The sequence below is a fragment of the Archocentrus centrarchus genome, chromosome 14 (assembly GCF_007364275.1).
Source record: "Archocentrus centrarchus isolate MPI-CPG fArcCen1 chromosome 14, fArcCen1, whole genome shotgun sequence".
Lineage (NCBI taxonomy): Eukaryota > Metazoa > Chordata > Actinopteri > Cichliformes > Cichlidae > Archocentrus > Archocentrus centrarchus.
Window position 1 is genome coordinate 15,765,051 of NC_044359.1, and position 144,179 is coordinate 15,909,229.

A 144,179-nucleotide genomic window follows, 5' to 3' on the forward strand; every position below is an offset into this window, starting at 1 on the left:
GGCTGACAAATTGTGTTTGATTATATTATAAATGGGATGTACGTTAACTGTTAAGCCCTATGTTTGATAATTTTAGATCCGACAGCCAATCCACCTTTATGATAGAGTGAGAAAGAGAGAGAGAGAGAGAGGGGGGATGAAATGATGGCACTTTACTTTGGCCATGAGCTTTGGCATACTGCCAGTCCATCTCTGTCCATCTGGATGGATATCAGACAGTCGATCCATGGGAAGTGTTACCTGCTGGGAACGGACCAGGTGCAAACTCCACAGTAAGACAACAAGCAGTGGAGGTTTATTAAAGCACTGCATAGTAGTCAATCCTCTTCCTTTTCCACGTTCCCCCTGCATGCGCCTTATATGTGTGAATTTATAAAAGCCAACTGCTTTGGTTTGATTATTCTGATAATAAATAATTTTTTAGGTTTTATAATAGCTTTGGCAAGATTTTAATGTGTAAATATTTACAAGTAAGGTATACGGTGAGTTGAGATAACATTACAGGTACAGCAATTAACACAGATAAACTCCACATCAAAATGATAGTAAACTTGTTATGACATTACATTTATAGAGAAATAATAATAATGATAATAATCCCATATCTTTAAACATTTAATCTACTTTTCAGCTACATATTGGGGAAATCAATGTGGCAACTTGCTACAAATATGGAGCCAACAGTGATTGCCCTTTGGTTAAATATGTTTGCATATGTGTGGAGATCAAACCATTAGAATACTGAATGTAGTGCCCATCTAAACAGTCATTGTTTGACATCCTCTGCCATTATATGAGTTTTCCATCGTGTCTCAAAAAGTAAGTCAACATAATGGCAGATGATTAACTGAGATCTGTTATCTGTGTGCTCAGGCACCGAATCCTCTCTCTCACACACACACACACGCACACACAGAGTGAGATCACAAGCCTTTTCCCTGCATATTTCCATCATATTGCCAAGATGCCAGCAAACAAACCCTTGTTTACTGACATGAAACAACACAAATACTTCTTTGAAAATGTTGCGGACATCCCTTTTTATTCATCAGCACAGGGCAGCTTGAGTATTGCTATAAAAGAATATTTCAGTGGGATGCTCAGAAATGCAGTCATTGCATTCCTTTTAGTGCAAAGATGCAGAAAGGCAAAAGAGAGAAAACAGAAGCATGAGAGCCCTTTTGAGAATGTTAAACAATTCACCAAACCAGGTATTAAGAATAGCATAGCAGGTCAAAATATTTAATTGCTCTCAGTGCCAGATTCAAAGTAATATCTACATCTACATGCTGAGATTTGAGGGCTACAATACACCTTGGTGGGGGTTTTTTAAATACACAATATTATGATTGGTGAAAAACTGTAAAATTCCCCATCTCTTTATCTTCCAAAGAGGATGAATTGATTCATGATTCAAAGAAATGTCTCAGTCTTTAAAGCAACATACATTTCTCATATTTACTGATTTGTTTATATAGGCACAAAAACAGTTTTAGATGTGTTTGGTTGATTACATGAATACTTTAAGATAAAACATGCTGGAAGGAAAATATGTAGAAATTAAAGAATCAGATACTGTACAAGCACTTATAAAGGAACACACAGCCTTCATGGTAAAGCCTGACTAGTACTGGACATTTTGGAAATGGGTCTATTTTGTAAGGGGTTAAAAATTCTGGATAGATCAAGATTTACTGAGTCTGTTTCACTGCAATAGACTGGTCACCTGTCAAGGGTGTACCCTACTCCTTAGTGAATAGGCCCCAGCCCTCCACACCCCTTAACTGGATAAGCAGCTAAGAAAATTAACCTTCCAGCAGCATAATACACCATGTCACAAAGCTCAGATCATCTTAAACTAATTTCTTGAACATGACAATTTCACTGTACTCAAATTGCCTTCACAATGACATCATAAATCAGCTAAAAAAAACCTGCTGTAATTGTGTCATGCTATCATGTCAATATGGACCAAAATCTCTGACTAATGTTTCCAGCATCTTGTTAAATCTGCGCCATAAAGAATTTAGGCAGCGGGTCTGACACAGCTACTACCAAGCTGTACCTAACAAAGTGGCTGGGGAGTGTATATAGTACATGTATAGTTCATAATATATATACTGAAAGAGGATATATGTGGGGCTTTTCAAAAAACCTTTTAGCAGTGCATTTCACAGAGTAGGTAACATTACACATTAGACTTGAAAATGTGCCATAAACATGTCAGCTGTGGTGGCACTCTGCAGATATTCAGTTCAATTCAGTTTTATTTATGTACAAACAAATCACAACAATAGTCACATCAAGGCACTTTATATTGTAGCAATATTAGAAAGAAACCCCCAAAATCACACAACCCCCAGTGAGCAAGTACTTGGTGACAGTGGGAAGGAAAACTTCCTTTTAACAGGAAGAAACTTCCAGCAGAACTGGGCTCAGGGAGGGGCAGCCATCCATTGTGATTGGTTGTTGGTGAGCTGAAAGAAAAGAGATCAGCAAGAGACAGGACAAAAGGCAAAACTATAGGAGAGGGAACCAGAGTTTAAAAACTGCTAATGATTAAATACAGTAGTAGTATAAACACACAGAAAGTGAAAAGAAATGAGTGACAAAGAAATACTCCCTAGCAGCCTAGGCCTATTGCAACATAACTAAGGGATGGTTCAGGGTCACCTGATCCAACCCTAACTATAAGCTTTATCAAAAAGGAAAGTTTCAAGCCTAATCTTAAAAGTATAGTGTCTGTCTCCTGAATCCAAATAGTACTGAGAGTATGTACCAATTGGGATATATCTGTGCTAGGCCAAAACTGACTAATAAAATCCTCCAACCAGCAGGTGACCAAGTACCAAAATAACATTTCACAGAAGCCTTGAGTCACCCTCCACTCCTTTATATTTTGTTTCCATAGAGCCAGGCTTTTTGTGTTTTTTTTTTTAATTGGCCATGACCAATAGTTCTCCAGGCTTTCTGGAGGTCTTTCAAAGTTTTTCCTTGGATATTGGCTGCTTTTTCACTCATCTTCAGTCCAGTTCTTGAACCTGACCAATTTCAGAGAAATGTTTTTGTTTGTTTGTTGAACCACTTAACACTCATCTATGAATCATTCAAATATAAAGGCAGAGCGGTACAACAGTAAATGTCTGCAGCCATCTGCTACAGTCCATTGCATTTCAGCTAGTAGTGTTGGGGATCTTGTCAACATTGATGTATTTATGAATGCATGCAGTTGTTGAAAGCAGTTTTCACCATGATCTCAAACACACTGCCAGTGCAGTGAAAGCATACCTAGATAGACAAAGCACACAATAGAAAACTATCAGGCCCCCAGAGTCCAGACCTCAACATTACTGAAGCAGTGTGGACCATGTAAAAGAGAATAGAACAAAAATTTTGAGCTGTGTAGAAGAATAAGGTGGTCATACCAAATATTTACTTTAAAGATTCTACAAACTCGTTTTTAGCCTTATATTTCCATGTATGTTTGCACATGTTTCAATAAGTTGTTGCATCTATTTCCCATTTTCCTAATAAAATATATAGGAATGTGGGGTAGCTCAAGACTTTTGCACAGTACTGTATTGAAAGAATAGCTCATTAAACTGAAAAGTGTTTTCCTGTATTTGCACTAAGTTTCCAAGTCCCTGTGCTTCCTTCCTAACTATATCTATAACTGGACTTTGCACCAGAAGTAATTTTAACAAAACCAATAAATGCAATTATAGCAGAACTGAAGCACAATTAAACCAAACACAGTGGTTTTCCAGTTGGCAAAAAAAGGAGACAAAGTCGTTAATGCACCATAAAAATATTTGAGCCTGAGTAAATTCAGTCAAAGTAATAGTAGTGAACATTATTAAAGGTGACTGTTTAGAGTGGAATGCCAGCTGTTTACTACTAAAGAAGACCACATATGTGAGTTTTCAATCTTTACAAAGACTAAAACCATTGTTCATTTGTTTCAATGCAAAACCGCACATAGACGTATTAGTAAACAGGCCAAAGCTCATCGTGCAAAATTAATTAAAAATAAATATGCTTCTGCCAACCCAATGTTTGTCTCTCAACATGTCATATCAGCCTTCTGCTGATAAATTTTGAATGTGTGCAATCGGGCTGCAAATAAACCCTGAGAATTATCCAGTTCACTTTACGTTTAAGTTGAATTTTTCTTTTTTTTTTTTCCACTTTTTTTCAGATTTTTACAGAATTTACACAGCGACCCTATCAGATCAATAATTTGACTTCTTGTTTTATAATACATGGATTCGTGTGACAAATTATTGAAGTCACAATATGAAGAGAGGTGTGCTTTGCATTAAGGAGAAAAGTCAGCAGCTTCCTGGCAGGATTAGTTGCCCCACACCCCCTTCAGACAGTGAAATCGCTACTGGACCCTACACAGGATCACTTCGCCTCTCATCCCACCATATCCATGACGCTTCGGTCCAGTTTACACCGCGGCGCACATGATGCTTACCGGTGCGTGGAGCCACCAGCGTGCATGGCTTGTAAGACTGCAGAGTGCAAGGCTTCAGTGCATAGTGCTTCTCCTCCATGAAACCCGCTATCCAACCTCGAGGCACCTGCGCTGCCAAGGCGCTTCTCAGAATGTAAAGCCAAGATGCTCTTTTTCGTCAGGTGCCCAACTGCACACACACACCACAACACACACACACACACACACACCACACACACAAATATATATATATATATATATATATAGATTATATATAGATAAATATATATATATTTACATATGTTTCTGGATTTTGCAGGGCTGTTCTTCATTGTCATTATCACAACACACACACACCACACCACACCACAATATATATATATATATATATATATATATATATATATATATATATATATATATATATATACATATGTATGTGTGTGTGTGTCTTCGATCTGGGGGGAAGGACAGAGAGCTTCGTGGACATTGTCAGGAGGAGCGGCTGACTGAATTCATTGATTTAAGCACCATGGACAGAGAAACTTTGTTTCTTTCTCTCGAGGTTGAGCACACTGAGAACGTGTTGTGTCTCCCAGTTGTCTCGTAAGACTCGTTTGATAAGCTGCAAAGAAAGCTTTATACTGATTTGTTGTCAGCCTTATTTGCAGAAAGCAATATCAGTGATCTATGTTCATATCGTTTAATACACGTGAAATAAATGCATATATAACACGACAATTAGCCAGTGTGACAGATAGTTGGCTTAATCACATGTCTCACACATGTCTTCCACATTACTGGGCCAACGGTTAGGGTGGTGACCAGTTTAAAAATCTATAAAACTAGATTTAAATGCTTCACAACAATGCTGCTGTTTCAGGCTAAATTTAGAACAGGAACAGTGCAGAGCAGACTTCAGCTGAGAGCCACCGAGTTGCTCTGCTGGAGCAACGCGATTTAATGCCTTCAGTGGCTTCAGGGACAGATGAGCTGGTTAACTGCTGTCAAATAATAATAATAATAATAATAATAAAGCCAATGGAAAGAGACAACCCCACCCACAATTTTCACTAACCCCAGGGATGTCGAACTATCTCATTTTCTAACAGACACACTTTTTCAAACAAGCGCTTAACCTCTCACTGTGTAAAAGTCTAAACACAAGCGCACGCGCGCACGTTCTCGCTCTCTCACGCGCGCATACAAAAAAACAAAAAACGGGGAGACCCCCATATGCCCCCGAGCAACCTGAAGTCTTGATTCTCCTTTAAATTTCCTCCGTGTCTGGATCTGCCGCTACCATCAGCAGCAGCGGTGCTGCCTCTCGGTGTTGTGGTCGGGAGTACGCATGCGCCCGGCATTGGAATTACTGCACTGCAAGATAAGTTAGATCTCTTCTTCCCTAAAAAAGCGAAAAAAACTCATGGTTTAAATATGGTTGTGTTCAGAATACGAAGAATGATGTGTTTTTTCGTCTGGTTGCTCCCCATCATAGTGGCTATGGTGTACGCTCAAAGGTAAGTGATGGAGGATGCTCCACTCATTTTACTAAGTGTGGCTATGTTACAGACGGCGTGGAACATACTTAGACACTTATGTTCCAAGAATATCTCCTGTTTAAAACTGATGGTTTCTCTTTCTGTGTTTTCTTCGTCCATAGTGCCAGTGTCAGTGACCCTAGCAATATGTCTTTGGTCAAAGAAACGGTGGACAGACTGTTAAAAGGTTATGATATACGATTGAGGCCAGATTTCGGAGGTAAATGTACTTATATTTTCTCGTACTATGTTCAAATTAGCGCGTTGTCAGCCTGTAAAATATTACAGTGCTCTAATTACAAGCGCATTCGTTAATGTGTCAACTGTGTTCAGCAAGTAAAAGGGGGAAATAAAGACATGGGCTTTAGTATTACAGTAATGTATCAAAACGACATAACGGTAGAACACAAGTATACGATAAATTGCACCAGCTCCTTTTTTCTTTCTTTTTCTTTCTTTTCTTTCTTTTTTTTTTTTTTTTTTTTTTTTTTGGATAACGACTCACTACAGTTGGGGGGGGGGGGGGGGGGGGGGGGGGGATCCGGACATTTTTCTTAATGCCCATGTCCAACTCAGGTGTTTATTGCCAAAGAAATATGTTAGGGCTATAAGAGTTAATCTCAGCAACTTTTAGAGGTAATACCAGTACTTTCACTGCAAGTCAACGCATCTAATCCCATCCGAAATGAACATTAGAAACTATTATCCCGCTGACAAAAGCTAAATTCACAGGTGTTAATCTGCGTCCCAGTCACGTACTCATTCTCCTGTAAAATATGCCAGTGAATCACTCGACTACATCTGATGTGCAGTTTTTGTTTGTTTTATTTTTTGGCTTGTTTTCATCTGCCCCAGGTCCTCCGGTTGGAGTGGGAATGAATATAGATATAGCCAGCATAGACATGGTATCAGAAGTCAATATGGTAAGTAGGCCATTATCACCTCTACTTCTGGGACAGTATGTCACCAGTCTCCACTAATGACAACTGTTATGCATAAACTTGTGATGGGAAATGCCCTCAAAATCCACTTCTAACATATTTTCTTTAAAACAGGGCTGTGTGAATGTGTCTTTTCTCCGATCGCAGATCAATGCCTTGTGAGTTTGAGACTTCAGAGCCACTGATCACTGTGTCGTGACACGAGTTAAATCTCTCTGGAGCTTTTAAATTGACTGGCATAGATGGACGATTGGTTTTTGGTCTTTTAAGCTGATTGCAGCCTCATTTACTGTGCAAAGAGGTTGCACAGCCAAGCATCACTAACCTAACAAAATCAATTATTTTAGGGAATAAAGTTCAATTTGCATACATGGCATTCACCTTTAATGGACTTCCATCGATGTTAGGGAAAGTTGTGATATTAGTTAAAGTCTCAAAATTGACAAGATTTCACGAAAAGGGTTTTTGATTGTCTGTCAGAGCTGGCATTTTATTAGTAATAGTGACAGTGGAGGAACTTTTGAAGCTGTAGCTATGAGAAGTGATTAAGTTTCATACAAGTGCGCCTCCTAGTGACGATATGATGGAACATCACCTCAGTTTCCAGAGAAACACAGGGCTGTGTTTTATCATACTGGAAGGTCAGCTTGACACTTATAATATAACTGGCGAGGTGAGCAAAAATTGAAATTTATGATATTATGCATTAGCTTTTGATGGGTGCACCGTCATTTCAACTTTCTTCCTTTTTGAAACTTTACTTCGTTCCATGGTTGACTTCCACTGTGGGAGCTGGCACATTTGCATTTACTACTTTTACATGATATGCACAGTTGTGTCCTACCGCAGCAGTTGTTTTGGTGTTACTATTTGTGATATGTGTCATGTTTTCATATAAGTTAATGATTTCACACTGGGGAATTTTTGGCTGCAGCACCCAAATGGCTGTTGCTTATGTTGTTATCTTTGAGCGTCTGTAGATGATGTGCCTCTTTGATATGCAGTGGTGAAAAAAACAAATTGATAATATGTCTATTTGCATGTATTTGCACAGAAGACTACACAATCAGTCACATGCACGCACTCAGTACATGCATACACAATGCAAGTCTTCAGAGCCTAGCATTGTGGCTTTGAATTCTTAATCAAATCCATGTTTTTCCCTGAGTGAAGGAGGTTTGCGCATATGTGCTTGTTAAAGAGAGAGTAGATTCCACCTGTATATGTATATGTGTTATCATATTTTTGCAAATCAAATACAAGCATGGTGTTCTTTCTGTGCCATCCAAATTACTTATAGAATAAGTAAGAATAAGATTATTTTCATATAATTTATACATGCAGACCAGTTAAAGGAAAAAAATACGGCATAAACTGTCTTAGACATCTTAGGTATTGGGCCACCATTGCCTCCCAGTATCAGCTTCAGTGCACCTTAGCATTAATTCCACAAATTTCTGCAACCCTTCTGGAGATTGGTGCACCAAACTTCTTAAAGATAGTTGATGTTCTGATGTTGGTGGTGGCAAACACATTTGACAGAAATATTACATAGGTGTTTACCTGGGTGCCATGAGATGCCATGAGCTGCCATGACATGTGAGTCACATTACTTTCATACTCATCAAACCATGCCATGGCCCTTCATGCCCTATGGATGGGGACAATGACATCCTGGAAGATGCTAAATGATAGGAATGCTTCATCAAAGGATAAATCATTTGGAGCAACTTTGAACTGATCAGCACTTTTCTCCTTATGTATCCAAATGCCATGGTTTGGGTTCCCACAGCATAAGAGAGTCACTGCATCACCTCACTATAGAGGTCAAACTTCTGGTTTTCCATTTAATTTGTGGCCTATTTGTATATTTTCTCAGCAAATGCAGGGCAAAGTGAATTAATGTTAAATGACAATAGTGCTAGACACTAAATATTGATATTTAGGTTATTTAGATAATGTGGAGCAGTACTAGACCCAAAAAGGATCAAGCAACTCTGATAGACCACAAGCTAGATACCATGGTGTGCCAAATATAATGATAAAGAAGTATTTAAAATAGTTTTTTAACAATACTTTCTCCTCTCAGCAATATCTTTCTGAAAAAAAAAAAATTAAATCTGACCTAACCTAGCATCATTGTTCTTGCCCACAAGTACACCCCAGCTGGGATTTATATTCAGGCACCCCCACACATGGACAAAAAAAAAACCCCACTCTCCATCAAAACACAAAAAGCAGCTTCTTTGATCATCCGAAGCTTTGTTAGGTTTGGCCTACTAAACACCCTCTAATGTGAAAGTAGAGTCATTACCACCTGACCCACTGGAGTCTCATGAAAAGAGGAGGCCACATGTGTGTGTAATGGTCTCAGCATCTTTGATCTCTTGTCTTCCTCTAAATGTAGCCACTTTTCAGGATAGCAGCTGGTGTAGAAGCACTTTCCTTTCTTCCATTTCCTCTACCCCATCTGGCTCTCTGTCTGCCACTTACTTCGGTGCAGGGATAGAACCTCCCTGTGTACTTTCTTTATTGAACGGAAAAGGGTTTAGGGTCGAGGATAATGGAGAGATGTCACAGAGGAGTGCATCCTGCAGAGCTGTATTTATCTTTATCGTGGAACCGAACATCCATGTTTTGGTATGTGCGTCAATTAAATCTGTTAGTCTGGCATTACTCTATGTTGGAGGCCTCACATCAGAAGCAGATACATATAGGATTTTGTTAAAAAAAAATTTTGAAAAGACCTTTTAAAATAAAGGCATCTTTTGCACCCAATGTCATGCATTCATGTGTATCAAGCTCACTTTAGATCTCTGATATTTGTCACATAAGCAGGTTTGAGGTTAGATATTTAAATAGACAAGTTGGAGTCAAGCATATTGTAGGACCTTACTGTAAAACTCTGCCCTACCTTCTAACTGTTAAAAACAAACTTCTACAAGACACATTTCTAGAAAAAAGGTAGCATATGATTCATTAAGGGTTTTGATAATAAAACATGCATATCTTCACTGCCACATAGAAAACTACATTGCCTGATTTTTGTTTTTTGTTTTAGGACTGCTGCTTGACAATGAGGAGGATGTACTAGTGAAAGGTCACTTGTTCCTGTGTTTTGGAGCCAGTGTCACAATCTTTGGCTTGGGACTTTGGATATGATTGTCTAAGACCTAGGGGTCACATTTTTCACTTCTCAGTATGTGACATAAAGGGGCAGAGAGAGAGGCAGAGATAGATAGGAGAAAGAGCTCTGACATTAACAAGTTACCATGTGGAAAGCCAGCAGCCGTGCTGGTGTTGGAGGGAAGGTCATGTACCTATGCTGCAGAGGGTTCATTCTGTGTGACTCAGAGGTGGACATACAGAGAGGGACACACACTGAATACCAATGACATGTTAAGCATTCAACCTAAGGCAAGTAGCTGTGCAAGCCTTGATTCATGTAGTGGTCAAAAGAAATTTAAAAAAGGGCATGAAGTGGGCATGTAGAGACATTAGTAATTTCTTTTTCCTTAAGTTCTTTCCGTAATTGTCTTCTGTGCTTCTCTGCTGCCATTTAAGTCTCAATATTTGCTTTTGGTTGAGCTCCTGAGCACTTGAATCATAAGCCAGCAGTTTTCACAGGAGAGAAATACTCCTGTCTGAGGACGAAGAAAAGTTCTTATCTTCCTCCAAAAGGCTGAAATACCATTATTGATGCGCATAAAGGTCGAAAGGAGGTTATTGATTGTTGGAGAGAGACTGCGAAATCCAGATCCCCCAATTTTAGTTCCCTGTTATTTCCACTTCTCAGCATGTGTGGTGTAAATGCATAAAGACTGTACTGAAAACTCTAACGCTTATACTATACATCATAAAGATACATTATAATAGATATTGGCTGAAAGGTAAGAGATTATAGCTTACCACATGACATTAAAAAGGAAGAAAGACTGTGGTAGCACTTATGTGGTATTGCACAATATCTCATCCCAGACATAAAAGATTTAAAATTATATTAAGTTCTTCATCGATGTGGAGAAATCTGTATATCGATGACATATGGAGGAATGTTCAGCCGTGTCAGTATTAATTTAAATACGTTTCCATGGCATGGGTTTAAACACTGAATAACACTTAGTATAAAATGTCAGTGGTGAGGAAAACATCTGCTCAATCAGATCATAATAAGGTTAAACCAATTGATAGATGTCATGTAATCTTAGAAGATAATGAGAACCACTAAATCTATTTTCATTAAAGAATACATCAGCTCTATTGTCTTTTTTGTCACAGCACAACACTTTGGCAGGGTTTCACAGGTTGATTGCTGCAGGCTTTGTCACTACTCAAATGATCTCCATACTCCTGCTCCATGGTGGTTGCATAGTAACTAATTGGAGTGGAGATGCAATGTGTGAAGATTCACAAACTGAAACACCTTTCATTTGTGGAAGGAAATCAAAAGGAATGTGCTAAACTCAATCGAAATGTGTGAGCTTTTGACAACATTTTTTCCCACTGTAAAATGAAATTTGAAACTATTAGAATGATCTCCACTCTACACTCATATATAAATTTGAAACAAGTCATTGGAGAAAATGGCAAGGGACCTTGGTCCTATGATATTATTTTAGGTGATAACGTTTTTATTAGACAAGTACAGCTGGTGATATTTGTTTGATTTGGAAATTTTGCAACCCAATGAAAAACGACCATAAGAATTCTTTTTTAAGTATAAAAGTTGCAACCATACTAACCAAATGCTATAACTGTTCACTACTCAAAACTTCTTCATTAAAAGTTATACAGTACTTGCTAAAAGCCCACTGAAATGCCTCTTGTAGTGAAGTGGCTCCTTCTTATCCTCAGTCTATGAGCAGACATGGACATGTATAAAACTTAAGAGTGTCTCTAGTGAGAATGCACACCATCTCTGTGTTTCTCTTATGAACATACATATATTCACACATCCAGATCCCCTCTGTTCCCTAGTCACGTCTCGTCATAAACTGGTATGTTAAGAGACCCTCACTGAAGTCATTTGAATAATGTAAGAGACGGAGTCCAGACAAATTTAGCCATGGTCACACACAGTGAGTTTAATTAATTAATTAATTAATTTTTTTAAGAAAACAAACTGAGCTGCAGACCACCAAACTAAAATATTAAGATAAAAGAAAAAAAAACACAAATAAAGTGGGCATGGAAAGTGATCATTTGTGTGGGTTAATTAGACACAATATGTGTATAAACTTACGGATTACTGCAGATATGAGGAGCCATCTAAAGACACACATTCAGAATTTTGTCCCGTGGTGCTTTCAGTCTTTGCCCATGTACAGATTCATAGAGATTAGTATTGTGCATTTCAATCTGCCACAGTAACTTTTGACACCAAAACCTAGGCCATTGAAGCAGCCAGAACTTTGCTGACAGGTCTTAGCACTAATGTGCAGTCTTTAATCAGTCTGTTATGAAAGCACTGGAAATAGTTCTTAGAATTGTGAACACCGTTGACATTTGAATAGGAGACCACATTTGGAAATAAAAGGCCTCCTTCATTGTATACTGATACTACCATGTTATTTGGTGGGAAAGGGTAATAATTTATTTGTGAAAGCTTTCAGTTATTAAGGTTTTAAGTTTTAAATGTAGCAAAGCATTAAAAAAAATAAGAGCTGTCTGGAGGTCAGCCCAAATAAATATAATTCTCACATTTAGTATTTTGGTGAAATATGTTTATTTGTACCTTTGTATTTATGGGGAATATTTTTAAACACCCTCTTATTAGGCTGTAGTGCTTTGTGAACTGTACATATCTTACAGGAGCCACTCCTTGGCATATGCTTGTCTCTCCCATTGGTTCCAGGTACAACCTGTCTCCTTGGTATGGTTTGTTTTTCAAATGGAAACCCTTGTGTGGCAAAATATCCTTACTCTCTTATTATTTTGTTTCATGACAGTTTTCATTATGACACCCCCATTTCCACCAGAAAAAAAAATTATATAATCAGCATAAGAGGCAAAACATGCAATCTGCATAGAACTGGCACATAATGCACAGAAAAACCAAAAACAAATGTTACAGTTTTCAGAGGACAGTCACAAGGAATTATAAGGAGGGTGAAAGAGAGGTGGATGAATTGTGTGACTATTGTGTTTTGTTAGGCACTGTCGCCTCACAGGAAGGCTTTTCTGTCTGGAGTTTGCAAGTTCTCCCTGTGCCTGCGTGGGATCTCTGCAGGTACACCAGCTTTCTCCCACAGCCCAAAGACAGGTTAATTGGAGATTCTGATTTGGCTGCAGGTGTGAACGTGAGCATGAGTGGTTGTCTGTCTGTGATGGACTAGCAACCTGTCCTGAGTGTGTCCTACCTCTTGCCCAATGACCGCTGGGACAGGCTCCAGCTCCATCTGCAATCCTGAATTGGACAAGCTGTTAAGAAGATGGATGGATGGATGGATGGATGGATGGATGGATGGATGGATGGCAAGAGTTTTAGTAATCTATTTAGAGTGCACTTACAGGCCACTTCAATATCGTAAAAAGACAAATTATGCAGGTGCTTACTGAATACAGTATCATTTTATTTATGTCAACAGTGACAACACATACTGTAACATGCTGTATGAGTAAGTTTTAGCAGATGTCAAGGATTCAAGGATTCTTTATCGTCATTCGCATCACATTTACGTGCAGTGGAACAAAATTTCTGTCCTCAGATCCCAGTGTTGCCCTCAAAGAAGAATAAATAGAAATGGAAAGTAGCAATATATATTATATATATAATATATATACATAACTGCATGGCTCACTCCAACAGTCCTCTTTGCAGCCTTCACCATCTGCAGAGCTTTCTTCTCTGAGTAGCATCCATGCCACACAGTGATACAGGAGCACAGGACGCGCTCCACCAGACATTTGTAGAATAAGGAGAGGACTGAGCCTCCAAGTCCAGCACACCTCAGCCTCCTGAGGACGTAGAGGCGCTGGTGTGCCTTCCTGACCAAACTGGAAATGTTCTTGCCCCAGGTGAGGTCGTTACTCAGGTGTACACCCCAGTACCAGTAGCTGGGGACCACTTCCACCATAGATCCTCCAATGTGCAGGAGAAAGAGGGGGGTGTCTGTCTCTTCTGAAGTCCACGATCACCTCCTTTCTTTTTGTCACATTGGAGATGATTGTGGACTTCAGAAGGGTCAGACAGCCCCTCCTCCCCCTGCACTGACATAAATGAGGATGACTAAACTGTTTCTTTTTTAAAGTACTGACTATTTAAGAGGCAGAATATGGAGGTCAAAAATGTATTTAGGATGCAATGATCATTGTGATACAAAAACCTAGCAACAACTGTTATAAAGACAGTCCTGTAGACTCCTCAAACTGGATTGCCGTGTGTAATGTGAAACTCTGATGAGATGATTGAGTCTTTAGTCAGTCAATAAGCAGGCTACCAGTTGGAACCAAAGTCAATCAGATGTAGCAAACAAATTTAAAATACTGTGGGTAGGCAGTAAATCAAAAGGCAGGCAGATGGTCACATGAGCAGGTAGAGACAAGGAGAACACAATGAAGGCTACAGCAACATGGAAACAAGACCACTTTGGCAACCTGGCAAATGCTTTCTGCGTGCTATTAATTTCAGCTAACGTACAACAAGAGGTAATTGTGATCAGTGTCAAGCAGGAACAGGAAAACTGTAGAGCAATGGCTGGTGGGCATGAAAAGACTGACACAACTGAAGAGATATTATATTACTGAGAGCACAGGAAATAGTCAGAGGCAGAGGAGGGAGGAGAGAAAGACGGAGCAGCTGTCGCCATGACACGATTACCACAGGTTTTTGTGCAGTCAGAATCTCTTAAGCTGTATGTACAAAGATGTCTGACTCAATAGTAACGAAGGCATAAGACTGCCATTATTTCTCTTCTCTGGGTATCTTTTTACAATCACGCCAGCAGTCTTTACAAATTCTGTCCTCAGCCCTAAGTTGTAATTCAGAATTTTCATTTTGTGGGTTTCATTAGTCTCCATATGTCTAACTTTTTGTCATGCTCCATCATGAGGTCAAAACTTGCTCAGTTTCTGTACTAGGTTTAACACAGCAAGGATGAATATATTTACTGCCACAATACCATTGTCTTAATTCACTTTGCCTCTCTGCATTCTTTCCTGTTAAGAAAACTGAAGGCACAACAAAGAAAGGAACATGTGGAGATAAACAATTTTGCAAATAAAAAATGCAGCCGTGATCTGTGTGTAAGCTGTCCCACTGGGTCTATAGAGCAGTGTTTTACAAAACAAGCTCTATAAAAGCTTTAAAAATATTTAAAGCTGGACATCTTAACCATACTATAAACCCTGTGGGTACACTTGGTTCTATATGAAAGAATTCTTTAAGTGTTTGACCACTGCCTTTTCATCTCTTGTTATAGCTCAGATTAGTTATCTTTTAAATATAATCTGCTAAGTATCTCACACACACACACACACACCACACACACACACACACACACCACACACACACACACACACACACACACACACACCAGAAATGTACTTCTTAAATTGCTATTAATGTTACAGACATTGCATATATTGTACAATTAGTACCATGGCTCTAAATGTCAAGGGAAGGAAGGCGTGTAATCAATTCCCCCAGGTTAAACAAGCTCACTAGTTAGGGATCTGATTCACTGCTTCCTGTGACAGAGAATGATGGGGTGGATGTTCAGACAACAGCCCATTCCCTGCAGCAGCAGTTCTAACATCATGTTGTTTTCCCGTTGATGGGCACAGCATTGCGATTTAACAGCATATTGCCACTGTGCTATTGAGAATTGCCAGGTAATAATTTCTACACCCATGTTATGTTTCTGTTACATTTTCCTGTATGTCTCTCTTTCTCTCCAAAGTCCGTGTCTCTCATTTTAATTTTTTCTCTCTGCCTATTTGATAATGACAAGGCCGAGGCCCTGCTGCAGGGGGGATTAGACAGAGTTACAAATCAAAGTGGGTTAATCGGCTAGTCTACTATTTTTGCAGGCAATGCTCAGCTCAGTGGTCCCACTACTCTGTTTGTTTGTGTTTTGCTACTTGTATTCACCTGCTCAAAGTTTTGGTTTTAGTTTCTGTGTTTTAAAAAAAAAAAAAAAAAGTCACAACACATATTTCTCTTGAACTTTTTATGGACTCACCTCTAGAGACATATTAGGACTAACAGTACAACCAACCATCTGCTTTCAGGAAACTGAACTAACAAGGCCTGTGTGATTGCATACAAAGTCAGTTAGCATGCCTCTGGTGGTGCTCCTGCCCTGGTACACCACCTTCAGGCCTGGACACTGCGAATTCTTCTTCTGAAGATTTTTGGGTTGTAGCCAAAAACCCAACTCTCCTCGCCAGGCATTATCCTCCACACAAAGACTGTGTGAGATTCACACAGAAGCTGATGCTCTTTGTACAAGTTTGGGTTCCATGTTGAAATCACAAACGCGCAAATGTAATTTCAGTCCTGGACTTCTAGGGAGAAAATGCAGCATGAACACTTACATGATTTTTATGCACTGAATTGCAGAACTTTGTAGTCCACCCCATATACAGATAAAAACTCCAACATCTTAGTTGCTGGAAGGTAAGGCAGGGAAATTGATTTGGACACAAATGTAACAAGCAAATGTCTCATCTTTGAGTGCTTGAAACGAATTTCTTTCTTGTCAAATACTAATCAGTTAATTCCCAGTGTTAATCAGTGATAATTGTTTAGTGCCAGCTATTTGCCTTTGATTGAAGTATTTCTAGCCATGTGTTGTCATGGCTGGAGGACAGGTGCCTATTTATGCATTAAAGATGGTACATTTTCTCTCTGACACTCACAGATTGCTGTGCACACATTTATCTTCAAAGCTGAGAACTGTGCAATATGTTGTGTTATTGAAGTTGTGTCACTGAAGAAGCAAAGACAGATGCATATAATACTTGCAGTCAACATTCTGTGTTCACAAAAAACACAGCCACATTTGAGTGCACTCTCCCTTTTGCCTGCCCTTTTTCTAAATAGGAAGGACATGAGTTGAATCACAGTTGACTTTGTGTCTTCAAAACATGAGTGCGAGTGTGTAAGCATTGCTGCTCAGCGCTGTGTACCAGGGATAACACTCATCACTGTGTGGGACCTATTTTTAGATTGTTAATCAAGTAACATGTTCTGACTGACACACTCAGTATGATATCCCATAAAGTGTGAGTGGAGTGAGATTGCTTCATTTCGGCTCATCTCACTGCAGTGACCTAACAGAGGTCAGAATGTGATGATGGCACACATCAAGATGATGCGTGTCTGTATGCGAGCGTAGATTCAAGTCTTTCCTTTAGTGTCTGTTGTCAAACAACAAAATTGAGCCATATGTTCCAGATACTAAGCGTGCCAGACTGATTCACTTATCACTTTGTATTACTTTTTATATAGCATCCAGCATGAAAAACAAGAATGATATTGGCATAGAGAGGAGCCTTAATTCCAAAGGGGACAATACGCCACAGCTTAGCGAAAGCTGTGGCGTATTGTCTTTGGTATATTATGAGTGTGAAGGTAAATGTGTCAGTGGGGTGACATTTTAGAATGACATCAAGGTTGTAGGTTATTAAAGTGAGACACCCCCCCCCCCCCACAGCTAGCCAGCTATAACAGCAACAGCTGGTTATAAGCTAATGCTATATTAGCTATGTTAGGTAACGTTACATTTGAGTGTCCTAAAATAGTTTGGTTACATTCTTACATTTTATGAGTTTACTCTCTAAATGCTCTAGTCTGATGCAGTTAGCGCCACTTCAAAGACAGTTTCAGTAACACCGGCGAACAGCGGCTAACACTGGCAAAAACAGTAGTGCCTACCAATAGAAACGTTTAGGATATCCTCAACAACACACCTCGGTATCCCTGTCATTGATCAGAGGTGAACTTCACTGACTCATCAACCTGTTTTGGACTGCTTTCACAATTTCAGAACCTCCGCTAGAGTGAATAGACAGGGACACTTCTTATCAGAAACAGCAATCTGACAGGCTAGTGACTCGGGTAAAAATGTAAAATATAGCAAAATTAAATTGACACATATGTGTTTCCTATTCTCGGTTTATTGTTAGGTGCTGATATTTTTCACATACGTGTGTTCAAAACCCTAGCTGTAATGAGGTACAGACATTTAATTCTAAAGGGCAACTATTTGTATTTTCTGACCTTATTTCAATTTTACAGGTAAGCTAATTCTATGTTTGAATTATGTTTTTATATGTATTTACTTGTTCTCAGACCATTTACCACAATCAAGGCATAAAGATTATGATTAAAAACTGTCCCAGGCTCAACGAACAACATATTAATTTAACTGACTGCAGAATTGTAATTACATGTCAGATCTTCCAATGGCTTAATGACAGATCTGTAATACTGAGAAGTCTGTTAATTTAAACAGTTGTCAGCTCTCGTAGTGTTGTTGCTTTGGCTGCAGTGGCTCTTTTGCTTTCAGCCTGCATTGTGTGTTTAACCGCTCAGTATTTATTCTAATATTATAGTTTGATCTTTGTAAAATTAGACGCACTGCTTCCAGTAGACCTGTCACCTTCATATGAATGTGCTCATAGCTACACTGAAAAAAACCTGGTTTGATTTATTAAGCTGATAACCAACTTAGTGTAACCGTTCTCAGACTGAATAGATTGCCAGTGAACCCAGATAAGGAAAAGTTGGGCATGTTAAACTTGCTTTGTAGTACAGCCCTCTCAAAGACTCTCAATACAGCTACTTATTTTTTGTCCCTATTGTCAGAAAATAATGGTTTAATCAATGATACCTGTTTAAATATACCAATAATACTCTCTGGGATTAAGAGTCTAAATCAATATTTCAAATTTTCATTAAAATACACTATTTTCACCCACTAACTGAGCCTTTTTTATACAATAGCTGCATTGCACATAAAGACAAAGGAAAGAGATATTTGGAAGCTTTTTGACACTAATCATTTTATAGACCTCATACAAAGCCAGGATTTGCAATGCTGCAATGTACAAGTTACAAAGTTTTTTTTTTCTTTATGTATGTACTAAATCTTTTTCCTTCTCAGACTGAATAGATTTATTCACATAGTTGTGGCCCTTTATCTTGGCTATAAATTTACCCGTGCGTCACATAATTTGGTTCATGTCTGGCACTAACATAGATTTTACAGTGTGTGGAAACTCATACTAGCTGTCAATGGAACACAGGACTACATTCTGCTTTATAGCAGCTTGTCAAAATATGAGAAGTTGATAATGGCCGAGCAGGAGGGACGGGGGTGTGTGGATTGGTTTTCACAGCAGTTGAACATGACACAGAGTTGATAATGGGATAGTGTTGAGAGGGATAATGCAGCAGTGGCTCCTGGCCTAAAGGATATCTTAGGTATAACTCCCTTTGTATCTTATGGAAAACCATTTTATCATTATCATTAATACTTTTTTGCAAGGTACAAGTTCAGTTTAAATTTAAATGTCCATATTTCAGTGTAAAATAAAGAAAAAAGTCAATTACAAGCTTGTTGATTGGAGTCTTAGGTGAGTCCTTTTTTGATCTTCCCTCTCTTATTTGTTTCCAGCAAGAGAGAATAAGTTCTTTGGTTGCCTGCTGTGCCATTAAAGGGAGTTTTACATCAGCACCTGTGCTGAATATGAATCATCAAACAATTTCCATCTTATTCACTCTTTTATAGGCAGCTGTGATAAAGAATGAAATGAGAAAGCAAAAACTAAATAAAACCTAAGACTTTTGAAGTGTTTTACCTTTTGCTACTGCAGATTCTCTCTCTGAGAATTGTATTTATGCATGCTTACTGTCATAAGTAGACTGCTGCACTTGAAATGTCCTCAGTTCATTTCAGTTCAATTTTATTTATAATGTGCCAATTCACAACAACAGGGAATTGATATTGCAAGGCAAAGAACCTACAATATTAGAGGGAAACCCCCAACAGTCATATGAGCAAGCACCTATGAGTAAGTACTTGGCAATAGTGGGAAGGAACAAGAAAACTCTGGAAGAACCACATTTAGGGAGGGGCAAGCACCTCTCATAACCAGCTGGAAAATGAGGGGAAAGAGGAAAAAAAGGAGAGCTTAGGGAGATGAATGTATTGCAATATTAACGTTTTATTGATTGGTAAGCAGTGGTACAACTCAAAAGGCAGAAGAAAGCATTTTACCTTTTGTCACCCACCCTTCTTCTAATGAAAAGTAGATTCGTTTTTTATTTATTTATTTATTTTTTACCGATATATGAAATAATGTTTGTTTTTTGGCTTAAAAAGATTATGAGACATCTGGGAATTTTGTTAGATCCCTGTGTATGTTACAAACAAAACAAAATATATTTTAATAATATACAAATCATTAAATTGTTCATCCAAATATAGATTACATAATTCAGATGTTCACCGTGTAGGCTCATCCAGGATTTATAGTCCAACATTGTTGTTTTGGTGTTGTTGTGTAGCTCTTTGTCCATGCAAACAGGTGAATTGTGGTAGTCTTAATATACACAAAATCTCTGTTTGCCCACAAACTCCTCCTACATGACCAGGACCTGAGGAACAAAAATTGGCACACAGGTACAGCTTAGGTCCCTGAAAATTCTTATCTGGTATTATGATGTCATCATGTCGTCTACTAGTCACCTACCAAAAGGCTAAAATGAGGAGGATATCCTCAGTTTAGTCCACAAATCTGTCATTATGCATGCCATACTGTGACACCCATCATGTTGTCTAGCAACCACTTACCTATGGACTAAAATCACAGAAAAGGTTATTTATATATTATGGTGGTCCACTGAGTCCTCCACATATTTTGAACATTCCCCCCAGGTGATAGTACCAAGCTACAACATAGAAGTTGGACTGCAAAGCTCTGTGTAGCACTTATTGAGTGCATTGCCCTGCCAGGCACTTTACTTCTAGGGTACTTACTTTTAATTTTTGAAAACACTAAATGGAAGTTAGCTACTTACAAGAAGGATCACACTGATATAAATATAAATCAATCTGAAAAAAAAAACAAAACAAGATTAGCCAGAATTGTTGATTTGCATGAGGAAGAGGGTTGCTGTATTTTTTTTTATTTATAAGATTAGACAGATTGAAGATAAGATTAGACAGATTGAACCACACAAAGATAATCAGCCCTTTGGAGTGGCCAGGTCAGAGCTCAGATCTTAACCAAACAGACATGCTCACAGACTGAGCTCAAAGGAGTCATTCACAACTGCTGCTATATTTTTGGAATGCCTAATTGATGCGTCAGTAAATGCACACATTGTGTTTTACCATCTTTTGGATACTTTTTGAAACAGTTGCTTGATATTTTTTTATTGGAAAGAGAAATATGGATACATTTGTACTTTTTTCTTTTTCAATTGATAATGAAATGAAAGTCTGTGATCTTGACCTCAGTTGAAGAGGTTAATGAGTGTGAATAAAAAAAAAAAAAAAAAAAAAAAAACTCCCATAGAAAACTAACAGTGGGATGGTAGGTTCATGACTACACTTGTTTGGGTTAGATGCCTTTTCATGGTAAAGCACTTAGAGCGTTAAGGCTTCTTGATGGTCATGTCAGATTATTATTGGTATGCATGCATGATGGCAAATCCATTTCTCCAAACAGTTTGTCAAGTCCAAACTGACCTATTTGCTCGGGATCCCTCACTGACTTCCATGTCTAGCCTTACAGCTCCATAAAGAGTAACAGTTACAACCTATTACGTTTAACCAGTTTCAATGAAAACAATGCCACTTAAAGTATATAGGCCATCTGTTTCAAATAATTGTTTGCTATCTTTCCACTTTATTTCCTTCACATCAGTAACATTTTTATGATTTTTAGTAGTGCTGGTAAGATGGATAGAATTATGTTCCACAATAATATATTTCTAGTGTTATCCTTGTATGTCATTGCCACACACACTCACACACATACATTTTGGAGCTGACACCCCTAAAGCACCCCTGTGTCTATTCTAGGTCAGTCCCACTGTGAGGAGATATTGCTTCTTCAAGGGTATCCTAGCTCAAAGAGATACTGTATGCATGCCATCAAATCTGAAGTCACAAAACTCTCTGCTTTGTGCCTGCTGTTGTGGACAAAGAAAGAGACATTTACTCAGAGATACATGCATAAACCAGATTAAACTGTATATGTAGGTCAGATATATGCCTATAATCATTTTTATGCTCACTAAGGCTCTATAGTTGCCATTGATCCACAGATGTCTATATACAGTATTTCATTACATCATTGTTGACAGTGTATGGGTATTGTGTATATCTTGTTACTCTGTTTGAATAGCAAGCAGGTTCTTCCTCAGTTCCCCAAACGTCCATAATGCATGAGATGTGGGAGTCCAGTAGATCAGTGCATTGTGTGTGCTATAGTAAAAAAAAGAGCTGTAAAGAGCTTTAGCAGCATCAGAAAAGCAGAAATTTCACAAGTTTAAAAATTTGTATAGATACAATATACAGTACACACCACATGTTTAGCTTCATGAGACATGTAACACACTCGCATACAGTACATGTATACAATGTGTGCATCTATGCCCCCCACAAAACCCGTGCACACAATCTTTTAAAGCAGAAGCAGTAAGTGGAGCAAATAACGTGCACTGAGACAGACTCATTTTTCCCCTTCATCTCTTTGGCTAGCTTCTGAAGTGAATGAGATTGAAAGCTCCATCAACTACCCCTGTCTTTCAGTGAAATTCAAAAGCACCCTAATAATCTGCATCCTACTCTGTCCTCTCTTCTCTTCCACATCACCCCTCACTGACCCCCTCTCTGAATTACCACTCCACTCTGCTACTCTCCAGGGATGCAAAAGGCCCGCAGATGCTCCAATCGACTCTAATAAATTGTATGTAGTCAGTTACGCTGCACAGCTGCCAACTGGCAAAGATTTTAACCTCTGCTTTGGGAGAACTCTGGTTCCTTTAAATTCAATTCACCTTCAGCGATCGCTTTTGAAAGCTATGTCCAGGCCAACATAAATGATGAAAAGCATAGAGGGAGAGAGGGGATGTACACAGAATGAGACAAAACAGGAAGAGACAGGAGATATGTGATGGAAAGACAGATTAAACAAGGTAAACAAACAAGAATCTGGCCATTATTAAAATACATCATCTGGTTTCTGGAATGCCATATAATAAAGAAATGGCTTTCAGGGAAGAAAAATAAGAAAAGAGTTTAAGAGCTTTGGTCAGATAAATATCCTCATGGAAATTCAATCTCAAGACCTGAACAGCAAACATAAATACACACACTTACTTTCTTACTTCCATTTCTTGCTCCAAAGCATTTACTAATCTCATCACATCATTCACATATATTAATCAAGTGAATACAGATCCACTGGTACTAATAATAGTACCAGTGGATCTATTATACCAGTATATCTGACAAGAATCCCTTAAATTTGCTTAAGGCTTTGACTATGATATGTAATGAAAAGAAAAATGTAAACAAAACAAAACAAAAAAACTTTATTTCATCTGTTTTGATATATTTTTAAATTTTATGTATATTCCCTCAGCTTGACCATTTTAAAAAATATACTAGTGTTATTAATTCTGGAGCAAACAGGCCAAATAAAACCCCTGCAGCAGCCCTTGTGTGCTTTCCTGTTGCCGATTTACTCCATGCAGTGCGCAAGCTGTTCTAGATACAGCTCTGAATCCTAAGAACTCCATAGACAGATCACCCCAGACAGAGAAATATATGTCACTCAGCTCTGTGGGGATGGATGTTTATTATTAGGCTTCTTTAGAAACGCTGTGCCCTATGCCAGATTTCTCATACCCTGTCGATGAGGCACGAGGGCCATGTGAGGCAGGAAATTGAAAGCCACTTGTTGTTGGAGGGCTTTTTGGAGTAACTAAATTACTGTATCCAGTATGGGCATATGGGTGAATGGTGGCATTACCACTTCTCCTCCTCGCTAAAGATATTTTGAAAGAGAGGAAGAACAGAAAAAATTAAGGAGACAGAGTGATAGAGACTTTACAGTCAGGCTGTGTTAATATTCAACCCCGGCCATCAAAGTCAGTGTGTTACAGAAATAACTTAAAGTAAGATCAATTAAACATAACAATATTTGACAATGTGAAGTTCATAATTTTTTTCTCATCAAAAATTTGATGGATTTTACCTGAATGCAGACTATATGTTTTCGGGGAATAAACTGGAAAGGAGATATTTAGATCAGAATCCTCAATGGGGCCCGTTAGAACCCATGTAGCAGCTCAGAGGTTGATATACCACCTGTGATGTTCTCCAGATGCCTTCCATCTGCTTAGTGGTCATGATATAAGCCATTAAAATTCCCAGTTGTTGAATTCCCACCTCTTTTTTTCCAACCACATGTGGTAAATGCAACAAGAAGTCCTCTGAGATTTAGAAGGATGGAGAAAATCTTGGTTAGAGGGAAAGCTCCAAGGGGAAATCAGATGGAAGAAGATTCATCAAAGGAGTGGAGAAAATAGGAGATCAAATGGGAAAAAATAGCATGAAATGGGAACAAATAGTTGGAGGAGATGAAGAAATAACAAAAAAGAAGGGGAGACAATGTAGCAGAGGGAGGTCTTTCAGCTGGCGCTAGAAGAGTAGAAATGAAGAGCTGTAAGAATAAAAGCAATTTGCATTACAGTTCCACTGAGCTTTCCAGTGCCTTTCATTTGTCCCCATATCTCTCCACCCCACCCCATAAACACTATTCCTTTCTGCAAACTAATCACACCTTTCCACATCTCTCAATTGGAAAACTTTCTTCAAGGTTAGTGGGAAGAAGGCAATATATACTATTTTAGTAGACTAATCCTTATTCTGGTCCTCTCCCCCTTTTTCTTTTGATGTAGACTTCGCATTCCAACTCTAGTCAAGCCTTGTCCACTTCCATTCAAAACCAAATCACATTTCTATCTACTATTTATTTTTCTACTTTCTGTATTTGCTTCACATTCTTTCTTCTTCTCTTTCACCATATCAATGTTATCTGTGTAGAATTTTGAAAAGAACACAAAAATTGTATATATCACAAAAACTAAATAGATTGTGAGCTGAGCTGTCAACGAAACACCACCCGGGGTTGAGTTGGATCAGGTGGTGGTCAGTCATGGCAAGTCATATAGTGGCAGATGCCTCAGTCTGGGAGATGTTTGACAAGATTCTGAGGGAGGCCGGGGACATTGAAGTCAAGTGCATAATGTTCTGCATCTCCATTACTAAGGCAGATGTATGGAGTTGGGACCAGAAGGTGGTTGGGGCCTCTTGTGGTGGCAAACCACAGTCCAAATGGTGGACACTGGAGGTGAAGGGAGTCATCAAGCTGAAGCAATCCTATCAAGTGTGGTTGGCTTGTGGGACTCCAGATGCACCTAACAGGTACTGGCAGGTCAAGTGGAGTGCAGCTTTGGCTGAAGCAAAAACTCAAGTTGGGCTCAAAGTGATTCTAGGAAACTGTCAGCCTACTGAGGAGCTGGATGCGGTGCTCTGCTCACACAGTATACAGTGGAGATAGGACGCTACTGACTCTAATAGAGGGAATTGTCAGGAAATGGAATATGGGGCTAGTATTGTAGCAAAACATTTGTGTGTGTATAACTGAATCCACGTGTCTGTACTATGATCTGTGTGTCCGTATTCTGATCCGTGTCTGTAATCAGATTTGTAAATGTGCAGCTAAATGTGCAGCACAGATATTAATGGTTGAAAGTCTTAAAGTTTTGCTCGAGTCACTGAAAACACACACAAGTCGTCAGTTACAAGACACCCAGGTTTTCAACTGGCTCTCTTTACACATGTGGCTTTTGCTACACTTGTACCACTGCAGAATCCGTGCAGCAATTTGTCTGTAATTGAGCATTCATTCACCCTCAGCTCAGGCTCACAGGCTCAGGTTTTCTCATTAAACAACCCTGACACCAAGAAGTTATGTTGGATGAGGTTCACCCTTAGTTATTCAAAGCTCTGGATGTTGTAGGCCTGTCTTGGCTGACACACCTCTGCAACATTGCATGAAGCTCTGCAGCGGCACATTCAGATTGGCAGATCAGCGTGGTATTCCCCTTTTTAAGAAAGGGGACCAAAGTGTATGTTCCAACTTTAGTGGGATCCTACTCTTAAGCTTCCCTGGGAAGGTCTGTGCCAGGGTACTGAAGAGGCACATCCCTCCATTAGTCAAATCTTGTATTCAAAAGCAACGATCTGGTTTTCATCCTGGTTATTAAACACTGGACCAGGACCACATTAATGTGGTGCAGACAGCCTGCCAGTCTATTGTGGTGAAGACTCCTCCTCAGTGAAAGGAGGCACTTGAATTGGTTCGGGAATCTAACTAGGATGTCTCCTGGGAGCTGCCTAAGTCAGGTGTTTTGGGCATGTTCTGCCAGGACAAGGCTGGAGGTATTACACCCCACAGCTGGCCTGGGAATGCCCCCTGGAAGAACTGGAAAAGGTGGCTGGGAAAAGGGTTTGAGTGCCTCTGCTTAGACTGCGGCCCCTGTGACCCAGACTTGAATAAGTGGCAGAAAATGAATACTGGATAATTTGTTAAAGTTGAATGCAAATATGGATGTTGTGTTTTTGTCTCCCCTGAATAAAAAGTGAAATACTGCAATATTTAATCATTAGCTAGGATAAATTGGTGATTGCATCAGGAAGAGCATTCAGTATAAAACCTGCAAGCGAAAACGAATGTGGTCACCCTCCTAAAATAATGGCCTAAGTCTTTTTTTTTTAGGTTTTTCAGAAAACACAAAAAACTGAAATATTGAAAATATGATGATTTAGACAAAATAAACATTTTGTTAAAAATGGCTTAGGCCATTATTTTAGGAGGGTGACGATATGCAGAACTTAAATGGATGTTTGAATATGTCTTTGTGTCATCTTGGTAAGATGCTAATAAATATGTAAGTTTTTTAGTTTTTTTACTTACTTTTCCAAAGAAAAAACAGGAAGCATTATTGTCAGAACAAAAAGTACAGTTTATATGAAGGCTCACATCACAAGTCAAAAAGAATAAAACAGAAAGAGCTGAAGAAAAAACGCCTAATGTCATGCAGCGATGAGGATGAGATGTGAAGGGTTAGTGGACAGGGCAGCTTGGAGGATGAGTGGGGTTGACGGGGTCAGACTGGGCAGCTGGAACACCTTTTGTTGTTTTGGTTTTCAGTAGTTTTTTCTTCATAAGTTCAAAAAAATCATCTTCACTGATGTATTTGAAAAAGATACACAGAAGGAAGCTATATTTTTAGTTTTTCTGGTGTACTGGAGAAAAATTCTCAATGGAGATAATTATAGAGATATTCAAGGACAGTTTATGACACAAACAATGTCTTGTCAAATGAAAAAAACATATGATTATTTATTTTGTTACTGGGGGATGATTAATTATTTAAAGTTTTGGCATCTGTGAGTCAGTAAATTCAGATAATACACTTTTCAAAAAATATAAAATTTTGCACAGTTTGACACTTAAAGGGCTTACTGACCAATCACACTGTGATTGCAGCTTTGTCTGGAATCTTAACCTCTGTTTGTGAACACATACTTTTTCTTTACATTTTGTCTCTGACTGTAAAATGTAAAGAAATGCAGACACAGAAGATCTGTTCCCAGAATTAGCATTTTGGGAACAAATCTTCTGCGTGGCACTCCTGGGTGTGTGGGTTGAAGTTTGTTCCAGATTATATGTTCAGTTAAGATACATATACACACATGGGCATAAAGCAGTTAGTATTATGTAGAGCTAGTGATTATCAGTTGATTTACTGAATGATTTTTTTTTTTGTCTGTCTTTCAACAGAATTATGTAAAAACTACCTAATTTTAGTGTGGCTCTGGATCGCTTTCCTAGATGGATGGAGGTACTCTCCAAGTGCACTTGTTATTTATGATTCATAACTCATATGCACCATTTTCAAATAAGATACATGCTTACATTAAACACAAACCTGTTTTATTTCAGCAGGAACCCTGGTCATTATGACTAATTGAGGCTCGTCATCCATAGCTGGGAGTAAAATGAGTCACAATTTCAAGCAGTTCAAAGTACTTCAGTATTCTCTGGCAAATAATTGTTGCCTTTCCCATTTGCATTTCAATAAGATACAGCTGCAAGTTAAGACATTTGATGACAGTACCTCTCAAAGTAGGGTGGTGAATGCTGACAACAAGCTGGGTGAGCAGAATCAGCAAACCATATAGAAAAGATGCTACAGCACCAGATTCACCCCCAGCAGTGGAGTGCACCCATGGAGGGTGTTGATGATGGTATAGCATCAATGTGCTAGTGTGTTGAGCATAATGTACATTTTAACTTTTAACTTAAAGCTAAATTGTTTTTGTTTGGTTTTATAAATTTAACAGCTTTTATAAAACTTTAATAATGCAGGTGAAGACGTATATAAAATAAAGCAAAGACATGGGATGGATGATAATTAACAAACAATCAAACAACTGATAATAAAAGGAATGCCATCTTAATAAAGAGAGTATTCTCTCACATTTTTTAAGAAATGATCTATTTTACCACTTTTTCAGAACAATACTATACATTGTCCTTGTATATATATATATATATATATATATTATCTCTAAATTAAATTTCTGTAGTATTTTGAACAGACTTCTGTGGTAAAGCAGATACTGACAACATGACTTACTGCCAGAGGTGGGAAGTAACGAAGTACAAATACTTCGTTACTGTACTTAAGTAGATTTTTCAGGTATCTGTAATTTTCCTTAAGTATCTATTTTTCTGACTACTTTTTACTTTTACTCCCTACATTCTTACACAAGTATCTGTACTTTCTACTTCTTACATTTTCAAACAGACTCGTTACTTTTTAACATGTCAGAGAGAAGTTTGCATTTCCGGTCAGTGCGCCGTCAAACATCAAACGATCTGAGCCTAAACGGAGGAATGATAACACATAAGAGACAATCGTACTGGTGTATCCGCTTATCTCGTACAAAGGGATTAAATACGCAAACCCATATAATTAATCTATCATTTATAGCGCTATAATCAGGGGTTACAGCGGGCCGGACCGAGTCCGTAAGTTGCGCTGCGGCACATAAACAGCTTAGCTAGCGCTATTGAAGAGGAGCGAGCATGAAGGGAGTAACGTGTGGCAGGTAAATGCAACGTTTCTAAATGCTCAACAAATATCAGCTAACACACAAAGTGTGTGCAGTTTGTCACACAGTGTGTCTGCTAGCTAAAAGAAGAGCTGCTGTATTTCAGGGAGAGCAAAGTGAGAGTTCACTCAGAGATGGAGAAAGAGGACAGGAGAGGAAGAAGAGAGGTTAGAATTAAAGGTAAGGACTGGAAAATAAACTGAAGTATGCTGACTTTGTGTAATTCAAAGATTGTATGAAAATACTGCAGTTTAGTGTGTAATAAATAGGTTAGCTTGCTGTACTGTATTTACAGTAAAGCTCTGTGTTGGACTGGAGCACAGTGTTTGTGTTCATGGTCAGAGTTACAGGTTACATCAGTGCAGCAGAGATGAGTTTGAATCAAAGCTGCTGATGCTGAGATCACTGAATCCAACATTTCTACAGCCTGTATGCTGTCAGTGTAGGGGATGGAGATCAGCTCAGAGAGCTGTGAAATACTGGGTTACATCTTTGTGAGTTCAGTTCATCCACACAGAGCAGTAAACCTCAGAGCAGCAGGTCAGCTGATCACAGCCTGCACACCAACATCATTTACTGCAGCTACAATAGAAAGCTGTGATTCTTCTCCCCATGCAGAACCACTACAGCTGATCTTAGGGTTCCTCCACCTTCTGAATCCCACTGTAACCCCTGAGTATCCTCATGTTGGTGTTTAGGTGGAGGCACAGTCACCCTCTACTATGGAGGACACAGAGAATAGAGCTGTGTTTAAATTCCCTTTCACAGTTTGTGTCCTACATAACAGTTTCAAGCTGAGTGCACTCATTAGGATTAAAATTTAGATTGGAATAACATTTGTATTCTCATGTAATTTTATTTTATGTTATTACAATAATATTTAATGAGGTTCGGTTTGTTTTACACAAAAATAGCAGGTAGAAACATCCTCCAAAGAACTACTTTTACTTTCTTACTTTGAGTACATTTCAGAGCCTGTACTTTTTTACTTTTACTTAAGTAGAGAAGTTGAACCAGTACTTCGACTTTTACTAAAGTATTTTTTAACATAAGTACTTGTACTTCTACTTAAGTACAGAATGTCAGTACTTTTGCCACCTCTGCTTACTGCCTTATAGCATATGCAATATTTTATGTTTAACAAAAACTCAATGAAATGTATTTAACTTTAAAATAAGAAAACATTTATCACACAGTGTGGAGCATCCTGCAGAACTGGATATTAGTAATTAGATATAATAGATTGTGTCATAGAGTTGCGTGTGAGAATTTAATGATCATTTCATATTGTCCCCTCCTTGGCAGCGTGGGAGCACAGCATATTCTGCACTCATAAATTCAACATCATTTCTCCTGCTTCACTCTGTCTCTGTTTTCATTTCTCTCCATCTTTCTCTCTCCAGCATAGTTTATATACTGATGCTCATTATGACTGTTGTTATGACAGCCTCCCTTGCACTTACATGCACATACCCGCTGCAGTTATTCTGGTGATTTACAACCTCCTTCTTCCACAAGAGAGACACACTTTAAGTGTTTTTGAGGGGAGCTTTATGTTCACAGTAAACTAGCCACAGTGGCACCTCCACAGGGCCTGTCCTGCTCAGCAAAGCACAACTTCCTCAAGCAGATCGGGCTGCAATAATAGGCTCTCAGGGATGACAACTGAAACATTCACTCAGTTTAATAACTAAACCGCAGGCCATTTAACGCCCTTCTTTTTTTCCACAATGGCTGTCGATATTATTTAATTTTTTACACACTTTCTTAACAGTATTTCAGATTCAGAAAGTGGATTCTGTCATGGAGGAATTGTGGTTTGATGCAGTTTTTGTCATTTTGCCTCTGTATACATCACATTAGATATTAACAATCCAGATGTGACTGAAGTGTTGCATTAACTGTTTGGGATTTAAAACCATATTTATACATTCTGGACAGATAAAGCAGAGGAAGCATTTGGAGCTGATTTGGTAGCTCTTCATTGGAACTCTCGATATGAACTCCAAAAAGATGTCGATGCATAATCTCTTTGTCATTGTCCAAAAAGTTATGGACCTAACTGTAAGTGCTAGGGCTGCAAGTAATGTAAAACGTGAGGTCACAAAAATTGTTATGTAGTGCAAAGAATTCTATAATGATAGAAAAAATTCCAGAAAAATTGTAAAAAGTTGTAGGTTAAAATCACTGTTCTTTTCTTATATTCTTTCTCAGTCTAATGGTGCAAGAAAAAGCATATACATTTACAGCACATTAACAGGCCTTCCATTCAAATTGCATTGCTACAAGAACATAATTCAGATATAATATGCAGTGTCCAGAGGAAAACATGGCCAGTGTGTGTGTATGACTATGAGAAGTAGAGATATAGAAGGATCCCAAATGTTTCATGCATCACACTGAATGCTTTTGTATGATGCTGTGTCTAATAAGTGCAGTGGAGATAGTATAGGAGGGCAACATTTCAACAAGCATCTCTTCAGCCACACGTGCTGTGGTGCATAGCATGCCAGAAAGAGCTGTTACATAACCTCCAATCCAGGACAGAAATGTTGCAAAGGCAGCACGTGCAGTAAGGGATCTGTTGGTGCAAGACTAAGGCTACGCAGAAATTCGATCACTACAGTTATTTGCTAGAAAAAAATTTAAATAAAAACACACATTTGTTCTGCTTTTACAGTGTCTTACAGTAAATACGGGATCTTAGTGTCTCTTACTTGTAAGTGTCTTCCAACAAGTAATTAAGCCTCCTAATGCACTTTTAAATGGAGATACATAAATACGGCTTCCCAGTGTTGATGTCATGAATGAATGATAAATGAACAAGTAACATGAATTCTTGAGTTATTGCCAAGGAGGTATTTTGTCTGTGTGAATGGTATGAAGATTGTAATCAAATTCCCTGTGGGTGTTTCTGAGAAAAATGCTGTCAGAATGGAAGTTTACACAATCCCAAACCGTGTTTGACCCTAGATTTACCAGTGTCATCCTGTTCCTATTCCAAGTCTAATTATAGTACTGGATGCTAGAATTGCCACTATACTATTTATGTCTTTTGAAAAACTCAGTTCCCAAACTCATGGTTGTCAGCCCCCCCAAGCCAAACAACAACAACATGACAAAATCTATTTAAGTCAAACAAGGATTTTACTCTGAAAAGCTGCTTCCATTTTCCTGACTCCATATAGTCAATATCCAAGCCTCCAGTTCCCAAGGTGCTGTTGGATGTCAGATCTGTAGCCAACAGGCATACTCAAAAATGCATGTTCAGCCTCTTTGCCAGGAAGTGGATGTGCCAGTCATGACAAAAAGTTTCCTGAGACAGCAAGTTTGTTTAACTTAGTTTTTCATGGGTGATTGGTAGGCTTCTTACTGCAGTGAGCTACATGAGCATCTGACTGCTGGCTTGACTGTTTTTAATGTGCCCTAGATTTACCATCATGCGGTTTATCAAACGTCTTGTATTTGTTTATACATTATTAAGCTGCTCCGTGAGTTTCAGATTATGAATGCATTGTAATCAGATTTACTTGTACATTTTTTGTAGGTTACTGGCAGCACAGTTTATACAGTACCACAAACTGTATACAGAACAATACATTATTATTAAAACAGTATTTTTTTTTTTTAAATCTACCTCTCTGATGTTAGCTAGATAAATTTGTGACCATATTCTAATACTAAAATAATGTTTTAAAAGACGTGCACAATCCTCATGATAAATGTTTGGATTTTAAAAATAAATAAACAGACTGTACTTCCAGAAGTCCAGCTCGTATCACTGCTTCTCTTTTTTTCAGTCACGTGGGATTTTGTATGATGTAATGTTAATGTCAATATTTAGGTATTTACAGCAATCCTGCATTATTGCCATGATATTTTAGAGACATAGCAAGGTTATATAGCAAGCCTAAAATAGCTGTGAAAATGATCACAGTCAGTGCTCTTTGTACTTGCTAAGATTCCAGTGGACATACCGGCTCACGTAGCAGGTTTGAGGTATTTATTTGAGCACTTTTTTAAAAACATTTTTAAGGTTTGCTAATGTAGTTGTTCTTGCAGTGGAACATTTCTTGGCACATTACCCCACTAATTGCAAAACTGAAATAAACCATCAGCAGTAATTTGCATTTCACTGCAAGCACCCTCAACCTTGAATGCTTGTAACAGGAACTCTCTTATATATCCAACCCCAAAAGCCACAGAGAAGGGGAAAATGTGAATACTGAATCTCATTCAACTGAATTCAAATCACACAGAGAACAACAACGATCAAGATTTGTAGCATTTAGTAAGTGTTCTGACAAGTTTTAGAATAAGGAGGAGTCCAGGTCCTTCTTGGATAAGCTGACCCCTGAGTTATATTTTAGACAGGTCAGTAAGAGGATGCTCTCTCTGTCTCATTGCCAGTAAATACTGTTGCATCTAAATTTACAGGTCTTAGGAGAACAATTAGCAAAAGCCAAAATTCTTTCCCATTAGTGACTTCTGTGATTTGAATACATTCTGTGAGGCTGTGTGCTTTCTATGCATTCCCTCATGTGACATAAGCGAGGTATCCAGACTTCCACTCCTAGTCTGAGCAAATAGAAGATTGGTGAATAGGTTATGCAAGCACAACACAGCAAGCCCATACCCCAAACAGTTCTTAATCCCAGAAAGACAGCCACTGTCAAAGCAAATAAAGCATGTAGGACATATTTGGTGAAACTTATTTTTGAGGTTGCTTGGAGGTTCTTTTGTTTTCTCAAATATGTGGTCTCTCTTGCTCTCTCTCTCTCTCTCTCTCTCTCTCCCTCTCTCTCTCTCTCTCTCTCTATCTCTCTCTCTCTCTCTCTCTCTCTCTCTCTCTCTCTCTCTCTCTCTCTCACATCTCACAAAAACACACAAGCACTCACATTAAACCAACTGGACATGCCACCGACATATGCTACACTCCAGAACCATACCGACAAAGACACACACACACACACAGAAACACCAAACCCGAGCCATCGTTTTTTGCTCTCTCTCTTCCTCTCTCTGACACTTACACGCTCTTTCACACTATCTGTCTTAACCTCATGTTTCTATGAACAGAGGGAATTCCCAATTGCTTTGTACTGAGCATTTCTTTGGCCTGTAGTGCTACTATTCCATTTGCTTTAAAGTGAACTTCATCCAATATTGAAGCCTGTCTAGTCTGCTCTAATCTGGGAGTTTGCAGAAGTATTACAGACCAGCTGGATAAAATTCTTGTTTTTGTGTGTGTGTGAGAAGTAACCATCTCTTCTTTTTTCTCCATCTCTGTTTTTTATTCATCTTTTTTTGCACCTTTTCTTAACTCATTTCCTACCATTTCATCTTTATCCTCTATTTTCTTGCTCTCTTCTTTTGTCTGTCCTCCTTTTGCCCTCTTTGTGCACTTACAGGACTACACACTGACAATGTACTTCCAGCAGGCCTGGCGAGACAAGCGGCTGTCCTACTCTGACATCCCCCTCAACCTGACATTAGATAACCGGGTCGCTGACCAGCTCTGGGTCCCTGACACCTACTTCCTCAACGACAAGAAATCGTTTGTCCACGGTGTCACAGTGAAAAACAGAATGATCCGACTGCACCCAGATGGTACCGTACTGTATGGTCTAAGGTGAGATTTTAATCTCTTAAGATAACACTTTTGACAACGCAACAGGACTGACCTGGGTGTAAAATTTTTATGTGCATAAACAGTGCATGAGTACGGTAGCAGACCACACAAATTGTATTAGCTTTCACTTCATGTTGTCAAACAATTCACACTTAATCCTTGTCAGCATACTTTCTATTTTTAACATCTCATAAACAATCTAGAAAAAAAACATCTTGCAGGTGAGGTAACAGTGAGTCAACAACTGCTGGACTGGACCGAGTCAGTAATTAGCTCATTAGAGCCAGATGAAGAAAACTACTAATGGGAGGTGCAATATTCCCCCTAAGCAAAAATGATAACATTGAAGAAGTGACCTACTTGTCTCCTCATTTAAAAGACGTCTGCACATCACCAAGCCAAGCGTCACTAAAGGCTTGTGTAACACTAAATTCAACTCTTTTGCGCAGCCTCTGCATAATTTACCTCACCACCAAGTATAAAAACCAAATGTACTTAGAATAGATGTAGGTGTGAAGCCTTAAAGTTCATCTGAAATTAAATTACTTTTCTGTTTCTTTTGAGATTCACCGGGGACATTCGCTGCTTACACTGCTCATTTGAGGGCTGATTAGATAGTCAGCCGCAGCACACTGAACTGCATAAATGTCTCGAGTTAGTTTAGATCTTCTTTTTCAGTGCCACTGCTAAGAAAACAGTTTCTGTGGTTGCCTTGCAAGTTACATCATTTGGAGCACATTTGGTTTCTTTCTTTTTTTTTCTTTTTGTTTTTAACATTACCCTGATGTTCCTTATTAATCCTTATTAAGAGTTAAAGTTTTACTGTATTTTCATGATCAAAGCATTTTTGATGGCTTTCAATATAACACGATTAGATGATAAATATTCCATTCATGAAAGGTATGTAACTTACAGACAATTAAAGCGCATAGGATGGCAAATTGTAAAGGATGATTGAGAATGACAGCTAGCTGCAATCAGCAAGTCACTTCCCTAACTACATGCACTACAGTCCAGCTTTAGATTTTTTCTGTAGAAACATTCTATGAGGAGGACAGTTTTTTTTTTTTTTCCAAGCAGGCATTTGATATGATAATATGACATACCCCAGCAGTTTTCCAGACGCCTGGAGCAAAAATCCCAGTTGTACTATATAAATTGATTGACCATTCCACTGAGTTTCAACCTCTCAAAGTTAACATGATGACCATGCGTTTCTTACACCTCACTGATGTCTCATCATTTCATTTTGTAAATAGGCCTCTGATGCCCAAAGTCTATAAAATGTTATTGAAAATCATAATACTAATGGCTACCATGACGGTGAATTGGATCTGCTGTGGGAGAGTGAAATTTAATAGAGACTGAGAGCACATAAGACAAAGAATGAGAGAGGTGTTAAGAAAAGGATTGAAATGGAATCTTGCTATTATCATTTTCTGTGATCCTCTTCATTGCTGTTGTCCGGCTTCATTTCTCAGCCACCGTCCTGTTACTGTGGTCAGCATGTTATCATTTGCATGCGTTTAGAGTACACGGTTATGTTGAATGGGGGATATGAATGGGGGATAAGGTGGCTCGAGAAGAAAGAGTAAGGAAAATAAGGAACATGAAGGAAAAAGTGATAGAAAAAGTGACAAAAAAAACTTTATATTTGTGAATTTGTCTATTTATACTGATAAATTTATAACATTTTTACAAATAATATGTATGTATTACAGAGGTAAAGGACCTCCACTTTAACATTGTGCCATGTAATGGACAGCTACCAAACTGAAAATGTATCAGCATGCTGCTCTGTTGTTGCTGAGTGCAGATGGATAGATATGACATCTGAAGTATTTTTCTTTTACCTGACCATGGCCAAAAAGGTGAATACCAAAATGCTTTCAGAAAAATGTGAAAATCAAATATTGAAAAATCACATATTGAAGTAAAAACACATCCTGTCCCCTGAATACTGTTTTTCAACATGTTTAATAGTATAGCTAATGGTATTTTTTTATTTGGATGGTTGCTGCTTGATAGTTTTTTTTTAAGTATTTCTCTCTTGCTTCAAAGGCAAAGTGTTCGATGTCTGAATTATGTAAAGTGAACAAAACCAAACAGAAGAAAGCTAGAGGCAGTAGCAGATTGTGAGGGTCAGATTATACTTAAATAGTACAAATCATTCTTGTGTCAGGTCATCCAAGTTAAAATGGGCATCTATCAACACACAAATGAAAAAAAAGTATACAAATGAAAAAAAAAATCCATAATCACATGGAATATGGGTTTGAATATTTTCCATGCACTGCAGAACTTATGACACAGAGTGCAAATATTACTTTGGATGAAGTAGGATTAGACTGAAATTGGGGGAAGAAATCCATCACCTTTGACACTCAATATCATGTAAGTAGGATGACCAGATTTTTGCAAATCCTAAATTGGGTCATGGAATCTTATGCAGGTCAGTGAGCGCTCATAAATCCACACAGCACATGCAATACAGCATATTAATGCCCACTGAAGACCTACTAAAGTTGTGCAGTAACTTACTTTATTATACCAATAAATTAAATCAGACTGCATTAAAAATTTAATGTGTTGAAAGCTGGGCCATTGTATTGCCAAGTTTTAAAACTACACAGAAGAAAATCAAGAATGAGTTGAAATAAAGTTTATGCAAATGGCAATTCCTCTAGTCTGACATATCATAAATATATGAATGAAAACATGCATCAATAATGAATAGTAAATGCAGTATGACACCATATTAACATGATGGACAGGCAACTTATCTTGGATGGCAACTTAACATGGCTGTGCCCAAAGTTTATCATATGCCTCACAATGCCTCTAAGGCACATTGTTTAATAAACTTTGTCTATTTTGTTTATTACAAGTGCATAAAGATAAAACACCAAATTCAGGTTTTATAAGGAATAATTTTTCAGATTTATTTCTAGATGAACATGAGCCAGGAACAGTGACTTCTGAAGTTCAGGCACATGAAGTTACAGTGAAAGATGGCTAGGATAAATCTCCGTACAACCACGTTCACCAGGAAGATGGAGTGTCAAAAAGAAAAATATTTTGAAAATACACATATAAAAACTGCAGCATCCACAAATGCTTCTGAACTAAACCCTCATCTGCTGGGGCTTTCAAGAACAGCAAAAAGCACAAGTTGCAAAAGCAAATAGAAAATGTCTTTGTTACCTATAAGGATTGACAAATAGGTTGTTTATACCTGAAAAACTGCATGCAAAGAGTTACAGAAGTAAGAATGCAGAAACACTCAGCTTTAGAATAACTATTAGCCCGACTATTCACTGATCAAGAATTATCTCAGACTAAAACATTTTGTCTTTGAACATTAAATGTTATTGATTTGCCTAGAGCATCCTCCTTACTATATTTTGATGGAAGGCAGTGGGTGGAAAGCAGCTGGCTATGGGGGATGATGACTCTCTAAATGCTGTCATTATCTTAAATATCAAATAATGCAGCTCTGGTGCACAGCACATTTTGTTTCATTTGAAGAATGAGCTCTGAGCTGTGCGAGTAATGAGAGTGGAGTATTTTGTTTATAATCACAAAAATGGCTAGAACATAATTATGCAGGAATACTCCTTTCCAAGTACAGTGTAATGAACATTTACTGTATTTCTCACTGAAAACCCCAAAATAAAAACAGACCTACTGCTCGCAGTGTCTTTCAGAGTGTCATTGTTATTTTAGATTCATTTGCAATTTAACTGCAATCAATTATACAATTTTAATATTAATGTTGGTTACCATAGTGACAGCACACTTTGATGCCTCAGTGTTTGCTAATATTGTTAAGTTAAAGTCACTAACAGGAAATATAAAAAGAAGAGAAGATAAAGCGAGAGAAGGCTGTCTACAGACAAGTTAGTGCTGTCAGGCAACACTTTGTCTACACCACTCACTCTATATAAGATGTGTAGACACCAGGGCATCACATGCTTAGAAGTCTAAATAATAGAAAATAAAAGTAATGTTTCCACACAGTTGTCAAACTCCTGCTTATCACCTTGAAAACGTGTATTGTCTGCCTTTCCTTGCCCTGAATCACAGTGTCTGCCCTTAAGGATACTTGGCCCCGATTTGACCTCACATTTTTGATCAATTCAGGAATAGAATCTCTGAGCACAGCTTGAAAAATATGGAGGGTCACTGGTGGGCAGTTTTCTTTTTTCAGGGAGCAGTACTGAGAACTGAGGAATGTGTCTTTGCATCATTTAATGGACTGAAAAACTGGGGGAAAATGTGAGGGTAAATGGAGAGCAAGACAGCCGAAAACACGGGCAATTTGATGCCCATTTCCACAGCAACATAACAAAGATTACCACACACACACATTACACATTACCTCACGCAAGCATGCTTAACCTTTATCTTTCCCACAGAGTCTTTTCAAAAAGCCCTGCCAGAAGCTTTTGCTATGAGTTCTACACCAGTGACTCCAACTTGACACAGAGATCAGAAAGTTGCGGAAAAGTAACCGGCAATTTACTCCTTGGTTAAACCACAGAGCCCCATCACCAGCAGTAAATCCATCAGTGTGAAATAAATGCTGACAAAGACAGGGGACAAGAGAGAAAGAAAAGGAGAATCCATCTAAACCTCTTAGGCTCAAGCAACCTTACCGTCACACTCTGTGGGGTGGTAATCCCTGAGGTGTGTAATATGAAACAGCATGTTAATGCTAGAAGTCTTCCCTTTGAACTTCTTTACTGGTATTAAAAGGAAATGTTATGATAGACCTCTCAATGTCTCACCTCACAGCCTCTGTCCTAAAAATTCTCCCTTCGCTCTTAGAATATTCACATGTAACACCAGATAATTATATAAATACTACAAATGAAAATTAAAAATAAAAGAAAGAAGAAAAAAGAACACTGGATGCATGACAAACACAATATTAGGTATAGCTTGCTACTACTGTGTTGGACCCCCTTTGCCCTCAGAACTGCCTTAATTCTTTGTGGCAAAGTGCAGAAAACATTGTTTTTGGTCTATATTGACATGATAACATCACAGAGCTGCTGCACAACTGTAGGTTGTACATCCATGATGTGAATCCCCCATTCCACCACATCCCAAGGGTGCCCTATTGGATTGAAATCAGAATCAGAATATTCTTTATTGTCATTGTGCAGCAAATGTGTAAGCGGTCTCTATCTAATGTCTTAAAAAAAAAAGTTTTGAAAGACAGGGCAGATATTTGAGAATAGGAATAATGTCCGCAAGCAAAGTGCAGTGTTCTAAATGAGCTGTAGCTGATTGATTGATTTTAATAAGACCCAGTAAAGACCTGTAAAGTAACAGTAATAATAATAAGAGTAATAGTAATAAATAATAGTGATAGTAATAAAAAAAGGATGAACTAATCTGCTAAAAATGAACACGTTTTTCTGTGTCCGATATACATTCTTTAATTTTTGCTACATTTTAAACATGGTAATTGGCTGATTTTGTCATTTTCTTTATGTGGCTGTCAAAATTTAGGTCAGAGTCCATAATTACTCCAAGATTTAAGATTTCCAGCCTGGTTTGAGGATTTAAGCGTCATGGTTTTTAGATAGGCCTTTTTTTTCTTTCTTTCTTTAGGGCTGAAACTTCTATTTCAGACTTTCCTGAGTTCAGTTGGGTGACGTTTTGGCATACCCACTCACTTATTTGTTTAATGCAATTTTTGCATAAGTGTAGGGGACTGTAATGCTGTGGTGACGTTGATATGTACAGTTGTGTGTTGTCTACATAACAATGATAGGAAATATTAAAATATTCTCTAATATGAGCAAGAGGGAGCATATTATGCTAAAAAGAAGAGGTCCAAGAATGGGCCCTTAAGGAGGTCCACATGTAAGTTTTGATGATTCAGTCATAATAACCAAGTGATACAAAATAATCCCTATCTCATAAATATGATCTAAACCAGTTTAACACAGTGCCAGAAACTCCTACTCCCTTTTCTAGTCTATCCAGCAGTATCATATGATCAACTGTGTCAAATTCAGCAGTGAAATCCAATAATATCAAAACAGAAGTTTTTGTTGTGTAACAATTTAGTTGGCATATCAGTCTCTGTGCTATGGTATGGACAGAATCCAGACTGGAAGACACTGAAAAGGCTGTTTTGCACAAAAAAAAAAAAAAAAAAAAAAAAAAGAGCACATACATAACAGTATGTGAAGTTCATTATATTTGCTTATGATTGCCAATGATGTGTCTTATTTTCTGGACTTTTTGGTGAAATAAAGGTGCAAAATCATTGTAAAATCATTCTGAGGGGACTGTTGCAGGGGGAATTCCTAGTCCGTTAATAACACAGAATAATATGAGCATTATTGCTATTTTGTAAATAACCTCAGAGAAAAATATGTTTTCCCTGTTTTAGTTCAAGATTAAAAATATGTAGTCTTTTTTTAAAAATGTCATAGTGAGCCTGGAGTATTTATTTTTTTCCTCAGTCATCTTTCTGCTTTGTCTGCACTCTCTTTCTGAGATGTTACCATTGTGGCATTCCTCCATGGTGTCTTTTACTTTAGAAATATATTTTGTCTTTACAGGAGCAATGGCTAAAGGTGTTTATCTGGTTAAACAATGTGCCAGTATTTTTATTAATAAAATGCCTTCTGATTATTCCAGGTTTGATACTACTGTTGTTAGAAGAGATGGTCATTTTAAAGAAGATACAGTAATGCTCAGAGAGAGCAGTACTGGTCACCAATACCAGTGCCTTTGGAAATAACTAGATTTAGAATATGCCCCTCGTTCTGTGTTGGACCTGCTAGAGTCCTAAATTTTTCAGGATGCACAAAAAAGTTTTGGTCTCTATTACTGGAATTATCAATATGTATATTAAGATCGACCACTATATTTAACTACACTGTTAAAGTCAGTACACACAGTTTATTGCAGTTTAGTAAATTCTTCAGAGAAGTTTGCATTGCATTTCGGGGGCCTGTAGATGCTTGGCAGGAGGCCCTCAACAGAAGTACAACACATTCAAAGAGTCAAATGTTCCGCTCTTTGCAATTGAGATTGTCTTTATATACAGTGACTATTCCTCCTCCTTCTTGCCTATTCTAAACTGACTCATGAAATGGAAGTCTGAAGGAGTTGTTTCAATAACTGTAGCACTGTTGTTTCTGTTTAACCAGGCTTCTGTTAAGTACATAAAATCAAAATCATTTTTGGTAAAAAAGTAATTAATTAGGAAGAAATTGCCAGCCAGAGATGGGGCATTTAATAAAGCTAAATGTAATTTAATAAAAGCATTACTTAATACAGTCTGTGGCTGGCATATAACAGGACTTATTACATTAGATGTATTAGCTGTGCGCTTTGAGTACACTTGGTTTGTAATGGTTTTGACCATGCCACCAGCTATTTAGGATCACCAGTATGTTCAGAGGAGTGGCATAGGGTCTGTCTCATCTATGATAAACATATGATTGGTTGATCTGAGTGACCGTTGCTGCATAATATATCTTCAGTTTGGCTCAGCTTGAGTGTGATGCCTTTGACCAGGTTCTTGATCGGTGAGTTGTGAGAGGGACATCCTCTGGAAGCTTTGGGTAATGTGGTGGATGGAGTCAGTTAAGGAGGGACGAGCATAGGCTGTCTGTCTGTATTTGGTGTCCTGCCTGTGTGCTTTATGTTGCTTGTGTATATTGTTCTTGTTGCTTATCCAGTTTCGTCAGGATCAGATGCAAGGATCTTGGCTACACTGATGTTTAGATGAATCATATCATGTCACGGCTCGCTGCTGTGCAGGCAGGAAGGAGGACCCCAAAACGCAGAACTCCGGGAGGGGTGTAATTCACTCACACGCTTTATTTACAAAATAATACAGAAATACAGGAGCTCTCCCTGGCATACACCTAACGGGGGAGAGACGTAAAACTGACTGGACTTGACTTTACATGAACGGACGTACATGCAGGACAGCGGAGAACAACCAATGACATGACAACACGCAAAGAAAACACTGGACTTAAATACACAAAAGGATAACAAGAGGAGTGGGAACACAGGTGAATCACATTACACAGACGAGACAAGAGGAAGCAAAACTGAACACGACAGAGACCAGATGACTTATCAAAATAAAACAGGAAGTAACCTAACACTGAACACACAGACTAGACACCTAGGGATAAACAATAGCACAGGGAGACAGAAACCACAATAACACAGAACTATACAACAGGAACACAAAACACTGGGCCACCAGCCCAGGACCATGACAATATCAGGCATGAAGCAATCGTCACAGTTCCAGAATAAGTTGAAGTTGTCAATAAACTTTATCCCATAGGTGAGACACGCTGAAGTTAACCAAGTGTTTAAACTAAGTAGTCTATTGAAAGGTTCTATTCCTCTCTCGAGAGTAGGAAGTGGACCAGCAAAGTATAACTGATGTGATGGGTATTCAACAGCAGCAGAGAAATATCCTACTTTAATACTTCAGAGCAGGTCTTCCTTTTTAAAACATTCCATAATCCAGCATGAATAACAACTCTTCTATTAGTTGAATAAGTGGAGAGTATCGTCAGAAATATCTCTGTTAGCTCCTCGACAGAAATGTTGTCCATTCTTACATTTTGATATTTTGGTTATAAGAATAAGAATAACTTTATTGATCCCAAAGGGAAATTCATATGTCTGACATAGCTCATTTGTTTTTTTATATGAGAACTGAAAAGCCTAATGGCTGTGGGTAAATGATTTTCTGTATCTCTCCATTTTCTCTTTGGGGGAGTCTTCCAGTACTGATGTTTTTTTGTTCCATAAAGATGTTATAAAATGGGTGGTCAGAGTTGTTCAGGATGGCTTTCTGTCAGGTGGGAGGAGAGAAAAACATGATTGAATTCTCCTGAAATTATGAAGAGTGTCTCTGGATGTTTAGTCTGTATCCTAGCAACAGTTTCATGGAGAACTTCAGCTGTTGCCTTGGGTCGTTATGATATAACTGAATTCTCTTAGTACATAATATGGTCACATACCAACTGCCAATAATTCAGTATCAGGACAACACATCTCCTTAACAGTGACATGCACAGGACCACACCATTTCCGGTCCACAAACAAAGCCAGACCTCGGCCTTTTTTCTTGCCACTAGCCTTAGCATCTCTGTCTGACCGTATGAGGGTGAAAGCAGTTAGATCTAAATTAGAGTCTACATTAGCTCACTTTTGTTGGGCATAGAGTTGATATTTCCCATGATGACTGTTGGCAGAAAAGTCTTATATCTCCACTTCCAAGCCAGCATGACAACCACAAAAACATCTCTTTATCTCAGCTGGACCAGGGTGGTATCATCCAGATTTGCTCTATTTCAATGAAAAAAAAGCTCTTCTCTTGAGTAAACTCTTCTCCCTGCAGAATTAGCCAAAAGTACAAAATCTGACAAAAACAAACAAATAACAAAAGAACTGATAAAAAATAAAGTTTGCATCAAGAGCTACCAGATTTTGCTGCTACCAGTTGAAGCGCATGTTCTAGAATTTTTACGATATAGATCCCAATTAAAACTGTATAAAATTTTCTAAACATCTTTTATCTTGCCTTTGGTTTTGCAGCACTTCAGGTAGCTTTGCTGTTGCATATTATTAGCTTTACTGGGCTCAGTATATCTGATGTTATTCTATTTTTCATTCTGTCAGTGGTTCATACCTGAGGGTGGGTGGTCTCCTGTTTGATTTCATTCTGTTAGCATTAGCATGAGCCTGCAATTGTCTTGTACAACAGATAGAAAAGAATCAATAAGCTGTTCACTCTCACATATGTCTTTCAGTGTCTCAGTCTTATTTTCAAGCTGAACAATCCTCTCAGTCAGTTTTCTGTACTCTATCTGAGACATGGCTTGAATCCCTCTGCTGGGTGAAATCTCAATCTCCGTTAGTTCCGTTCACTCACCAACACACTCAGTTCTGAATAAGGTGAACACAAAGTGAACAGAACGGATGACAAAGTCAGGATGCTTTCAAATATGAATCATTAAGTTCACAAAAAGCAAAAATCAGATTTCTGGCTGGTTCTGGCTGGTTCCGCTGCTCTGCTCTACTCTGTCAATCTGTAACATTTGTATAATAAATCCCAACAGTTCCAGAATGTTCTTGGCAATTTCATGTTCAGTAAAGTGTATTAAAATGATTATGGCTGTTTGTCTCAGGTAAAACAGCACACGATACTGTGTGATAACAGATGTTTTTCTCCAAAAATGATAAGGTGTAAAAGAATTGGCTGATTAGATATTAGTGTTAATGAGCAGCTGAACAGATGTACCTGGCCCATAGCCCATGAGTGTAAACCCCTGCGTTTCTGAGCATTTTTGTCCATGTTGCTCAATTTCAAAGCTCCATTATGCTTGATTATTCAGTCATCTATAGACATGTTTAGATAATATATAAAAAATGTAAATATAGTATAAAATTAGTAAGTCTACTGCATGCCAAAGTAGAATGTGTCAAACAAGTTTGTTTGTTTTTTTTAATAGAAGGCAATTCATAAAAACTTCTATCTTTATATTTTTATGTCTAAGATTAAAGGCACATTTGTTTGGGATTGCCACTTTCAGGTTGTGAGACACACATCCATTTGTTTTTTGGACATGTTTTGCCCCTTGTGGAACACTGAACTTAGGGCCATGTCTGTAAGAGTAAAGTAGACAAATTCAATATACACTGCTCTAAAAAAATTAAAGGAACACTTTGAAAACACATCAGATATCAATGGGAAAAAAATCATGCTGGATATCTATATTGATATGGACTGGAAAATGCGTTAGGAATGAAAGGATGCCACATCAGTTCATGAAAATGAAAATAATCAAACTACAGAAGACTGAATTCAAAGACATCCCAATAATCAAAATGAAAAAATGATGCAGCAGCTAGTCCATTTTGTCGAAATTTCACTGCAGCAACTCAGGTACTCAGTAGTTTATATGGCTTATATACATGCCTGAGAACATCTGGGCATGCTCCTAATGAGAAGATGGATAATATCCTGGGGGATCTCCTCCCAGATCTGGACCAGGGCATCACTGAGCTCCTGGCAACTTTGCGGCATCAGATGGACCAAAACATAATGTCCCAGAGGTGTTCTATTGGATTTAGGTCGGGCAAACATGGGGGGCTAGTTAATGGTATCAATTCCTTCATCCTCCCAGGAACTGTGTGCATACTCTCGCCACAAGAGGATAGGCACTGGCGTGCATCAGGAAGAACCCAGGACCCACTGCACCAGCATAGGGTATGACAATTTGTCCAAGGATTTTATTCCAGTACCTAATGGCACTCAGGGTGTCGTTGCCTAGCCTATAGAGGTCTTTGCATCCATGAATATGCCTCCCCAGACCATCACTGACACCCCCGCCAAACCAGTCCTGCTGAGCAATGTTACAGGCAGTGTAATGTTCTCCACAGCTTCTCCAGATCCTTTCACATCTGTCACATATGCTCAAGGTGAACCTGCTCTCATCTGTGAAAAGCACAGGATACCTGTGGTGGACTTGCCAATTCTGCTATTCTATGGCAAATGGCAGATATTGCTGAAGGGTTAAGGACCTTCTACGACCTTGATGTGCCATCCTGGTGGAGTTGGACTACCTGTGCAACCTCTGTATGGTCCAGGTATTGGCTCATGCTACCAGTAGTGACACTGACCCTAGCCAAATGCAAAACTAGTGAAATAACAGTCAGAAAAGATCAAGAGGGAAAAAAATGTCAGTAGCTTCCACCTGTAAAACTATTCCTGTTTTGTCACATTGTTGCCCCTCCAGTTCACCTGTTGTTAATTTCATTAACATCAAAACAGCTGAAACTTAACAACCCCCTCTGCTACTTAACTGACCATATCAATATCCCAGAAGTTTAATTGACTTTTCTTTATTTTCATTTGAGCAGTGAACAATATTTTGGTGAATTTCATTTAAAGAGAAATCAGATTTCTTTATTTTCTACTTTTAAAAATGTGCTTGATTTTGGTCTGGCCTTAAAATGAACCCGAGACTGTTTTGAAGTGAATATTTTACCTGTGCTGAGCTTAATCCTTAGACACAGACTATGGCACAGACAAATGCTGAAGAGCTTTGGCAAAGTCATGTAGCACTGTTACATCATTGTTTCCAAATCTTTGCCCACAAATACTATCACATGATGCTGATTATGTTCTGAACAAGAATTTCCATAATCTCTCTTTGCTTGTATATTAGATATTTTTAATTTATGACTATAAATGTATTGGCATGGTGACTGTTTAAATAATGTAATAGTGAAAGGGAGATAAAAGAAAGAAAGTAAAAGAGGGCCACAGATGCACACAAGCATGGTTATCGCTGCTGTGTAACACAGAGGATTGGACCCAAGATGAGCCTCTCCTCTGGCACAAATTTATCTATGTTGTCAGGTGTGCCTAGACGATTACCCACCATGCTGTGCTGCTCTGTGGCAACTCCTTCAGTGGGACTGAAGTTCTCACACAAGACCAGAGTCAAGGAAAGAATGGCAGCCTATTACTCACAGGCTCAGCCTTATGTTTCCTTCACAAAGTCTGATGGACAACATAACCTTATCTGTTTACTCATGGTTGGTTTCTGTTATTATCCCTTATTATCCTTCACCGCCTATTTGTTTTGATATTGGCTGAAAGGTTGAATGCCTTTATGCTGATAGATGTATATGAAATATGATAGGATAGGAGCTGTAGAGCAGTAAGCTCTGCCTTTTTAGCCAGGGTTGTTTACACCTACACCACACTGTCAAAAGTATTCATTCACCCATTCAAATCATTGAATTCATGTGTTTCAATCACTTCGGTGGCCACAGGTCTATAACAAGCACCGAGGCATTCATACTGCTCAGAGAATTCCAGCATGGTACCGTGATAGGATGCCACCTGTGCAACAAGTCCAGACATGGACTAAGTATTCCACAGTCAACTGTTAGTGATAGTGATTGGGAATGACCGCAACTCAGCCACAAAGTGGTAGGCCACGTAAAATCACAGGGGAGGGTCAGCGGATGCTGAGGTGCATAGTGCACAGAGATCGCCAACTTTCTGCAGTCAATAGCTATAGACCTCCAAACTTCATGTGGCCTTCAGATTAGCTCAAGAACAATGTGTAGAAAGCTTCATGAAATGGGTTTCCATGGCTGAGCAGCTACATCCAGGCCTTACATCACCAAGCACAGTACAAAGCGTCAGATGCAGTGGTGTAAAGCACACCACCACTGGACTCAAGAGCGGTGGAGAAATGTTCTGTGGTGTGATAAATCGTGCTTCACCATCTGGCAATCCGATGGACAAGTCTGGGTTTCACAGTTGCCAGGAGAACAGTTCTTGCCTGACTGCATTGTGCCAAGTGTAAAGTTTGGTGGAGGGGGGATTATGATGTGGGGCTGATCTTCAGGAGTTGGGCTCGGCCCCTTAGTTCTAGTGAAAGGAACTCTTAATGCTTCAGGAAGGGGATGGCCCCTTCCTGTTCCAACATGACTGCACACCAGTGCACAAAGCAAGAACTATAAAGACATGGTAGGGAGTTTAGTGTGGAAAAACTTGATTGGCCTGCACAGAGTCGTGACCTCAACCTGACATAACACCTTTGGGATGAATTAGAGTGGAGACTGTGAACCATGCCTTCTCATCCAACATCAGTGCCTGACTTCACAAAGGCACTTCTGAAAGAATGGTCAAAAATTCCCACTCCTAAACCTTGTGGAAAGGCTTCCCAGACAAAGGGTGGGCCGACATTATATTAAACCCCATGGATTAAGAATGGGATGTCACTCAAGTTCATATGTGTGTGAAAGCAGACAAGCAAATACTTTTGGCAATATAGTGTACCACACAGCACATCTCTGTTTCATTTCTTATAACTAATGAAAACAAGCGATATTAATAGAAGCTATTTTTGGTTGCTCCCTTATTCATAAAGGGTCACCACAGTGGGTAGTTCCACATGCTTGATTTAGCTGATTTTTTTTTTCTTTTACACCTCCTGGTCTCAAACCAATGTCCTTTAATGTGCTAGGCAAATATGTAAACCACTACTCTGTGGAGCCACTAAATCAAACTGAAGTAATAAATATTATTGATAATAATGAAAACAGAAAGTCAGAAGTCAGAATAGTATTTTGAGTAGAATTATAAAGATTGTGCTCCTAAGTTTGGTTTACATCAAAGAAATCAGAGTTATATGATTGATGCAGGTCTTGATTGATATTGATATTGATTTTGTTGAGGTCATTTCATCAAATACCTTCTTACAGGAAACATATGAATACCATGTAATAAAACATTTAAAAACAAAATAAACCAGCACAAAATTTCCATCCAGGATGCCTCTCATCACTGACTTGAAAGCCAGACATATTTTCACATTTGAATGAAATTGTGCTAAAGGGAAAGGATAGTTAAGCCTCGGGTGGCAGTAATGTTGCCTTTCTGTTTTCCCACCAAGCTGTTTTATCTGTCTTTACAATTTCCCACGAAGACAATAATCTAACACTTTACTGATATTCACATGCTCCATATAGTCAGGTAGTGTTCATTTGTGGCACATCAGGTGCTTCACTTGAAAGCTGGGTCTCATTTCCACTTGGCACAGGAAATTATGTGAAATTGTCATTTATAGTATTTTTTAATGAAATGTATTAACTAAATAACTCAGATCTTTGATATTTTTTATATAGCTGTGTGTTAGGAGTTTTGTTCCATCAGTACAACTTTATAATAATAAAAATGTTCTATTTCTTTGTTTAATGTTCAGAGTAAAATTACTCCTGTGTATAATACATGATGCATTCTCTGAAAGCTTCATTGCTGTCTTCATATACAAAAGGAAAATACTGTACTTTCATTAGTTTAAAGAATATCAATACCATACAATAACTCAGATCTGTGTAGTTGTGGAGTTTAGTTAAGATCTCATATACAGTATGTCCCTTTTAAGTGACATTGCAGGGGTTAGAATTTCAAACGTGAAAAGTGTTTTGATTCTAATAGGAGGCAAGCATTCAACAACTTTGCACAGTTTATGCCATTCTTGTCTGTCTGTGGTGGATCCGTCTTGTCAGAAAAGTATTGTCTGACAAGACGGATACACCACTGTGCAAGAATTTACACTAAAAGAATGCCACTTAAATTAAACTCTAACACTAATGTGATGTCATATGATTGTTAAGTCTTATGTAGTTTATCTGACCATTTTTAACTGCTATTTACTAACAAAACAAATGAAATAATATTAATTTTTCAGTGTGAAATTTTTCATTCATTTTTTACATTGTGCTGATTCTAGTAGCAGTTACAGCAAAATCATAATTTTACACATGCACTGATATTGACAAAGTCACAGATGTCATCAGTTTGTAATGGGGTTCATTTTATCTTGTATATTTTTATGGCAATGTGACATTCAGTTGTCATAGTCCAAACACTACGACTTGTATATCTCCCTCTTCTATCGCTGTTACTGCTGTCCCACAGAGTTTGAACCCTACAGTGACTCACATCCCAAGTGAAGCCTAACAGAGGACCCACAGGATTATTCAAACAATGCTGGAACTGGGACATAAGGATTAACTACTGGCCTGTAATCCCCAGTGGAGTTCCCACCACTACCACTGTTCCAGTCCTAAAAAAGCATTTACTCTGGGATATTTATTTAATTTTTATTTAATTTTATTTTTAAAGTTTTTAAGTGTTGTTAATTACTCAGTGCCACATAACTATCAAATATTAATTTTTTTTAAAGTAAATAAAAGTAAATGAAATAAGGCAATTAAAAAAAAAAGTTAATATTTTTCTCCCATAAAAATGCAAATTTGGTCAATTATGTAAATTAAGTGTTTGCAAAAAAACTATATTTCTACAGTTTATGAATCCTTAAATCATACTCATTGTGACACTGTGACGATACCTCATTACATTTTTCTTTCACAACTGCAGTCAACCACCCTTACATAACTGACAGCATCCATATTATATATCTTTGTCTAACCCATGCTGTGATTACGCTGTTGAAAAATATAGTTTGCTGTCTCTCTTTTTTTCCACAATGCTGTGCATGACATTTATGATTGGGTGATGTCTTTTCAGGATAACTACCACTGCTGCTTGTATGATGGATCTGAGAAGGTATCCACTGGATGAGCAAAACTGCACACTTGAGATAGAGAGCTGTAAGTAATTCATTCCTGAATTCATTAATTATTAGTTTTATTGGTTACTATGTTTTCTTATCAGAGCTGAATTAATATCTCAACTTAGTTTAACAGTTTAAAATTCAAAATATATATTTAGCTATTTAAATGTATCCCTTTTAACCTGTTTCCTTATAGACTGACAAGATCTAAGCTTTGTTTGCCCTGGCCGTCATGATTATCCACTGTAATGCCGTATTTATTAGTGCACACGCACACGCACACCCACACACACGCACATAAAAATACACACAATATAACCACTAATAAATATGGCATTACAGTTTAGGATGTGGAGTGATGGTAGAGATCCGTGGTGCCACAGCAGTGACATGTGCAAATGACAGCAGCTTAAGTGTGTGAAACAGCAGCATGAATGTATGCAGAGTTGTGCAAGAGCAGTCCAGCTACAAAGCCCCACCAGAGTTCAACAGTCTTACAGCTTCAGGGAAGAGGCTGTTCCTCAATCTGGTGGTCATGCTCTTAATGCTCTTCAGCCTCCTGCCTCAGGGGAGTGGAACAAAAAGTGTGTGCGTGCTGGCTGTGTGGGGTCCTTCATGATGCAGGTGGCCCTTTTCCTGCATCTGGAGTTGTAAATGTCTGTGGTGGCGGAGAAGCTGACTCCAACAGTCCTCTCTGCAGCCTTCACCACCCTCTGCAGAGCTTTCTTCTCTGCCGCAGAGCAAATTCCGTGTAACACAGTGATACAGGAACCCAGGATGCTCTCTACCACATCTGTAGAATAAGGAGAGGACTGAGCTTCCAAGTCCAGTGCACCTCAGCCTCCTGAGGAAGAAGAGTCACTGGTGTGCCTTCCTGACCAGGTTGTTAGGTGAGGTTGTTACTTAGGTGAACGCCCAAGTACCTGTACCTGGGGACCACTTCCACCGCAGAACCTCCAATGTGCAGGGGAAGGAGGGTGTGTCTGGCTCCACAATCATCTCCTTTCTTTTTGCCACATTGATGCAGAGATTGTTCTCTATGCACTAACCCTCCAGGTGTTCCACCTCCTGCCTGTAGCCAGATTCATCATTGTTATTGATGCATCCGACCACTGCTGTGTCATCTGCAAACTTCACGATATGATAGCCTGGGTGAGCAGTCATATGTGAGCAGGGTAAACAGAAGAGGGCTCAGTAAAACCTGATAATAATTAATTATAATAGTCCAATGGCAGATGTCTGCAGAGCATTGAGGACAATTTTTGCATTTTTTCTGCGTGGGGCTGCAGGAAATAAGAGGTCATCCAGGTCTTCATGTCTTTAAGACATTCCTGCAGTTTAACTAATTTGTCTGTGTCATCTGGCTTCATGGATATCCTATAAGCTGGATATAATCTGCATAACAATGAAAATTTATGCTTTGCCTACTAATAATACTGCCTAAGGGAAGCATGTATAATGTAAATAGAATTGATCCTAGCATGAAACCCTGTGGAACTCCATAATTAACCTTAGTGTGTGAAGAAGACTTCCATTTGACATAAACAAAAATAAACCTGGAGTTGTGCTTGTTTTTCTCAATCAGTGATGAATAGTAAAATGTTCTATTTTTACATAGGGCTTTCTTATAGAACAACAAACTCTTTTTACAGGCTAAATGAGGAGCTTCTAAATTAGCAAGACACCATTTTCTCTCCAGCTTACGGGTTACCAGCATTAAGCTGTGCATTTGTGAGTTATACCGGGGAGTCAAGCACTTCTGATTTGAGGCTCTTATTTTAATAGGTGGCACATACATGTCTGCACCTTATCTCAGGCATGCCTTTCAGTGTACGCTGTCCCAGATTGTACCTTAAAACACTGCTTCTATGTACTGGGCAGTCTCTGGGGCACTGCTGCACAGCTTTTCTATGGTAGAATCCTACCATTAGGGTTCTAGTGTTTAGGGTCTGCTCTTGAGCTGTCCTTCTGGACTGCCATCTGTAGCCACTGGCATGGTTTCTTAATGGCAACCACTTCATCTGCTGATAATACATACATCTCATGGAGGGGCTTGTATTCCACAGTTTTTACTCTTCATTACTGTATGTCTTTACTTTGTATGTCTGTACTCTCATAATAGTTCATCCTGTCCCCCTCTTTCTGATTTATTCAGAGATGCACTAAAAACATCAGGAAGATTTACTGGCTCTGACACCTAGATCTTGGCATTGATGCTCACTAATCCTCAGTTGCATACCTACTCTTATGGCCAGTGTATTATTTGGGCCAGTATCTGATGACTCGACAATGACTCGTTGATGTTTGGATTTTATTCCTACAATGGAGTTGACTTATCAACACTTCTCTCACCGTCTACTGTATATTTGGTTGTCACTAACTTCCTTGCATCTTCATCATGGTTTCCATTGGCCTGTGGGATACCCAGGAACTTGCAACTGTCATATACTATGTCTGTTATCCTCCTTTTAGCTAACTCTACCCTTTCATTCCTGTTCAGCTTCTCTGTCTTTGCCCCCCTTCAGCCACACAAATGTACCCTTGCTACAAATGTTAGGTGGATCAGTGAGTTTGTGTCACCTTCTCTCAGGTCTATGCAGAACAGCTGCAGGGACTCCTTCTTGGTATATGCTACACTTGACAGGTACATCAACATTGGCCATAGCTGTCTTGTGTAATGCAGAGCACTGCAGTATTCATGTGTACAAGGTTTCTTGTAATAAGTCCAGATGGTGCCCAGTTTTGTCTAGTCTCAGAGTCTTGTATACCACTTTATTCACCAGTAGCTGTGCTTTGACTTTTTGTGGTTCCAATTCCCTTTTAAGAGTTGCATACTCAGCTTGGCTGCTATATGTTGTGGAGAGGAAGTTTATCAACTGGTAGGTTTAAGGAGTTCTACCTTTGTGGGTATCCCTACAAAATTGCTCTGCCCTGTATTAGCCAGTCTGGGTCAGTGCCCATTGTTAGCCACTCATGATATCTTCTTCAGTAGGAGATGTCCATATGAGCTCACCTCAAAACACATCTAGTCATCAGTACGTAAAGCACACATCCTTCCCTTTTAATTTTGTTGCAGATTTATTTTCCCCACCAAGCTTAAAATACACTAGCTGGGTAGTAGTAACTGGCTGTGTGCATGCATTCATGTGGGTGTGCATGTGTGTATATCAGAGGCACTAGAAAATGCAATTAACCAGCAGACAAAACTTCTGAAAACACACACACATATTCCCTCTTTTCATTTTCATTTGGGCTCCTGGAACCAAAGGACTCCCAGTAGTAGTATAAAGGGGATCTCTACTAGCCTGGGTGGTCTGAACAGTTTTAGATATAGTATTACCTTCAATGAGTCTACTCTTTGAAGTGGACTCTTGATTTCCATGCATCTGTCACCTCTATAAATTCATTAGTGTATCTCCTTTCTCAAAGTGTCACCACTGGATCATTCCATTATCCATTCTGTTTTCAAGTTGGACCTTTTTTAATTATTAAAGACAAAAGTAAAACTCCTGATTATCAACTTGTATTAATGCAATAGCAAAAGTGTACCAAAACAAATAATAAGTTTTTGCACAGTGGCTGCTTAATGAGCATAAAGAGAGATAAAACTGGTGTAGTGTTTCCATCAGCATACAAACTGAAATATTATTATACTGCTGTTGATTATATGTATATGTACACTGATTTGAGTGGGGATGGGGGATCATGAAGAGAGTGCCATGCCAATGACTCACACAATAGATAAAACAGACAACGCAAAACAAAGGTAAGATAAGATAAGATAAAACTTTAATGATCCCACGACGGGGAAATTTGCACATTACAGCAGCTCAGTACAGAGAAAAAATGAAAAGGATGAGTAAGAACAAATAACTAAACTAAAACTAAAATAGAATAGAATAAAATAAAATAAAATAAAATAGCAAAAAAACTATACACATATACATAAGAACTATATACATAAAATATATATCAATGTCAATACACACATTTACATATACACATATACACACGTCTCATTCACATTTAAAAAGACCACAGCAAAACGAACTGCTCTAAGATGTGCCTCAGATCAGGTGTAAACGAGGGGTCTGTGGAGCTACAATAATGAGGAATTCAGACTAAAGCATTGCAGTTGTACTCCCCCCCAGGGGGAGAACGTGCAAACTCCACAGAAAGAGAGAGAGAGAGAGAGGCCTGGGCAAAAGTGGAATTGAATCCAGGGCTTCCAGATGGTACTCTTAAATGTGAGGTAGCAGTGCTAACCACCGCGCCACCGTGCTGCCCATAAACATAATAAATAAAAACAATGGAAAATAAAAATGAACTTGATTTTAATATTAGTCTTAACTTCAGCTACTCAGCCTCAAATGTATCAGCTGGATTTATCACCTTACAAAAAGTAGCTGTGTGACCCTGCCCTGGTTATGCATGTGATATATGCAGAATCTCTCATGGAACGACTGTGTGGCAGGTAGAATGTGGACCCAGATGTAGGACTCAGGAGGCAAAAATAAACTCAAAAACTCAGCTTTATTGCTGGTAGTCTCTGGAGCTGGACTTCTTTTTGTTTCTTGAAGACGTTTCACCTCTCATCCGAAAGGCTTCTTCAGTTCTCAACCAAATGGTGGAGAGACCCAGGTATTTAAACCCCTGTGGGCGTAGTCCCCTGGAGGTGGTTTAAGCTCCAGAGACTACTATGACCTGGATGACTGAGAATCTACACAGACTTTATTGCTGGTACTTGCAGGAAAAAGCAAACAAACTCAGAGCAGGGCAGGAGCAACATAAACTATGAAACTCAGAGTGGAGAGACCAATAGCTAAGAGGGAGAATGTAAAAAAGATTCTTTACGAGAAAAGAGGGGAGAGGAAACAGGTGGAAGCACAGCTGGAACTAATCACTGAAGATGAGACAAGGGAAGTAAAACTAAGGGGTCTTTCACAATTATCAACATTTTCCAAAGTGTACAAAGAGTACTCTTTTTCAGACCCCCCTTCCCCCTCTCCAAAAGTGTACAAAGAAAATGTTGATCTTTTTTTAATGACATTTCATTTCACCTGGTTCTTTGGTATTTTAATGTAATAGGAAGTATTCAAAACACATCCTGGTGTTGAAAAATGCTGGAAATCTTGGTATCAAATGTTCTCTTTCCTATCTATTAAAACATTATATTGTTGCACTAATAAAGAGATATGCCTAAATGTTAGAATTTATAGGGTGCAATAAACTATTTGAATTAGAATGTGAATGTATGCAAAATATACATACCGCCATACTGTACACAGTGGCAGTGCAGCAATTTGTCATCTGAATAGCTGGTCTTGTGCCAAAAAGTGATCATCTGCCAAAAAGTGATTTCCAGTATTTGGCACAAAAAAAATTATTGCTGGTATATACATTGTTATAAATGACTTTTTGACCTATAATCTGTCAAGCATATCTCAAACATTATCTTTCACGAATGATATCATTTCATTTTGAGTCCTAAAGAACATTCCTGTCACGTGGTAGAAGCTGGAATCAGTTTTTGGCAGCACTTGTCGCCAGTGCCAACTTAGGGACTTTGTCGCTAGATTTAACAATTGCTGAATTTAGGAAAACCTGCTGTAACCTTGTTTTGTGTACATACAGTGCCCCCCCCCCCCCAAAAAAAAAACAACAAAACAAAACAAAACAAAACAGCTAGCAACAAATTTAGCAACTTTTACCGGTGACGTGGGCAACTTTTGGAGAGTCTGAGAGGTAGGCCAGAAACCTGAAAACTCCGCTGTTGCCATGTTTTGGGTACATACAGTGCTCATACTGTGTCCCTTCATATGCTATGGCATGGCCCGGACCTCACTTCAGCACTGAGGGGGACACCCCCCTCTCCCAAACCTCAATTCGTCCTTTAGAGACTTCTAGCTGCTTTTGAGACAACTGACTATGAGTTTTCTTACACAAAAGTTGGCAACAGTGCTGGCCGCTAGTCACTAGATTATGCACAAATATACAGATGAAAATATGTCAGGAACATGTAGAATTAATGTATATACCTTCTGAATAAACTCCATCATCATTTTCTGTGGTTTACTGTGTACGGTTTCCATTTTTGATTCGGCTTCTTGGAACAATACTTTCACTTCCTTGTTGAATTTATCTCCGGCAGCTTTGGCTGCTTTCCATCCCTGCTGCGCTGCATTCGCAGCTTGTTCCTATTGTCAGTAGAGTCTTTTTGTGAATTGATGATGGCCTATTTATGAGAATTTAAGGAAGCCTGCAAACCACGCAATAGTGCAGTGGTGTACAAGTGAACAAGAGCGGATGCTTCGGGCATTGGTGGTCAGGCGGCAGTGCTCGAATTTCATAGTTCTGACCGACATTTTCTAACTCTTTGTATGCTTTGGAAAATGTTGATAATTGTGAATGATCCCTAAATACAAAATATGAGAAACAAGAGACTGTCAAAATAAGACAGGAAATAGCTAACACTGAGACCAGGACTAAGACATACAAACCTGACACAGAGACAGAAAGGTAAACAAACATGGAGACAAGACTGACTCAACACAGGAGACACAAAGGACAAAACACAGAGATGAGACTGGGACAGAATGGAAATACCAAAGGGGATTAACAAAAACCCATCAATTAAAGCAAGCACGGAACTAAAGGCACAGAAAAACAAGAAACTCGTAAGCATAAGGAATGTAAACATAACACCATAAACAGAAGGTAAACATCAACAATATAGAACCACAATACAAAGATACAGAACTAGACATCCAAACATCATCCAACATCCCAAAAACTCAAAACCCTGGGGCCCAGACCCAGGAACCACTACAGAATCTAGCACTCTAGGTAGCATAGGAGGGCACATAGGCCCAGTTTCCAGTACAGAGATTATGTCTAATCCTAGACTAAATACTTTTTCCTATTTTGGTCTTCATTGACTTTTTCCTTTTAGTCTAGGACAATGCTTAATCCACGACTGGGAAACTGGCTGATAAGGTTTAATACTGGTGAAAAAAAAAAAAAAAATACCATTCCCAGCATTATTTATAATGGTTAAACCACTGATATTCAGTGTCACTGTTAAAGTAATGTACAGTGACCCATGCTGCACTGTTGCCCTACCTTCAAAGGAAACAGATTTGATAAAAAGCTACAACACTGACTTTATAACAACAGCAGCTGTGAACCTTTTCAATAAATCATAGCAAGGTTAGGATCATTCAGCTGTTAAACACTGGACACTAGCCAAGAAGCATTTTTTTTACCCTATACAGCAGTGTTGACTTTATAATATGTATGACTCTAACCCGTTCTTCAGAATACAGCAGAATTTGGAATTTTAGTGAAGCTGTTTAAAAAACCATAGAATGAAATGAACCACCAAAGACAGTTATGTACATATTACTACATATTAGATCATTTCTCATATATTGAGGGGAATGTAAAAGGCAGATTACATTTGATGTTTTAGTCAATGTGCACTCACAATGAAACTATATTTCATTACAGCATCTCTGCCAAGTAATAGTTATATTTTCTGCACCAGCGATCCCCATCATATGGTCAGCCACTTCCACTCAATCTCTGTGTTGCCATCTCTGTTTACCAGAGCCCATTTTAGAAACTGCAGACATCCACTGGGGTGTGAATGGTTTTTACACTTGGGCTTGCATGGCTTATTTATTTATCTTATCTTTAGATGTTCCGCCCCGTCCAGGCATCCAGTGAGCTGCAACTTGCTGTATACTGAAAAAACGTTAAAGAAATTTTTTAATTACCAGGAATAACATTAAAGTTGCTTTGAACTTTGTAAAATCAAAAGTTAACTGGAGACATATTTAAAGTGGAGTATCTTTCTCAGCTCACTGGGTTGGGTGTGAACCAAGCATTTGTCAGGGGGGATTGATTTCAAGTGCCAATTTGTGTGCATGAATGATGATGGTGTCCCTGCATGTGTACAAGGAAGCATGTGTTTACCCATGCATAACAAAATGTCTGTTAGTACATATTAAGAAAACCTGCATTTCATCTGGTAACCTGTGGAAAAAAATCAGGTTTCTTAGACCATTCATTGCAAAGACTACACATCTTGTTGTGTTATAGGTTTCATAAAGGATGTATTAGCATGCATCTTTTTACACACACACTTTCCAAGACTCTGCTTTCTGAACTAATCTAAATGGCTTGCTTGGTGACTTTCAATCATGTTATTTTCAATAATCAGTCAACAATTTAGGAAATCACAGGATCTCTTAAGGTATTCTTTTATAATGTTTGCAAACATGGAATGTGTATAAAGCCAAGTTTCATTCACTAGATAGATATTGGTCTTAGATGCGAATAATAAAATGATTTCATTTTGATTGTTGTTAATGCTTCTTCATGACCTTGCATGCCAGTCCTACTTATAATGAGTATATGGTGTTCCATACGACCATTAAGAAGCTAAAATAAATAAATATATATACTTTTTTTTTTTTTATCCCTGATTATGTTCTGCCCAGAGCAATATCAAAGCCAGCATTTTATCTCCCTCCAAAATCCTTCTTTGCCCATTAAAACAAATCAACTGAGACATTATTTCATAAGCTTGATAAAAATGCCTGGAGTCAGATTTGGTCAGGGAGATATGCCAGAGTCCCAGTTAAATAGCTTTAGTATTGTATTGCTATCTCCTCTGATGTTATCGTGAACAGTTTCATTTATTTTTGGTCTGGCAGTGCTCAGAGACATTGGGATCCATAAGAGAAGCTTTTGTGCAAGTGTAAAATAGATACTGTTACCCCATGTTTTATTATTTAGTACTTTTTATTGTTTTTATCTAAATTATGTAATTTACATTTTGTACCAGTGAATAGTGAAGAAGATAAGGTTCTCATTTCACCATTTCATAATTAATAGACATATGCTCAACTATATTTTCTGTCTCTTACTATGAGCCTTACAGTTAATTTCATACAGGATGGGAATCAAGACAATCTGAATGCACTAAATCACTGTGACACAATAACTTCTGTATGAAAGTGAGAAAATTTCAAAGTCAGTCCGAGGGTTAAAGCAACAACAGATTGAATATGTAGCTAAAACCAAGACATGAGAGAACTGGCTCAAACTGTTATGGTACTCATCTGTAGACTACAGAGGTGTGTGTTGACAATTTCTTGTGACAGAAGTAAGGCGTTCTTCTAAACCAGTGGTTCGCAGACATTTTCTAGCACACCCTCATTCAGTCATCTGCTTCATTCATGCAGTAGCTCTGTGCTCCACCAGGTGTGTCCACACCACAAATTAATAATCACTGGTGTAAGCTCATATTGGCAGTTCACCATATGTATATGGATCACAAAGCTGCTTCCACACCGGAAGCAGTGCACCTGTCTCAAATCACTTGTCAGGCATTCCAAGCACTGGCTGCCTAGGTAACATATTTACTTTTGTTGTTTTCTAACAGTAGCTGGTGGGTTTGCTAACCCACCTACTACTGTACTACTGCTGTAAAACAACAAATGTAAGCATTCAGCCACTTCCCAGTTGGCATTACAGTTGGATAGATAGCTTGGAAGGCTCATTTGAATTCTGAAATATCAAAGATCATGGTGCCATGCTGAGTGGAAGCCTGTTGCAGCAATCAGATGGGCAATCAGATAGACAAGCTCAGGGTGCTGATTAAGACGAAGAGGGAATACTGTGATTTTTGCATTATGTGCTTCACAGAAATGTGACAAGAAGAAAGGTGGAGGAATTGAACTGTTTGTGAACAAAAAGTGGTGCAGTATGGAGGAGTACAATTATCTGAGTATCCACTTAAACAACAGCCTGACCTAGAAGGCCTACAAACGTTGTATAAGAAGGTGATGAGCTGGCTCTGTTTCCTAATGAAGGTGAGATCCTTCAACATGTACAGCAAAATACTGGAGATTTTCTACCAGTCTACGAGTCTTTTGTGGCAAACACAGAGTACTGAACTATGGCCATTGGAGCTCCATCAGAGCTGGCGACACCAACATACTGAATAAATAAATGGCTCTGTGATTGGAGAAACTGGACACATTTCAAGTTGTGGTGGAGACTAACCGTTATCCATCTTGGATAACCCTGACCATGCTCTGCATAACTTCACGAGACTAGGCTTGTAAGCCTGTCGAGGTCTTTAGCTGGTTTGGAAATTTTGACCCTGCCCAGATGAAGGCAATATTTTTGCCTTGCCAGGATCTGGTGTTTAGCCTTTTGGATCCCTGTGCAGATGACATCAGCTCAATTTCCTTCGAAACCTGATTGTGGCACCATGTATATATCTCCCTCTACCAGGGCTTTGGGGCAGCAGCTGAAAATATGCTCCAGGGAACATCTTGCCTGTGTGACAGCCACTTGATTGGCCTTGTTTTCTTGTTACAGTACCTCTGTCTCTTGTTTAGGTAACTAGTGACTGGAGCTGACCCACTGCACTGCATATGACTTTGGATACTGTAGCTCCTCTGAAAAGGAAAGCCTCAAATCAGAAGGACCTTACTCTGTGGTATAATTCATAAACACGCAGCTTAAAGCAGATAACCCGTAGGCTGGAAAGGAAATGGTGTCCCACTAATTTAGAAGATGCTCATTTAGCCTGGAAAAACAGTTTGCTGCGCTATAAAAAAAAAAAAGCCCTCCATATAGTTAGAATATATTACTATTCATCATTAATTGAAAAAAAATAAGAACCCCAGGTTTCTTTTCAGCACTGTAGCCAGGCTGACAGAGTCAGAACTCTGTTGAACTGAGTATTCATTAGAGAAAAAATTATTCATAACCATCCCAAAGACATATCTTCATGTTTGGCTGCTAATCTCTGGCTCTCTTCCACAGTGTGTCTTTGTCTGTCTCTCTCCCCTCAGCTCCAACGGGTCGTGGCAGATGGCTGTCCCTTCCTGAGCCTGGTTCTGCTGGAGGTTTCTTCCTGTTAAAAGGGAGTTTTTCCTTCCCACTGTCGCCAAGTGCTTGCTCATGGGGGGTCGTTTTGACTGTTGGGATTTCTCTGTAATTATTGTAGGCTCTTAACTTTACAATATAAAGCCCCTTGAGGCAACTGTTTATTGTGATTTGGTGCCATATATAAATTGAATTGATCTCACCACCTTATGTGTAATAGATCCATAAGCATTAGCAAGGTCAAGCCACAAGAGTAACAGATGTCCTTGGTTCTCCTTTGCTTCCCAAATTACCCTTCTGAACTGCAACATCTATGTAGGAAGTCCACAGAAGCTACTCTGTGAGTCAGTTGGCAAGGAACTTGAAAAAGACCTCGCCTTCCACACTCAATGGGAAGATGGCACGGAACTGTATCATGTCCTTCATGTTCTCTTCCTTTACCTTCCACATACTGCCACTGTTTGGCTACCCCCCCTCCGCCAGAGGACACTGATGATTCTCAACAGCCAATGCAGGAGTCTTGAGCAATGTTTGTATACTTTGTATAGCATTCCACTTAGCCCTGCAGCAGTGCTGGCCCCATCTACTCCAACTACTTCCCTGACTTCTGCCAGGGTTTGCTCATTTATGTTAAATTGGGTGGAAGGTTCCAAGCTCTCTACATGGGGGGAAGCTATTCCTTTCTCCAGCTGGCACTGTAGATGTTGTTTAAGTGTTGGCTGATCTCCTCTTCTGAAGACATAAGGAACCTGCTTAGTTTCTGCCCGTGCCGCTGAATCTAAGCAAATTCATTATAAAGGCTGATTGCCATCTCTCTACCTCTTCTCTTGTGATACTCTGCTCTCCGGAGGATACTGAGCTTCTTTCCCAGGATGTCACTGAGCTCTATGAGGGCTGGTCTTTCCTCCTCTTTTGTGCTGCTGCTTCAAAGACCTCAACTCTTTCTTGAGCTGGGTGATCTTGATTTGTTGCTTGTTTGGTCTGGCTGATGTGCTGGCTCTTGTGTTGGATTTCTGTTTGATGCCAAATCCCTCTGCGCCTATGCTGGTGATCAAAGTGCATATTAACTGGAGTTGCTGATTCACTGCTCCTCTTGATAATGCTTCAAGAGCGGAGTCAACATCCTCATCAAACTGGTGCCACTGCGATCCCTTGTGTGCAGCATGCCATAGTACCTGGCGATGTTCCATTGGACTGCTAGGTGTGGCAAACTGGACTTAGGGGCTCTGGACACTGTGGGGTGTTTCCAGATCCTGTTATTCCTCTGTCTCACCATGGACAGTGCTCAGCAGTGGCACTGCATGCTGCTCAATATGCCTACTTCTCGTGTAGCCCATCTTGGTCTGGTGGATCCTCAGATCTCTCAGGTTTTTACAGATATTGCCACAAACAAAGGTTGCAGTCATCATTCATAATCCTTTGGTCATAATCTCTGCCAGGAAGTCAGGCTGTACGGGGTGCTAATCCTTCCCTCTCGGACACCCCTGGAAGTATCTTTCCATGAGGTTTTCAGTAGCTTTTTTGTGGGTGCCCCTTTGCAGGGGCTGCAGTTTGGGTTGCTGGCCCGAATTTCCCCAGTTTCTCTGAGCTGTACTCTGTCTCTCCAGATGTCACCACACTGTCCGTGGATGCCGTCTTTTCTGGAAGTCACCGGCCAAGCCAGACTAAACCAACTTGTTATTCTATATTACTATCAGTATTAATATTTTTATTTTCATGACAATGAAATGCTACTGTTATTGCTATTACTATTATTATTGGTACTGGTATTAGTAATAGTGTTGCTCTCTGAATGCCATTGTTGCTATTATTATGTTGTTATTACGTCATTGAAATTTCCCAAGTGTGGGATTAATAAAGTATTTTAGTAAATAAAGTATTTTTAAAATATCTTATTTTATCTTATCTTAAATCATTTATGAATTGATCTTAAATCATAATCCTTTACATTTATTTAAGCTCAAAAGTAAAAAACAAACAAAAAAAAAAAACAACAACAACAACACCGGCTATAATCAAGCCTGCAATGCAATATTTTTGCTTATCTAATAGAAACATTTTGGTTAGGTCAATAACCTTAAATGATATTATGGTTACTGGAATGTTATTAAAGATTATATCTAACTCAGAAGTAATAGTTAATTTCCATATTTCCTGTATGTATAAGTATAATGTTTGCAGGCACTAAGCCTTTGCAGATGATCCGTTTGGATTGAATTCATGGACTCATGGATCAGTGTTAATTTTGACAGAAAATTTTGATTTAGTTTTAGTCATAGTCTTTTGATGAAAATGTAATTTAGTTTTAGTCATAATTTAGTCATCTGAATAGTTTTAGTTTTAGTCTAGTTTTAGATGACGAATTATCGTAAGAATATAGTCGACTAAATCTACAGTCAATGTAGTCGACTAAAATATAAAGAGTGTAAAATGTAAATGCTTTTTCTTCAGTTCTCTTGAATGAGTCATGATACACACTTACACAAAATTAAACATTTATTAAAAATTATAGAATATTATTAATATTAACATTAGCGTTTCACCTGCTTCCCATTCACCAGATCATTAACTCCACCTTACTAATACAGCATTTTACAGCAGGACACGCTCTGAAAGGTACAGGGCAGTGTTCAGGACTAAGATTAGGAAAGGCTAATCCACCGCGGTGTGGTGATTTTCTCTAAACACAAACACTAAACTGGGAAAAACACTTTACCCTGCATGGCATTAAAATGCTTACCTTTGCATGGAGATCTGGGTGACTGGTTTGCAGATGTCGTTTAAGATTTGTGTGTTTTTACCCGAGATAGTTGCTCCACATGGTTTACACATCGTTTTGTTTGTCACAACGTCAAAGGACAAATGTGTCCATACATCGGCTCTTCTTTCTCCCTGCTGACATTGTTTACATAACTTAGTTCTATCGGACATAAAGACAAATCACAGGCTAGTTTGTCCTTCCCAGGTTTAGCGCAAATTTGTGCAACTGTGCGTTTGATTGGATGTTTACCTAACTTGTCCCGCCCTGTCACAAAATTAAATAAGTTTTGATTGGATGTCGTCCCCATGAAGCATTTTCATCTTGTTTTCATTCATTGACGAAAGTGTCAATTAATTTCGTCATTGTTTTTAATCATTTTAGGTAGTTTTTATTTAGTTATCGTCTTGTTATCGTCATGAAAAAAGGGTCGTTGAAGAAAACTATGACGAAAATATTTCGTCAACGAAATTAACACTGTCATGGATTCATGGATTTAAAATTTGAATGCAAGCAGTGGTTAGTCATTTGCATTTATGACACTTAACAAATGTATCCAAAATTAAATTATTTCTGTCTGCCCCTGACCTGGCCTGACTACATTTCGTTCAGTCTCAATTAGTATAATTTTCTTATACTCTTCACTCAATAGGGAACCATTTCTGGCACCTGTATAGAGGAGGATTAATGTCATTTTACCACTCCTCCTTCACCAGCTTGTTTCCTTGGTAATATATTTTAAGATTTTATTGATTACCACTTAAAACACTTAATGATGATGATGATGATGATGAGGAACTATATTATAAACTATACTGTAAATGTATTTTTTGTCAGTTCAGTCTTTTTTTTAATGGTGCAGTGAGTACCCAGCCCCATTTTCATCAGGACAATCCATAGACTGTAAATAAAAGATGAGTATAGCAGGTTTCAAAATTCCAAGAGGGCAATGATCAAAACCATCACCGATTCAAGGCTGAACAATGGGATCTCAGTACCTAATGGGTGCAATCTTATATTCAGCCTATGTTAGGAACAGAATATGTATGAATGTACAGAAATTTAAAATATCCATTAAAGAATCTGCTTTTTACATGCACAGAATGTAAATAGAGTACAGATGTGCAGGGCATGGTAAGAGTGAAGAAAAGGTAAGCCACAGTGAAAGCTAGATGGTAACATAACTATTGTCATAACAGATGAATACCAGAGAAAAGAGGACTAAAAAAATGTGAAAACAAGAGACCTGTTGACCTATAGAGCTCTGCTGTCAAATGTTTATGTATGTCATATATTGGAACAGAAAGTAATTTGGCTGTAGGTCAAACATCATTGAGCTGATACTTATCTTTATTGTTTACAAATTTAGAAAATTAATAAAAAAAAATTGAAACTGTCTGGAACATTCTGTAGACCTAATGAACAATGACTGTATAGTAGCAAATTCAGTAAAAAGTTGACAGACAGACGGACAGATGCTGTGTAACAAAGAGAAAATGGGTATGTGAAGGCTAGAACAAGAGCAGAGAAGGAAAATGAGGAAATACTGTAAAAGGAGGGGCTGAACATTCTATGTATAATTCACTGACAAATGAAGCAGTGTGGGAGTTCCCCTAAATTTATAACCATCACTGCTCCCAACAAAAACCACAATAGCCTACACAATGTAGGATAATATATAATATACTGTAAATAGTCCGGCCTGTTAAGGTTCAACACACAGGCACATCATGTACATTGTATATAGTGTTATTATTATTAGTAGTATTAAGGTTAATATTGTTTGTTGATTTTATATATATTCTTTTCTTAATAGTGTGAATTATTATATCTTTATTTATATTTATAATAACTGCGGCTGCTGTTACACCCAAATTTCCCCTCTGTGGGACAATAAAGGCTGTTTCTTCTTCTTCTTCTTCTTCTTCTAAATTGCTCTGTCAAACATGTCTTTATATGTCATCCAACAAAGCCTTGTCGTCACAGTCACACACACCCCCACCCGACCAGGAGTCTTAGGATTCACCAAAATTTTAGTCATATACACAAAGAGCACTCAGACAGTGCAAACGTTTGCCAAGGCAGCTCACTCTCTGGGCAGTATTTACTTTTAAGGGAATAATATTGTATTTCGTATATATTTATTTTGTTTGTTCTTTTTAAACACATTTAAAGAATTTTGTGTTGCAGTAAAAATCAGATAAGGGTAGTATGACAGATGCTTACAGTACTTTGATTACACAAACATTATGTAGGGGTAGGTAATGGATAATAGGTATTGATTTATAAATAACTGGACATGAATAAGTTGAGCTTATTATATATTACAATATATTTCTAACTTACTTGCTAATTTCTTTAAAGGTGTAATGCATATTTGTTTTTTCTGTAAGCACGAAGTACCGCAGCAATTTCCTAATGCTGTGAACCTGTTCACCCATATGGCAATAAAAACCTTCTGATTCTGATTCTGATTCTGATTCTGATTCTGATTTTGGTGTCAACTTAAAAGAAAGGCAGATGTGAAATGTAAAAGTAAGATATTTTGATATTTGGATGCAAAATATAATGTGATATTTAGAATTCCCATATACCAGTATCATTAATAATAGCAGTAGAATTTTAAGAAAAGTTTTAAAGAGAGAAGACATTTTATAAAAGTTTGACCAAATAAAAGTTTCACCTCATTTGACCTCATCAGAGGTCCAAAATAGTGAGAATTCCCTATATCATTTCCTGTATGCCTATATCTTGTCAATCCAAAATATAGTATGTTTTAATACCTATGTACTTTCTATGTGTTGGCAATACACTTGTAAGAATATAGCTTCTAAGTTTTAAGGCTTTTTGTCAGTTTTTAAGCAATAAATCATTTAATTGACCTTTAAGATTTTGGTGGATGTAAGACAATTTTTAATGGATTGTTAACATGACCCCATTCTATAACCCTACAAAATTTCAGAATTCATTCAAAACTTTTCAAGCTATGTGTGCTATCCTTCAGTCCAGCTTTGTCTAGCCATTTTTCAGCCACTTCTATCTGCCAGAGGTACATGTCGTGCAGGGGCCTCTCCTTCCATGATGGTTCCTGTTCTTTTTCCTCTTCTTTCTCAGGTTTCTGCTGCCTGAGGTATTTACTAAGCACATGACATTTGTGGACATCTTCCTGATTTAATAATGGATATTTGCTGTTTCATCCTGGATAGTGGTTCTGACACTCATTAGTCCTCAGCCTTCTTCCTTCCTCTTAGTGTACAGGCTCAGGGTGCTGGATTTGGAGTGAAACCCTCTATACGTGGTAAACAGCTTTCTTGTGTTGATGTCAGTGGCTTCCATCTCCTTATTATCAGCTTATTAACCCAGCAGGGTATTTGACAACTGGCAAGGCATAGATGTTTATTACCCAGATCTTGTCTTCCCATTCAGCTGACTCTTCAGGACTTGCCTTACTCTCTGGAGGTACTTTGCATTTGCAGCTTTCCTAGTGGCCTCTTCATGGTTCCCATTTGCCTGTGGGATTCCAACGTACTTGTAGCTATGCTCAGTGTTTGCAGTGTTGCCTTCTATTAGTGCAATCCCCTCAGTTCTGTCTACCTTTCCTCTCTTTGTTACTATCCGATTACACTTCTCCAGTCCAAATGACATTCCAACACCATTGCTCATTTACTCCTGGCATACAGCCTGATATCATCCATGTACAGGAGGTGGTTGATGTTTGCTCTATTCCACAGTCAGTATCTGGAGCCAGTCTTATTGATGATGCAGAAAAGCAGTGGGGACAGAGCATTTCCTTGGTAAATCCCGCACTTGATGGTGACTTGTGTAACTGGCTTGAAGTTGGCCTCTAGTGTTGTTCTCCACATCCCCCATTGAGTTGCTGATGAAGGCTCCTAGGGTCCTGTTGATCTTGTTCAGTTCTGGGCATTCCAGGATCCATGTTTGCAGCATCGAGTCATAGGCTTTCTTATAATCGATCCAGGTGGTGCAGTCTAGTCTTACAGTCTCAAGTGACTGCTCCATCTACCAGTAGTTGGTGTTTTAGCTGGTATCTCTGCCAATTCCTTTCTGGTCCCCGCTCATGTACTGAACCATGTGCCTGTTCATTTTAGCTGCTATGATGCCTGACAGGAGTTTCCATGTTAAAACTTGAGCACTATGTTAATCATTTATTATTTCTTACTGCCCATCTTTCTGTTCATGTTTCCACAGATTTGGGCAAAATAAGAGCAAGAGAGGAAGTAGCTATAGTTCTTGTCAAGATAAATGGATTTATTTTGTGCACACTGAAAAATTTCATTGATGAAAATAGATGCCAAGTTTTGTTATTTAATCATGTTTACTCTTGGTATTAAACATTTAGTTGCTCAAGATAAAAAGTATAATAAAGCTGGCTCATATGTAAAGAGCCACATAAGGGTTTCCCTTACGTACTTTAGTGGGGGTTATACAGTATCATTTACATCATTCTATAATTTATTGCTTTCATGTTTTTTTTTCATAATGCAGTTATTGTATACAGTTAAGTACACAGAAGCAAGAGATCTAAAGGGTACCTTCATGTTGAGATGAATTTGAACATGTTTTTAACCTGCTGTGATTGTGCTACTGAGCTGTACTTGTGTAACTAACAGAGTGAATATTTATCAAGTTTAGAAAAAATCAATACCCAGGGTTAGTGCTTTCAAGGTTGCAGCATAGTGAACTGTTAGATGTGTTGCTCAAGCAGTGTTAAGAGCACACAAGTAGATTTTTCTGATTACAAAATAATAACCCACAACTTTATTCAAAAAAGTGTCAAAGCACAAAGAAAACTATGCAAGTGTACACTATGCAAGTAGTGTGAGGAGAAGGGACTTCCACCACTTCCACCACCACTTCCACCACAAAAAGTTAATGGCTATAGCAAACATGCACTCGTATCTAATAGCATATACAAAAAGATTTAAATGGATAAAAGAGTTTTATATTTCTTGTGGATTTCCATTATTTTTAATAAGTAAACCAAAGACTAACGATTGCATCTGCTGTCAACAAAATGTAAACTGTTAACAAGTGCAAACCTAATTATTACTGATTATCATGACTGCACAAGGACCATATGGGACTTGATTATCAACACAAACAGTGTACAGACCTTACTATCCTCAGTGATTCCTGTTCTCTGTACCGTCTCGCAGATGGTTACACTACAGATGACATTGAATTCTACTGGCGAGGAGGAGCTAATGCTGTGACAGGAGTAGACAAGATTGAACTTCCCCAGTTCTCCATTGTGGATCATAAGCTCATCTCCAAGAATGTTGTCTTCTCCACAGGTAATGTTAGTAAATGGCTTCAATCATAAAAAGTCAGGAAAGTTAAAAATTAGCAGTATCACAATTCATTAATATTATCTCTCTTTCTTGCTCTTGCTCTTTCTCTGTATGTCTGTATATATATATATATATATATATATATATATATATATATATATATATATATATATATATATATATATATATATATATATATATACTGTTGAGCACAATGAAGTACAAGGTGCAGCAAAGCCAAAATGTAATGTCCCCATTACATTGACGCAGGGTCTCAGGAGGATATATATATATATATATATATATATATATATATATATATATATATATATATATATATATATATATGTGTGTGTGTGTGTGCAAACCACATACTCAAGTCTGCTGCTGAACCCACAAATGCATTTTCGTACTAGAAAACCCCCACAACATACATATATGTGCTACAGTCATTATATTATGATGCTATGATACATTATATTGTGACACACCATTCTAATGTGACGTATCATTCTATACTCTATTCTCTATTCTATACATTCCAATCAATGCTCAATTCAGTTGTCTATCCATAAATATATACGATTGTAGGATTTGTATAAAATATTTGTATATGCCATGTAAATGCTGGCACTCACAGTGCCCTGTGCAATTTTTATGCTATGATCATTATAGCATGATTATTATTGTTATAGCACTACACCTCAAGTAGTTTGGCTGCTTCATCAGTTCTGACTTATTTTACTGTCTAAGCTGAAAGATATGAGATATGACTTTTATTAATTTCCAGAAATCCCAAGCATTATGAAAATGTAAACAGACATACAGATCTTTGAATGAAGCACTGCTCCAGGAGACAGATGATACCATGACTTATTTAACAGCAAAGAAAAAAGAGCACTGATACAATGAAATATTCATATCTTCAAGTTTGTCACATTCATGTCTTTGTCATGCAAGCAAGCATTTGTAAGCAGGACAGCAGTTCTTCTGTATTAGGTTTTAGGGATAGCTACTGTATTGAATGTGAGCATAACATGAATGCAGTAAGAATGCAGCAAGTGCACGAATGAAAGTTTGTGTTGTTTGCAGGGGTCACACGCTACACATAAACCTATTAATAACTAATGCTTACTGCAGAATACTGTGTGTGTGTGTGTGTGTGTGTGTGTGTGTGTGTGTGTGTGTGTGTGTGTGTGTGTGTGTGTGTGTGTGTGTGTGTGTGTGTGTCTACATGTTTGTGTACTATTAGCATTCAAGTAACTTTACCCAAGTGTCTACCTGAAGCGTGCTGTATTTTAATATGTACTATGGAAATGGGGAATTCTTTGGTAATGTACAGTTTATAGAGGATCCAACTAAGGGGTCACTCAGAAATGCAAACATCAGCATTTTTCCGATGCAAGTGTTGTGTTTCAGTCTAGGGATAATGAAGGCCATTGTTTCACTCGTGAATATTAAACATCCACTGGATATACATCAATTGGCGCATAACATCCTGTTATTTTCTGCTATTTCCTCATTTTATAAAGAAAGAACCCAGTGACTGTCAGGGTGCTTCGTGTTAACATTATGGACACAACAGATTTAAGTGGTGACTTTCTCAACCCTAGTGATGCCACTCCCCATAAAGTTGTAATGTGCTTATGCAGTTCAAACTAAAATATAGACAGTTTCCTAAGTAGAGAAATATGTGTGCTGATTTTTACAGAAAATACCCAAACCCCCTCTGGGCTATTTTCAAACCAAGTAAAGCTAAGTTTAAAAAAAAAAAAAAAAAGAACACCCTCAGAAAAACCATCAAACCCCCAGCAATACTGTGTTTAAACACGGGCACTGGAGAATAGTTCATTCTGAAGAAGGCTCTGTTCAGCAGAGGAAGAACTTCCTCAGTGCACAAAGATGATTTACTCTACTTCAGACATTAAGTCGTTGTGTAGGACTTAACGTACCAAATTTGTTGGCAATCACACATGTTGCTATTTCAGATATCAGGCAGTCACCTGCATTTGTTCTCATTTAAGATCATTCATCCATATTTTCGCTGATATTCACTTTACCGGAGTTAGAATTTACCCTCTGGATGCCACAAATGAAACCAGTCTTAGTCAATAGTTGCAGAGATTTTCCATCTGAATTGATAAAAACACAACTGCCATCCACAGAACCACATGGAAGCATGTTTCATCCTTCAGCTTTTTAAGCTTTGTTTGTGGTGTCTGCCATAATCTCTCAACATCAAAAATAGTGGGATAGGTCATCAATCAGACATTGATTGACATTGAATATATTTGAAAGATACCTTTTTCTTTTTATTCTGAAACTATGTGAGTACATAAAAAATCACTTGGGTCAAATTGATCCTGTATGCTGATGATTGTGTTCATATTTATTTATTTATTTTGCCACACCTGATATCTGTGGCAAGCTTCACACAATTTTTTAAAAAATTATTTAATTCCTTTTCTCCGCCATCCACAGGTTCTTACCCTCGTCTGTCCTTGAGTTTTAAGCTGAAGAGAAACATTGGTTACTTCATCCTGCAAACATACATGCCTTCTATCCTCATCACCATCCTCTCCTGGGTCTCCTTTTGGATCAACTATGATGCCTCTGCTGCCAGAGTGGCTCTAGGTGAGGTCCATAATTTAATAAATGCACTGACTGGGAAATACGTTGTGGAAAGCTTGCTCAACTTGTGTGCTGACTATATTAAATACAAAAGTAAAGAGAAAGCAGTTACAGTCTCTAGCTCATCTTTTCTAATTTCATCTCTTCAAATGGTTAATTATTCCATTCTGTGATCTTTTTTAACTCTACACAGTCCATAAAGAAATGGAATATCACCACACTGTTACTGTATCCTTTGCAAGTAGTGTGGGTGTTAAAAGGGTCAAATATCAATCCAAGTACTGGGTCCATATAAGTATAATGATGGTTGAATAGGCTGATTAATTTCTACTTTGAATCCAGACCCTCTGTGCTTTTTTCGGAGCCATAATTTCCCCCGTCATCCTTGATTATGTAAATCCCATGTTGCCTGGGAGATTTGTAATGAGCTACTCTGTGTTTATCAGTGGCTCACTGTCTTCTTTTTACCCAACTCCATTCACCCAGCTTCATCTATCCTTCTACCCAACCCCTCCCTTTTGTCGACAAGGCAATTTTACTGATTGACGACTGAGCTACATTTAGTGGTCCAGGGGGATGGCATGCATGGGATTTAATGAAAAAAGGTAATGCTTCATAATGGAGACATGTCAGAGTTGGGAAATGTTTGGTCACCACCCTCCCCACACTAGATTCAGGAACCACTTTATTCTGACCTGCTTTTGGGCATTAAAATGGACCTGAAATAGCTGAATCATATGACCACTATGTGCAGAAATCCTTTGTTGTTATTGTTAAGCTCTTACTGCAACAGCCTCAGAAAATTGTCTGAATCCTATTTTGACCAATGGTCACCTGAGAGCTTTATGACAACTCCATATTAACTTAGTACAACTCTGTAAAATGTGAATAAAACTGTAAAGTTTGAATGCAATGACTTGCATCATTAAAATGTTATAAGAAATAAAATTAAATACATAATTAAATACAATTAAATACAAAAAATTATAATAAGATTCATTTTGAATAAGATGCAATAATATATATTTAAAAAAGGTTGAACAGGAGCAAATATATAATTCCCTTGTATTCCCTGTTTTTTTCTTGTTGTTTTTTAACAGCAGTCTAAATTTAATATTTTTAATTGCTGTTATTTTGACACTAAAATGTTTTCCCAGTGTATTTACAATTTCAGACGTCATTATTTTGGTGTCCCCTTTGTATGAAAATGTATGATTTTTTTTTTGTTTGTGTGTTTTATACTCTTCTTTTTTTTTGTTTGTTTGCTTGCTTGTTTTGGTTTATGTTTTTAATATGTCCAAGCAATTTATAGACAACAATGTAGAACCCAGATTCTTACATACTTTTGTAATACTTGCAGAATATTAATTTGTCATCTTACCTTCTCTGAAGAATAAATTGTTGTGCATATTTTGCACCAGTGCTGCCCAATATTATCACACATGTAGCTGAATAATCTCTCTCTTCTTTATTCTAGACGATGCTGCATCCATGATTTCCATATTTAAAAAATAAAATAAAATTGATACTTTCAACTACAGCACAGTTTTCCACTTTGCCTCAGTCAGTTTTAAAGAAGTTTGGACCCAGAGAGGTCTTACTGGATCATATTTATAGTTCTACTTTGCTTGAGAATGAGAACTTACATTTATGGACTGTTCCTGAGCCAACACAATGATTTCCATGACTGAATTGTCTCTTTTAAAGTGCTGCTTAACAGCCCTCAGATCCTTTCACTCATTGCCCCATTTGTTTTCTTAATGATATTATGTACTGGGAATGATGAAATCCCTAATATTTTTGAAATTTTACATTGAAAATGTAAAATCCATAATTTGTTATATTATTTGCCCTTTCACAGAGTGATGACCACCCCCACCCCCTCTAAGAGACCCCCCCTCCAATATAACTTAATTAGTACTGCTGTGTTTTCAAGGAACATACAGACACATGTAGGGGATACACAAGCACTGTTATTTATTCATCTTAGGAAGTTCTTATGTAAACATTAGAACCCAGCTTCTTATAATTTCTTTTACATTGATAAAATTGTGCTATTGGAAGCCAGTGTGCATACACCTATGCACACCTAAGAGCTAACACTATGCTAAAAATTACAAAAATGAGGAAGCAAACTGTTACAGTCACACATAATAAGGACAATCTCAACCTATTGATATGCATGGTCTGACAGTAACTTTTGCCACAGATGGATCAGCTTTTGAAAACTGTCTACAACTCTTCTCAGTAGGAGTTCTCCACTAATGAACAAGATCAAGGTTGACATTTGAATTTCAAAATATTTCATCACTTCAGGTGAATGTCCTTATCCCAAAGAATGTTTTTAAAGTCATGGGGGCAAGCCCATTGCTTTTACTGATTAAGGGAGCCTAATCAGTGGAATCAATGGCCAGTATGTGCAGGCAGTTGAGTCAGTGATGGACAGGAAGCTGCTGCTGTGGACAACCCATCACATCCGCATCATTCCACACTACAGAGGCAGCAGAGTTCATTCTCCCTCAGGCTTATTCAACTCTGCTACCACAAAAAATGCATCAGGAAATCATTCCTAGTGTTTGCTATAAAACTCTACAACAGTCCACCTGTCAGGACAGAAGACTCTACACACATTTCTGTATTACTGCTGTTTCGTTAGATTTACAGTGTGCATATTATTTATGAATGCCATTTATGGTGATATTTGCTAGAATTCTCTTTTGCACATTCTGTCATTTTTTTTTTTTTTTTACATCATACATAGTTTTGCAAAACCTCATATTAAAAGGCCTTCAGTATGAGCCTAGGACACTTTTACTTTTAACAATGTTGTTTTTATTGTTGATTATACAGTTGTTATACTGCTACTCCAACACAGTAATTTCCCTTCCGGGATCAATTAAGTATCTATCTATGTAGATCACAAAGATGCCTTGCTATGCAGAGGATTTTAACTTGTTCACCTCATAGCAGAATAACCAAAAGGTTCAGGTAATTTAACAGAAATGAGAAAAACAAAAATAAGGAGTAACTTTTTAGTCACCCTATTCCAAATGGAGGCATATTTTTAAATGTGCATATTTTAAATGGATCAAATTATTCTTAGTTTATTTTTTATTATTCATTTATTTATTTTGTGGTTCATTACATTTATTGTATATAGTAAACTTTGCTTCATCTCCCAGGTATTACCACTGTGCTCACCATGACTACTATTAACACTCACCTAAGAGAGACGCTCCCCAAAATCCCGTATGTCAAGGCCATCGATATGTACCTGATGGGTTGCTTCGTCTTTGTCTTCCTGGCTTTGCTGGAGTATGCCCTGGTAAATTACATTTTCTTTGGCCGGGGCCCTCAGCGTCAGAAAAAGGCTGCTGAGAAGACAGCTATAGCCAACAATGAAAAGATAAGGATGGATCCAAACAAGGTAACTACCTAATAGCTTAACTTGTCCCTAGTTTGCTGATCTACCCTAATTTAGAAAGCACTTGTTAGGGCCCTAATATACCCGCCACATTGGTTGCATCATGTGGTGCCCGCTGCAGTATTCTCCTGAACAATAGGTGTTGCCACTGAGACAATAACTCCTCATCAGTGCTGTTATAGGAGGAGAATTGTTTTGTTTGTTTGTTTTTTTTTAATAAAGTTTTTGCCCGAAATTCTCATCTTTTCAAACTTGCAACTTCTTCCTTTGTATAATATGTGAAATTCTGAGCTTCTGTACTGATACGTCATTAAAATGGCTGAAAACTGACATGATCATGTGTCTTCAACACAGCTTCAGTGGAAGCAGCACAAGGCACCATGTTACAATAATCAAAAGGTGCTTGACTGCAGCTTGTAACACCTGATGTGATATCAACTGGACAGTGGTACAGTGGGACCCTTATTCAGAATCAAGCTAGTTTTTGAAAAAAAAATTTTAATATATGAAATAGAGAAGTAGAAATATAGTGTATATTCAAATACACAGGTGCCCCATTTCACATTATGGATGTTTTATTTCTGCATGCATGAAATCATGTTTATTTTACGTTGCAGTGAAAAACGATTATTCATGATGTCTAAAGAGTTAAGAATAATTACTAACACTGTGCTAAGGCAGTTTAATAGGCTTGTCCTAGCACCTGTTTGGAAGCCAAATGTGACATGAAAGAGAGACACATGGCACCTTGCCTTGATAAAATGCAAATGACCACTATGGCTGTAAGTGGACTGCTCGAGACAGAATGCCAAAGAAAACCAAACGGCAAAATAAATACATTTATATTCTGTGACCTCTTTCTAATCCTCTAAAAAGTATGCCTTTTTTTTTAGCAATATAAGAATTTAGTTCTGTTAAACCCATAGGTTATGTCTATATGGAATTTCAAATGTAAACACTAGAAGTTAATTTTTTCTTAAACTGTAAATGGTTGTACACTAACACTACACACCTTTTTGAATGCAGTCCTTCCACTGAACCACAATTTTGTTTTGTTTGATTCTGTTTGCAGTGGCTGGTGGGGAATGTCGTTGGCAGAGATGATACTCTGTATGCAAGAATGAAACAACGTGATCTTGATGGCCATGACTCAATGTGGGAACCAATCTTTGTGGATGATGCAGCAATTGGTCTTGGCGATCAAAAAAATAAGGTACCTGAAAATCTGATGCAGCTGATTTCAGATTAGTTTAGTGTTTAGTATACAAACAGTATACCCACAGAAAATCATGCTTATCACTTGATAAGATAAGAACTAGATAAAAAAGCTCAAATACACACACACAAAAAAAAGAAAAACACACTGCTGAATGACATTTGTAGGCTAGACATATTTATACACTAAGGGATCATTCACAATTATGAACATTTTCCAAAGTGTACAAACCGCATGCCGGGGGGGGGGGGGGGGGGGGGGGGGGGGGGGTGACACCCTATGTATGCTTTTCAAGTAGCTAGAAAATGTCGGTCAGAACTGCTGACTGACCGCCAATGCCAGTGTTCACTTGTACACCACTGCACTATTGCATGGTCTGCAGCAACTGGCCTCCAGTGTAGCAGATCAATTCAAAGTCCTCATTGAATTCTCTAAAATAGGCCATCATCAATTCACAAAAAGACTACTGATGATATTAGGCAGGAAGAAGCTGTGAGTGTGGCACAGCAAATGTGGAAAGCAGCCAAAGCCGCCAGAGATAAATTCAACAAGGCAGTGGAAATATTGTTCCAAAAAGCCGAATCAAAAATGGAAACCGTACACAGTAAACCACAGAAAACAATGATGGATTTTATTCAGAAGGTATAGACATTAATTCTACATGTTACTGCCGTGTTTTCATTTATGCTGGCCCATTTATTTGTGCGTAATCTGGTGACTGGCGGCCAGGACTGTTGCCAACTTTTGTGTAAGAAACCTCACTGTCGGCTGTCTCAAAAGCCACTAGAAGTCGCTAAAGGATGAATCAAGGTCTGGCTGGGTGCCAAAGTAAGGTCCGGGCGATGCCATAGCGTATGTAGCGACACAGTACAAGCGCTGAATGTACACAAAACAAGGTGACAGCAGGTTTTCCTAAATTCAGCAATTGTTAAATCTAGCGACAAAGTCCCTAAGTTGGCACTGGCGGCAAGTGCTGCCAAAAAACTGATTGCAGCTTCTACCACGTGACAGGAATGTTCTTTAGGACTCAAAATGAATTGATATCATTCTTGAGAGATATGCTTGACAGATTATAGGTCAACAAGTCATTTACACCAATATAAATACCAGCAGTATTTTTTTTTTTTTTGGCAAATACTGGAAATCACTTTTTGTCAGATGATCACTTTTTTGGAACAAGTCCGGCTATTCAGATGACAAATTGCTCCACTGCCATTGTGTACAGTGTGACGGCATGTATATTTTGCATGCATGCAGTGCAGTACACATTCAAATTAAAATTCAAATCAGTTTACTGCACCCTATAAATTCTAACATATAGGTATACAGTGGCTTGCAAAAGTATTCATACCCTTTGAACTTTTCCATATTTTGTCACATTACAACCACAACCATAAATATATTTCACTGGAATTTAATGTGAAAGACCAACACAAAGTGGTATACAGTTGTGAAGTGGAAAGAAAATTATACATGATTCAAAACATTTTTTACAAATATAAAACTGAAAAGTGCGGTGTGCAAAATTATTCAGCCCCCTTTTCTCTGAGTGCAACAAATTGCATTCAGAAGTTGCCTGATGACTGTAAATGACTAAAAAGAGTCCACCTGTGTGTAATCTAATCTCAGTATAAATACAGCTGCTCCGTGTCAGACTCAGAATTTGGTTAAGAGAATATTGGGGAGTAAACAGCATCATGAAGTCTATTTGTGTTTGTGGTGTAATGTGACAAAATATGGAAAAGTTCAAGGGTTATGAATACTTTTGCAAGCCACTGTATGTTTAGTTGTGCAACAACACAACATTTTAATAGATAGGACGGAGTATATTTGATACCATTTAATACCATATTTGATTTCCGAATTTTTCAACACCAGGATGTTTTAATAGTATTACATTAAAATACCAAAGAACCAGGTGAAATTCAATGTCATGAAAAAAGATCAATATTTTCTTTGTACAGTTTTGGGGAGGGCAGTCTGAAAAAGAGACCACTTTGGAAAATGTTGATAATTGTGAATGACCCCTAAATAAATTTGACTCTAATACACTACTCTTTTATTTGGGCAGATGGACCCACATGAAAACATCCTTTTGGGTACCCTGGATATTAAGAACGACATGGGCGTTTCAGAACTGGCTCTGGGTCTCAATGACCCACGGAATACCATGCTTACATATGACAGCTCAGCTCTACAGTATCGCAAAGCAGGACTGGCCAGGCACAACTTTGGCCGAAATGCACTGGAGCGTCACATGACTCAAAAGAAAAGCCGACTACGGAGGCGTGCTTCACAGCTAAAAATCACCATCCCTGACTTGACTGATGTAAACTCTATTGACAAATGGTCACGGATGATCTTTCCAACTGTTTTTTCCTTTTTCAATATTGTTTATTGGCTTTATTATGTCAATTAAGATTTAAAAAAAATGTAAAAAAGGACAATAGTGAGGGCAAGACCAAACAGCAAATATGTTGCTAATTTTGTCTTTGTATCTCATTTGTTTCATATTTATGTGATCTTAAAATGCCAGACTGAATCAGTGTATTCAGGGCTGGTTCAGTCATAACTTCAAATACAGTATTTGCTGGCTAACACATGAAAACCTTACACAAGAGATTACAAACATAAGGTGCCTGTTCCTGAGTATTTGTTTAACATTTTATGTATTATGTGATGTGTGCATCTTTCCGTTATTTCAGATGTTTGCATTTCTTATGTTTTTATTCTGTTAGATTTACAATAATCAGTAATTGCCAAACTGTTATATAAATAAGATATGAATGGATAAGCTGACACTTTATAATGACCATTTACTTTCACCAACACTACTTAAAAGTGCTTGAAGCCAGTTCAGGTTAATAGGGCTTTCTATATTAATTATATCAGAATGTCATGTTTATGTGACATAAGGGCCTGAAATTCAGATTATTTATTTTTTAAGGATTTTCTTATTTGAAAAGAATTTTAATAAGTTGATATTACCAAAACATTCCTGGTTTTCATTCAGATTGCACTTAGTAAGTTTGCTGAATGTTAAAAGAATCAAATACAGTTAATTTTGTGATTATTTTGCTCTATCCACTGTGTCGGACGGCTGAGGGAGTAAAGAATAATATTTATATTATTCACCTGATTTTTAACAGATTTGTGACAAATTAGGAAAAGCCAATATAACGTTTCTTAAAAGGTGCTAGGCCACTTCATGGCATAAAAATAGCTTCAGTACATTTTCAGTGATGGAACATTATTCCAAAAGATATCTCTCATTTGCATTCTCATGATGGTGATGGAAATCTCTGTTTAGTTGATTGGTGGGTTTTCGACCACCTTCACACAAGAGGGCAATGATGTGATAATTCCTCTATCAACAAAACAGAGCCACCAGTTCTCCTCACTTTAATGGTCAATGATTTAGTCCCTTTTCCTTTAATTAGTGTCTTATATGTATATCATTGTAATTTTTAATACATGGGTTCACTTCAAAGTTGATATGTTTTTTGTTTTGAACAAGAAAAATACAATCGATGAAACTAAATGGATATCTATGTTCCCTGAAAAGACTAGAATTCATAAATATATAAATATGACATCATTTTATTAGCCATTGACACCATTATTTAAACATTTATTTTGTGTAGAGATGACTTTTCTGTTTCCTGTTTTTTTTACTCAGAAGGGTTTAAATAATTTATCTGCCTCCCAAACCAGAGTTGTAAACTATGTATGGGTGTAAAATGATCAAGTATTGTTTTTACATTGAAAAATGGGTTGACAATCATAAAATACACAGCCGTCAATACAAGATGAACTTATAACAATGACAAAATACTAACAGTGGTGTCAGCAAAGTGGATTTTATGTGGTACAACTGATTTTGCACACAAGCTGTTATAAGCCATAGAGGCTCTATAGTTCTTCTAATACCTGGTGCTCTTGGGAGTGGTTTTAGGAGAAACTTTACTGATCCTGTTACACCATATGTTTCAATTTGCCACAAGTTTAAATTTTAAAACCAACCCAGGGCTGCAATGCACCTGTTTTATAGCCCATTTCCCATTGCTCTGACATGCATTCAATGAATTGTGGTATTAAAAATGTTGCAATGAGTAACAAAGGCTCATATTGTCACCCTCCTAAAATAATAGCCTAAGTCATTTTTAATGAAAATTGTATTTTTGCCTCAGTCATCATTTTTTTCAATATTTTTACTTTGTGTTTTCTGAAAAACATGAAAAAAAATACTTAGGCCATTATTGTAGGAGGGTGACGATATGTGAAATTGTACCTACACAAACATTTCTATAGAGAACGGAGAAGAAAACTGACTCCATATTTACCTAAAACAAAATCTTAGATGTGTTGAATTCTTCTAGAGTGTTATTCATTTTGAGTCTTAAGGAATGAATGAATACTCTAAGCATTAATATGTTAATATTTAATCAAAGTGTAGCCACATACATTTATGACTCACTGCATGCTCTGTACAGAAGTAAATCCTTGATATTCTTTTTTCTAATTACTCAAATGTTCATTAAATTCACATTTTTCTTTTGTTTAATTCACTTCACAAATACATATCTGTATGTTTACAGATTTATAAAAAATATGTCTGATAGTGCAAATATTAATTGTGGTGATTACAAGTAATTTTCTAAAAATAATTTACTTAACAGTTACAAGTGGTTAAAGGTCTGACATAATGATGTATTTTCACACTCACTGTCCAACAGCTCACAAACAACTTAGGCACACTTCTAATTAACAGTAAAGTACAGTTTTGTTTAAACCTTGAACTTTTACCTCTCTGGTATTTACATGTTAATTATCAAATTAGTCGATCTCAATTGCTTTAAGATGGAAAACTGTGCGTTGTAAGTGAAATACTGTATTTTTGTTCAATAGTTATGGTGATTATGTCAACAAAATTTGTCATATCATTGTTGTTTTAATATATCTTTTACAGATACCTACTAGAAAATTATTGTTGCTGTAAATGAGGATGAGATAAACAAAAAATTGGGAACATGTTACAAAAGCATTATATATAAAGAGAGAGAGAAAGAAATCAGAAATTAAAACACTGATACATATTAATGAATATTTATGAACTTTCTACAGAAGAAAAAAGAGTTTTTCAATAGAATTTATACTATAACATGCAAAGAGAGAATGCAAAGGCTGACACAGTGTAAATAATCCAGGGCTTTCAAATTGTTTTGGAGTAGCAGGGGGGCATGCCAAAGTAGCAGGCGCCTTATGACCGAGACCAAAGCCAAGATGGCAGCAGAAGATATGAACTGTCACATGGCAGTCACATAGCAGTTGTGAACCAATCAAATGGCTCAGATTGAAAGAACGTAAATATTGCCACATGTGTCCACATGGCGCTGGAAATGGAGACGGAAGACAGCGCAAAGGAATTTTTTTAGGAAAATTAAAAAGTAGACGGCGCAGAGTGGTGGAGTAGGTGGAAATGCGCCTGCCGCCGGCATAATTTGAAACCCCTGATAATCTATTCGACAGTCACTTGATCAGTTTGATTTTACTCTGTTTATCAAAGAATATGTATTTGTTTTGCCTAAATGTAAACATGTTTTTATGAATGTAGATGCTGTTTCATTGCAGGGTATATTTGCTGTAATGTTTCAGCAAATGTATGAGATTTTTATACCAGTAATTAGCTAAATACAACTTAATACACACCGCCATTTTAAAGCCACAAACTAACACAAAAAGTAAAGTGATAAAGAGGTTAATAATGCCTTGTATCAGACCAAAATTCAACCATCTCAGGTCAGCACAGTTCACACTAATAACAGAAACTACAATATAATTGTACTTTGAAAAATAATTGTGAATTGCCACCTTATCTCAGTGGAGGGGTTTGTGTGTCACATGAACCCCATAGGCTATGTTGTCTGGAGGCTTTTGCGCCCTGGTAGGGTCTCCCAAGGCAAATTGTTCTGAGTGAGGGGCCAGATGAAAAGTGATTCAGACAACCCTTTTGAGAGGAAGATCAAGGGAACAGTTTACCAGGTTACCAGGGCCCCACCCTGGAGCCAGGCATGGGGATGGTGCTCGAGAGAGCGTGCTTGGTGGCCAGGCCTTGTCCCGTGCAGCCCAGCCAGGCACAGCCCAAAGAGGAGATATGGCCCACCTTTCTGTAGGCCCACCACCCCCAGCAGGTGCTGTGGGAGTCAGCTGCAGTGTGTGCCAGGCAGTGGCCAAGGATGGACGATCCCTGGCTATGGAGGCTGCCGATTGGGACATGGAATGTCACTGATCTGGTATAGAAGGAGCCTGAGCTCATGCATGAAGTTGAGAGATACCAGCTAGATATAGTCAGGCAGTCTCCTGGAGAGGGGCTGGACCCTGTTCCAGTCTGAAGTTGCCCTTGGTGAGAGGCAGCGGGCTGGGGTAGGTATCCTTCTATCCTCTTGGCTTGCTGCCTGTACGTTGGAGTTTGTCCTGACTGTCGTTTGTGCTTATGCACCAAAGAACAGTTTGTACCCAGCCTTCTTGGAGTCACTAGGTGGGGTGCTCCATCCAGTGGCTCTATTGTCCTAATGGGAGACTTCAGCACTCGCGTGGGCAAAAACAGTGGGACCTGGAGGGGCATGTCTGGGAGGAATGGCCTGCCTGATCTGATCAGGCTTGGGTCTGTGGGAGCCTGTGGGACTTTGGGGGCAGATGATGGATATCAGCAGGAAAAGTGGGATGCAGCTTGAACGATGGCTGAAAAAAACTCAAAGAAAAAACTTGGGTGTTGGAGGAGTTTGGTGAGGTCATGAAAAAGGACTTTTGGACTGCCTCAAAGTGATTCTGTCAGGCAACTCAGGAGGGGAAAGCAGTTCTCTGCTTACATGGTGTGTAGTCCGGATGGGGCACTGTTGACTCCAGCTGAGGATATAGTTGGGTGGTGGAAGGAATACTTCAAGGACCTTCTTAATTCCACTGTCATGTCTTCTGTAGAGGAACTTGGTTTTGTGGGCTTGGAGAAGTCATTCAATCGCACCCCTCGGGCGATCCTTTTGGGGCTCCTGCAGGAGTATGGGGTGTCTGTCCTGTCGTTATGGGCCATTCAGTCCCTGTACAGCTGCACCGAGAGCTTGGTCTGCATTGCCAGCAATAAGTCAGACTCATTTCCAGTGAGTGTTGGACTCCACTGGGGCTACCCTTGTCACTGATTCTGTTCATAATTTTTATGGACATAATTTCTAGGCATAGCTAGGTGGCGGAAGGCTTTTGCCTTGGTGACCTCATAATCTCATCTCTGCTTTCTGCGGATGATGTGGTCCTTGAAGTGGTCGTGAAGTTGGCTTCATCAGGTGGTGGCCTCCAGCTTGCACTGGAGCAGTTCATAGCTGAGTGTAAAGCGGCAGGTATGGGAATTAGCACCTCTAAGTCTGAGGCCGTGGTCCTCAGTCAGAAAAGGGAGTGCCCACTCCAGGTCAGGGACAAGTTGCTGCCCCAAGTGTGGAGTTCAAGGGTCTCGGGGTTTTGTTCATGAGTAAGGGAAGAGGGGAGCAGGAGATTGACAGTTGGATTGGGGATGTGGTTGCAGTAATGTGGATACTGTATTGTCTGTTGCAGTGAAGAGAGAGCTGAGCGTAAAAGCAAAGTTTTCAATTTACTGGTCCATCTATGCCCCTACCCTCACCTATGGTCACAAGCTTTAGGGAGTGGCCAAAAGAACAAGATTCCAGATACAAGCAGCAGAAATGAGCTTTTCTGAAAGGTGGCTGACCTCTCCCTTAGAGATAGGGTGAAGAGTGCAGTCCTTCAAGGGGCTCAAAGGAGAACTGCTGCTTATCCACATTGAACGGAGCCATTTGAGGTGGTTCTAGGGCCGGGGTCGGCAACCTGTAATCCGGAAAGAGCCATTTGAACCTGGTTTCCACGGAAAACAAAACAGTGAGAGCCGCAAATACTAGCGGAAGCCGGTAGTGTAGCGGCTACCGAGTGACGCATATATTGAGAAACAAAAATAAATAAATAGATAAATAAAATGATTTTATTTTAATATTTCAAGATCACAATAATGTTCCAATTTAAAACTACAACAAAAACCGAACTGACAAAAATAAAATGCACTTCAATTGGATACTTATAATTTACTTCCGCGAGCAGCACAGAGCCGCAGATTAAGCCTGGATGAGCCACATGCGGCTCTGGAGCTGTGGGTTGCCGACTCCTGTTCTAGGGTGTCTCCGGGGTGAGGTTTCTGGGAGGATGCCTTGCGGCAGACCCAGGACATGGTGGAGACATTATATCTCTTAGCTAGCCAAGAAGCAGTTTGGTGGGTTTATTTAATCTGTAAATTATTTGCTTTCTTTGTTTAATTTAAGTCTCACAATACAGTTTACTACACAGGTGCTATACTAACAGTATGGCACAATATTTGAGCATAACAAGAATCTAGACACATCAAATATTAAATAAATAAATAAACAAACAATAATTATTAATAATACAACTACTACTACTACTAATAAAATTACTCTATCCATCTCAGCTGCAGACATGTATAAAGATAAATCAGATTAAGACAATAATCTTAAGAATAGTGCTGTATGTGGCATGACATGGTGTATCTGAGTATGAGAGTGGGTAGTGGGTACATGTTGGCCATATAGTAATGTATTTCCAAAGCACATTTTGGAGATCTGTTTGAACTTCACAGCACTTTTTTGTTTCATATATTTTTATACTTCTATATTCCAATGTAAAAAATGGCAAACCCCTCTTTTTTGTCAGAACCTTGTAAATCATGTTTTAGCATTTTTCATATTAATGCAACACGGATTGATTGCATTGTCCCCCAGGATTACTCAAAATGTAATTATTTGTATGCTAATGAAATCCTGTCAAGATACGTTGTTTAATTTAAAACAAATACATGGTTGTAAATGACTTGAAGCTGGCTTTTTTTCTTTATTCTTGTAACACTGAGGTTTTAGGAAATGCCAGGTTTTCATCAGAGAAGATTCCCCTCTGGAGAATATGGAAGGACTGACATCTTAAAAGCCTAAATGGCACATCTTTGTGACAGAATATGTTTGCACACACTCACAGAAGAAGCCTTAGTCTCCAGCTGCCCTGGACATCTTTCCAAGCAGCATCAATCCTACTTATCCTTCACACCCTCCACCTTGGAAAATCCTTGTATGTGCCACTCACAAGAACATAGCTGCACACTTCTTAAAGAGAACCCCTCTAAAATTCATGTTTGTCTTTACTTTGAAAAACCCACTGGTAATTATTTCCCTGTTAATAATATTGTATACAGTTATGAATATGTGTGTTTTACAGTTATTTTAGTGTATATATATATATATATATATCTACATCTCACACAGACTTCAGACAAAGCCTCCACAGGACAGAACCTGCACAGGTAATCCAGAAAAATCGGGAACAGATGAACACACCACTGTGAGAGGAGCTACTGACAACAACAACACAACAATGGACACGAGGAAAAAACAGACAATATATGCAAAAGAGGGTAACGAGGATAAGTGGAAACAGCTGGGAGGGAAACACAGCAAACAACACACAATGCAATGCACAAGAGACAAAGATTAGCTAAATAAAACAGTAAATAACAGAACATGAGGCATGGAAACACAGACTTGACTAGATGTGGGGAACATAAAAAAAGCAAGCTAAATACCATAAGCACCAAAGGTAACTAGTCAAAACTGAACCCCTAAGGAAAAATACAAAACTTTAAACTGCAAAAGCTACAGAAACTCAAAACGCTGGGCTAAAGGCCCAGGACCATGACAAATACTTTCTTATTGCACTTAAGTTGAATTTTAAGGTACCTGTACTTTGAGTATTTATTGTTCTGACAACTTTTCACTTTTACTCTCTACATTTTAACACAAATACAGGGTTCTAGCCAATGGTTGATCGCCGGCGCTGCGCCATGCTGATGTCATCTAGGCTGAGAATTTCACCGGTTCGCAATTGGAGCTGTTCTACCACTGCAATTAGCAAGCGGGCGCGCACCCTGCACACTCCACGTACGCCACCCCATCACAGATACCAGACTGATTTTTTTTTCCTCTGGCTAGATTGCGGCACTATAGTATTGTTTCACTGCAATTTGCAATCTACCACCGGGCACACTAGTTTCCTTCACAATGTGCATGAGCAATCCCATGACCCTCCTGTTCATGCTTGATTTTGTGGGGCGACCAGTGTGAAACCAATGGGAAAGTAGATGAAAAGGGGAGCGCAAAGGACAATTTTGGGATTCCTATTAAACATAAAATCCCAGGAGCTTGTCTTGTTTCTTGTCTTCATAAACTCACAAGGATAACACACTGACATGTTGCTTAAGGACTGTTTATTAACAATAGCTGCAGGTAATTTTCAGACAATAGCTGCAGGTTATTTTCAGAGTATCCACAGACTAGACCGATCCACACTCCCTAGTGTCATCAAGTCACATGGTCCAATCAGATTCAGGTGCCTTCAATGACTTGTAGGACCAACCATTATCACAGAATATTACATACATAATATTATCCAACTGTTCACTGTCACGGAATTATCAAGCTGCCACGGTATTTAACGTTTAGCATTAGCAAGCTAATGCTAATTAGCCCCACCCCCCAACACACCAGGCTGAAAGGTGCAGGCATAATGACACAGTATCATCAACAGATCTGTTTGCCCTATATGCAAACTGATATGGTTCGGCTCTAGAGTGACGCTGGAGAAGTGTCTACCAAGCATTCAGATATTTTCATGACTACAGGTCTATTTTTTTTTCAGACAGCTTGGGTTAGATTTCTTAGGCATAGGGACAATAATAGCTGTTGTAAAACATGCTGGAACTTTCTATTGCACAAGGAAACCGTTAAAAATAGTTAAAATCGGGGCCAGTTCATATGCACAGTATCTGAGGCAAGCAAATGATCTGATGAGGACCAGCTGCTTTTCTGCTGTTTTGCCTGCACAATAAGTTCCTTACCTCATGCTTGCTGATTAAAAATGGGGGAGCAGTAGGCTCAGAGTCATTAACAGTAAAAGATTATAAGTTGTTTTTATTTTCAAATCTGCAGTAAAAGTTGTTCAGCTCATTGGGCAGATTAGGATCAGTGTCCTGCTTTGCTTTGCCTTATAATTAGTCATTGAAGCCTTGCCTTAGCTTCTATGCTGTTCCCAGAGTTTAGCTTGTTTTCTAGCTTCTATTATAATTTTCTCTTTATAATACAGGTTAGTTTGAGCTGTGATGGCCAAGAGGTTAAGGTGTTGGGCTTGAAATCCAATGGGGTCTCTCCGCACAGCTCAGAGCACCAGTAGGTTCTGTAAAGCCGCGTTTCCATACGGGACGACTCGGTGCTGGTCGCCACGACTCGCCGCGGTTTGACGGTGTTTCCATTAGCAACTGGTACATGTTTGCAGGTACTTTTTCGTACCCACTCACCCTAGGTTCTGAGCGATACGAGGCGATACAAAAATGTGACGCGTACGAACAGCATGCCACTGATTGGCCAGGGAGTGTCGTCACTAGCTGAGTCATGAGAGCGACTCGATCACTAGAATCGACCGCGCCATTTTTAAAACTTCAAGAATCTTTACCATGGTCCAACGCGGAGGTGCAGACTTTTTTGTGCTTGGTGGGCGATGAGAAAATCCAGAGTGAACTGGACGGAGCCACAAGAAATGAGCGAGTATACAATGAGGTATCCTCGCTAATGGCTGCTCACGGTTACGAGCGCACAATGCAGCAGTGCAGGCAAAATTGAAGAAGCCCAAAAGTGATTACCGAGCCATCAAGGACCACAATGGCCACAGTGGTGCAAACAGAAAAGATGGAAGTGGTTCCACCAGATGGATGCTATCTATGGGCACCGACCGGCCAGCAACGGCAGAGAGAGTGGGCTCAACTCGGCTAGTTCACTGCTTGAAGCCACGGACAATGGTGAGTGTCTTGTGATTTCACACAGTTTGCCAGTCTCATTAAGGATGGAATGAATGTGAATAGACAGTGATATTTGTCTACTACCGTCATAAGCTCATGAATTTGGACACTATGTTTGGACTTAATGTTGACAGCGCCGTCCGCTACTCCACAATAGCTAGCTGGTTAGCCATAGCACGGAGCCATGCTAGTTGCTATTGATATTTGCGCCTGAGTGTGAAACAAACCTAGAATGGCGAAAACAGGAAACACATTATACAGTTATGTAACTTGTACATGAACTGTTGTTTTTATTGTTTGTGCTGCCCGCTCTCAAGTTCTTTTTTTCCATTCAAGATTCCTTGTCACTGGCGAGGTTTTTTCATCCGCCTCTCTCGAATCTCCGTTTCCCCCATCTCTCCCGTCTCTGACCAAGTACAGCCAGCAGCTTCTACACCGGCAAGGCGCAGCTCGCCACTGCGTCGCTCCTACACAGGTAAGGACCAAATACATGTTACGCACCCGCACAGTACGTATTACTTTGCGGGTGCGTACAAATATGTTACGCACCCGCAAAGTAATACGTACTGTGTCTGCGCTATGCGTGCGCGACGTGCATATCTTTCGAGATGTTTAGACTGGTTTTAGTAATCACCTCCCATTACTCTCTTTTGTCAAGGCAAGAGGAAAAAGGTGGGCCACACAGAAATTGGACCTCACATCGTTTTATCGCCGGCATGCAGGCACAGGACGAACGAAACCATGTGCAGCGCGAAGAACACATCCAGCTGCTCCTCAGTGAGGCTCGGGAGCATGAGGCTTTGCTGAGGAGAGAGGAGATGGTGCAGACTGCCGCCTTCAACCATGCATTCCTGGGTGTGATGGGCGACTTGGTGAAGGCGATGAGAGAGCGACGTGTGTTATCCCACTGTACAAAACTATTATGTAAATATGTATATAACCGTCTCTTTAGAGCTCCATTGTCGGCGACGCACTCTTTTTTATTCAAATATTTTGTACTCTGTAGATAGTATATTTTGTATAGTCTTTAATAAAAATCTTTACACCTTTGACATGTTTCCATGATTTTTCTATGTGATACAAGTAGAGTCAACAGCTGAAACTAAACATTAATTTCTTACTCTTTGTAGAGATAATCAGACTCTGTAATATGAGAACACACTGGTTATTTTTCCCACAGTGTCCAGTCATCGCTGAAGAGAGTATTTCGGGGTATAATCTCATCCCGAAGACACTGGTAGTTGTGGTGTAGCATCTCTCCAGTGAGAAATTGCGCTATGGTTTTCTCCCTTTTTCCCCAGCACAGTGTTGGTGTTTTATACTTTACCCAAAGAAATGAAATGACAAAAGGACAAATGTTTAAAGGTAAACCCCAGGACACTAATAAACAGTAGATCAACCAAATAATAAACAAATAATACAGTAGACATAGAACAGATAGAAAGTGATTGATTAACTTCTCAGTCTCAGGGCGTCTTATCTTGGAGGTTGTGTTCCTATTTTAAACATGCTGAGTTTATTCCTTTACTTGCCAAATATTATCTTGATGCCAGTTCAAAGTTCTAAGGACCGGGAGAGACAGAGCATTTCAGGCAGTGGTGCTAAAGCTCTGCAACAGTTTGGCACTCCAGCTCAGCTACTCTGCAGAGTCCTTTACAAAACATTTAAAAACTGTTCTTTGACCAGGCTTTCCTTTGACATTAATCTTTTTAGTCCTTTTTTTATACTATGGTACTGTTTATGTTTTTGCAACATGGTGTTTTATCTGTTTTTTGATATTGTGTTTTAATTAATTTACAGTTCGTAGGACCCGTAACCCAGTGCGTGCAACGTTTTGACCTGTGCACATTAACAGAGGCAGAGACAGATAACCATGTGTTACAAAATCAGACCTTTATTGAAATATGTCATTGTGATACAACAAAAACCACACGAGGGCCCGCAATGGAAAGGACATAACATTTAACTGTTGTTTAGGATGCACTGCATCAGCGCTTTTCGTACAATGCCACCACTGGCTGTGGTGCAGAAGCTATGGGCACATCCCATGAAGTCTCATAAGTCTCTCCGTAAGTTTCACACAAATTATGCAGAGCGCGTGTTGCCCTCTTAAAAAGACAAGCAACTTTTTTTTATTCCCGATTCTCTGAATGATTCCACAAAGCAGGCACAAACATGAGCACAGATGCACGAGAGAAAACTAACCAAAAACATTCACCAGAGGTTGCGCCGGTCACCAACCTCGCGATAGTTGATGACATCACATCCTGAACTCTGACCCCATAGTAGCAACATTAATCACAGTAATATTTGGCATCAAAATCAAAATAGAAACATAAAACATTTACTTATTGTTTAAATCTGTTACTGCCAACAAAATAATTGAAAATACAAATAAGATTAAAAGGGATATTTCAAGGTCGCAACACGCGGCATGTCAACACCATAGATTTCACAAGCTGAATATCACAATCATTCCTTTTTGCTGGAATTAGATTTCCACGGGTGGCCAACCTCCACAGCTGTGGACAGTTTCAGCACCCAGTAGATCTACTGTTTAGTCAGTGTGGACGTTGTGGGGCGATGATGGGTATGTGGGAGCCATCAATAGCACCCACACAGTGTGGGAGCCCCCATCTATACTTAGTGTAATCAGCCATTCTCTGAACCGCTCTTCGTCAGGATAGCGAATTGTTTGGGTACCAGCAATGTCTCTGCTGCTGCACAAAAACCTGCACACATCTGCACACGGTTGTATTGCTGACTTCAAAAAGATGTCCAATGCTTCTGCAGTCGGAAGCCAGTAGCAAGCTTCCATAGTGCAATTGCCCACTCTCTTCCTTACGGGCACACACTCACGAAAAGTAGTGTCTCGTCGCTCCATGGCAGGACGCAATTTGTTGCAGAGGGAGTGTAACACTTCTCGGGACATCCTGAAGTTCTGCACCCACTGTGCGTTTGTGAACGCAGGAACAATAACGTCCCACCACTGGGAGGCTCGCATGAATGTCCAGACTGACGGCTGGCGGCGGCTGTTTCGCAACAAGAGAGCCATCTGAAACGCACACACAGAATGCAGATATTAATGATGACAATCATGCTTTACACCATTGTCTTGGGGGGCTACTGCATGATGACGAGAGTAAACTGATGTTAGCAACCGTTTAGCTTACCATCTTGCGTCTTCTTCTTCGTATGATTTCGTCTTCGGTATGATACTGCTGTATGGCCTCCAGGACTCTCCTGTACTTCTCACGGGTGTTGTGTCTCGCCGCCTGCAACCTTCTCTGGCTCGCTTCACTTGCTCTAAGCCTGACAAAAATCCATAGACCGAGCAGAAGGTACACCATTGCCTCTATCTCGCCCATTGTTGTTTTGTGTTCTAGTCACATACACATTAGACTACTACCCACGCGGCTATATTGACTCCACCCACACTGTGGTGTCCTCAATTGCAATGGAAACACAACACGACCGTGGCGAATAGTTGTGAGTCCAGGCGACCCGCACCGAGTCGTCCCGTATGGAAATGCGGCTTAAGTGTCTTTCCCTAATTTTCTTTGGATCAACAAAGCAGCTAGCTAGCTTGTCATACTGTGGTGAATTAAAGAAATGCACTATGTTTGAACTGGTGAACAGAGGCTCTGGTGTTCATGGTCAGTGTTGGGATGCATTCAAGTGTAGTAGAGATAGATTTATTCACTGAATTCAATATTTATATCTGGGGTATGCAGTCTAGTATAAAGACAGTATAAACAGTATGTTGTCAGCGTAGGGAATGGAAATCGGCCAAGACAGCTTGTGAAACAATCTGCTTACACCTTGTTGAATTCAGTTCATCCAACGAGAGCAGCAAACCTCAGAGAAGCAGAGGCAGAGTCATCCTCTATAATGTAGGCAAAAGAAGATAGAGCTTTTTTAATTCTGTTTCACTGATTGTGTTTCACATAACAGATTCAAGCTGAGAACATTCATTAGAATTAGAATTTAGATTGCAATACTGTTTGTATGCTCATGTACTAATATTATTTTATTATTATATTAACATAGCACAAGGTTCAGTTAGCTTTGCTAAGGAAATGTCCTCCAAAGAGCTACCTTTACTTTTTAGTTTGAGTACATTTCATAGCCTGTACTGTTTCACTTTTATTTGAGTAAAGAAGTTGATTCAGTACATTCAACTTTACCAGAGTATTTTTTAGCACAACACTTAATAATAATAGCAATAATAATAATAATAATAATCAAGGTTATCTCTTAAATACTGGTAAGGCAGAGTGATCGCATTGTGTGACAGCTATTCCCAGGTATGTAAAATTAACAAAATGTGGACAAAACTGTTCCATTTATCAGTGCTTGAATTATACATTCTGCATCATGCAATGCAGCTGATGTTTTTTCAGTACAAAATAGTTAAAACTAATCATTTTATGCCACCGTGGCATCTAGGTCTTTTTGTAATTTATCTGGAGAGCATACATACCAAAACATCACAAGTTTATGAATCATTCACATATTTATGATCTTTGGAATACTGTACATCAATCAGTAAAATTAGTAAAAGTAAGAAGTAGACTCTACTCATTTTTCGTGGAAGAAATTGGTTAAATGAAAAATTGAAAGATCCCATTTTCAATGGGGCAGAGTTTTCTGTAGACACTGTTTCCGAGCTCATCAAATGTTTGCTTGTGCAGTTATGTTGAAAAATAATACATATATATGTTCTGTTGTTTTGATTTTTAACACAACTGTAGTGCAGTGTAAGCCAGATAAATCAAAAGAACCTGCATCCCGTAGCGACAATTTTTTTTTCAAATATGCAAAGCCTTTTCCATACAAGCACAGTGTTATGGTGAAATTTGAAACACAGGCACTGTGGTGTAGAAATAGAGCACTTGTGGCTCTGAATAGGAGGACATGAGTCATGACATGGAGCAGTAGGCAGGCTTGGCATCACAACAAAGATATTACAGCCAGTGTGAAATGTTTCTTTTCATCTTTCACCCACAGTACCCTTTTTGGTCATCACCCACAGTCTTCAGTTTAAGATTAAACCAACAAAGAGAAGCAGCAATTGTTCAGCCAATATATCACACCAGTATTATTTTAAAGAGTGACTCAGTGCTGAAGGATAATTATAATAATAAAGTATGACTTTGTGACAAAGCAACTGGAGAAAAAAGACACCGGAAGTATGTGTGTATTTGTGTGTAAGTGTGTGTACCAGTGTATTCTAATATATAAAAAAAAAAGAAAGAAAACGAAACACTTGTGTGACTCTTGTTTGATAATGCAAGATGCAACTTTAGCAGTCCTCTAAACTGTGGCAATGGGTTTTGTAGCCTGGCCAGGTCAAGGCATGCAATGGCAGATGGTGTCCTGAGGGATCGCCTCCTCCTCCTCCTTGACCAGGGCATCACTGAGCTCCTGGACAGTCAGATGGAGGAAAACATAATGTTCCAGAGGTGTTCTATTGGCTTTAGGTCAGGTGAGCATAGGGACCAGTCAATGGTATCAATTCCTTCATCATCCAGGAACTGCCTGCATACTCTCACCACACGAGGCCGGACATTATCATGTATCAGGAGGAACCCAGGACCCACTGCACCAGCGTAGGGTCTGACAATGGGTCCAGGGATTTTATCCTGATAAACTAATGGGCAGTCAGGATGCTGTTGCCCAGCCTGTAGAGGTCTGTGCGTCCCTCCATGGATATGCCTCCCCAGACCATTACTGACCCAACATCAAATCAGTCATGCTGAATGATATTATATTCAGCATAAGGTCATCCACGGCTTCTCTAGACCCTTTCATATCTGTCACGTGTTCAGACTGAACCTGCTCTCATCTGTGAAAAGCACAGGGTGCCAGTGTTGGACCTGCCAATTCTGCTATTCTATGGCAAATACCAATCGAGCTCCAGGGTGCTGGGCACTGAGCACAGGATCCACTAGAGGACCCTTCAAGTCACCCTCATGAAGTCTGTTTCTGATTGTTTGGTCACACCAGTGGCCTGCTGGAGGTCATTTTGTAGGGCCCTGGCAGTGCTCATCCTGATCCTCCTTGCACAAAGGAGAAGATACCAGTCCTGCTGATGAGTTAAGGATCTTCTACGGCTCTGTCCAGCTCTTCTAGAGTAACTGCCTGTGTCCTGGAATCTCCTCCATGCTCTTGATACTGTCCTGGAGACACAGCAAACCTGCCAATTGCATGTATTGATGTGTGTGACGCAAGTGTCTCTGTTACGTCCCCATCACACACCACAGACACATTGAGGGTTTTACTCCTCTCTTCATTTTCCTGTGGTTTGCACACTTTTCCACTTTCCTTGCGTGGGCAAGCGTTTTTCCCAGCTCTACTCTACAACCTCTCTCTTCCCCTCCCGCCAGCTACTGTGTAAAGAGGACACGCGCACAATCATTCTCCTGGCAGCTGCGCGCCCCATCCTTCTCTGACGCCGCTCCCTGAACCCGCTGCCCCAGCCCTCCCCTGCAGCCATCCCCTCAACCACACCCCGCCGCCATAGTGTGCCATCCTCAAGGAGTTGGACTACCTGTGCAACCTCTGTGGGGTCCAGGTATCGGCTCATGTTACCAGTAGTGACACTGGACCTAGCCAAATGCAAGACTCATGAAAAAAATGTCAGAAAAGATAAGGAGGGAAAAAATGTCAGTGGCGTCCACCTATAAAACCATTCCTGTTTCGCAGGTTGTCTCACACACACACACACGTGTGTATACATAAAAAAAAAATAATATGGCTCCAGTAGATTCCAGGAACGACATTTGAGATCTCTGTCCAGAAGAGAGCAGTCCTGGGAACAGCTAAGATACTGTGCAGGACCCTCAAGCTCCTAGGCCTCTGGTAAAGGACCCAAGCTTGGAGGACAAACATCGTCCACAGAGCGAGTAGGTAAATAATTATTTGATCCCCAAACAAAACGTGACTTACTACCTTGGTGCTTTCAACACCATCCAGCCTGCACTGTTGAGAGGGAAGATGGAGGGAGCCGGAGTGGACAGGCAGCTGACGGCATGGATCATCAACTACCTCACCAACAGACCACAGTATGTGAGGTGCCATGACTGTGTGTCTGATGTAGTAGTCTGCAGCACGGGGGCGCCACAGGGCACTGTCCTCTCACCCTTCCTGTTCAGTCTGTACACCTCAGATTTCAGGTACAATTCAGACCATTGCCACCTACAGAAGTTCTCAGATGATACGGCCATCATCGGATGCGTATCAGATGGGAACGACCAGGAATACAGGGGGGTCATCAGTGACTTTGTCGGCTGGTGTGAGAACAACGCACTCCAAATCAACGCCAGCAAGACGAAGGAGATGATCATAGACTTCAGGAGGAAGCACCCCCTACAGCACCGGTGAACATCCAGGGAAAGCATATTGAGACAGTGGTCTCCTACAAATACCTGGGTGTTCATCTCAATAACAAGCTGGACTGGAGTACAAACACAGACGTCCTGTATAAGAAGGGCCAGAGTCGACTCCACCTGCTGAGGAGACTGAGGTCCTTTGGTGTCTGCAGGACTCTGTTAAAGACTTTTTATGACTCAGTGGTAGCATCTGCCCTTTTCTACGCAGTGGCCTGCTGGGGGGGTGGATGCACCGAAAGGGACAGGAGCAGGATCGACAAACTGGTGCGGAGGTCTAGCTCTGTGTTGGGATGTCCTCTGGAGTCTGTGATGGTTGTGGGTGAGAGGAGGATGTTAGCAAAGCTGACATCCATCATGAACAACCCCCATCACCCTCTGCATGAGACCGTGGGTGAACTGAGCAGCTCCTTCAGTCAGAGACTGAAACATCCTCGCTGCAGGAAGGAGCGCTTTCGCAGGTCATTCATCCCAACAGTAGTTAGACTGTATAACACATCATAATGTCTTGAGTCACTTGGACACTTTACCTACACTGCCATCACTTTATCCATACAGTCAGATACATTTTATTTATTACACTCACCCATATAATGCATACCGTGTATGCTGTGTACCTTAGGTTCAAGTTGTGTGTGTATATGTGTGTATATGTAAATGTGGGTATTGACACTGATATATATATATTTATGTATATAGTGCTTATGTATATGTGTATAGTTTTTTTGCTATTTTATTTTATTCTATTGAATTTTAGTTTTAGTTTTTAGTTTAGTTATTTGTTCTTACTCATCCTTTTCATTTTTTCTCTGTATTGAGCTGCTGTAATGCACAAATTTCCCCGTCGTGGGATCATTAAAGTTTTATCTTATCTTATCTTATCTTACCTGCTGGTAGAAACTAGGTGTCTTGGCTGCCATTTGCCAACTTAAAACTTCAGATACCTCCACTGATTTTCTATACGTTTGAGGTCTGGAGACTGGTTAGGCCACACCATGACCTTCACGTGCTTCGTCTTTAGCCACGCCATAATGTTTCCACCTCCATGCTTGAGTGTGGGGATGGCGTTCTTTGAGTCATACTCAGCATTTCTCTTCCTCCAAACACCCAAATATCAAACTTATGCACCTGCCTAATTTTGTTTAAATAATTATTGCACACTTTCTGTAAATCCTATAAACTTCATTTCACTTCTCAAATATCACTGTGTTCGTCTGCTATATCTTATATTTAACTGAAATTGCTGATCTGAACAACCAATGATTTATAAAGGAAAGTCCTGAAAATTATCAGGGGTGCCCAAACTTTTGCATACCACTGTACGTCAGTCACCCTTACCTCAGTGTAGCTACTGTCACCTAGCAACCGTGACAGTGTGAAGCATAGCTGTGGAAAAGAAGGTGTTAAAATGGAGCCTGAACTTTTGCTCTCTTTTTTGTGGTTTATTTAGTACCAGCTTTAATTCAAAATAAGCTGTTAAAACAAATATAACACATTTCAGCATCAAGGAATAAAGATGATTAGTTTTCAGACATATTGATAGCTTTTGAGCAAACTATCCAGTTATGAAACTTTAATCTCAGCCAGACTGATTTGTTCAGAAACAAATGAAACAGTGAAATACACCAAACAGCCATTAGAGATCATCTGAGTGAATGATATCTGTGTTTTACTTCCACTCAGTGGGGAAAGCTGGCTCTTAGAGCAGCGGGAACAGACACCTCCGAAAATGTTGGAGCTCTTTTGCAATTATGTGATATCTTGATAAATCGAGCTGATATTTAAGGTTTACATATTTACATTCTCACCTGAAAACATCTTAAAAGTTTATTTTGTGTCACTGAAACAGTCATATTGCAAACTTTTTGATATTAGAAATGCAATATTTGTAGCTCCTTTCCTGAAGATATCTTTGCATGCAAGCCTGTGGTCATCCCTGTTGCTTGAACACCTTTTCCTAATAAACTTTTCTCTTCCATTCAGCTTTCCATTAATATTCTTAATGTATTAAATCTGTTTGTTTAGATCGTGTCTGATATTAAATGTGAGGTATTTGACCAATTACTTTTACCTTCCTTTTCATTACTCAGAGTACAATAATGTTAAAACTTAGGGTTGACTTTGCTTGTCAAGCTCATTTTCCACCATAGTGATTGAGATGACCTTTTCCTGTCAGTGAGACAGAATAAGGTTGACAGATTAAAGCTTTACTTTTGTTATTCTACTTTGTTAATTTATTTTCTCATATTATGAAACTTCAAGAAACATCTTTAATTTTTCTGTCTCTGCCTCTCTCCCTCTGCGTGTGTGTGTCCCCAGTTAATTAGGAGGAATATATGTTAATGGGACGCTGCTAGCAGGACAATTAAGATTCTGATTAGAGTGAAGATGCTGTCAGCCAGTCCAGTGTGTGTGTGTCCTTGTGATAATGTGTGCTCATGTGTGTGTGTCTTGCTGCTGGATCGCTTGTAGAGGAAGTCACCCCAGCTCTAACGTGTTCAAGATGTGCAGATTACAGTGTATTGCATCTTTTTTGTTCTATGGTTAGAACATGAAAGTGATTCTTAGCTGTTATGGTGAATTATCACTTCATGAAAATATCTCATTTGATTATTTTTCTCAGACATAACATCTAGAGTTGGATTTTTGACTAGGAAGATGCAAACCCTTACTTTAAGTTGCAGCAGACCACAGGGTGAATGTAAGTCAGGAACACAATGGTCTATTATTTGTATTGAGGTGGATGTGTGTATGTGTTTATTTTTGTAAGTTTAAAACTTTGCTACATTTCAATGTGTCACTTTGAAAACTACAATAAACAGTCTTGCCCCCCTTCTTTCTTGTTCAAAAAAAAAAAAAAAAACTGGTGAAGTGGCTATAAAACATATTGACAAGATAGATAGAGCATGATAGAGCATGTTTTTCATATTGAAGAAAAACACTAAAGGCAGACAGACCCACAAATAAGCAGCAATTAAAGGTGGTTGCAGTAAAGGCCTAGCAGAACATCTCAAGGAAGGAAATGCAACACTTGGTGTTACCTGTGGGTTCTAAACTTCAGGCAGACATTGACTACAAAAAATGTTCATTAAAAATCATACTTATATTTAAAATAACGTTTATCCAAGTACTTTTGAGCCTCCGAAAATGGGGGACTTGGTCATGGTTCTGGGCCTGTGCCCCAGTGTTTTCAATTTTTTGGACTTTCATTTTTTGTTTTTTAATGTCTCCCAGTGTTTCTTAAGTTATTATGAAGTTTTGTAGCTTTGAATTTGAATGTTTTTCTTATAGTTTCTGGTTGGTTCCCTTGTTTATATCCTCAGCACTTAGTTTCATGTTCTTAGCGTTTTTGGTTGTAGTTTATTTATATTTAATTCCTGGTTTCCTTGTGTTCTCTATTTCAAGTCCACATTTTTGTTTTTGTTTTTTTTTGTCATGTTAGTCATTTCCTGTTTTATTTTGCCAGCCCTTGTCCTAGGCACATTGTGTTTAGTTTTGCTTCCCCTCTGTTCACCTGTGCTCTGTTTTCCTCAGCTGTTTCCTTTCTCCCTAATCACCTCCTGTGTGTATTTAAGCCCTCAGTTGTCTTTTATTCCTTGTCGTGTCCTCCCTCATGGTAGTTTGTTTTTGTTCTAGATTCCTGAGTCTGCCAGTTAGTTAGCGCTTTTAGACGTTTTTCTTGCATCTGTATGTTTTGTGGGAAATCAGTAATAAAGCTGTATTTTTTTTTTTTTGAGTTCCCAATTTGCTTTCAGAGTCCAGAGTCCTGCAATTGGGTCTACTCTCTATCAACACACTGCCCATTATGACAGACTCTGTATTTTTGAAAAAAAGACCAATTCCTGAATAGTTGATGCAAATCTTTTGTAAAAACCCCTTGAATTAAAGCTAAATGTCTACACTTCAATCACATTGTTTAATTTGAAGTGCAGTGTAGTACAGAGGCAAAATTATGAAAAACATTTCCCAAAGATAATAGCCTTAAATGTAAAAACTATAAAGCATGATCTAAAAAAACTTTTAAAAAATATTAGCAATGCCTTTAGTGATTGCAGTGACACAAAAAGGTCTGATCTTAGTCATATATTGATACAGTACATGCATTAGAATACACTGGTGTGTACGAATGTGAGACAAAATGGGTTGGTTTGAAAGACATACACATGAGAGGATGAGGTGGTGTCATTAGTCATGGGATCACACCTTTTTCTGCATATGTACAAACAGTGTACTGACAGTTTGCTGGATGTGTAGATCTCTATAACCACTAATGTCCATTTGTGGGAAATGCAGAATTGCAATAAGGGAAAATAAACCACCTTAAATCTGTCTAGGCTGGGAGTAGACAACACATTTGCTTAATGCATTGCTCTGGTCTTAGAATGATCACACTCTATTGTAAGAACTGTTTCAAAATTCTGGGCTAAAAGCCAAACAAACATTGGTAGAAGCATTAATGGTTTTCCCATATATTAAAAAATTGTTCTAGGAATATATCATTCCATTTCATCCCACAGTGACTTTTAAAATGTACTTGCAGTGAATTAATCACAGAATACATTTATTGCAACTTTGTGTGGTTATGTTTTTCATTTTATTAGATGAATAAATTAATCTCATCAATTAGTCTATTCAGAAACATGTTTCTCTCTCTCTCTCACACTCACTCACACACACACACACACACACACACACACACACACACACACACACACACACACACACACACACACAAAGCCATTTTGGTAAACTGTAGTTGCTTAAACAAACCCTAATATACCTCTCAGTAAGTGACTAAAAAGAAAAAAAAAAAATACATAACACTTTTGCTCAGACGTCAACCAGATTAACCAGGTCTGCATCAGGTGTTGAGAAACCAGGGCATACTGACGATAAGTGGGCTAATGGAACTAGAAGGATATGGCATAAATGGACACGAGATGAGAATCGGGAACTGTTGGAATGCTACTACACATGTAATCCCAGTGAAAGGGGTTACATGAAAAGGATGTGGGACCTATGGATTCTTCGACACCCAACATCCAGACTGACATTGAAACAACTCATAGCTCAGTGTTCCAACATTTGAAAGAAGCAACTGCTATCGCAACTAGAGATTGACGAGGTACAACGCAAATGCTACAGCAAGGGGGAGCCAGGCTGACAGGTTGGGGGGAGATATCATTATCTCCACAATCCTAGATTGGGTACCAAGCCCCAGTAATAACTAGTATGCTAAATGCCAGAGCAGCTGACCTGAAGGATAAGGTCGGTCATGGCTAAAATGGAAACCTGGAACCCTCAAAGCTGATTTCCAAGTTTGTGTGAAGTACTCTCTGAAAGTCTACTAGAAGATGCGAATGCAGCACTATAGACACTTCAACCATCACTGGAACCAGCCAGTTGATCTATACCATGGCAGTAGTGATCCTTGAGATGCTTGCAAAACACCAGCTATTGGTAGACAGAACAGTAACCCAAGACTGTAAGACCTGACTGACCAACTTGTGCACTGCCTGGATTGATTACAAGAAAGCCTATGACTCGATGCCACACACATGGATCTTAGAATGCCTAGAACTGTACAAGATCAACAGGACCCTAAAAGCTTTCATCAAAAACTCAATGGGAATGGGGAGAACAACACTAGAGGCCAACTTCAAGCCAGTTACACAAGTCACCATCAACTGTGGAATTTACCAAGGAAATGCTTTGTCCCCACTGCTGTTCTGCACAGGCCTGAATCCGCTCAGCCAGATCATCAATAAGACTGGCTACGGATACTGACTACCGAATGGTGCAACCATCAACCACTTCCTGTGCATGGATGACATCAAGCTGTATGCCAGGAATGAATGAGATATCGATTCACTGATACACATCACTAGGATCGACAGCAATGACATTGGAATGTAATTTGGACAAGTCAGGTAGTCAGAACTGAGGAGGCAACATTGCAGACATTGAGGACAGCTACAAGCACTTTGGAATCCCACAGGCAAATGGGAACCATGAAGAGGCCACTAGGAAAGCTGCAACCTCCAAGTACCTGCACAGAGTAAGGCAAGTCCTAAGGAGTCAGCTGAATGGGAAGAACAAGATCTGGGCTGTCAACACCTGTTCCCTGCCAGTTGTCAGATACCCTGCTGGGATAATAAGCTGGCCAAATGACGAAACAGAAGCCGCTGATGTCAAGACAAGAAAGCTCTTTACCATGGATGGAGGGTTTCACCCCAAATACAGCACCCTGAGACTGTACACTAAGCAGAAAGAAGGTGGCCGAGGACTAGTGAGTGCCAGAACCACTATCCTAGATGAAACAATAAAGATCCATGAGTACATCAGGAAGATGGCCACAAAGGATCATGTACTTAGTGAGTACCTCAGGCAGCAGAAACCTGAGAAAGAACAGGAACTGTCATGGAAGGACAGGCCTCTGCATGGCATGTACAACCGGTAGATCGAAGAACTGGCTGACATACAAAAATCCTACCAATGGCTGGACAAAGCTGGACTGACAGACAGCACGGAGGCACTAATCATGGCAGCACAGGAACAAACTCTGAACACAAGCTCAATAAAGGCTGGGGTCTACCACACCAGGCAAGACCCCAGGTGCAGGCTGTGCAAAGATGCCCTGGAGACAATCCAAAACATAACAGCAGAGTGCAAGATGCTAGCAGGCAGGGTATACATGGAATGCCATAACCAACTCGTTGGCATAGTATACAGGAACATTTGTGCCGGTTATGACCTCGAAGTTTCGAGGTCAAAATGGATACGTCCCCAAGGGTGGTGGAGAATAACAGAGCTAAGATCCTGTGGGACTTCCAGATACAAACTTGTGATGGCTAACCAACCGGACATAGTAGTGGTGGACAAACAAAGGAAGAAGGCCGTAGTGATAGACGCTGTAATACCAAGTAATGGCAACATCAAGTAGAAGCAACACAAGAAGCTGGATAAATACCAAGGGCTCAGTAGATTCCAGGAATGACAGAGATCTCTGTACAGAAGCAGTCCTGGGAACAGCTAAGACACTGCGCAGGACCTTCAAGCTCCCAGGCCTCTGGTTGAGGACCCAAGCTTGGAAGGCAAAGACTAATTAATATATATATATATATATATATATATATATATATATATATATATAGATATATATATATATATATATATATATATATCAGGGGTGGGACTCGATTAAAAAAATTAATCGAATTAATTACAAGCTTTGTAATTAATTAATCGAAATTAATCGCATTTCAATATTTAACATGATAAATATTAATTTAAGTTTAGTTGATGAATGAATCAATATACATAAGCTTAAACTTCATAATTTTGTTTATTTTCCCACCAGTCTACTACACAGACCAACGAAGGGTGGAAGTGCTCCTGTGATAAGCAAACTCCTGAAATTAAAGTTAAGCATCATACCTGGATAGTTTTATTCAACATTAATGTCTCACTTAATATAGTTGGAAATTAATCATTAGCTCAGCTGTATTCCTTGATGTTGAAATGTGTTATGCTTGTTTTAACAGCTTATTTTGAATTAAAGACTTAAAATTAAACCACAAAAAGGAGAAAAAGTTCGTTCTCCGTTTAACCAGCTGCTTTTACACAGCTGTGCTTCGCACTCACGGTTGCTAGGCGACATGAGCTACGCAGAGGTGACGGCAGCTGATATGAAGGCTAGCTGCTCACTTCCGGCCTTTGTGGTGTTCGTGGGCTGCGAAAGACGTGGGCCGGGTCCTTCGCAGGATGCAGCCCCTAATTTGGACATTGTGCGTCGATATAATCTGTATGCCGGGAACTCGTGCACTGAGAAACGTTCCACGGTGCAAAGTGCGTTAAAATGCGTTAAAAATTTTAACGCGTTAATTTCCCTGTAATTAATTAATCGAAATTAACGCGTTAAAGTCCCACCCCTAATATATATATATATATATATATATATAATTATAAAACTAAGAGCATGAAAATAATTAAAGATATGCAACAGTAGCTTCCAGATGGCAGGTTAGCTGGTAACAGATAAGGTACAAAGACCCTGTGACCATGCCAGAAGTGTGATGGTAACCACCTAAGTTAACCGTTTGCACTCGCTGCAGCCGCTTTTTTTCCTCGTAACGGCTGCAGCTAGCTGGCATGTTTCTGCTAATGTTTTGTGTACAAAAACATTTTTGTACACACAATATTTTAACATATTTTCATATCAGCACTTAGCAATAAATCAGAAACTTAAAAATATGATAATTAAATATTTTGCAATATTTTACTTTTTACCGCTGAGTCACCTCAAACCCTCTGGTGTTGAGTGACCATAGGCTGTCAGATCACTGTTTACCTCCTGGGTGTGGGGTATCCACAACTATTTACTCTGGAGGAGGCTGTAAAACTTTGAAAGAAGTCCAATATGAGTCAATGAAGCTCATTTCTGTCCAATGAAAGTGATACTGAGGGGAGGAGTTGTGCATTTCCAGAACGTTTCCGTGGGTGTTTTTGTTGCTGATAGCCGGCATTACGGAAACTTTCTTTGAAGTAGGTCTAACATTGGTAATGACTCGGACACTTAATAAATAAACTCTCATACAATGGGAGGTTGTAATCAAACTGTTTACTGAAAGGGGAGAGTAATTTTTTTTAATTTATTTATTTTTAGGACATTTGAGCCTAATATTAGCTGGTATAATGTTAGCTTATAACCAGCTGCTGTAGTTTAACGGGTTCGCATCAACTATCTGAAGACGGGAGGATATGTCTGATTTGATGAAAATCAGTGATTGAGACAATACCGGGAATAAATAAGCATGATGCATTTCATGAGCCTTGGGATGAGAAGGAAGAGGATGATGTGGAGATGAGGGAGGAGAGAGAACAGTGGTGGAGGGGGCAGATTAAGAAGAGGAGGACGAGAAAGAGATGATGATAAAGATATAATAAGAAAGATCATGAGAAATAGATATGTACAAATCTTAAATGGTCATATCTTAAATGGTCACATATAGTTTTAAAGAGCTACTTGTGATCTTTGATTGAAAGCTATAATTGACACTTTAGAGCAGTTTTCTAGCTATATTTAGGCGTTTAGAATGTTTATCAGATTTCCCCTTTCTTTCAGAATTCTCAGGAATCTATAACATTCTAACAGAATTCTATTGGGATATAGGTTTTCCACCAAATATGAATATAAGAGATTTTAATAACTTAATAGTCATTATGATGGAATTTTAAAATTGTATACTTAGAAATAAAGACTCAAGTCACTACAAATTGCTTCCAACTTGGTTTTTAAAAACCAATATTATAGTGATGCGTTAAAGTACAAGACATCAGTAGTGAATGATGTATATGGATGGCTGATTGAAATATGTGTTGAATAAGGTTGCAAGAAAAGAATAACCTAACAGCAAGATCACGAGGAAGAGGAAGCTCCCCAGAGGGAGAGAAAATTGACTGAAAGAGAAGGCTTAATACTCTTGGCTACTTCCACCTCTCAGCCATTTCTCTGAAAACACATCTCTTATAACTCTAGCTGCCACCAGAGGTAAAGGGGGTAGAAGGAAGTAAGGAGGGTAAGCCAGCCCAATATGTAGGACATTTGGGCTAGTGTCACAGCACAAATACTGTTAATATTTTGTGCTGTTTCATAATTTCCTTTTTTTTTTCTTCTTTTTTTTTTAACAGCAGTTCAGCAAATTACAGTAATCAGTGCTCACATTCTCAGATTGTGTACCATCTATATAACCACGTAAGACAGTGATGACTCTCAGGAAATGTTTCTTAAGGTGGCCAAAAACAGCAGATGGAAAATTACATTATATCTTCCAGACACTCCTCCCTCCACTCCTCTGGTGCTGTTTTCTAAAATAGAAATCAGTGATGTCATAACTTGTGTACAGTATAAAAGCATAATGAACACAGAATATGAGTTCATTTCATTTAACATGACCTCTACTTTCTGGGAGTAGCATGTGGAGAGGAAGAGAGGCGCTGTGAAACCCACAACATGAGCTGCTTATGCCAGGTGGAACCCACAGGGTGCCCTAGCTGTGCACAAATGTTGTATAATTATGTGTTAATTTGCCTGTGTGGATAGAAAAGACAAGTGGAGGAAGAAGCTAAACCTTAAAGACTGGACTGTCTGTCAGTGCCAAGAAAACGGTACATTAGATACATTAGCCTGAAATTACATGGCTGGAGATATCTGAAATAGCTCCACTTCCACTTAAAAGCACAAAAGTCCTTTCTTTTACACAGCATTGCTAGCATTAAAAAAAAGCCAGCTTTTGCAACATTTTTTAAATTACAAAAGTTGATGAGAGTGTGACTATAAGTTTCTCAATGCCACCTGTGAACAAAAATGCTTTCATTTCTTATGGTTAGTGAGTTTAATGAGCAAATCTTTTTTGAAGAGGGTAATCTGCAAATAAAGACATAATGCATGAATCCTTGCTTGTCCCTAATCTTCCAAAGCACTTGATCTCAGCTATTAAAAAGACTGGCAATTGTATTTATAAAATCATTTCACTCTGCCAGGAATACATTTCAGTACATTACACCCTGTGTCTTTAATTAATTTAATTTTGAAAAGATTGAGAGGGAAAAAGATCTGTAGAACAAAACTGGTTGTGTGGGAGGACAGACCTGCAATCTCTTTGCATTAGAAGGGATTAAGAATGTGAAGGCATAATACAAAAAGCATATTGTATGCATAAGCAAATTTTCAACATAATTTTTAGTTTTACATATTGCATTTTTCTTATTGGCTGCTTCTATGAATACTTTCAAAAGCCAAATAATCTATTTCAATAAACAAAGTACTGAATAAGCTCAGAATTTGTATTAGTGGGATGGTCAGAAATTTGACGTTCCTTACAGTCCTTCCTTCCATCTTTTTCCCAGTGTGTTTCTGTAAACACACACACACACACACACACACACACACACACACACACACACACACACACACACACACACACACACACACACACACACACAGCTTGCCCATTTTACTGTTAACGATAAATGAATTCTAAATTGCAGATTTATTGCATGACACTGAATATAGAGTGTCTACCATACTGTCCTGCAAGACAAATGACAGGATAACATTAGCATGGACTGCGTATGATCTGAGCTATGTTTGCATCAAAGTGACCTTAATATATACAGTGGTATGCAAAAGTTTGGGCACCCCTGATAATTTTCATGAGACATGAGTCTAAGATCAGCAATTTTAGTTAAATATATCATATAGCAGACGAACACAATGATATTTGAGAAGTGAAATGAAGTTTATAGGATTTACAGAAAGTGTGCAATAATTATTTAAACAAAATTAGGCAGGTGCATAAGTTTGGGCACCCTAGTCATTTTATTGATTTGAATACCTTTTAGCACTAATCATTGGAACACAAAATTTTTTTGTAAGCTCATTGACCCTTGACCTACATACACAGGTGACTCCAATTATGAGAAAGGGTTAAGGTGGCCAACTGCAAGTTTCTCCTCTTTGTATCTTCTCTGAAGAGTGGCAAACTGGGAACCTCAAAACAACTCTCAAATGACCTGAAAACAAAGATTGTTCAACATTATAGTTTAGGAGAAGGATCTAAAAAGCTATCTCAGAGATTTCAGCTGTCAGTTCCCACTGTGAGGAACATAGTGAGGAAATGGAAGACCACAGGCACAGTTCTAGTTAAGGCCCAAAGTGGCAGGCCAAGAAAAATCTCAGCCAGGCAGAGGTGAAGGATGGTGAGAGCAGTCATAGTCAACCCACAGAGCAGCTCCAAAGACTTACAACATCATCTTGCTGTCATGGTCTGTGTCACCTGGGATCAGGAAGTTGAAGTGGATCTCCACCCTTCTAGGCGGAGCCTGGATTCTTCCACCAGCTGAGCACCTGTGTCATATCAAGCCTCGTCAGCTGTGGTATTTCAGGACCAGCACCACCATCCAGTCCACTGCAATCTGTATTTGTGTGCTAACATCTTGCTTTTTGTCCTCTTAGACTGAATCCTTCCATCCATTGCAAAGAAGTGGACTGCCTGCTCACCCTCCTCCAGCACATCTTTCAAGCTCAAAGAATTGGTAATTAATCTGGACACCCCCCCCCCCCCCCCCCCCCCGAACCACTCTTTCAGAACCAAGTAAGGTTTCTATCATTATTCCTCGAGGATGGATTGCCCTTTGTGTACACATTCCTGAGACTAAGACTTTCCCCTTCTCCCTTCTCAGAATAATCCACCCGGACCAGTAGTTTTGGCTAACTTGTACCTTTGGATCGGAACTCCTGAGCTCCTTTGTTTGATAAATAAATGTTTGTGAGCACTGTTACTACTGTCGTGGTTTCTTGATCGGGATCTGCATTTGAGTTCACCATCTCAGTTTCAACCGATTCATGACAGTATAATCTAGCCACAAGATTATGGACTCAGCAGACCCAATCAAGATAGCCCTTGCAAAATAGGGAGCCCTACTTGGGGAACATTCAGAAGTCCTGCAGTATCTCTGGGTGCAACAAGAACTTACCTCACAACTCTTTGATCATATGAACTGTTTGCTTGAAAAGATTCAGGCTTCATTGTCCTCTCTTGCTTCAGCAGATTCTGCACTCCAGCCCCCTCTGCTGGGGATTCGGGGGGAGCGGAGGCATTGGCTTTGCCAGCTGACCAGTAGGAGACAGCTGTTGCTGTCTTCCGGGATGCTAATCCGCCCTCTCCAGATCCTTTTGCCAGGGGAGACTGGATGCTGCGGAGGGTTTCTGGCCATTGCACGTTCACCTCGCTCTTTCCCTGATGACGCGTCCAAGCTTTCCTACATGATTGGATATTTGCAAGGTAGGGCCCTTGCCTGGGCAGAAGCATTTCTAATTGCCAATCCATTAGACACCTGTCCATATAGCGTTTTTATAGATGAACTTAAGAAAGCCTTTGATCACCCCATGAGTGAAGGGACCGTAGCTAGGAGACTGCTATCTTTACGACAGGGGAATAAGAGTGTGGCGGAACATGTAATTCAGTTCCGTATGTTAGCAGCTGGGTCCGGTATATTGCTGCTTGTTCCATTTGCACCCGTAACAAGAGCCAGTCTCAACCTCCTTCAGGTTATTTGCAACCACTCTCTATACCTCATAGGCTGTGGTCACACATTGCACTTGATTTTATAACGGGTCTCCCTCTCTCAAATAGGAAGTCTGTTATGCTCACCATTGTGGACAGATTCTCCAAATCTGCTCATTTTCTGGCCTTGGAGAAGTTGCTCACTGCAACTGAGACAGCAACCCTCATGATGGAGCATGTTTTTTAGGTTACATGGGCTCCCAGTGGAAATAGTCTTGGATCAGGGACCCCAGTTCGTGTCATAAGTCTGGAAGACCTTCTGTACGGCCTTGGGTGCAAAGGTTTGTTTGAGTTCTGGGTTTCATCCCCAGACCAACGGCCAAGCCAAAAGGCTAAACCAAGAACCAGAAGCTGCTCTTCGTTGTGTGACCTCACAAAATCCTTCCAGCTGGAGTTCACAGCTTCCGTGGGTGGAGTATGCTCATAATGCCCTGACTTCTTCTGATACAGGTCTCTCACCGTTTGAAGTTACCTTGGGTTATCAGCCTCCAATGTTCCCGGCCTCGGAGAAGGATCTGGCGGTGCCTTCTATTCATCACCACCTTCAAAGGCGTCAGCGGATCTGAGAGCAAACCAGGGTGGCCCTGTTGTGAACAACAGAGCGTAATCATCATCTGGCGGATCGCAGAAGGATTCCATCCCCAGTTTACACCCCAGGTCAGAAGGTTTGACTGTCTTTTAGAGATATTCCTTTGAGATTGTTGCTAGGAAACTGGCCCCCCATTACATTGGACCCTATGAGGTTGACTCTATTCCTGGTCCTTCCATTGTCCGCCTTAAGTTGCCTGCCTCTTTGAGGGTCCATCCCGTTTTTCACGTGTCCCAGATTAAGCCCTGTCTTTCAAGCCAGCTTCATTTTGAAATAAGGTGCTGTGGACTGATGAAACTAAAATTGAGTTATTTGGACATAACAAGGGGTGGTATGCATGGCAAAAAAGAACACAGCATTCCAAGACAAACACTTGCTACCCACAGTAAAATTTGGTGGCAATTCCATCATGCTGTGGGGCTGTGTGGCCAATGCAGATACTGGGAATCTTGTCAAAGTTGAGGGTCGCATGGATTCTAAGTCAATATCAGCAGATTCTTGAAAACAATGTTCAAGAATCAGTGACAAAGCTGAAGTTGCACCGGGGTTGGATACTTCAACAAGATAACGACCCTAACCCTTAAATTTTATTTTAACTTAGTTGCTTATTTCAATTGTTTGTAAAGCAGTCGCAAGTAAGAATTTCATTGCTCAGCATAACCACAGTGTTTTGCGGTGTACATGACAATAAACTTCTTGAATCTTGAATCTTGAATCTAAACACTGCTCAAAATCTACTACGGAATTCACGCAGAGGAATAAGTACAACATTCTGGAATGTCCGTCTCAGTTCCCAGACCTGAATAATCTGTGGTGTGATTTAGCCCCTTAACTGGCCAGGGCCCGCTGACAGGCCATTTGTAGTCCCTTTTATATGGCAGGCTAGACCCTCCCATTTTTATTGACACCTCATTCGGCCAATCATGTAACTGAACCAAATCACCTGACAAAGCTACGTGACGCCCTCTGAGTATCACTGGCTCTAGCAAACCCAATTCTTAACATGATTGGCCGAATGAAGTGTCAATCAAAATGGGAGGGTCTAGCCTGCCATATAAAATGCACTTCATTCGGCCGGCAGACCAGACGCGGCCGGTTAATAGGCTATGAAATGGGTTTTTCAGAGCCAATAATAACCAGAGGGCGTTATGTAGTTTTTGTCAGGTGAGTTTTTTTTTGCTGCCAGTTAAGGGGTTAAAGCGGGCTGTCCATACTTGGAAACCATCAAACCTGACTGAACTGGAGATGTTTTGTAAAGAAGAATGGTCCAAAATACCTTCAACCAGAATCCAGACTCTCATTGAAAGCTATAGGAAGCGTTAAGAGGCTATTTCTGCAAAAGGACGATCTACTAAATATTGCACACCAGGGTTATTATAGTTAACGAAAACTAACGAAATAACTAAAACTGAAATTGAAAAAACATTGTCGTTAACTGAAATAAATAAAACTAAGTAACTAAAACTGTATTGTGAGTTTAAAAAACTAACTAAAACTAACTAAAATTATAGATAAAATGACCTTCCTTTTCTTGTTTGTCATTTTATTTAAAAGCCTTGTGAATTGATCATTTTCCACTCTCCGAGTTTAAGCTGGGAGCGCCGACGGGCAGCTGTGTGCGTGCGCGTGCTCACTGCGCTGGTCCAAAAAGTAAAGGCAGCGGTCTGCCGAGAAAGCGGCAGTCCCATATGGAGTTTCTTTGAGTCTGATAATACAGATAGAAGAGTGTCTTGTTGTGAATGATGAAAAATGTATGGAACACGTCTCAGTGAGGAAAAAACACCAACATCAAAGTCCACTAGAGAATCGCACACAAGGCAGCTACGGAAACCGCTCTGAACCGATGTAATCTGGCGTTCACCTCCGGAGAAATGTGACTACTCCTCGCTGCCACGCAGCTGCAACGTTGTGATGAACCTGTTCCGTCCTTGTGCGTTTCCGGCCACTTTATCATTGAGAGAATAACAATCAGGAGCAATCAATATAAGGACTCACAAATGTCAGCAAATTCCAGGAGGGAGCTGCTAAAACTGTCGGAATGGACGCGAGGGAACGAAGAAAGTGAAAAAACAGGGACAAATATGTTTGCAGCCGAAAAAATCTGAGCACAAAGAGCGAGGACTAAAAGAAGTCCCGGCCGGCATCGCATATAAAACACCAGCACACGACCGTAAGGTAATGAACACACACAATCCAGTACACAATCAGAAATGAGACATGAGGTCGGCCACATATCGAGCATCTAACCAAGCTAGCTCCAAAACAGAAGCTGTTGTTAATCTACAGCACTGATGCTGAACTTTATTGGGAGTTTATTGTAGAATTTATTGAGTTTGGGAGTTCATGTTTTTCTTTGTTTCTCCCTGTTGAGGTTCATGTGTGTCCTTAATATTACACACATTTAGCATGTAGTGCTGCTGTCTTCTGAACAGTTGGTTGTTGACTATATTTCTTTAAAGGGTATCTTTTGTTGAGTTTTTATTACACTAGAGTCACTCTTGTACCTTGAATCTTGCACCTGACAAAGTATTAAAAACTAAAACTAATACTGAAACTAACGAAACTAAACTAAAACTAAGCAATAAATCAAAAATAAACTAATAAAAATGAGCAAAACCACTCTGAAAACTAATTAAAACTAACAGAATTAAAGAAAAAAAAGTAACTAACTAAAACTAAACAATGTAAAATCCAAAACTATTATAACCCTGTTGCACACTTTCTGTAAATCCTATAAATGTCATTTCACTTCTCAAACATCACTGTGTTCGTCTGCTATATGATATATTTAACTGAAATTGCTGATCCGAACAACCAATTATTTATAAAGAAAAAAATCATGAAAATTGTCAGGGGTGCCCAAACTTTTGTATACCATTGTATGTAATGAGAGCACAGGGAGAACTATGGTGTACAATACTGCAACTAAAAAAATTTCAGAAAATGTGACGGACAAATCTAACTGAAAAAGAAATGAAAATTAGAGTAGGACAAAAAAATGAAAAAATAAATGAAAAGTGAGAATTGTCTGTTTTAGTTTCAGTATAGTGTGTATTGCTGTAATGGTCTGCTCTTTTCATTTACACATGCTCATATTCCTTGATGTAACCCACCAAGGACCACCAAGGTGTGTGGGATTTTCTACTAATCTTCTAATTGCCGACAGAGCCGTTAATGTTCTGTCATTTTAGAACAAAAAGAGAAAATTTATTATTACATACAGTTGTGTTCAAAATAATAGCAGTGCCTTCACAAACATGAATAAAGCTCAGAATCCTTAGAATAGTTTTTGTTTACAGGCATTGGGGGACACTGCACATTATATTCTAAATCAAAACATGTAGAAATATTCACTTTATGAATCTGAAAAATATTTAGGAATTAGCATTCCTGTGAATCACTAAACTAATATTTAGCACCATAACCACTGTTTCTGAGAACTCCACATCTGTGTTGCATGGAGTCAACCAACTTCTGGCACCTGTGAACAGTTATTCCAGCCCAGGATGATTTGACAACTTTCCACAATTCCTGTGCACTTCTTGGTTTTGCGTCAGAAACAGCATTTTTGATGTCACCCCACAAGTTTTCTATTGGATTAAGGTCCGGGGATTAGGCTGACCACTACATAACTTTAATTTTGTTGGTCTGGAACCAAGATGCTGCTCACTTACTGGTGTGGTTGGGGTCTTTGTCTTGTTGAAACACCCATTTCAAGGGCATTTCCTCTTCAGCATAAGGCAACATGACCTCTTCAAGTATTTTGATATATGCAAACTGATCCATGATCCCTGGTATGCAATAAATAGGCCCGACACCATAGTAAGAGAAACATTCACCATATCATGATGCTTGCACCACCATGCTCCATTGTGTACTGTGGCTTGAATTCAGTGTTTAGGGGTCGTCTGACAAACTGTCTGGGGCCCTTGGACACAAAAAGAACAATCTTACTTTCATCAGTCCACAAAATGTTTCTACATTTCTCTACAGGCCAGTCGATGTGTTCTTTGGCAAATTGCCACCTCTTCAGCACATGCCTTTTTTTTTTTTAACAGGGGGCTTCTTGCCGGCAGATTAGCCTCACACAGGCGTCTTCTAATTGTCACAGTACTCACAGGTAACATCAGACTATCTCTGATCACCCTGGAGCTGATCATTGGCTGAGTCTTTCCCATCCATCCATCCATCCATTTTCTTCCGCTTATCCGGGGCCGGGTCGCGGGGGCAGAAGCCTAAGCAGAAAAGCCCAAGCTTCCCTCTCCCCAGCCACCTCCTCCAGCTCATCCGGAGGGACCCCAAGGCGTTCCCAGGCCAGCCGAGATACATAATCTCTCCAGCGTGTCCTGGGTCTACCACGGGGCCTCTTCCCGGTGGGACATGCATCGGAACACCTCACCCAGGAGGCGGCCAGGAGGCATCCTAATCAGATGCCCGAGCCACCTCAACTGGCTCCTTTCGATGTGGAGGAGCAGCGGCTCTACTCTGAGCCCCTCCCGGATGGCCGCACTCCTCACCTTATCTCTAAGGGAGAGGGCAGCCACCCTTCGAAGGAAACTCATTTCTGCCGCTTGTATTCGCGATCTTATTCTTTCGGTCACTACCCAAAGCTCGTGACCATAGGTGAGGGTAGGAACGTAGATCGACCGGTAAATCGAGAGCCTCGCTTTTACGCTAAGCTCCCTCTTCACCACGACGGACCGGTGCAGCGTCCGCATCACTGCAGAAGCAGCCCCGATCCGCCTGTCGATCTCCCGTTCCCTTCGCCCATCACTCGTGAACAAGACCCCGAGATACTTAAACTCCTCCACTTGAGGCAAGAACTCGTTCCTGAGCCGGAGATGGCACTCCACCCTTTTCCGGCTGAGGACCATGGCCTCAGACTTAGAGGTGCTGATTCTCATGCCAGCCGCTTCACACTCGGCTGCGAACCGTTCCACTGCGAGCTGGAGGCCCCCCCCTGATGAAGCCAACAGAACCGCATCATCTGCAAAAAGCAGAGATGAGACTCTGAGGCCACCAAGGAAGAAGCCTTCCGCCACCTGGCTACGCCTAGAAATTCTGTCCATAAAAATTATGAACAGAATCGGTGACGAAGGGCAGCCCTGACGGAGTCCAACACCCACAGGAAACAAATCCGACTTATTACCGGTTATACGGACCAAGCTCTCACTGTGGTTGTACAAGGACTGAATGGCCCGCAACAATGGGCCAGACACCCCATACTCCCGCAGAACCTCCCAAAGAACACCCCGAGGAACACGGTCGAATGCCTTCTCCAAGTCCACAAAGCACATGTAGACTGGTTGGGCAAACTCCCACGCACACTCGAATATCCTTGAGAGGATAAAGAGCTGGTCCAGCGTTCCACGACTGAGTCTTTCCCATCCTGGGTATTCTTCGATCCATTTGAATGGTAGTCTTCCGTTTTCGTCCACGTCTCTCTGGCTTTGCTTTCCATTTTAGAGCACTGGAGATCATTTTAGCCAAGCAGCCTATTGTTTCCTGCACTTCTTTATATGTTATCCCCTCTCCAATCAAGATTTTAATCAAAGAACGCTGTTCTTTTGAACAATGTCTGGAATGGCCCATTTTTCTCAGGTTTTCAGTGAGAAATGCATGTACCTGTTGGCTTCATCCTTAAATAAAGGGCCACCTGATTGGCATCTGTTTTTTCCCAGAATGAATGACCTCACTGATTGGACTCTATACTGCTTTTTTTTTGAACATGCCCCTTTCAATTAATATTTTAATTACAGACTCAGGAGCATGCATCTCATGAATGTTGGGTCTGTTTGTTTTCTATGACTCTACTACACCTACTGGTAAATTATTTGCCATGTAGTAATATGATTTCTACCAAAAATATTGATTAATCTAGTTAGTCATGTTGGACTGCTACTATTTTGAACACAACTGTATATACACAATAACTCCATTCTTATTCCCACTGTACTATTTCCTTATTGACCTATTTTTTTTATTTTTTATCGTCAACTAATTTATTAGCTGGCAATAAGTAAATAAATAAGATGAATACAATTCTTACCTGTCTCACAATGTTATATATATTGTTTTTATTTGTTGTTTTTAATTTTGCTTTTTGATTTTTGACCTATTTTACTGTGCTCTGTAAAGCACTTTTAAACTACTATCTTAAAAAGTGGCATATTTGTGGTGAAAATATTCATTACTCATTTTTCACTCATTGGAGGAGGGTGTCAATTCCTTGCAGCAATGGTCAATTTCTCATGCCTATTTCCAAACTTTCACCAGGCCTGATTGTCAGTTGCAGCCCATTACACTCTGCTTGGTCTTTAACCCAAGCTATCTAACCACTCTATGAAACTTTACCATGGGCTGCTGTGGCACTTTGAACAGGGACATCTTCTGCTGGGCCTTTTTTCTTTTTTTCTTAAATCATGAGTTTGTTGCTGTGAAGGCTATATATTCCAGGACATTAGAGGTTTCCACAGCAAACAGTGCTGATGTAAGGGAAACAATGGTAGGGTGTGTGCTTTCTCTTGACCAGTACTAGTTACAAGGGATGACTATCTGCAAAGTGTTGAGTTTCTCTGGAGAACTGGTGTGTGGTGTTCATGCATATAGAGTCAACTCAAGGGTTGTACACTAGTAAAAAGCTTAAAGTACATAGAACAATAAAACACATAAAATTAAAACATACACATAGAAGACAGTGTTTAAAACAATAAGACCTATAACAATAAGCCTTGCTACACAGATATGGTGAGATGAGACCATGGAGACATTTAAAAACAAAAGAATTTTAAAATTAATGTCAAAACAAACCAGGATCCAATGAAATTATGCTAAAATTGGTGTAATGTGTTCATGTTTTTTGGAAATGACTAGAAGTCGAGCAGCAGCATTTTGTATCATCTGTAGTGTCTGTTCAGCCCAACATAAAGTGCATTGCAGTAGTCTAAACGAGTTGTGATTAAAAGAATGGATTAAAATCATGACGTGATGCCGAGAAAAAAAATGGCTTCACCTTGGCCAGTTGTCTTAATTGATTAAAGCTGGACTTGACTACTGATTTAATCTGTCCATCAAGTTTAAGATCACTGTTCAGTTTTACACCCAGGTTTGTTGCTGTCTGTGTTAGATGTTCATTTAAAGGACCCAGATCAACATTAATTTTGGAGGCCCAAACAACATGACCTCACTCTCTTTATTGTTCAAGTGCAAAAGGTTTACGGATATCCGCGCCTTGATATCACCAATGCACTGTAAGAGTTGGTTTGTGGAATATTCATTTTCCTGCTTCAGTGGCACATAAATTTTACAATCGCTGTAAAAGTGAAATGCAATGTCACGTCATCTGATAACTGATCCAATGGGAAGTAGTTACAGGGAGAAGAGAAGAGGGGCAAGCAAAAACACTGTTGGCACTCCACATGTAAAGGGCACTACACAAGATTCAGCAGCTCCAACATGGACATAAAAACTTCTCTCTGATAAGTAGGATCTGAATCAGTCTAAAATAACACCCTTAATGAACACCCACTTTTCCAGGTGAGACAGGAGGATCTGATGTCAACTGAATCAAAGGCCACCGTAAGGTCCAACAGCACCAAGGCAACACAGTGACCAGAGTCGGTGGCTAAGAGAATATCATTATAAACCCTCAACAATACAGACTCAGTACTGTGATGGGTCTAAAAGAGTGTAGTGCTTGTTTAAGAACGAACTCAGCTGGCAGTAGACAATTTTCTCAAAGATTTTGGAAAGAAAAGGGAGCTGATAAAGTGGCAACATAAAGGCATTTTGTAGCTCTGCATGTTCGCTCAGTTTTAATCAATAACACTACACTGCTAAAGTAACAATACAGCAAATGTGTTTCAAGGTCATGGTTTGGTAGACAGAAAAAAGAGAGATATAAACAGGACAACAGTTTATTACCTGAAATAATTCCAAACTATCTCATTGATAAGATATCTTACCGCAACAGTTAAGGCACTTAAATTCTAGCATTCCATACCACACTGCACAAGAAAAGGAAAAGAGTCCATAAACACAAGTGCAAGATAAGTTCCACAGTGCAATTTCAGGTATAATAATCTCTTTTTTTGTCACTGAGGAGTAATTATTTTATTTATAGGAATAATTAATTGACAAAGTAAGCAGTGGCTTGGTATTGATATTGTAGGCTGACCCTACCAGCATGCTAAAAATGATAAATTATGCTACCACAGAATGCTCTGGATAAAATTTTACACTACACTGCACCATATACTCAGTATTTTTACTATTGTTCCATATACATTTTGTAGGTGCTACTTAGCTCTGACAGATCTCTTTGTGAGATCCATAGTTAGAATTAGAAGTGTTTTGTTTGGTAAAACAATCTCATTTGAGGTTAACTTTGAGTGTCATTATCAGTATTCAGCTAAGTTAAAAACTTTAACTGAAAACAAATTTTAAATGTTTTCATTCTTAAATTGGAGAGTTCAGTTCAGATCTCTACGGAACCCCGCAAGGGATATGAGAAAAAAAAATGGGAGAAAAAAAAAAGATGTACTTTTGCGAGATATCGCAAAACTTTTTAATTTTAGGCTGTGTGCTTCTGCATTAATCTTGAAATGGCAGTGTCCGTCAGGATGTTGAAAGGATCGGCGAGAGATTGCCGAAAAAGTCGTCTTTAATTTATAATTCAGCGGTTACTGTTGGCCATAACCAGGCCAAAACTGTACAGGCATGAAGGAATGAACCTGACTGACTGTCTTGGCATCACTCGACCCCCCCCCATCCCCGTGTCCTCCATCACTGTGGTTGATTATGAGCTGAGTGGCTGAGAGGAGAAGAGGGACGGGGCAGTGCTGTGTGCGTTTGTGGTGATCGAGTGAAACAGTGATGGCGTGAGAGCAAGATAGTCAGTCAGGTTCATTCCTTCATGCCTGCACAATTTTGGCGTGGTTATGGCCAACAGTAACCGCTGAATTATAAATTAAAGGTGACTTTTGCTGCTGGCAATCTCTCACCGATCCTTTCAACATCCTGATGGATGCTGCTGTATCAAGATTAATGTGGAAGCACATGGCCTAAAATAAAAGTTTTGCAAATGTTCTATATCTCGCAAACGTACATCTTTTTTTTTTTTTTCTACCATGTTTTTTGTGTTTTTTGGGGGGTTTTTTCCCCCATGTTCCTTGTGGGTTTCTGTACATCTCAGATGCCTTGGTTAAAAAAAAAAAAAGCAAGAAAAGTAATTATCAAAATAAAACGGTGAGTAAAAAAAAGAGTTACAAAGAAAACCGACATGTAAAAAAAACAGGGGAGCCAGACAGGAAAGCACAGAAAAGCTGAAAAAAAAAAAAGCAAAACACTAAAAATACAAAGGAGAATCAAGAAAAACAAGTGATATGACACTCCATCGCCACTTATTTAATCAGATCCAAAGTTTATTTGTATTATCAATGTAAAACCTTTAAGATGTAATATGGAAAATCAAGTGGAAAATAGCCAAAGTTATACTTATAAAATACTGCTTATAAAATAACAGAAAACAGATCTCTTCACAATCACAAAATCTATTTGAAACCTCTGTTTGCATAGACAAATAACTGCTTCATGAACACCAACTATTTTGCCCCACTCTTGCCTCTTTGGTCGCCCTCATTTTGATGTACATTTTGAGGAATGTCTGAATTGTTTTCAGTCTTATGTTTTGCTTGGGTTCTAATTTAAAGGCCTGAGATTAGAGTCAAGGCCACTGCGATCATTTAAAGCTACTGTCCACTGTAGCCCAACAGACAGCATTATCTACCGTATTTTCCGGAGTATAAGTCGCACTTTTTTTCATAGTTTGGCTGGGGGTGCGACCTATACTCCGGAGCAACGTATATGTGACATTTATAACACATGAACCAAAATACTCCAGCCACTTGACATCTCCGTGAACTGCAGCTTTAAGGCAGTCTTGCGTAACCTGTGGGCGCAGTGGATGGAGAGCACAGCTTAACGGCAACTGGGAGAATGCGCCACCCATCTTTCCTGGAAGTCATTGGATGGATCAAGAAAACATGGGCTTCAGTGACAAACCATCCTGTTGGGATTCAGAAAGGCTGGAATAACTGGAACTGCAGCTGACGACGAGTCTGACTAACGCGACACAGAAGAGGAAGCGGCGCTTCGTCTACGGAGTGTACGGAATTGTTTAGAAGTGACACCGAGGATGAAGAATTCAATGGATTGATGGTTTGGTTAACTTGTTAGTATGTTCTTTATGCTATGGTTATCTGAATAACTTAATGTTACGTTAACATACCGAACACGTGTTCGTTGTGCGTCATGTAGCTGAATGTGCTACGTTAGCGTAGCGTAGGCGTAACCGTGTTCGTCCTGTTCTTTAATCCATTATTATTTTAAATTGCCGTTCAAGATGGAATTTCTGCTCTGGGTCTCGGATTCTATCAACCCCCCCCCCCCCCCCAAAAAAAAAATGCGACTTATAGTCCAGTGCGACCTATATATGTTTTTTTCTTCTTTATTATGCATTTTTTGGCTGGTGCGACCTATACTCCGGAGCGACGTATAGTCCGAAAAATACGGTAATTCTCTTTCAAAAAGGATGATCCAGCGTATTCTGTACTAATGAAGGATGCACCTTTCCTTTTTCTTTATAAGGCAGTGCAATATAGTCAGGCCACTTCACTCGCCTACCTAAGCAAAACTGATTATTCAGCCATTCCCTGATCACCATACCATCTCATTTTTGTTAGCATGCTGGCATATTTAAACACATGTAAATAGGCTACAAATGACGCCTGTGACTAATGTGAAGACTTTGCTGGCATCTAGCCCTAAGCAAATTGAAAATGTGACGTGGTCAGCACTGGAGTCTGAGGAATTGTATAAGTTTTAGCTTCAAAAACATTGGCAGTGGTACCCTACTACCACAGAGCATTCTCAGCATTAAATGCACAGAATTGTATTTTGTTATTCTTGTTTTCCCAACAGTACAACTTGTAAGAATCCCATTTAGTGCTTAAATGGCCCAGTTAAGTGTATTTTGATTTTCAAACTTCATGCAAAATGTCATTTGGTAAACTATGCTACTCTTTTGAGTGAATTGAGTGAAAAAAGTTGACTTGAAAATGACAAATGGCATATAGAAGCTGAATTTGTGCTTTAGTCTGTTTTGTGATTCAACAATAGAGTCAAATGTCTTAAAACTTGTATTGTTCAGTTTTATCAGTATTTGCAGAAGTCATTCACGGTGATTAAAGAATGTGGCTATACAAAGAAATTCACAGTGCGCTGCGCTTGTGTACCCCTGAGTTACTGATGAAAATGTAGGGATGCAATTTTTTTACTTGATGAAAACTATTTATGCATCACCAACATTAATGTGCTCTCTGCTCACTGGCTTGCAAAGAGATTATCCAAAAGTTTCATTTCTGGCCTGTTAAGTTTTAAGACAATTGAGTGAAATTAATATTAATTTCTAACAGCTGATATAATCTACCCCCATTAATTCTGAAAAGGTCCATGTTTGTTGCTAAGTAGAAGTTCAAAGGTCCAGAATTCCAAGTGTTTAATCGAAGTTGGGGTTATTCACAGATCATTGGGCAGTGTGGCAAAAAAACAATAGGCCTTTTTTCCTCAGAGAGAATGTTTATATAAATTGGCGAGACTTTATGGCTTATTGAACACAGGAATGGTACAAAAAGGGCAGGAAACAAAGGCTGGAAGTGGAACTGAGGTTTATGACAAACCAATTTCAAAATAAAACGGTGAGTAACCATGACCTTTACTGATGATCCCAAAAAACACTGTAAAACTACCGTATGGAGCCAATTCTTACACCACAGAGTTTTGATACTGTTACCTTTTTTCCTGTACCATGATATTTCAGTCTCCACTGCCACTCAGTGAATGTGTCTTTTCTTTGGGATTCTAAGTTGTAACTGCTGTATAGGTTCTTCATGCATGTGGTGATGTGAACACTAATGTGCTTCACATCCACCTGCAGCAGCTAGCTTTATTTTTGTATGTTGTTTGATTGAACCATGTGGCTGTTCATGATGAGTCATTCACTCGGTCAGTTAGCCAGCCCCTCTTGGCTCCTCCTGGAGGCCATTTGGTTAGGAGATGCATGGCCATTTAACTGGCCAGTGCTGAAATGGCACCACAGCACAGACGGTGCCTGCTGAGTACCTGCTCTTAGCTCATTATTGGCAGCAGTCTCATGTTGGCATTGCTTCTTTGCTGATTCTCAGAATGCCTGCAAGCTTTGGTTATTGGTTATTGCCCATCTTTATGGAGATGGGAGCCTCAGCTGGAGAATGCAAAATGCAATCAATATATGTTCTTCTTGATGTGATTTTCTTCTCATTTGAATGAGCAGAGTAAAAATGTTTGTATTGTGTTACTAGAATATGAAAGTTTGGAACACTCTTGTATGAAGGTCAAAGAATAAACTCATGATTATCTCCAAATTTTATTTCTCCTTATCAGAGTTCCACATCTAAAATATTTTTTTTTATAACTACATCCAAGTTAAATTAAATTAAGTAATTAAAAAAAAAAAAACATGGTAAGATCAAGAAGCTTAATAATAGAAACCAAGAAACTAATACCATGCAACCAGCTGTGTTTGTTTACAAGCTAACAAGGCGTGCATTGTGGAATGTTGCTGTTTCCAGTTTTTTGTCGCCTTAATGGAGCTTTGAAATGTTGCATCAACAGTATAATCCCCAACTCAATTTTGAAAAGTACATGTAGGGTGGTGACACTGGCCTGCTGTGCTGACAAATGGCAACACATACATATATGCCATCTCAGATTTTCCCCATATGAATTTTTCACCATGAAGCGATGCAGTGAAGAGAAATGAACTCTTTTCATACTATGACATTTTTAGACACCAGCTGTAATGAGGCCCATTTGGAAATTGTGTGAACATACAGAAAAGGGTGCAAAAGTAAAACCTCTATTCTTTTTACTTTACAAGAGACTGAAAATAAACAGAGACAAAATACAGGTGGGCACAATAAGGGCTAGAAGTCACAACACAATTCTACAAAGCAGGCAAAATAAGAGGCTGCCTGAAAAACAGTAAAGTCTAGAGCTTCTTGACAAACACTTTGGTGTCCTGTCTGTGCTAGTCTCTAATGTTGGTTCTCCCTTTTTTCCACATAGATCTCCTTCACTCACTTTCTACAAAACTTTCTCTATACTTCACAAATGTTTTCTTGTTAATCACTTTTTGCTCTACACTTTTTACTTTACACTTTTTTTTAACACCTGTGTTGAGTCTGCTCATTTCTGGCTAAAAATGACACTAAGATGATGTGACAAGCTAGTCCATTTTGCTGAAATGTCATTCCAGCAACTCAAAATGGTACTCAATAATTTGTATTCAATTCAGTTTTCAGGATGGTGTCCTGGTGGATCTCCTGGACAGTCTAAGGTGCAACCTGGTGGTGTCAGATGGACCAAAACATAATCGCCCAGAGGTGTTTTATTGGATTTAGGTCAGGCAAGCGTCAATAGTGTCAACTCCTTCATCTTTTGGGACCTTCCTGCATACATACATTGCCATGCACCAAGAGGAACCCAGGACCCTTTGGATTCTTTGAGCTGTGTGTGTGTGTGTGTGTGTGTGTGTGTGTGTGTGTGTGTGTGTGTGTGTGTGTGTGTGTGTGTGTGTGTGTTGTGTGTTGTGTGTATCATATCTTTCATTAAAAATGACATCTGTCATTCCTGGATGTCACTACTTGCAGTCTAATTTCTTGGCACTATTCCAGGATGCTGGAGAATCTGGATTTTCTATTTATTTATTTTTAAATTGGAGTGAGTTTCTGATCTGAGACTGACATGTCATGTTCTTCTTGTCCTCTGAAGAGAAATGGGGGTGTGGTAGCAGGCAGATAGTATGCAGATTGCATGCAGTTTGCACAAACCTGTTGGGTTAGATTGATTCTGGTTACATACACAGTAGTAAGAACAAAATAGGGCGGTGTGCACCTTTCATGAATCCAGTGGTAATTTTGCATGTGTACTTGTTTTCTCTATGCATAGTAAATAAGGCCCACTGCTCAAAAGAAAAAACATGCCTTGTACCAAATTTAGCTACTAGCACATTTCTCTCTGAATTCACTGGGTAGGTGCACGCTGTAAATAAGCTATAAAATACAAACAACTCAATTCAACAATCAGACTAGCCCATCAATATGTAAGCATAATGCACAGATCAGGAAAATGAAAAGGTAAAAAAAATACTGATGTTTTCAAGTTGCCAGGGGGCTCATTGCATACTTAAATGAAATGGAGGGTGTAAAGACAGGATCTTTCAGGAGTACTCTGTTCGGAGGAAACAAAAGTCCAAAATTAGGCTCTCAAAACTGAATATTTTGTATTTTTAAAGGACATCATAGCTATGGTTTACTATCTGGAACATTTTCTTTGTGCTTAAGAAAAATGAAATGATCCCCTCTTTTAGGATATGAGACACAGAAATGATCCAGGATGTGATTAAAGCTTGAGGGAACTGCTTAAAAACCAACCATCATTTAGATTAGTGTATTGTTTGTTTGTTTGTTTGTTTGCAGGAGATTTTTTTTTAACAATCACAACTCAAAGCTGAAATCTCTATCCCAGGAATACCATTGTTTTTTGACAATAACAGCTTAATATTTTCTATAGACGCTTACACAGCATGTGCTGTGACAAATGTAGATGGAAAGGTAATACACGAAATTGAAGAACTGCAGCGAAGTCTTTCATGTGTCCCAAAACATGAGGAATAATGGGGGGGCCAATCTCTCTCCTTGACTCATTCTCCAATTTTAGCATCTTGCTTGAATTGTAACACTGTGTTGGTGATATTGTGTTTGTTCCTTGGGGTGTCATGGGAGTCTGAAAGAGAAGTTGGAAGAAAAGCTTTCAACAAGAAGTCTTATATGGAGTAAACCCTCGTGTGGATTGTCAGAAAATTGAATTAGAGCCCACATTTATGTGTTAGCATTACTAAAATATTTCTAAAAAATTGTGCATTTCTAGCAGCATTTAAAAATGCTAAAGGGACATTGCGGCAGTTCTCAGATAGCTGAGGTGGAGAACTACTGAGGGGATCTTTGGATTTTAATGGGATCTGTCGCATACTTCCCAGATTGTTTATGTAAGCAATAGCAGCCATATTCACCTCAGTGCTTCGCCCAAGTGTCAGATGTTTCTAATACATTGTCATTTCTATACAAGAGAACAGAAGACTAGAAGTTGATTTAGTACTGAAAGAGACTTTGTATTTTTTTAATTTTAAAAATATAACTATCATTAATAAGAGGTTATTAATTACAATTAATAATAGACAATGAAATAGGTAGGGTTAATTGGAAAAGTGTTTCAATTAACCCTTAACATTCTCAACATTATGCCTTTTATCTTGATTTAAATCCTTTTATTCACGCAAAGTTTGTTTAAATCGGTTTTGTAGTTACAGTACATCATGCTACTGATCTCATGCTCTCTCAAAAACTGGCTTTGAAAAACAGGCACACAATGTCATGATGTCATAAGACTTTTGGTTCCTTTGTACACAACAAACCCATTTTACTTTTGAGTCTTTTAGAACAGTTCAATGTTATTTTTCTGCTTCAGGAAGGAAAGTAGAAATAACATCTAAAAAGTAACATTGAAATGAATTATTTGTAATGTGAAGAAACCACTTAACTCAATTTGTGTGACTCTTCCTCAACAGCAATAATGAAAAGAAAATGACTTTTGAGTAGACCAGGCCTTTCCTAAAGTCCTTTTGCTACAAGGCTTCATTAAAAAAAAAATTATATGTGGGATGGGGGTGGGGGTAAATTTGTAAATTTCTTTAACATTTGATAGATTCCAGAAACCAGACTTAGTCATGTCAGTCAAATAAGACAGGATTTGTTGTCCTGACAATAAAACACAGAGCTACCTTTATTATCTGTATAGTCGCAGCATCATTTGGTCTGTTTGAAACCAATTAAATCCATTGCTATTGTGTTCCTTGCATCTCAAAAGAAAGTGAGTTTAAAAAATTCTAGTCCTAATAAGACGTTCCTTGCAGTGATGTCTCTTCATCGGCATGTGTTCTTTGCTTTCTTACAGTTAAGAAATCCCATTTGAGACAGAAATTTACCTCACCAGCAGTGATTTTCAAGAGATAATGAAATGTTATTGTAATGCTGTTAAACCCATGTTTTTTTTACGACATTTAAAGACTGAATGTCTCAGGGTGACTTTGCAGCCGTCTTGTTTTTTGAAATTGGTTTTAAACATCTTGCTGAAGACAGGGTGACAATATATATAATTACTTATTGTAGCAACATTTAAAAAAAAAGCATCCATCCATCCATCCATTTTCTCAAGTGCTTATCCAGCAAAAAATGTTTTTACTTAAAATGTTTGTGTTGTTCAATAACAAAAATGGACTTGTTTTTATGTATACTTATTTCAAAGGACAGCACAAAACCATGGACCGGCAACTCTTGAATTCATTCTCAAGGGACAAATTAACCAATAAGTAAGAAGCTTGTCTGGAAGCTAATTATAACATGTAACCCACTCTTTCATGCTGAGTGGTGAAGGAGTATCCAATAGACAATGCAACCTTAAGAAAATAAGTGGGTACAAAACTCGTCCTAGACATGGTTTAATTAAGGTGCATGTGACGGGAAATTCATCAATCTCTTAAAGAAACCCAAACATGTAACTATGATTAATTAGTGAGCTTGTACCTTTTGGAGTAATTGGATTTTTAGCCTTTTCCAATGGGGAAAGGTTTGCTAGTGTAACAGAGTTAAAAATGAACTTCATTAATTATTATTTCTAATTCATGTTATGTTGAGTATTTGTGAATTTTATCTCACTGGGCTGTTTTTAATTTGTCATTGTTTTATTGATTTAGCTTGTGGGTAATGCCTTCCTGCACTCTGCCTCGTTTGTGTCTCCTGGGCTTCCTTAGCCCTCCCTAGCGTGTGTAGCTTCCCCCCTCCCCCTTCCCCTCACAGTGTTGTTCTGCGCTGCTGAGGGTAAGTCGCGGGAAAATTTGCTGCTGTGATTTATCATTGGTTTCTTCATGAAAGTAGCTATGTATGCAGAAACCTCTGGCACATGTTGTTTACCATTGTTTATTTGTATGTTGTGAGGCATTTCTGGGCTGTTTAGACCACTGTTATAACTTTTATAGATGTTTTTCTTGTCGATCTTTTTTGCGCGAACATGACCACTAGTTCGCCGTCCAGTGTATATTCATGCAGCACAAGTTGCTTAGATACCGCTTTTGTTTACATGTTTAGGAGCAGAGTGCATGGAAAAAGGCAGACAGAAGTGGATTAATGTGGTTTTAATCTCTTCTGCAGGTATGTGCTTTTATTTTAAGTTATATGTTTTATTTCCGTTCATTTCTTTAACTCTGCCCCCCTGCATTATATGTTAATGTGGCCACTAGGTGGCGTTTTTCTCCTCTTGTTACTTTGTGAGGAAATTTGTTAAAGCTTGAATTTAAAAAGAAAGAAAATATGTTACACACAGTGTTGTTCTGCGCTGCTGAGGGAGCAGAGTGCATGGAAAAAGGCAGACAGAAGTGGATTAATGTGGTTTTAATCTCTTCTGCAGAAAATAAATATCTCAAGTCACATGAGTGAGCTGTCTTCTTCTGCAACCTATACGATCACGGAACAGACCCGTTACACTGGTGCCGTGACCCTTTGGATCTACAGATCAGCTCGACGCTTTTCACCGTGGATGCTGTGCAGCTGGCCAGATCGACGTTTCAAGATCCTTTTGTGGTCAGGTTAATAATAGACTCTGAGTTACAACGCTATTCTTTTGCAATCATTGAGTGAAAAAACAAAAAAAAAAAAAAAAAAAGGGGTTCATAGTGTGTGATTTTTTTTTTTAACTTTTGCTCCTGTTTGGATGCTTGTTCTGCTTTGTTTTTTTGTTTTGTTTTTTTTTTTCTTTCCATTTGTGAATACACCTGTGGTACAGTTGGTAGTTAATGGTAGCCAGTGTGTTAGCAATGGATAGGTTTGCTACTCCTAAGTTACCTAAAGGTAGGGGTGTATGGTTCAGCGATCCTGCTGACAGTGGGGCTGTGGGACATTCAAAGCTCTCATATGATGGTTGCACAGAATCAGGGCTAGGTCAGAGCCAGGCTTGTACCTCTATTGATGGGTTGATGGGGGAGAATCCTCCTACTTCCACACCCCGCAGCGATGTTGATGCCCTCCATCACCTCACAGACATGGTTGGACAGTTAGGGGCACAAATTGGTGAGTCAATTTTATCCAAACTAATGTCAGCTGGTGTTGTAAACACAAAGAGTGAACCTGAGCCTACCCTTGCCACTCAGAACTCATACTGCGACAGTAACAGACATGACCTACCTCATGTGACAGTCCATGTTAAACCTGATAGGATACTCCAGCCATACAGAGGCGACAACACTGACAACTGCTCAATCCGAGACTGGATTGACTTGACTAAAATGCACCTCAGAAAACAAGACATACCTACCTGTAGTCAAGCAGAAGAGATCATGTGCCACTTAATGGGCAAAGCCAAGGATGTGGTACAGATTGCTTTGCGTAGTGATCCCTCATTGGATGTCAAGGAGAATCCTGAACTGATATATGACGTTCTCCTCCATTACTTCAGTGAAGCCACCTCATGTCTCCCTCTCGCCGACTTCTATGCCACTCTGCCCAGACACAGGGAGAATCCCGTTGACTATTGGATAAGACTAAACAAGGCAGCAGACCTAGCTCTTGACGGCCAGCGTAAACGTGGGAAGCAGACGGAGAGCATGAATGATGAAGTGGCTCTCATGTTTGTCAAACACTGCCCTGACCCTGAGTTATCCTGCATTTTGAAGTGCAAACCAATTCATGAGTGGACTTCACGTGATGTTCAGCTAAGGATTGATGACTACCAGAGAGAGTTGAGGGCAGCTGGCAGAACCACTAATGCCCCACAGCTAAGAAGTCAGGTCGCTGCCATTACTCCCGAGCAGCCCGGCCCAGCGTCACCTAGCCTGGCAGCTTATGAGCATTGTAACACCCCCAGCTCTCTATCGTCAGCCTCCCTTCGCCAATCTCAACATCGGGCAGACCGTCCTTCATACTCATCTCCAGCTTTGGCCTCATTCCAAGGTGGCTCCCAGGATGGTCAGAGCCAAGACACTGTTCCAGTTGTTACACAACATCTTCAACAGTCAGAAGAGAGACTTCTCGCCCGAATGGTTGACATGTTTCAACAGGTGATGGAGAGAATGCAGCAGCGTGATACTCCTACTCGGGGTGGGAGGTCCCAGCGTGCACATCGTGAGCAACGCACCAGAGAGACAGGTTGCAGAGTCTGTAACGACTCAAGTCACACCACGACGTCACACTGCATGTCTAAGAGACTGTGTTTTGCCTGTTTTGCTCCTGGCCACACTAAACTGAACTGTCCTGCAAATAAGCCTTCCCAACACCAGTCGGAGGGAAACTAGCAGACCTGTATTTGGAGGGAGGCAGTGCAGGTCACATCACAAGCTCCCACATTGATGACATGTCAGATGCTGAGACTTTATACGCATCAGAGAAAGATTCTTGTAGTGGCTCTGGAGTTGTTGTTTACCAGAATGTTCACCGAGTAGGCAGCAGTGACAGTCTTTTCTACACTTCTGTGAACATGGGTGGGACATTTAAGATGGGTGGAATGTTGGACAGTGGTTCGATGGCCTGCAGCATCAGTGAGGCAGCTGAAATGAAGCTTAGAGAGGCTGGTGTAATAACTGAACAAAAGCTAATTGATGTTGATGTGGTCTTAGTTGGATGTGGTGGACTCCGTGTTAAGCCTAAATGTGCTTTTGATGTGGAAATGGAAGTATATGGTTGTAAAATGGTGGTCCCCACACTCGTTGTTCCGGGCCAGCATGATGATTTGATACTAGGCACTAATGTCATAAAACACATCCTACATCAGTCCAAGCTTTGTGAGTCTTACTGGAAAACAGTGTCTGCCCCCTGCTCATCTGGGGATCCAGAAACTGAACACTTCCTATCCATGCTGTCTGGTCTCAATCCCTGGAAAGGTGGAGATGTTCCTCATAAGGTCGGCACTGTGAGATGTAACTCAGCTACTTGCCTTGAGCCTGGGCGAGAATATCTTGTGTGGGGGAAACTGCCCAAAAACACTCCCGTGTCTCCAGGCGGCACCATCATGACGGAGCTCACATCATCCCGCTCAGCGCCCAGAGGTATTTTGGTTGCAAAGATTGTGACTACATTGTGGGGAGACAGGTGGGTCCCATTAAAGCTCATTAATATGTCTGACAGACCTGTGTTGTTGAGACGCAACGCAAAACTGGCTGATGTCTACACTGTTGTGGCCCTGGAGGACATGGGTGGTGCTGAGTGCTCAGAGGTTCCACTTGCTTGTTGCCCTCAATCTGCCAGGTCACCCGCTGCAGATGCCAGTTTGGCCAAAGACAGGCTCAAATCAGTTGGGCTCGGTGATGTCGATGTCGAGTCTTGTGAAGTTTCTGAGGACTGCAGGACTAGAATGGCTAACCTTGTTTTGCAGTATGAGAGTTTATTTTCCCGCCACCATCTTGACTGTGGGGAAGCGAAGGGTTTTGTGCACCGCATAAACCTCTCTGACAGCAGACCTTTCCGGCTTCCATACAGGCGAGTGCCCCCTGGCCAGTACCAGAAGCTGCGCCAAGTACTGAGTGAAATGGAAGAAAAGGAAATCATCAGAAAATCCACAAGCGAATACGCATCACCCTTGGTGCTGGTGTGGAAAAAAAATGGAGATCTCCGCATCTGTACAGACTTTCGCTGGTTGAACAGGAGAACCTTGAGGGATGCCCATCCTCTTCCTCATCAGGCAGATTGTCTGGCAGCACTGGGAGGAAACAGTCTGTTCAGTACAATGGATTTGACCTCTGGGTTCTACAACATGCCATTACACGAGGATGACAGGAAGTATTCAGCCTTCACCACTCCTATGGGCTTATATGAATACAACCGCCTGCCGCAAGGTCTCTGCAACAGTCCTGGGAGTTTCATGCGCATGATGACCAGCATATTTGGAGACCAGAACTATCTAAGCCTACTTTGCTATTTGGATGATCTGTTGGTGTTTGCACCTAATGAGGAGACCGCCTTGCAACGTCTGGAAATGGTGTTTTCTAGGCTACATAGCCACAATTTGAAACTGGCCCCCAAAAAGTGTTTCTTCCTCAGGAGGTCTGTTAAGTTTCTTGGCCATATCATTGATGAACACGGTGTTTCAACAGACCCCAGCAAGGTTGAGACCATCTCAAAAATGACAGCTGCCCAACTCATGGAACCAGATGGTGTGACTCCATCTCAGAAGCGGATAAGATCCTTTTTGGGGATGATCAACTACTACCAACATTTTGTACCCAGGTACTCTGCCATTGCCAAGCCGCTGTTTGATCTGCTAAAGGGTGGCAGAAGGAAAGGCAAACACCAACACAATAAACTGTCAGCCAGGAAATTACATGCCTCCGACTGGAAACTGGAACAAGAACATGCATTTGAACACCTCAAGTCCTCACTGACACAAAGCGTTGTCTTGGCTCACCCAGATTTCACTCGTCCTTTCGTGCTGTCCACTGATGCATCCTTGGATGGCATAGGTGCTGTTCTGTCTCAGGTCCAGGAGGGCGAGACACGAGCCAGGCCCATTGCTTTTGCCAGCAAGTCTTTGTCCCAGTCACAAAAGAACTACCCAGCTCATAGGTTGGAGTTTCTGGCATTGAAGTGGTCTATCTGTGACAAGTTCAGCCACTGGCTGAAAGGTCACAAATTTACAGTCTGGACTGATAACAATCCATTAACTCATGTCCTGACGAAGCCGAAACTAGACTGCTGTGAACAACGCTGGGTGGCTAAATTGGCGAGTTACGACTTTGATATCAAGTACATCCCAGGTCAGCAAAACATTGTGGCCGATGCACTTAGTCGCGTGCCATTTGTTCAGGAGACTGTTGGTCACAGGCTGCTTGCTGAACCTTACGCCAATCTTCTCACTGAAGTTAGGGATATGTCAAACTCCTCTGTCCAGAATGCCTTTCGGTCATCCAGTGGTCACAAAGAATCCTCCTCGTTGAGTGTTAACGTCCAATCAACATGCAGCCCACTACAAGTGCTCCCCGAGACTGTTGCGAGGGAGGATGTGTCTGCTGTATTACGCTCACACATTGAGTGGGATGCTGGTCCAAGAACCCGTGCCATTGAACTATTGCAGCATCTACCTCAGTTCATTCCATCCGGACAAGACACCCTACCTGCCTACACTGAAAAAGAACTCCGCGACAGACAGTTGGAAGACAGAACTCTCTCTCATGTTCTGCACTATGTTGAGAGGCGGAGGAGGCCCTCTAGGAGAGAAAGATTTAAAGAATCTGTTTCTGTAACAAAATATTTAAAGCACTGGGACAAGCTAACTGTACGAAACGGTGTGCTATACAGGATTTCTCGGGACCAGAAAACCAAGGCGAAGAGATTCCAATACATTGTCCCTGACTCACTCAAAACCGAGGTGCTTCACGGGGTTCATGACCGAGCAGGTCATCAGGCTCAGTTCAGGAGCCTCAGCTTAACGAGGCAGAGATTTTTCTGGTTGAATCTGGACAGGGATGTCAGAGAACATGTTCGACATTGTCAGCGATGTATTGTCAGCAAGTCCATCGAGCCTGAAGGTAGAGCTCCATTGGAGACTATAACATCAACCAGGCCGCTCGAACTTGTATGTATTGATTTTTGGTCTGCTGAAGACTCCAGAAACAGATCTGTCGACGTCTTAGTAATTACTGACCATTTTACAAGAATGGCTCAAGCATTTCCATGCAGAGACCAAACAGCTAAACAGGTGGCGAGGGTTCTCTGGGACCGTTATTTCTGTGTCTTTGGCTTTCCTGAGAGGATTCATAGCGACCAAGGGGCTAACTTTGAAAGTCAGCTGATAAGTGAGCTCCTCAGGGTTTCAGGTGTCAAAAAGTCCCATACTACCCCATATCATCCAATGGGGAACGGGAGCGCGGAGCGGTTCAATCGAACCTTGGGTGGCATGATCCGGGCATTGTCCCCTGAAGAGAAAGCTGACTGGCCAAGACGGTTGCAGACACTAGCCTTTATGTATAACTGTGCAGTCCATGAGACAACAGGCTATCCCCCCTTTTACCTCATGTTTGGTCGGGTTCCTCGCCTGCCTGTCGATGTCCTCTTCCATGCCGTCCTTGATGACTCTGCCGTGGGGAACTATGACAAGTATGTGGCATGCCTCGCCAGCGACCTGAAGGAGGCGATGATGATTGCTCAGGACCATGCTTCCAAAGAGCAGAGCAGACATGCTCAGTTGTACAACAGGAGGGTTAAGGGTACCAGCATTACTGTCGGTGACAGAGTACTCCTAGCCAACAAAAAAGAGAGGGGCAAGAGGAAGCTCGCCGACCGGTGGGAATCAACCATTTACACCGTGACGGATGTTAACCCAGCAACACATACTTACAGGATCTGTGACACAGTCACTGGACAGGAGAAGGTGGTTCACAGGAACCTGCTCATGCTGGTCAGCTTCCTCCCTGTGGATCCCACTTGTGATGTATCTGACTCTGCTTCACTGTCTGCTAATGCCTCTTCAGCCACTGAATCCGACGACATTGGAGGAGATGGAGGAGTCTTGGATGAGAGTGACAAAAGGACTCTTCATGAAGCAAGTGTGAGCTGTGATCGTGGCAGTATTGGGGACTCGCCTGAAGTTGTGGAAGAGGAAGAGAACCCTTTATCTGATTCGGAACCTGTGGATTCTGAGAGGAGAACCATTGAATGGATAACACAGCTGTCTGCACCCAATTCATCAGTTGGGGATGTTGCTGACTTACTGAGCATGACCTCTGACCTCAAACACTGCTCAATATTACCTGAGAGCCACACGACTGTTCGATCTGTGGGTGGCAACTCTGCCCCGGTGTCTGTGACTGACATCCCAGCAGGTGTGAGAAGACCTGACCCCGCTCTTAGTGTTGTGGCTCACACAGACGATGCTCCAGACATTCTGCATACTGTTGATCACACCTCAGCTATGCACTGTGATGGATGTACTACACAGACGCAGGTCAGGTCCAGATTCGGCCGCCTAGTCAAACCAGTGACCAGGCTCATACAAACTATGTCCAGGCAGGATGTTGTTCAGAACAAGTTCGATGTTAAAGCTGCCTGCAAATCTATGTTCCAGGCTTTTACTGATTAATTTCTTAACCAACTGACCTATAATCTTTCTGGGTCTGCCATTTTTGTTTGGATGAGATGTTAAAATGTTTTCATTCTGTACTGTGTAATGGGTACTGTGAATGCACTATGCTATATGTTGGGGTCTTGTGGGGTGTACAAGGCACCCTGTAGACAGTTGCTGGATTGAGGGATAGGCGCTGCCCTCATACCACTTCATCCTTATGGGATACATTAGTTGTCTGTGTTTCTATTGTCAACCCCAGGTAATCTGTGGACTCGCATTGTCTTCGATGATGTATGCTGTGTGGTTGGTGCTCATGTTCGATAAAATTCAGTGGGGGTGAGTGTAACAGAGTTAAAAATGAACTTCATTAATTATTATTTCTAATTCATGTTATGTTGAGTATTTGTGAATTTTATCTCACTGGGCTGTTTTTAATTTGTCATTGTTTTATTGATTTAGCTTGTGGGTAATGCCTTCCTGCACTCTGCCTCGTTTGTGTCTCCTGGGCTTCCTTAGCCCTCCCTAGCGTGTGTAGCTTCCCCCCTCCCCCTTCCCCTCACAGTGTTGTTCTGCGCTGCTGAGGGTAAGTCGCGGGAAAATTTGCTGCTGTGATTTATCATTGGTTTCTTCATGAAAGTAGCTATGTATGCAGAAACCTCTGGCACATGTTGTTTACCATTGTTTATTTGTATGTTGTGAGGCATTTCTGGGCTGTTTAGACCACTGTTATAACTTTTATAGATGTTTTTCTTGTCGATCTTTTTTGCGCGAACATGACCACTAGTTCGCCGTCCAGTGTATATTCATGCAGCACAAGTTGCTTAGATACCGCTTTTGTTTACATGTTTAGGAGCAGAGTGCATGGAAAAAGGCAGACAGAAGTGGATTAATGTGGTTTTAATCTCTTCTGCAGGTATGTGCTTTTATTTTAAGTTATATGTTTTATTTCCGTTCATTTCTTTAACTCTGCCCCCCTGCATTATATGTTAATGTGGCCACTAGGTGGCGTTTTTCTCCTCTTGTTACTTTGTGAGGAAATTTGTTAAAGCTTGAATTTAAAAAGAAAGAAAATATGTTACACACAGTGTTGTTCTGCGCTGCTGAGGGAGCAGAGTGCATGGAAAAAGGCAGACAGAAGTGGATTAATGTGGTTTTAATCTCTTCTGCAGAAAATAAATATCTCAAGTCACATGAGTGAGCTGTCTTCTTCTGCAACCTATACGATCACGGAACAGACCCGTTACACTACATTACTTAGAAGTATACATACTCTAATAAATTGCTGTGGTGCAATGGGATGTTTTTAATAATATAAAGAATTCAGCCTTCTAGATCATGCTACTGTATACTGTGGAACCTTGGGAAATCTAAGAATAGTAAACAGTGCCTAGAATTCATCTTTTTTTGCCCAGAATGAGTATAGTGATGGAAGTGAAACCAGGAAAAAAAAAAAGACTCTCTTTTGCATTTATTTATCAACACCAGTTTAAAAAAAAAAAAAAAAAAAACTGCTATTCTGTGGTCCCTAAATAGCATTTAATTACTTCTTTCCCAGCTGTCATGATAGTGGGTCATTTTACCGGGAGGCTGTAATCCATAACACTCCCTAGCCAAACAATAAACTTTGCTTTCAGGTGGTGCGTGCCAACAACAATTCACTACCTGAAGTACCTGAAGTTGCTGCTCTAAACCACTGTGGCAGTGATGATGTGCTTACTTTGAGTTTTTAAATTAATATGCACCTAGTGACAGAGGCGCTTCAGTCAGACTACATGCACAACATATCTTTATTAGCTATGATGATTAGCCATGTTAACATTATATAACACCATAAGATGCCAAAATTAAATTAATCATTGAACAGTTTTATATGCAAGTATAACAGTGATAGAAGTCTCAGGAGCAAGTGCATTGATTAACGTTTTATTTTGATAATTTTGGCATGGAATTTAGCATGCTAACTTTATCCTTTCATATAATCCTGTACTGTCACTGCGGTAATAAATAACTAAATGTTAAATAAATATATAAATAAAACACCTTTGTCCTGCTTTATTGTCCCTAAGTTAATTTGCCAATACCAATACTCACTTTAGTCAGTAAACTTGTGTCCTATATTTCTGTTTTCTGTAGATGCCCTGCTTTCTAATCTCCATTTTTAGAGTAGACAGGTCACACCCTGCTTGCACAATCAGGACCCGCATTGCATGAAGTATACCAGCTACCAGTACATCAGTTTTTTTATGACCAGATGCAGAATAGTATAATGTCTCTTAGCGTAAATGCTTGCATATTTTGATCAATTCTGTGCAACAAATTTAATCCAGGAATTAAAATAAAATGCAGATGATTTTTGAAACTGACAGTGAAATGCCTAACACAGTTGTTTTTGTTAATTCATCTTGCAAACACAATGATGAGAAGCCATCATTAATTCAGCTTGAATTACCTGTATCCTATTTTTGTCCATCACAAGCAGAACATATCAGAATACTTGATGCAAAACCATATGGCATTTAAATTCATATATTATTGTTTCTTAAATTAACAAATTTAAAGGATATATTGGAGGTATAATTTCTTGAGCATATCAAACATTAGACTTGGCAACAGCTGGCAGTGAAACTCAATTATACCGTGAACGGTGGTTAAGTGATTTCCAGTTTAAAATGTGTTTTTTTTCCCTCTTGGCAGATGATGCCACAATAAGTTTAACCAACCACCTAAATAGCGATGATGTAAATAAATGAAGTGTTTATTTTGCCAAGGACAGCTTGTAGTTCTGCAATGTTGAGTCTTTTTTTTTTTTGTAATTTGCTGGTTTTTTAATTGACAAATTGCTAGTGTTTTGATTTAGATATCCATCCATCCAGCCATCCATTTTCTTCCACTTATCCAGGGCCGGTTCACAGGGGCAGCAGCTTAAGCAGAGAAGCCCAGACCTTCTCTCCCCAGCCACCTCCACCAGCTCATCTGGGGGGACCCCAAGTTGTTCCCAGGCCAGCCTAGATATTTAATCTCTCCTGTGTGTCCTTGGTCTGACCCAAGGCAGACACATCCAGAATACCTCACCCATTAGGCGCAATACCTCACCCAAGCCATGCATGAGGTGAGCCCAACTATATCTAGCTGATATCTCTCAACCTAAAGTCTAGCTCAGGCTGCTTCCCCACCAGAGAGGTGACATTCCATGTCCCAATAGCCAGTCTCGATAGCCGGGGATCAGTCTGCCAGGGCCTCCGCTTTTGGCCACTGCCCGACACACATTGCACAACCCCTATGATGCCACCTGTGGGTGGTGGGCCTACAGGAGAGCGGGCCCATGTCTTCTCTTCGGGCTGCGCCCGGCCAGGCACCACGGGCTAATGCCCAGCCACCAGAAGCTCTCACTCAGACCTCGCCAGGCCTGGCTTCAGGGTGGGCCCCGGTAATCCTATCCCGACCAGGGTAAACAGTTCCTTGGTGACTCTTACATATGGGTCTTTGGAATCGCTCTTTGTCTGACCCCTCACCCAGGACCAATTTGCCATGGGAGACCCTATAAGGAGACAAGCCCCCAGACAACATGTCTCCTGGGATCACTGGGGCACACAAACCCCTCCACCACAATAAGGCGGTGATTCACGGAGGAGTTGATTTATATATTAAAAAATATATATATGTATCAAGAATGGAAAGTTCCCAGTGTCAGTCTAACAACTATTCTTTTGTTTTTGCATTGGTATGCTGGGTTGAGCAACCTTCACATTCACACATCCATGATCGATAATGCTTAACTGTACTTTCATGCACATGCAATGAGACACATCCTCCAATCTATTGATTTATTTGGATAAGCATGTCTAATTTCCAATGCATGTTTGAGTATGGGCTGACTTCCATATCAACCAGACAGATAAACATAAACCAACTGGTACAGTGGTTTGACGTTCGGATAAAGGTTTTCATGTTGCTGTATTTGTTTTTCATTTAAGTCAGTGGTAGTAGATTGAAAACTAAATCAATAAATAGTATCATTGTGCCCATCATGGCCACACATACTTTGATCACTGTTCCTGATCATGAACTCAGTCTTAGATTTATTAAAGCTATATCTCTCCTGCTTTATTGTAGATTTCTTTGGAAAATTTAAAATTTTTGTCCATTGTTTGGACACATATTTTGGAAAATAGCTAATTGGGATGGCAGGTGAGCCAAGAGGTACTAAGACACCTCCTATAAATTAGAACAAGTGCTTGTCTGAAGGAAATGTGTCCAGAAAATATTGCTGTGCTTGTACTTTGATTTGTCCTGACACTTGAAATGTCCAGGTTCTGAGGTTTGGTGTGTTTTACACAGACTTGATTTTGTTTAATTGTTTCAAAAAAGTATTTCAATCAAATTTAAACTTGCGTCAGACTTCCAATAACTCACAATCAAATAACAAAGAAAAAGAAGTGTGCACTACTCAATATGAGGGTCCATATGTGTTTGTCCATAGACACAAACATGAGGAACAGCACCACGTCCACAAATGAATGCAGTAACATGCATGCACTACTTTTTGGTGCCGCCACACCTAAACTTGAAAGAAACACTAAAGCAGAGTTTAGTGTTAGTGTTGAGTTAAGCACCCTTGGAGCCAAATTAGTATTCCCATCACAACATCCACTCCTAGAAAAGAAAAGCATAAAAAAGACAGGGAAATGTATCTGGCAAGTGAAGGAGTCATGGATTATTAAAGAGGTTAGAAATGAGAGGGAAGGCTTTAAAGGAAAATGCTGGAAGAAGGAAGTGGTGAAGATGCAAGCTGTGAGGATATTTGTTTGTGGAATGGGTAAATGTGTTTGGAGGACCAGCTGGAGGTAGCGAATGGACTTGGTTCTCTCAAGCATTGCCAGCTGGTGCACCTGTTTCAACTCAGGATTGGTAGAAACGCATTCACTTACTGACATGTATTAATGTCAAGTGAAATTGTATTCTGGCAGGAAAATGTACATACACATGAAATAGTAATTAAGATAGTCAAAAACAGTGTATGTGCGTGGAATAAGAAAATGTCACAAACTTACTCATCACTCATTTGTATGAAAGTGAATCATTAGCCTGGACTACAAGGCAATCACAGCATAATTTTTTCCTAGTGTGTTCTCTGAAGAAGAAAAGAAGTTGAAAAAGTGATTTTAATGATTTGACAGCTATAATTACATGTCATGCTTGGCTCTTGTAATAGCAGGTTGTTTCAAACATTTTGCTGCCATATTGGTTTTCATTGTGTATAATGTTGATTATGTAAGATAACAGACTAATTAAGATGCCAAACAATGCTAAATTTCATTGTTTGGGTTTTAGCTTTTTTTTTTTTTTTTTAACAAGGCTGATCTACTATAGCTCATTACTGTTTTTGCCTTTCCTTATCACAAGCCTGAACTAGTTGAACTATATAGGAGTATGGTGCTGCATAGGCATACACTTATGTCTGTTTGTGTTTGTGTCCAGCTTTTTATATGGATTTCAGATGCATAACTCCAGTGCATAAGGGCTGTGCCAGTTGTGATTTTGCTTAACACACAGCATCTGCAGTAGCTCCCCTCTGTATTCACACTAGCATACAGACTGTGCTGTATGAGCTGAACATATATTAACTGTATCTATTTATAGACAGATATTGTGAACACAACCCAAGCATACATCTGGGTCTTTCTCTCTCTTTTATATTTATATATATAAAATCACTGTAATCAAAGTGATGTCTGAGACTCTGAGCTTCAGTTACAGTATAGTGTGTTTTTGTCAAGGCTAGTTTTTCCCAGTGTTTTTTTTTTTTTTTTTCCTGTGAGGTACGTTCTCTGTGTTATGTCATGTGTAATGTGACATTTACAAAAGTGTTGTTCAAAGCAGATTTACCCAGTTACTCTGCATGGATAAGATGTAAGCTTAAATTTTTAACAGTATAAACTTAAATGCTGATGAAGTGACTGAGTTTGGCAGCGTAGCACTTGGAAAGAAAAAGGAACACATTTAGTTCAAGAGACTAATAGATTGTGATATTTAATCTTAACTGTTTTAATTGTCTTGAACGTGCACAAATATGTGCATACATTTGTGCACATTTTACTGCAAGTGGGCTATAGCTCCCATAGTGAAACACCAAGCAACATTAGAAAAAGAATCTTGGGTTATAAGGTGTTTCACTATCACTTCCCTCTTGCATGGGCACAGAATGAAACCCACTTAGAATGAATAGGCAGTCGACTGTATTAGTATGAGCAGAGGTGGCAAAAGTACTGACATTCTGTACTTAAGTAGAAGTACAAGTACTTATGTTAAAAAATACTTTAGTAAAAGTCGAAGTACTGGTTCAACTTCTCTACTTAAGTAAAAGTAAAAAAGTACAGGCTCTGAAATGTACTCAAAGTAAGAAAGTAAAAGTAGTTCTTTGGAGGACGTTTCTACCTGCTATTTTTGTGTAAAACTAACCGAACCTCGTTATATATTATTGTAATAATATAAAATAAAATTACATGAGAATGCAAACATTATTCCAATCTAAATTTTAATCCTAATGAACGCTCTCAGCTTGAATCTGTTATGTAGGACACAAACTGTTAAAGGGAATTTAAACACAGCTCTATTCTCCATGTCCTCCATAGGAAGGGCTTGGCGCAGAGTTGCCACTTCTCCACATCAAAAGGAGCCAGTTGAGCTGGTTTAGGCATCTGACTAGGATGCCTAGGTGAGGTTTATCAAGCATGTCATACTGAGACATGCTTGATAAACTGTGCCTCCACCTAAACACAAACATGAGGATACTCAGGGGTTACAGTGGGATTCAGAAGGTGGAGGAACCCTAAGATCAGCTGTAGTGGCTCTGCATGGGGAGAAGAATCACAACTTTCTATTGTGAGCTCCAGTAAATGATGTTGCTGTGCAGGCTGTGATCAGCTGACCTGCTGCTGCTGCTCTGAGGTTTACTGCTCTGTGTGGATGAACTGAACTCACAAAGATGTAACCCAGTATTTCACAGCTCTCTGAGCTGATCTCCATCCCCTACACTGACAGCATACAGGCTGTAGAAATGTTGGATTCAGTGAATGAATCTCAGCATCAGCAGCTTTGATTAAAACTCATCTCTGCTGCACTGATGTAACCTGTAACTCTGACCATGAACACAAACACTGTGCTCCAGTCCAACACAGAGCTTTACTGTAAATACAGTACAACAAGCTAACCTGTTTATTACGTACTAAACTGCAGTATTTTCATACAATCTTTGAATAACACAAAGTCAGCATAGTTCAGTTTATTTTCCAGTCCTTACCTTTAATTCTAACCTCTCTTCTTCCTCTTCTGTCCTCTTTCTCCATCTCTGAGTGAACTTCTCTCTCTTTGCTCTCCCTGACATGCAGCAGCTCTTCTTTTAGCTAGCAGACACACTGTGTGACAAACTGCACACACTTTGTGTGTTTGCTGATATTTGTTGAGCATTTAGAAACGTTGCATTTACCTGCCACACGTTACTCCCTTCATGCTCGCTCCTCTTCAGTAGCGCTAGCTAAGCTGTTTATGTGCCGCAGCGCAACTTACGGACTCGGTCCGGCCCGATTATAGCGCTATAAATGATACATTAATTATATGGGTTTGTGTATTTAATCCCTTTGTACGAGATAAGCCCCGATGATGGAGGATAGGCCAGTACGATTGTCTCTTATGTGTTATTATTCCTCCGTTTAGGCTCAGATCGTTTGATGTTTGACGGCGAACTGACCGGAAATGCAAACTTCTCCCTGACGTGTTAAAAAGTAACGAGTCTGTTTGAAAATGTAAGAAGTAGAAAGTACCGATACTTGTGTAAAAATGTAGGGAGTAAAAGTAAAAAGTAGTCAGAAAAATAAATACTTAAGTAAAGTACAGATACCTGAAAAATCTACTTAAGTACAGTAACGAAGTATTTGTACTTCGTTACTTCCCACCTCTGAGTATGAGGGGCTTGACCCAGAGCACAGTGACAGCCATGATGTGAACTGGAGCTTCTGTAGTTGGTCACTCTGAGGTGATCCCCCCCACACCTCATTGTGCTATCAAAGATCCAGGGATTACACTAGGTAACATGCATAAGTAAGGTAGTACAGTTAAAGTGTTAATTTTCCATACAGGTATGTGCCAGGTTGTCAATTCTCTTGCTTTTCTTGACTGAGAGAAACCAGAAGGTTTTGATTTCGTTGTGCATTTTTGACAATACATCAAAACGCTAATCACTTATTGTACTCCACTGTGCCAGTATTTTAACATGCAAGCCTTGTCATTTGTCTTTAATTTTAACTGATAACAATTTTGAATTGGTTCCAGATCCCTAGCCTCATACATTGCTTTTGTCAGGTTTGGTGCTGTGGCAAGTGAGGCAATGCAGGACTCATTAGTCGAGGAGCTAAATTAAACTTAAAGCTTTAATAGCACAACTTAACATTAACATACAATGACCTTGGAGCATAACATGAACATAACTATGAACTAGCAGCTCTGAACGTAGCATGAACTATGAACGTGGCATGGACATAAAGCACTCAGCGGGAAACAAACGACAATGTGACAAGGACCAAGGAGAAATACAAACAATAAATACACAAAGGGATGACGAGGGAATGGGCAACAGGTGGGGGGGCACAGGGGGCACTAAAATTAAATAATTGCTAAAGCATCTACACATGTTCTCGAGTAGCATCCACACAAGACAATCTAACCTGAAATGTGCAATTTGCAACTTTGCCCAAAAGTGCACTGTAATCCAAATGCCCATGAGAAATGTGTTGTACTCACACTGTTGAATAAAAAGTATCTGCAAGCTAAGGCTTCAGTATAAAGAGATTGAGTAAATACAGTGTGAAAGACTGCAAAAAGGTTTTTGTTTTGTTTTTATGCTCTGTATGTATCTGTGGGCACACATACACAGATGGAAACAACAGAATCAAACAAGACAAGGGGAAGTAAAATTAAATACAGTGCACAGGAGACAGGAGACTGGGAAAATAAAACAGGAAATGACTAAACATGACATGATGCACACCTGACATGGAGAACACAGGGGAACGAGAAATTAAATACAAATAAACTTTAAGCAAGAACAAAATGCAGAAACCTAAACTAAGATATGAAGATACAAATAAGTCATAACTACTGTAAGATCATGACCCAGAAAACTACAACAAAACTTGAGAATGTAACTATAGAAACCATCCTGGGAATTTCTGAAAGTACACAAAACTCAAAATAGCCAGAACTAAAAACAAACCAAACAGAGAAATACAAAGATGAAGAATCCAAACTACAAGCAAACTATTAGACAAAACTGAAGGAATTTAACAATAACAGAACTTCAAAAACCACAATTAAAAAGAAAATACTGGGCAAAAAAACCCAGGGCCATGACAATGTCTTCTTCTTCTTCCTTGCGTTATTCCCGCTAAGTTGCAGGGTCCGCGTGTTTCCACGCACTTCTCCACTTGGCGCGATCTAGGGCGACTTCAGGGGTGACGCCGACGTGCTTCATGTCTTCTTTGAGCCGGTCGAGCCACCGCTTCTTTGGCCATCCTCGGGGCCTCTTTTCGCGCGTGCCGAGGCGCATCGCGGTCTTGGCCACCGAGCTGTCATCGCTTCGGACAACGTGTGCATACCATCGAAGA

At 39.5% G+C, this 144,179-nt stretch overlaps 3 protein-coding genes across 3 annotated transcripts; 2 read left to right on the top strand and 1 right to left on the bottom strand.

The window, feature by feature from the left end:
- Window positions 1–5,818: 5,818 nt before the first annotated feature.
- On the top strand, window positions 5,819–80,118 carry gabrb2b (gamma-aminobutyric acid type A receptor subunit beta2b). The gene is made up of 10 exons (XM_030746533.1): window positions 5,819–5,979; window positions 6,123–6,220; window positions 6,856–6,923; window positions 34,567–34,787; window positions 50,914–50,996; window positions 69,803–69,940; window positions 72,419–72,571; window positions 75,751–75,995; window positions 77,065–77,205; window positions 79,280–80,118. The coding sequence occupies exons 1-10, from the start codon at window positions 5,897–5,899 to the stop codon at window positions 79,625–79,627; spliced, it is 1,578 nt and encodes a 525-aa protein (XP_030602393.1). The 5' UTR covers window positions 5,819–5,896; the 3' UTR covers window positions 79,628–80,118.
- A 10,933-nt stretch (window positions 80,119–91,051) lies between these two features.
- LOC115792131 (uncharacterized) lies at window positions 91,052–92,529 on the bottom strand. The gene is made up of 2 exons (XM_030746547.1): window positions 92,329–92,529; window positions 91,052–92,210 (listed from the first exon to the last, which is right to left on the bottom strand). Exons 1-2 carry the CDS (start codon window positions 92,521–92,523, stop codon window positions 91,713–91,715), a joined length of 693 nt encoding a protein of 230 aa, XP_030602407.1. The 5' UTR covers window positions 92,524–92,529; the 3' UTR covers window positions 91,052–91,712.
- A 39,733-nt stretch (window positions 92,530–132,262) lies between these two features.
- Window positions 132,263–135,402, top strand: LOC115792117 (uncharacterized). The gene is made up of 2 exons (XM_030746524.1): window positions 132,263–135,103; window positions 135,371–135,402. The coding sequence occupies exon 1, from the start codon at window positions 132,328–132,330 to the stop codon at window positions 134,533–134,535; it is 2,208 nt and encodes a 735-aa protein (XP_030602384.1). The 5' UTR covers window positions 132,263–132,327; the 3' UTR covers window positions 134,536–135,103; window positions 135,371–135,402.
- Window positions 135,403–144,179: the final 8,777 nt, after the last annotated feature.

Coding starts and splice junctions, on each gene's coding strand:
- LOC115792117 (XM_030746524.1), top strand. CDS start 132,328: ATGTCAAACTCCTCTGTCCAGAATGCCTTTCGGTCATCCAGTGGTCAC.
- gabrb2b (XM_030746533.1), top strand. CDS start 5,897: ATGGTTGTGTTCAGAATACGAAGAATGATGTGTTTTTTCGTCTGGTTG. Junction 72,572..75,750: donor TGCTGCCAGAGTGGCTCTAG/GTGAGGTCCATA, acceptor TTCATCTCCCAG/GTATTACCACTGTGCTCACC. Junction 75,996..77,064: donor TAAGGATGGATCCAAACAAG/GTAACTACCTAA, acceptor TTCTGTTTGCAG/TGGCTGGTGGGGAATGTCGT.
- LOC115792131 (XM_030746547.1), bottom strand. CDS start 92,523: ATGGGCGAGATAGAGGCAATGGTGTACCTTCTGCTCGGTCTATGGATT. Junction 92,211..92,328: donor GAAGAAGAAGACGCAAGATG/GTAAGCTAAACG, acceptor TGTGCGTTTCAG/ATGGCTCTCTTGTTGCGAAA.